The following is a 105,103-nucleotide window of genomic DNA, read 5'->3' as shown; positions in this document are numbered from 1 at the left end:
GAAACCTGGGCCTAGAGTAGGGTCCGGGTCCCCAGAAGATTAACTTAATGTGCAACATTTGGGCAGCGGTGGCTTAAGGGTTAGGGGAGTGCAAGCTTGTTACCGAAAGGCTGCCAATTCGATTCCCCGGACAGGCAGGAAAAATCTGGGTTGGGAAGTGATTGGTCATTACTCACCCAACACCGCTGAAGTGCCCTTGAGCAAGGCCCTGAAGTCCCAACTGCTCCAGTGGAGCTGCTTATAGTGGCCAACAGTATAAGACTGAGGTTGTACTGGTCAGCTCCCAAGTTTTAATGTGTGTGTCTGTCTGTGTTTCTATATGCAGGCCAGGGCGTTGCTGAAAATGAGCACTTGTGCTCAGCTATACTACCCTGGGTAATATATAGGAAAAAAAACGAAACAAAACATTCTTTTCTCACTGACTCAACTGTAAACAAACCAATGTAGAATGCCAATCTGTTCCCAGACTTCTCACCAAGGTATCTGCACATTTTTAAGATGACACTTTAAGTCAAAAGTAATCAACAAACTGGTCAAAGTCAAACATTGGCCAAATTGTCAACTATTACCTAAAGATAAAAATAAATCTACATTGTGGAAATAGGCAATTTACAGCATTGGCTATTTTCACAATATTTGTCTGTGTGGAACCGAGTCAAACTAATGCATCAACTCTTACAATTCCAAGTGCTTGTCGGGGGGGGGGGGGGCAGTTCAAACATTATTATTTTGGCAGGTACGGCCTGAAAAGGTTGGGAACCACTGGCTTAGTAGATGTCACTCAGCAAGCAGAGGGTTCCAAATAATGGAAACGGTCTACTATGAGTCTTGTTGACAAATGCATCCACCCAAAGGTCCGAAATAACTAAAGGCCAGTTTCTCTGTCCTTCCTTTTCAAAGTCTTTTGAGAATGGAATGGAAATGGATAATTTTTTCACAGTAGACAGATACAATCCTCATAAGTACTGTAACAAATGTTTCAAACTTTGAATTGTGCACATTAATGAAATGGAGCAATTCAAACTTCCATTTTAAGCAGACACATTTTCCCATTGACCTATAATGGGAAAATGCGAAAACTCACATTCAAGTATTTTTTTCTCTGAAACTGTAAGGGCTAAAGTTACAACACTTGGAGGGGAGGTTCATAATAATTACAAAAATGTATTACAAAATAATTAAGGTCAGCCGGCCTCATGGTGGCTCTATAACAGCCCACATTACGTTTCGCCCTATAACTCTTGAACCGTAGGTTGTAAAATAAAAATATATTTTTCCCTGGATTCCTTGGCTCATGACGCATCTCCCCACTACCTCACAACGTTATTCAAATATGATCATTTGGCCATCATTGTTAGTGCAGGCACCCTCACATGTTGTGAATGTTCACCATGCAGTCTCACTGGCAGCCTCTGATGAACAGCTCACTCCTTATTATCAATTTGTCAATGACCGTTGCTTACCATCACCACTTGAAAAATTAACAGTCCGGGTGTGTCCCTATATAAACCCTCACCCAGTTCACAACCCTCACACTCCACAGCCCTCACTTATTACAGTAGTCAACAGCTCCAGCCCCAGGCAGCCATGCGTTATTGACAAATGTACACCTGTGACCTTGGTTCTGTATGTACTTTCTTTGCCATGTGTTGATTATTCTGAGCTACATATCTGTTATATCTAACTTGTTACACTGTTTAACAGCTTGTTATTCTCCTCTGGTTTTTACTTTAAGGTAGAACGATCATGCTGTGTAAAATACACTATACAATATTAATTTGTACCATTTTGTTTGCTTTATCAGAAACCATGGTGTACTGTAATTTGTTACTCACAGTACCAGAGTCACAATACCAGCCCAATGTACAGACATGTGGGATGTTGTGGCCTTTTGACACGCTGAATCAATGTAGTTTAGGTAGGAGGAAGGTTCTCAAGGGACTTGCTACCATTTGTTTGACATCAGTTTTCCCTGACTATGGGAAATTAAAGCCATACTCAAAGCCTTTCTCAATAGTACCAAGTCCTTCTAGGTCTCATGTAAAATGTCACTGCTGTGCAGCAGACCAGCTTCATTTGGAATCAGGCAACATACATCTAACAAAATATCCTAGATTTCAATATGTTGGGCTGGTACTGGGAATCCACGACTGAGACTTGGGAACCTTACTGGACCCATTCTACAGATGACCGAAAAGCTTGCACTATATCCTCCTCCACTGTGGCTGTAAAAGTTCATGTAGCATGATTTCACCCAACAGCCCATGGCAGCCTCCCCATGCCTTCGGCTGGTGGAGACAATAATGAACCTTGATATGGGGGCAGGATGGTGTGTGAGTGTGAAGGTGGGGAAGCAGGTAGTATGGGTATGTAGTGTACAGTTGCACAGACAAGTGTTTAAACGCAGACATTAAAGTTGATTTTGTTTTGGTGAGCTATAAACTGTTGTCCTGTGAAACCCTCCTATATGTAGCTCTCCGGTCCCAAACGTCCAGACGCCAGAGCTAATTCCGGGCGGATGCGAAGGGCAGTGGGGCCACAGCTGGACTACTATAGGAGAATGAAACAGGTATCGAGCATCCAGGGGCATTGTTATACGGTATTAAGTCAAAGATTACAAGGTGGCTATATTTGATTTGTTTAGTTTGGTCAAGTTGGGATAATATTGGTTGTTTATTGGTTGCTAATTTGTGGTTTGTTTGTCCTTAGATAATGTGGTGGAACCTCATTCTTATGGAGGGTGACGGCCCTGCCCCCTCTGCCTCACTGTAGGCTAGCCGGCAGCCTCTGTGATGGCACTCATGGCAGAGTGGAGCAGGCCGTCAGCCCAATTGTGCTCACCTGAGGTGGGCGGAGCTTAGGGCAGCTCTGCAGCTCAGTCTCTCTTTGTCCTCCCTGCAAGCAAGATCTGCTTGGGTTGCCACCTGGCCGACTTACTGGTAGATGCGCCTTCTGCTCTCTGTAAGAAATTACATTTTTATTTGGATTGATTTGAACGCTAATAATTTGGCATATTATGCATGGAATCACAAACCTGAAAATGGGAAGGAAAACCCTAAAATAAACCCACTTACCTCTGACGGTCCTCCGCTGGTCCTCCTCGTTGCCCCCCCCCCCCCCCCCACCCCCACCCCCCTGAAAAGAGAGAAACTGACTTTTGCCTAGCATAGACGCACTTACCTTGTCGCTACCTTTTCTGTGAAATAAAAACCGTGCCAGAGTGGCCAAATATGCAATTGTTTCCTGCGTGACTTTGGTGTGTAGGACAGCGCCCCCACATCACCAACATTGCAGCTCTATAGGCCAAGCTTGAATTATCCTCTTTCAATCTGCCAAGCTTTTGTTTAATAAAAATCCACCGTAGACATGTTATGAGCTACTTTCTGTTAAAAGTGTTGGAGTTTGGAAGCACTCGTTTTTATTAACGGGTTGCGCTGCTGCCTCCTGCATAATGTGCAAATGAGAAACAGGTGGTACGCAGGGTATTGTTCAGTGACTTTGACCATCACCTGCAGAGAATTTCTTGACGAAAGTAGCTCATAACATGTCTGGTGGATTTTTATGAAACAAACTTTGAAAGAGTATAATATATATAATATAATTCAAAGTTGCCCTACAGCTACTATGAGTTTAACATTGTTTTAATACAAGCAGATCGCAAAAACAAATTGGATAAGTGGGGAGTCAATGGAAGGTATTGCAACTCTAGATTCACCCCATTATTAAAAAATCTAGAGTTGCAAATTGCGGCTAGGTTAAAATGAACAAACAAGTGCTGTGTGTGCATGGGTCCTATATACATTTTTAGAATAAATATACAGACACAATGTTTTGTTTGGGGTGTCATAGCACCACATTTTGTATGAAACGGTTTACCAATGATGGTTTAATTGAAAGTGATATTGAACAAGTGTTACAACCTGAATTTCACTTATATCTGTCAAATTATTTCAAGATCCAGGCATGTCCAAAGTCCCCACAGTTTCCTTCCTAAAATGTATTATCTATCCGATATAAAACTAACATTACGTTTAGGCTACGCATACCTACGTATACTAGGCTGTGTATGTGACAGGATATAATAGCCTAGATGTTGTACTGTATACTACTAGGTTGTGTATGTTGTAACTGGAAGGATGCAGTATATGTATACAGGCTGTGTATGTTTGTCTGCTGTTATGTTGCTAGTGAGTTGTGACTGGTTACAGTGTATGAGGATCTTGGTCAGCTCACTTTCTTTCTAACTTACTTACTTAGGCACGAATAAAAGTCGGTTCGGCATGTAGCCTACAATGTCCAAGCCAAAACCATTATCGGCACTACAGCGGTAAAATAGGAGTATGAATCGCTCTTATACTCAAAGCTTATGGTGTCTCTCTCAACCTGTCCCACAGACACACACAAGCCAGGGTGATGGACTGATGGTGACCCCAGACCCTCAAGCTCAGCTTCTTCTCAGCTCAAGGCCCTGATCACTCACCATACACACCAGAATGCTATGTGCAGTACTAAACATCCACGGCTAAATGAGAAGATGGCAGCCAGGATATTGGAGAATGAGGATGGTCGCCATTGGTCGGTGCCATTGACACTGGGAGGGTTCCACAGTTTGACCCTGGCATCACTTACACAACTGATGAGGTCAAGTAGAAGACGGCTCAAGGTAGGAAGGTAGTTTTTTTTGGGCTTCTTTGCTGCTGCTGCTTGTGTTGTATGCTAACTAGTGTGATTCAAGCTGGTGTACTATTACTGTCATTTTGGGACCTTGACTGAGTTGCAATGAAACATGTTCAGTGACTGTTTCCGTCTCTGGAATTTACATTTTGCATGTTTTGTTGTATCTGCCGTTGGAGGTGTGAGTTGTGAAGGCTCATACATACGCCATTTTTTGTTGATAGCAGATCACCGCAGTGTAGTTTTTAAAGGGTTGGAAAACTACACCATTACGTCAGTCGCGGTGATGATCAGCTATCACCCCGGACACAGACCCATCTCTCTGTTTTTACTATCAGACAAGTCTTTTCACTCTGGAGCTATCACCCCGTATGTGTGTTGTGGTTGCTGAGGTTCGTTGTGAGTTGTTGTGGCTGTATTGGTTCATGAAAAATACTTAAACAGTTGATTCAAATAGCTGTATCCAACAAAAATGTTGGGCCTTTGAAAATGATAGATTTTTAGGGTTATGGTTAGGGCATTAGTGAGTAACGAGGAAGAAAAAAAACCTAATCTCAACCCATGGAATTGTGTTGGAATTGGAATGTGTAGATGGGCGTATGGGTGTGAGAGCGTTTTGTGTGTAATCGGTCCTGTGTTGTTTGTTTATTAGCCAGATGACTTGATAATCGAGGGACCATTACACCCACAGATGCAATTTGTTTAGTTTACTATCGTTATCCCTAGACTGGAGAACTGATATCATATGTCAACAAGATGGTGGATTTTGGACTGATGACAGGGAGAAAAGTAACTGACACACAATAGAGGGGTGTCTTCTGTGGAATGGGCTGAATACCCAGAATCATATGAAAAGACGTTCTTTCAGCTTCTCCGTGAAAGAACGTTTGAAATATTGAATTATTTTAATAATAATAATAAGATTTGTCCTGGCTACCGGCGCATACACATCAAACGGCGACATACGCATCGAAGCACTGACGTTTATATTGTCTCTTTATTGTTAATGGCGTTTAATGTTTGTGTTGGCACCGTTTCTTTTACATCACCATTACATCACCATATCAACATGAGTTAGACTTTAATATATTAGCACCCCTCACTTCACACAGGTGTGATTTTTATTGAAGGGATAGCCCCTTGAGATGCAGCTTCTAATTTTCAAGGGGGACCCATGAAACAGAATACATACAAACATACAGTACACAGATACAGATCATATACAGATACAGTACATAACATACATATCACATCAGCTGTTAAGCAACAGAGAAAATAAGAAATACATCAGTGCATTGCTGGTACATAAGTCAGTTTAGAAGCATTAACAAGTTTAATCTATAGATGTGAATGTAGGGAAGTCCTAAAGCGACTGAAGGATGAAATCAATCTAAGAGAGATTATTCCAATGATACAATCAAATGGGGCTTTGTAGCAGAAAGAACGTCATTAAGGATTTTTGGTATTTTAAAGCAAGGGTATTGTAGATGTCTAAGTGGATATGACGAAGTAGACTAGGCCAAGTCTGTGGTAGGGATATCAAAAGGTATACTCTGAAGAAAATGCTATAGATGGCAGAATATCTAGTTATGCAGAAGGCCTGTATGAGGAGTTGCGTCATATAAGGATAAGTAATCCAGTGAAAGATTTGTTTAGTTAATTATTTAGTTTAATATTGTTATCCACAGAGAACTGATATCATATATAATCATTACAAGAGCCTAGATTTTTGACTGATGACAGAAGAGTATATTCAATAGTGACCTCTGTGAAATGGACTCAATCTAGTGTCAGCGAAAAAAGGAAGAATCTCTTAATAGGGTTTGCTCCTTTAAGAAGGTCTGCACATAGCTATTATCTGTTCTCAGCTGAGTTTAAAAGGCAGGTTGAACATCCCAGGAATCATTTTGTGTGGAGTCCTGTAATGGGAAATATGAAATTGTGCATTCACACCACTAATTGTAAATTACTTATCCTGATGTCTAGTCAAACTGGGTGTGGTTCACACTGAGTACTAGGCCTCTCCCACTCTTAATCAACCGTTTTCCCATATCAATAGGCTTTTGTTATGACCAAAGTGTCAGTGAGACAGTTCCTGGACTCCAGCTGTTTAGCAACACCAGCCCAGCCTCTTTTGTGTGGTCATGCTCATTCATCACAGTTTATTCATACCCATCCAAGTTTACTAGACTTCGACCACTTGTCATTCTAATTAGATTTGTCCCATTGTCTGATGTGGAGGCTACCTGTCTGGTCATGTGACCAACAGGTCCTCCTCCTCCTTTGAGTAAGACTGTATAAAATTGACATGCATGTATTGTTCTGGAGTTCAGTCATCCGACATGCTGGAAGATGGTTGTGCTCTAGAGATCTCTATTAAATTGACCTCACCTCATCTTTTAGTTTAAGTGGTCTTGTGTTAGTATAATTTCCACGACATAACATCATGGAGAGACTGGTGCGACTCGCCCTTCTTGGGTGGTTGCTAGCTTTTGTTACCGCAGCACCAATCAAGAAGGATTGGGACATCTACAGCTTCCACATCAACTCCACTGTGACCAGTCGCTACGCCACCACTGTCATCACCAGCCGCGTTGTCAACCGCGTGGACGCACCCAAAGAAATACATTTCCAAGTCAGGATTCCTAAGAATGCCTTCATCAGCAAATTCACCATGCTTGTCGACGGCCAGATGTATGGCGGTGTTGTGAAAACGAAGGAGCAAGCACAACAGCAGTACACTGGGGCCGTGTCCCGGGGTGAAAGTGCCGGTGTGGTCAGTTCTGTGGGGAGAACACTCGAGGAGTTTAAGACCTCTGTGACTGTGGCCGCTCTCAAAAAGGTGACCTTTGAACTCACTTACGAGGAGCTTCTGAAACGCACACTGGGCAAATATGAACTGCAGATCCATGCCCGACCCATGCAGCTGGTCAAAGACTTCAAGATGGACGTATACATCAACGAGAAGCCGGGCATTACCTTTGTCCAGGTTAAAGGAGGGTTAAGTACCAATGCTCTAGCCAATGCCATTACAAAGACACATGCTCACAATCAGGCCTGGGTGTATTTTTACCCTACAGAGCAACAACAGATCAATTGCTGTGGAGAGCAGGGAATGAATGGAGATCTGGTCGTTGTTTATGATGTCAACAGGGACACCTCACTGGGAGACATCAAGGTCTCTCGTGGGCATTTCGTCCATCACTTTGCCCCAGGCGGTCTCCCCCGCATACCAAAGAATGTTGTCTTTATCATTGATCGAAGTGGCTCCATGCGCGGCGAGAAAATGGATCAGACCCGTCGTGCTCTTCTAAAAATCTTGGGAGACTTGGCGGAAGAAGATTACTTTGGTTTGATCACTTTTGATGACAGAGTTTCCCCCTGGAGGACAGTTCTGTCCCAGGCCAACAGTGAAAACCTGAAAGCTGCCAAATATTTTGCAGGCCACATCGAAAGCATAGGATCCACAGATATCAATGCTGCCGTGTTACGTGGTGCAGAAATGCTGAAGCAAAACCCCAGAGAAGGCTCTGCATCTCTTCTTATACTTCTTACTGATGGTAAACCAAACTTCGGGGAGACGAATCTTGAAAGGATTCAGGCAAATGTAAGAAAGGCCATAACTGAGAAATACCCACTCTACTGTCTTGGATTTGGAAAGGATGTTGATTTTGAGTTCCTCGAGAAGATGGCACTGGAGAACAACGGTGTGGCTCGACGGATTTATACAGATTCAGATGCTGACTTGCAGCTACAGGATTTCTATGAAGAGGTTGCCAATCCTTTATTGACAGATGTGATAATGATCTATGTTGGTGGGAATAATCTAACCAAGACCAACTTCAGCCAGTATTACAATGGCTCTGAAATTGTGGTGGCTGGTCTGATCACAGAAAACAACATTGAAACGTTTACTCCACAGGTTGTTGCCTCTGGAGTAGGCAACATAAAGTTGGAGTACAAGTCTGAGAAAGAGAGCATGAAAATAACCTTTTCTGACCACCATCTCCAGAGGGTCTGGGCCTACCTCACAGTGAAACAGCTGCTGGACAAAGAGTTGCAGTTATCTGGTGCTGAGAAGGAGAACGCAAAGAAAGAGGCCCTGGAGCTGTCTTTGAAATACAGTTTTGTAACGCCACACACATCCATGGTGGTCACAAAGCCACCAGGGGAGAAGAACCAAGTTCTCCATAAACCCAAAGAAGGACCAGAGACAAGGACTGGTGAAGCTAGGCCTCCAAAAAGAAAAAGCTCAGGCAGGCACAGAAGGCCACAAGGTTCTTTTAATATTTTGATGATGTCCAGTAACCCTCCCTCTGACTATGACACATTTTTATCTTACTCTGATCCTGTGTTGGCAGCTTCCCCCCCTAGATTTGTCTCTCACTCTGTGTTGGCAACGTCCCCACCTGGATTTACTGACCCTGGAATCACCCTGCGAGGAGCAGTACCACCGACAACAGAAGTTCCTTTGCATCACACGTTTCTGTTAGAAGCCGAGAACCAGCTCATGCCACTATGTTATGATGTCAGTGTCACTGCCAAGCATCTGATATTACTGCAAGATCCCAGCAAAGGATTGTCTGTGAATGGGAAGCTCAGGCAGTCACTGCAGGGGGGGCTCCAGAAGATTGTTATTCACTACAAAGCTGGTCTGCGTATTGAGGTGAACACCAATTCCATCATTGTGCGAGATGGACAGCATGTGGAATCTTTTAACTGGGGCCAGGACCACACAACCGTGACAAAACCTACAGGAACACTGATTCTGCGGGACAATGAGGTGGACATTTCAGTGGGAGATACACGTATTGTCATCCTGCGTCATCGGAGGAATGGAGGGAAACTTCTCTGGCCCGTCTTGAGACAGACTCCATCAGGCACCGATGCTACAGGAATTTTAGTGGCAAAGCCTGCAGTTTATTCCATACTGGAACAAAGCTCCCTTTCAGCACGACTCAGAATCCATAACGTGGAGATTTCTGCTCTCAGAACATCCGCTGTGGACTACCATATTCCCTCTGCCCCAACACGGGATTGTTGGTCGGTGTCTCCTGAACTCGCTCTTCAGAGAGAACTGTCTGACTTCCTTGTGACCAGCATTGATTCCGTCGACTGAAACTATGAGGAAAAATGTTCGTCAACAATTGTTTCATTGACAGAAACTATATAAAAACGAAATAAAAACTAAGCTATGATGACTAAAACTATGACTAAATGTACTGACAATTTCGTCAACAAATAAAAACTAGACTAATAGAAAGGTGTTGAGTCTAATTTATACTTGTCAGTTAGTTGCCAGTTGTCACTTCCCACATATATACTGACCTGGCTGTTACGGTTCCATGTATTATGAGTAGTTGCTATATATCAAATAATCAATATATATTTCACCTTAATGTTTCACTTATAGCCAGGTTATGTGGTTATGAGTTCAGCTGTGCTGTGTTTGCTTTGCCCTTCTAATGTTGGGTTTCCCTGTGGTTCCTAGCACTGGTGTAAAGTTAAGTACATTTACTTAAGTACTTAAGTGCAATTATGACGTATTTTCAGTTGTGTGTTAATACATGCATAAAACACGCACCTACACTACACAATCCACCAGTGACATCATCGTTAAACAGATTTATTTTTAAACAAGATTTATTTTATATTTAGATTTTTGTTATCGTGAGAACGATGGCTTCCATTTTCGCATTGCAACTTATCCTGCAGTTTCTTTTAGCTTGGTTTCCCCATCGATGATGTCACTGGTGGACGGTTTTCTGAACTGCCCACAGCCCCCGAGAGAGACACAGACTGAGTAGAAGAAAATTGTGGTATTTGATCATGAACATTAGTGAGGACAAATTATATTAAGATAGGTTGAAAAGTGGTGAAGTGGTCCTTGGCTTTAAAGGGACAGTTCACCGCTGGAGGAAACTCCAGTATTTGTAGTAATAGTATTTGTAGTAGATATTAGATAACAGTATAGCACAATTTGAAATTTGCACTCTATGGCCAGAACAATAATGTAGTCTATGTGTTTGATTAGGGTTTGATTGGATTGCTGAAAGTGTTCTAAATCTTCTATGTTGTAGTCACTGATTTGTAGTCATCAGGCAGGAAACCACAACCGGAATAAGAACTACGCAAAATAATTCCCCATGATCATCATTTTAGGGCCTACCCAATTAAATTGAAATTCCCTGTGGGATACCAAAGGTACAGACGCTAAATAGTCGAAAAGAAAAAAATTACTAAACCCCTAAAACAGGTGGCCATTCTGTGTGGTTATTACATTGGGAGTTTCTATAGTGTGAAAGCACATCCATCTCTGACTCAGGGGAAGAATATGATGTGAGAAATGACTGTCCATAGAGATAAATGTACATAAATTATTCACTCACGCTGCCAATATTCTCTCTTTCTCTTCTGTGAGTAGAATAGTGATTGCAATGTATACATACCATGACTAATCTTGTTTACTGATCTCTGCATGAATCAACACAACAAACGAGACGGTTAGAGACTAGTATATTGACTGACTTTAATATTTACATCTTCTAAAGTAGCACTGAGAATGCATTGGCAGTAGGCGAGTAGTGGAGGCAGGCAGGGGTGCCGAGTGGTATTCTCACCACAGGAGTGCACCGTTTCTCTGCCTATATTCGCACATTCAGGCTTCCAGACTAAAAGATTGGCGAAGGCTTGCCTTCATTGCTCTACACATGCATGTATGTCCACCATGCACGGCAACCACGACGGCAAGCTGGGATGCAGTGACGAAGAAGGCGACATAATTGCTCAATTGTGTATTTTCTGTTCCGTTGCACAACTGCACCGATAATAGCTAAAATGTTTTCAGCGTGCAACACTATAGTGCAGTGGTTCTCAATCTCAGACCCCCCCAAAATAATGATATTTTAACTGGGGACCCCCTCCCAACCCTGACAAGCACTTAGAATTGTAGGAGTTGAGGCATTACATTTTGTTCTTGACTCTGTTCCGCAGATAAATATTGTGAAAATAGCAGATCTACAAGCTCACATCATTTGATAATTTGGCCAATGTCAGACCAGTATTTATTATAGTTTGTTGATTACTTTGGTGCAGTAAAAAAAAGTAATCAAAACTCATGTGTGGACGCCCCTTGGGGGTCCCGACCCACAGGTTGAGAACCACTGCCATAGTGAGACGGCCATATAAATCAGGCTTTGAGTGACAGAGGCAGCGAGGGACCTCAGAAACAGGCAAACAATAAACCAAATAACTTGTTTGTTCAGGAAATATTATCCACACATTGCTACAAAGGGTGAGGACAGACGGTATTCACACAGATACGTGATGTTGACTGTATCTGCTAGCAGAATGTTTGTATCACTCTGCTGCTTGCTAGAGTGGAACATGAACGTGTGGCTTCACTGGCTCCAGGGTGCAAGGAATGGGTAAAAAGACATGATGACCAAAAAGGTCTTCACGAAACGATATTCGCAGCGATGTAAAACTGCAGCAGACACCGTTTAAATAACATCAAATAACATTAAAGTGTGACAAAAAAACACGCCCGGCTACAACATAGAGAAATACACAAACATACTTCCCCTCAACCTTCGTTTGGCAGTGTGTTCCTTTGGCTGTCCAGATAATATTGGCAGTGTCTGGCTCTTAACAAACGCGCGCACGCACACACACACACACACACACACACTCACACTCACACTCACACTCATACGTACAGACATACGGTACACATACACACTCTACATACAGGATGCGGTACATCACATGCACAGTCACAACAAATATATAAATACGTGGTCATTTAAATGCACTTCAGTGTCCTGTGTCTCCCCCCCCCCCCCCCCTCTGTGTCTTCGATTTGAAAACAAAGAGAAGGTGCATAAATAAAATAAATAAAACATTCCTATCATCGTAGAAAAGGTCCATGCAGGGTCTGTTTGAGTCCTGTGGTCAGAGAGACAGTGTGAACGCTCTAGTCGAGAAAGATGCGGAGCACGTATCGTATGCGGTAGCATCCCTGCATGCCAAATTGGCCCCATTCTCTCCGTTTCCATCCATCCCGGCGGCAGGGGAACGAGAGTCTGTCCTTGAGTCGGTCTAGTTGTGCTCAGAGGTGTGTGCTGTCCTGCGTGTCGAAGCGGTGGCTCTCGGAGCGGCCCGCGCTGCACTTCCTGCCGCTCCCCTGCTGGTTGGGCCCCCCCAACGACAGAGGGTCCGGCCGGATCAGGTACCTGCACAGAGTTAAACCCATTTAGACCTGATGAGGCCAATTCTACAAAATGTCTTCTGAATCCTAACAATTTTCTGAGAACACGTACTGTATGCTCCTAATGTCCTACAATATGATCAGAGGTTCTCAAACCTTTTTATGTCATGGACCACCCCCAAAATTATATATGTATTTAATTTTGACAGTAGTTCTCCCGGTGGGGGAGGCATTAGTGGCAGGCGAGCCAGTATGAAAATGTGTGAAATGTGTTTTTTGATTGATTGATTGATTGACTTTATTAGTCAGAAATGTAAACTGCACGATATTATGGCTAAAAGGATAATACAAAAAGGTATCCAATGTATTTGGCCTTGTAGTTAGAGTGTCTGCCCTAAGACTGGGAGGTCGGGGTTCGATCCCCGGCTGGGTCATTCAAAGATTCTGAAAAATGGGACCCTGTGCCTCCCTGCTTGGCACTCAGCATCAAGGGGTTCCTGCGACATACTAGAGTAATTTCCAGGAGGTGTACTTGTACATCATGTCCAGGGAGTGTACTTGTACATCCAGATGCCACACGCTACAGATACATGAAATAGGCTCCTGGCCTCATGGCTCCACAAGGCTTACTTATATGTGAAATAAAATCAGATCAGTCTGAAGTGAGTGGTGCAACAGCGCCCCCTGTTGGTACCCTAGACATACATAGGAACACAGGGACGGACATTGCTTTAGAGTGGCTGCACCACTCAAAAGGGGAAAGTCTGCAGTGAATGACACCTCCTTTCTATGGGAAATTGATTTACCTCCCCTTGTAGTCTCCGTTTAGTTTTTCAGGCTAGTTTTAAAAGAAACCACAATGAACACAATGTTTTGGGCCGATCAAATCATTAGAAAGAAGAAAAGAAAGTCAGGAGACAACACTATTTGTTTTGTTTTTCGTCTTATAAATTATTTGATCGGCTCAAAACATTGTGTTCATTGTCATGATTTGTCACGATCCGAGTTGGCTTTGTCCGCGGCGTAACCGTCTTTAAATAAATTATATTAGAAGTGCCGATGGGAGAATGCATTGGGGTTTCATTTCCTGGGCCACTCGTTTTTCTGAAAGGGGGAGGGACTGCGGCGCTCTATATCAGTGGTATTTAGTGGTCCTTAGGAGGTTCCAGGTAGTCCTCGGCTAATTGATGGAGAGTTCGCAATCAAATGGACTAAAATAGTTACATTTTTGTTAAACATCTGAATTACAGTGTACACAATTAGAGAATGTAGGAGAATTGACGTTTGCCTGTTATCTCTCCTGTGGTGCAACATCAATACAGCATGGAATTGTAGACAAAATCTTATCCAAAGACTGCAAGACAACAAAACATTCAAAGTTTTGGGTCTGAGAGGCTAAATCTCATCAATTGGTGGTCCGTGGCTCAAATGCCGAATAAATAATGGCCCTTGATATGAAAAGGGCTGAACACCATTGCTCTGTATGCACTCACACAACATCGTGCAGCTCCAGCCTGGTGTCTGGCGACGGGTTGATGAGGATGTACGACAGCCTGTTTCCCTGGTCCGTCACGCCGTCTGCAACAGGAAGGGATGTGCATGTGTGAGACAGGAAATGGAACGAGCACTCAGGAAATACTGTATTATCACGGCTAGTACGCCGTGGTCGCGAGACAGACGGCCGCGGCAGAGAGGTGCTGAGCGCTATAAATAACCCATGAGGAGGAAGGCGGGTGAAGATAAAAATGGACATAATACAGTATATGTGGTGGAAAGTAACTAAGTACATTTACTCAAGTTACATTTACTGTACTTAAGTACAATTTTGAGGTATTTTCTTTTTACTTTACTGGAGTACTTCCAATGTTCTATGATCTCAATATGAAGTCACAACACCAACAAATGAACATTTTGGAGTTAAGTGGTTTCTTCCCGAGACGTGATTCAGGAGCACATGGTGTAGCACTATGTCAATGCCTTCACTGTTGCTACCAGCTTTAATGTAATGTACGTATGTGCAGCACAATAATCCAATGAACCATGAACCACAAGAGGATAACTGAGGAAATTGTACCGCCTTCGAACGCTCTTTTGACCCATTTCTTTCCTGTGTTTTCTCCCTTGCTCTCCCTCGCTCTGCTGCTTTTAAAATACATTTTCGTTGTTATATCAAGCCTTAATGGCCTTGTATAGATCAAAATGTGAACAGTTGTGGCTGTTTTCTTAGTGTTACAGTACGTTCATTTTAGACTAGAATCTTTGTCGGTTACATACTTAGTGTAAATGTTGTAGTGAAATCCATATGAGGGGCCTTTTTGATCTAATGTTGATCTACAAGCTCACAACACCTCACAACACTCACAATGTTGTGAGCTTGTAGATCTGCTATTTTCACAATATTTATCTATGGAACCGAGTTAAATTAAATAATGCCTCAACTACAATTCCGAGTGCTTATCAGGGTGTACATAATGATTAGTTTGTGGGGGGGGTCACGGCCTGAAAAGGTTGAGAACCAGTGGTGCAAACCAATACAAGGAACAAACAACCACATTCGCTGGAATTGAAACTCACTTCTGGGTTCTCGTTCAGCCTGCTGTTCCTATTACTGGCCCAGCAGATGTGGCTATTTCACCTTCTACCCTTTGCAATAATCTCAATACGAGCCAATGAGTTTTGGGTGAACTTTACACTTGATTTTATTAGTTTACCGGTAGTAAACCTTTTCATAAGCACGTTATTTTTTCAAAAGACTTTTTATATCATCATGATATGAGTTTAGTAAATTATGGTCCCATAATTTTTTTTAAATTAATGATAAAGTAGTAGTAGGGTATGTCACTTTCTAGGCTTTCTACTGGTTCTACCAAGTGAAGACCCGCCCTGCCAATAGCATTCATTTCCAATTGCATTTTGGGCTGGATATACAGTAGGAAGATGGCGGATTTGAAATCGGCTTCATTTACGGTCTGTAGAAAACCAATGGCATCATGCTGTCCATATTATTTTAGGTCTTCGCGGCGCGTTGTGAGCTTGTAGATCGGCTATTTTCACTACTTCTTTGTTTTCATTTTTATTTGTCCGTGACCCACAAATGGGTTCCGACCCACTGTCGGAAACTGTTTGGGAAACAGTGGTCTACTAATTTACAATTTAGGCATTTAGCAGACGCTCTTAATCCAGAGCGATTTACAGTAAGCAGAACAAAAACATTGTAATACATACATAAAAATCGTCGTCATGAATCATACGTACTGTAAGCTAAGAACCTAATAGGTCTATATGGTGTAAACATGGCAGTGACTGGGCAGAACTTACTGAAGCCCGTCGGTGAGAGTCCCAGGTGTTTCATCCGCGTCCGCACCAGGGCGTTGAGCTCCTGCCTCTCGGAGCGCCGGAACAGTGTCAGCCGCTGCTGGCTGATCCTCTCGGCCGCGCTGCCGGGACCCCCGCCCTTGGCCCCCTGGCCGAGGGGGCCCCGGCCCCCCTTCCGGCTCAGCCGCCGGGCCCACTGCATGCTCTTCCGCCTGAGGAGGGGGTGGTCCGCCCCCGAGTGGGAGGAGCAGGCGGAGACGGGCTCCGAGGAGGTGGAGTTCCGGTGGGGGGCGGTGCGGGACAGCAGAGGCTCCCTGGGCTCTCTGGTGTCCTCGTAGTCCTCCACCGTGATGGACACCTGGGACTGAACACGGTCACAGACATTTGGAACAATGAACTTTCATAGCCAAAACTTTTGCCCCCCCTGATTGAAGAGGAAATTAGAAACATTAGCTTAGTGAGTCCACAAGGGAGTTGAAGACATTTTCCGTGCCTGCATCGGAGCTCCCGAAATGCAGTAGTGGAAAAAGTATTCAAATTGCTTCAGTAAAACTATCAATACTGCAATGGATAAAACCAGTGTCCTTATATGAGCATAAATACAGATCACATCATGCACCTCAGAGATGGGCAGCTTGTGCGCCTCAGTGCGGTAGATGCCTATAGGGATGTCTCCGGTGGACGAGCACAGCTTCTGATAGAGTCTCCCGTAGGTTCTGATCCAAAGGTCATCCTCTGTGATCTTCATCTGGGAGAGAAAACGGACACATGACATGACACACATACAAACACAGGACAACGTCAGCGATAATTAGTGACAAAAGCGGCTGACGATTCTTCAGCTTTTTTTCTTTCTTCTAGGAGCTAGAGAGGGTGGTACCATGTAGGGTTAAAGGGATATTTCACTTTCAAAAAAGAATATTTGTTCATTTTATCACTTACTCCGGTTTATGTGAACAACCCATGGCAGACAGTTTTTGATATTTGATATTCATTTTAACTGCCCCAACCCCATCCTATACAAACTCATTGTAACTGCAAACTCCATTTTAACCATGTTAGATTCTCCAACACCCGGACTTTTTTCTGTGGACTTTTTTATTACTTTTTCATTTATTTTAATAATTATTTTTAGATTATTTTTATGGCCTTGTTCTTTCCCTGATGCTTTTCTTCCAAAGGAATTATTTAAAATAAATGAAAAAAGTTATTAAAAAAACTCAGGCACCCCATGTATTAGGAGGGCGGTATCAGTCACCAGAAAAAAGGACGGTTCTTTTCGATTAATCATCTAACGGAATGGTTAAAATGGAGTTTGCAGTTACAATGGGTTTGTATAGGAAGGGGGCGGGGCCGCTAAAATGAATATCAAATATCTAAATAGTGAATCGAGCAACTTAAAAACTGTCTGGGGTGTTCACATAAGCCTGAGTAGACAATGAAATGACCAAAAGCTTTTTGAAAAGTGAAATATCACTTTAACAGGATGCTGAATGAGGACCTTTTACTCATCCATTCTTCAGTTCCCCATATCAGGAGGATGTGGAATTCAATAGGTTGCAGAATACAGTGTGCCGAGAGAGAAAACTTGTCAGTAATATCTTTTTATTTTCAATTATTTGACAGTTTTGAACAATTTTTCAACCTACTGTATATGCCCAGAATAGGAACGGTAGTTTGAAAGTGGTTAAACGTATGCTAAACCCATGTGTTTTGCGAGTTGTTTCACTACTTACAGCACAGAGGAAGCCAGAGCCAGGCATGGAGTCTAGACCCAGCAGCAGTCTGGTGATGGAGATCATGTAGTCTTTTACAAACGACTGGAAGGAGAACAGAGACTGAAGTAAAAGTATCAATACTGTAATGTAGAAATACTCGCGACGCATTGTGAATTTGTGAGCTTGTCGGCTATTTTCAAATGGCCAAAATGTATATAGTAGGCCTAACTACCGTAGTAACTACAGTTTTCGAATAATTGTAGTGGAGTAAAAGTAGACTGAAGAGGTAAAAAATTAGAAAATGCTGCCGTGTGGCCACCAGATGGGGTGCCTGACGTTTTTGTATAACCTTTCCCAAAAGCTACCGGATGTTTACACCTGCTATTTTAAATTTGTGTTTATTTCATTTCAAATGCATTTAGTTATACTGTAGGTTACTTAACTTTATGAACTTAAATGCAAATACATTGGACATAAAAAAGACAATAAAATTCTAACACTAGTCGTTCAGCTACTATAGACTTTACTTTAGAAGTAATTAAAGCACGTATCATGTTTGCATGTTTGAAATTGTAACTGCTGACATAAATAATACCGGTATATCAATATTCCGATATTACCTGCGGGCTGCATGTGGCCCCCGGGCTGCCAGTTGCCCATGTATGCTTTACCATTGCATGCATGCAAAGGGCAGTGTGTGTGTGTGTGTGTGTGTGTGTGTGTGCGTCATTCCAGTGTACCTGGTAGAGCAGAGTATCTAGCATGCTGACACTGAACACCTTTCCTGCAGCAAAGGGCAGGCGGAACATGAAGACCAGGTTGGATCCCCTCTCTCTCTCCTTCTGCAGAAGAACGCACGTGCGGCCATGCGCGCACACACCAAATTACATGATTTTTTCCCCATGAAAAATAAAAAAATCAAAATCAAAGAAATTCCATAAATTTGAAAACAAATGTTTAAGTACTGTAGTAGTGAAAATAGCCAATCTACAAGTAGATCAGCTAGTTTCCCTAGTTTGGGTCCCATGCAGGCAAACATCTAATTTCTCTTTAAGAGTTAAAAAAGGTTTGGGAACCGCTGATCTAGCGCTTTTCATTCCTCGTCTCACTGCTGCTTCTTGGTTCCTACTTTTTCATAGATGCTATATTCTATGCAGATCTCCATATTTGAACTTTTTGTTAAAATATGGAGAATACTGTACTACCAAAAGTAATACAATATAGATCCACATTCCACGAGTGCAAAACGTGGCACGAAACGGCGCTTTGAGCTTGTAGTTCTGCTACTTTTACTACAACAATTTTGGACATAGGAGGTTTCCACCCGACAAGATATATGTCCGTTGCTCATTTGTTCACTTACGCTATTGTTATTCCTTGACCACGAAGCTATTTAGATTGCAAGTGTATTTAGACAGATGCTAGGTTGGATGTTTACTTGGCATCCTAATTACGTCATAGTACGTAGCACCAAATTGTTGTCTTTGTTTGCAGGCACTCTATTTACTTGAACATTCACCCTGTCGTTTGCTGACCATGGGTTCATGCCATTTACTCTGATCTGGCACTTAAAGTCGCTCAGGATAAAGAGCATCTGCTAAATGACTAAATTGTGAATTGTATGTCGATCCGTGAACCTCATTTTAAGGACAGGCAGCTCTGCTGGAGACAAACTAGAAAGCTTTAACCCATTAAAACCCTATTCTAAATAATGTCTTCTAAATCCTAACAGTTTTTTTTGTTGTAGTTTTGTTTAGTAAAAAAAACAAAAAACATATGTTATATCTGTGGTTCTCAAACTTTTTCATGTCAAGGACCCCCAAAATTATATATATTTGACCGTGGACCCCCATCTCAAAATATGTTGTTCCAGGGACGACCAGAAACAAAGATTTTAGTTAATTTTATTGTATTCTTTTCAAAAATGGCAGATCTACAAGCTCTGCTATGAGCTTGTATATCTGCAATTTTTTTTATACTAGCCAAAGTATGAAATGATGGCTCAAAGTGATGCTGTATTAACAAAAATGACACATTATGCTTTCCCGTTTTTAATGGGTTATGGGCATCTGGCGCTGCTGGCGAAGCCAAAGAGAAACTAGAAAGCTTTAAGACTCCATTACCTTCTCCAGCTTGGACAGAGCCAAGGAATAGTGGTCTTTGACTTTGAACTGCATGAAGCGCATGTTGGCCGGGTGGGTGAGCTCCGTAATTATGCTGAGAGCCGGGAACAGTCTGGAAGTCGAGTGAGGAGAACAGAGAAAGAGGAGAGGGTGAACAATGCAAGAGAGAATGATGTGAGACCTTGACGCCCCAATCACTTATGAGGGTTTGTTAAGTTAAGTACGCTAGGTGGAAGGAACGAGGCCAGACCTGAAAAGCGTCTGAACATTGACAATGGTCTTGGCGTCAGCCATGTAATCTTCCTCTGCAATCATGGAGCTCTCCTTGTCGACCACCACCATGGTGTCGGCGAATGTCACTCCGCAGCGCAGCAGGCTGTCCAGGCTGGCAAGAGAAGAGAGCCAAGATGGAGCAGGCAATTAACTAGGCGCGCAGCAGAGTGTCAAAAAGCTAAAATTATAATAAAAATTACTTTTTTAATACATCTAAAGTGCAAAATGAAGTCGTCTTTGAGAGCAACGGGGGATACACATGAATGAATAAAGATGAGAAGGGGATAGATAGATGGAAGGAGAAGGGATGAAAAGAGTAATGAGATCAGCCGGCCGGCCGTCTGTCTTACTTGTCGATGGAGCCCACTGTGTAGAAGACCATGGGGAACCAGCAGATTGCCTCCAGGAAGTCTGCCTCGGGTCTGAGGAACCAATCAAAACACAAATAAGATGGTTGTATGCCTCGGGTCTGAGGAACCAATCAAAACACAAATAGGATGGTTTTGTTGTGAATTAGCCCAATATCGTGTCGCTGTCGGGGCGGGAAACCTTGTACGTCCAAAAAATGGTTTCCTTTCTATCCAAAAGCCCTTGAATATGATGGAATATGTGTAGGACACAATTAGCCGATTTGCTCGTCCACATAATGAGAAAATTCTCCATTCATTGTCAATAGGAATTAAACATTTTCTACACTAATAGCTGAATATCCTTCAAAGGTTTAGAACCTAACCTACAAGGTTTAGGTTGTCGGCCTAATGACAGTCTGAACTAAAGCCTGTACCTGTTAATTTATGGAAAACAGAGTAATAGATAACATAATGAAGTGCAAGGCTTCCCCTGGAGACAGGATCCCTGCGGTTTGGGGAAAGACAGCGTAAGACCCTCTAATAACACTAGACAGGAAATAGGAGTGACTCAGCTCTTTATTGGCTTTTTTTTTATTGAATTCCACAGTGGTGGTAAAGTGCAGTAGCTACATGTATATTCAGTGAGGTGCCTGTGTTTTTTTAATTACTTTTTTAATTTATTTGTAATATTTTTTTTTTATGAAGCCTTATTCTTTCCCTGATGTTTTCATTCCTAGAAATAAATGAAAAAGTAATAAAAAACCCACAGGCACGTATTAGAAGGGCAGTATCAGTCACCAGGAAAAAGTAAGGGTGTTTATTTCGATTAATCTATCATGGTTAAAACTAGACCTGTACGTGCCCGTCGCAGTCGGCCACAGGCCTACTTGGGAACAATGCAACTTGGGAACCTAATGATATACGTTGTCATAGCACCCGTTTTAACTGTCAGCCGGTGTCCCACATGGAGATCTGTGTATGTGCCTGTATGTGAAGACTGCAAACTGAAAAGTGTACTTGGCAATCTATTCAGCCCTCTGGCAGAGCCTGATTCGTAATTATCAAATGTTTTTTTGTCAGTGGTAGGCGACAGTGTTGGAGCGTGGCGAATCCCCATTGGGACAGAGTTCCACAGAGCGGGGGGGGGCTGCCACGTTGAAGGACTGTCAATGACTGTCACGATCATGACATTTGCTCTCCAGCACCAGGACTATGAGGTTGAGAAGGATAACTCACATGCTCTCCAGCACCAGGACTATGAGGTTGAGAAGGATAACTCACATGCTCTCCAGCACCAGGACTATGAGGTTTAGAAGGATAACTCACATGCTCTCCAGCACCAGGACTATGAGTTTGAGAAGGATAACTCACATGCTCTCCAGCAGCAGGACTATGAGGTTGAGAAGGATAACTCACATGCTCTCCAGCACCAGGACTATGAGTTTGAGAAGGATAACTCACATGCTCTCCAGCACCAGGACTATGAGTTTGAGAAGGATAACTCACATGCTCTCCAGCACCAGGACTATGAGTTTGAGAAGGATAATTGCTCTCCAGCACCAGGACTATGAGTTTGAGAAGGATAACTCACATGCTCTCCAGCACCAGGACTATGAGTTTGAGAAGGATAACTCACATGCTCTCCAGCAGCAGGACTATGAGGTTTAGAACGATAACTCACATGCTCTCCAGCAGCAGGACGATGGGGTTGAGCTCCTTGCGGGGTCGGTAGTACGCTCTCAGGGGGACGATGAAGTTGTACAGGCCGTTGCCCGCGCTCTCTGCCGACACGATGATCAGCTTGTTCTTGAAGCCGTAGGAACGGGCGTCCTCGAAGGGGACGTGGTGGCACGCCTATAGGGGACAGACAGAGGACTGAGGACACGCCTATACTATAGGGGACAGACAGAGGACTGAGGACACGCCTATACTATAGGGGACAGACAGAGGACTGAGGACACGCCTATACTATAGGGGACAGACAGAGGACTGTAGGGGACAGACAGAGGAATGTGTGTGTGAGCGATAGCAGAGGGAGTGGCGCTCAAACGTTTTCATATCAACGACCCCCTAGAGGAAAATAAAGGGAAGCTCTGCAAACTCAGATCTGCACACAATCAATGTAAGTTTATTTAGCAAGCTTTCGGTCTACTGACCTTCTTCAGGCAAATCAACGACCCCCTAAAAATTTATCATGTAGCCTTTGACAACCAATGAGTTACAGCAGTGTTTCCCAAACAGTGAGGTCAGGACCCATTTGTGGGTCGTGGGTGGACCTATTTTAATGGGTTACGAGTAAATATCCCAAGTACATTTTTATACCAATAATACTTTTGTACATTGTACATTCCGGACTTTTACTTGTAACGGAGTATTTCTATATCAAGTAAAACAAAAGTGAGTACTTTTTCCACCACTGCATACCTTGTCCATGCGCAGGCAGCAGAAAGGCATCTTCTCCTGCAGCAGGTGGCACAGAGCAGGGGAGCTGCCGATGTAAGGAGAGTTCAGCGGGTAGCCCTTCACCCACCTACACGCACACACACACACACACACACACACACACACACACACACACACACACACACACACGCACACACACGCACCCCCCCAAATGAACACACAAGCACTTGGTTACCCTTCAAAGGTTCAGTCTGAATGAACACAAGGCTGCTGTACTTTATACCTCATACTTTAAATGCTTAGTATGCGGTACAGCAGCCTTGTGTTCATTCATACCACAGAAAGATTGGGTATTGGGTAAGACTGGCGCTATGTATCTTTCAGGACCTTTCACTGCTTCGTCTCAACCATTACGCTATGGCTCTGGTCTCAGCCACGCGGTGTATTTTTTGACACTCCGTTTCTCTCCAAAGTTGAATGTTGCCTCTACTGTTGGAGCAGCCATAAACTACACAGGTTCATCCCAATGTTCTGGGCATCTTTGTAAAGTCAGTGTTAGTAACTAAAAACCAGGTAAAAGAGTAACGTTTGAGCAGACTAACATCAGTCACTCTACCATTCAATGTAATAGAAGACCTGGCTGTTTACACCGTAGATATGTCGTCTCCGCCTACAGGAAATATGTTGGCGTTTCTGAATTTGTCTATACTGCCCTGAGCAGTATAGCTCCCCCCTTTCATCTGTCCCTGTCCCCACACAGACAGACCACAACGGAGGGCCGCTGTCTCTGCCTGCAGAGCACAGAGTGACAGGCTGACAGGTGGGCCAGAGGCAGGCAGGCAGATGATGATTGATGATGGGATGATTATATTTTATACATTACATAAACGCTGCTGCCGCCTATCACAAGGCTTTTTGTTTACATCATGGTTTTACATTCACCATCGCTAGTCTACATTTGTATTTGTAAGATGAGTGGCGCTTTGTATTCGAGGAGGGAGCACTTGTTCATTCTGTAGGAACTCCAAATATCACCAATGGCACTTCATCAATGTACAATAAAATACATATGCGCTGTTTTACAGATTCACAGTTTTGCCTGTTTACATGGAGACGGGGGGGGAAATGGCATTTGTTTTGACCCCCATCTGAAATTATGTTGATCCAGGGACCCCTCAGAAGCAAAGAATTTAGTTAAAACGTTCGTTGTGAAAGAATATATTCAAAGATTTGCACAAATTTTCACTATTTTTCAAAAATAGATAAAAGTATAAAATAATTTAAAGTAGTTTTGTAACAAGTATTGTAACAAAACCCTCGGTATGGTAAGTCACTGGTGTCCGCCCCACCAGTGGGCCCTCTGTAACTAAATAAACCTTGGTGTGTAACTCACTCTTGGTGTCCGCCCCACCAGTGGCCGCCCCTCTCGTCCCGGTCGCTGTCCTCCTTGCACTCGTCCCCGGCCTCGTCCTCGGACTGGTCTCCCAGCAGGTCAAAGGTGGGGTTGCTGACCCCGTCCACCAGCTCCAGCACGGGCGCAATGCTGTGCCGCCGGTCCTCCGACGAGTCGCCCATGGCGGGCAGCGCCAGGGTGTTGGCCACGCCCCCCGCCTCGTTGGTGGTCCTGGAGCCGCTCCGGGTGCCTCTGCCCCCTCCGCCCCCGGCCCCGCCTCCGGGCCCACCGCCCCCTCCCCCCACGCCGCCGGGGTCCTGGCCCTCTGGGCTGCTGTCGCTGGAGTCCTGCAGGTCTATGGCCACCGTGCCTGGATTCACAATGATCACATTCACCTTGGTTCAGTGGCGGAACAACATACTCACATTTTTCACTTAAAGTAAAAGTATCAATGCTCTAGGACTAATACTAAGTCCGGAATTCAAAATGTACTACACTATACACAATGTACTACACTATACACTAACAATAACGTTAAAAAAAAAATCTTACTGTAACAGAGTGGTCCTCTGTTACTTATTCTGCACAGCATATTGGCACTTTATTAACTTGCACAGTTTATTCATTTTGCAGTTTATTGTTGAATACCGTTTCCTGTTTAGCTGAGATGGCCACGCAGCCAATGAGTTCCACCTGGGGAAATGCTTGGTGATTAACAAACATGAGAGGCAAGTGCAATGTGGGTTCTAGATTAAATATGTTTGGGAAGTGCAATAAGGTGGAGTTCTATTGTTGAGGTTTGATTGCCTGTGATGTGTTTCAGTAAGGACGCGGAAATGTTGTTTACTTCGGATAGGATAGGTTGGATAGGTTGTGAATCAGTTGTGTGCTGAGTACTGTATGTGTGACAGATAGTGGTCTGTCACTGCTTTGAGGCGCTGTATTGTATATTGTATATGGTATAATGGCAGTCTGGCACAGTACATTTAATCTGTATTTCTTATTTGGTAAACGTCGTCTAGTAGAGCAGCAATACGTGCATTCTTTCCATTCTAAAATGTGAATAAGACTACGAATAAGACGTTTTTAATGTCTGTTAAAAATGTTATGTTTTTAGCTATTAAAAAGGTCTTAGGAGCCCCCTGAGGGTCCGGACCCACAGGTTGAGAAGCACTGCCATAGAGTGCAACACTTTGAACAAGTGAGTGGAAAAGTTCCAGTGTTCCCCCTACTATTCCCCCATTGCATTTGACATTTCAGAAGCTGCTCTCTTCGAGGCTTATCTGTCGACCAGATAAATGATTGTACATTAGTACGAATCATTCCAATTCATCCTATTAGCTTTCAAATGTGACAATGGCACGGTGAGGTTATTTCAAACTTCAAAGCGAAACAGATTATTATAAAAAAATATATGCATAAGGCTCCAGTGTTCAAACGACAAAAACACAATTAAATGATTGAAATCACCATTAATCGCAATGCAATAATAGAAATGTCATCATGGTGACAAAAGGATTTGGCCAACACTGACCCATGCTGGCGATGATGCTGTGGACCGGCAGGCGGGTGAGGCCGTGGTAGATGGTCTGCTGCTTCCCCCGGGCGCCTCCCCCACCATGGGGGCCGCCCCGCGACGCAGATGCAGACGGGTCCCCCCTCTGGCCCCGGACGAACGCCGAGTTCTCCTCCTTGGAGATGTTGATGTAGAAGCAGATGTCGGAGCCGCCCATGATGTGGCAGGGCCCCGGGTTCAGCAGGATGTTGGTGGTGTCCAGGCGCCGCACGCCGATCAGACACACGCCGTACCTGCCAGAGGGAGACACAAAGCACACAGACGGGTTGGGACAAAGTAAGGAAGTAACTACGTTTTGCCTGGTGGTGCATCAGCGGGAGACCGACCGCATGTCAAGCAATTCATTGTGTCCGTCATGTTCTGTGGAAGGAAGTAAAACAATGACATCTCCCTCAGGTTAATATTCATGTGCGTGGGGTAGAGCCCTGCACGGGCCTATATTTAGGCCCTGGAGTTAAGGCCCGCCCGGCCCTAAGCCCGTTGGTAAAGTCCAGAAACGGCCCGAGCCGGGCCCGGAAGCCCGACATATTTTTATTTAATATTTCAAGCATGCGCGCCGCCACCGCAGTCGCTCTATTGGTGCACGGACGCAGCAGCGCGTGCACTGTCAATCAGTGCAACGCATTGTGAGCTTGTAGATCGGCTATCGCGGACTCACGCTGCATTATAAAACCCAGAGTAGACGGACAATAATAAGAACACTTACGTTATGTATCTGTAGTTTCTGCAATGTACAAATCCTATTTGTTAAGTGTGGTAATAATGCTCCTGCAGTATTTAATTTGTTTTTATTGCGGACTGCGGAGCTCCTGAGATTTTGTTTCTGTCAGAGGAGAGCCATAGCCTGCTACTCGGGGGGTGTGTGTGTGTGTGTGTGTGTGTGTGTGTACAGCTGCACTGCATAATAATTAGGAGAGAGAGAGGACGAGAGTTTAGGCGCGGAGCGAGAGAGATAGAATGTAAAACGTGTTGTTTCAAAGTCTTTATAGTTTTGACCAGATTTTAGTGTGCTTGTGTGTGTGCGTGCGTGTGTGTGGGGGGGTTATTGTCACGTCACTATGGAGCAGACAGCAGCATGCTGCCGCGCTGCTGAAGCAAGTCAAGTCTGGGTGAAATTCACATCGGAAAATTAATATAACAGCGCGTGAGCCCACCTGGCCCACGGCCCGTTGGTCAGGGACAGAGACGGCCCGGGCCCGGCCCGTTTTGGTCCACACAGACATTCTCCTGTCCTGTTGCATGCTATATGTTTAAGGCACAACACCGGACAATAAGTGATTAAATTGTGATTCACCCGGACATGTTCCAATGTACATGTTGTATTATGAGAAAGAGGCTTTAGTACATTTGACCTTAGGCTCTGTACTTGGTCTTATCTTTTACCTTTACATCAAGCATCTTTTGAGAAAATAGATATACAAGCTTGTGAGCTTACAAGCTTCTACATTGTGAGTTTGTAGATCTGCTATCGGGGGGCGATTTGTACATGGCCTATGGCTTCCTTTGTAAAACATTTATTATTCATGCCCTGTGGGTATAGCCATGTGAAATTCATACTGTACATTGAAATGCACCTGCAGATACTAGGCTATTTCGGGAACTGCTTGTTCCTTGTGTTGTTTCATTCTCAAGATATGAAAGAAAGGCTATTTTCTTTATTTTTGTATTCTAATTCAAATCTTTGTGGAGACATTTTCTCATGTGGTTGCATTTGGCTACACTGCCATTTTTTATCAAAAACAGGTTATTGAAATGAATGAATGTGAAGATAGGGGGAGGCTAAATTGTTTTTTATTTTGTTCCCAGCAGAGATGAGTGACTACTGATTTTGCACTGCTGTTAAATTAAATTGTTGTAATGGCCCGCTGCAATGCATGTGTATGCAACTTTGTTATGGTTAAGACCTAACCTTAACAAACAGACAGACAGACGAAACAAAAAAAGTTACTTTTAAGGATTCAAATTCTAAAATAGCGAAAATAGCAGGCTCAGACTGTTTTTCAAGCTTGTCGGTCTGCTAGTTTTTATGCTTTTGTGTTACGCTGCAATACCATCAAGAAGGGGCATTATTTTATGAAGAAAACAAAGTTGGATTAAATATGGAGATAAAAGGTTTCTGCCTGCCAGCAACGATATGCTTTGTTGTATGGTGAATAGCAAAAATAGATGATCTAAAAGCACACAATGCATTGCAATGTGACACGTTGTAAGATTGCAGATCAGCTATTTTTGGGAAATGTTTGGAAAAGCTTTGCCTATAATAGGCCATTCACTTTTGAATATTTAATTATATGATATACTACATTTAATAAATGCAGTTTTCATTTTCATAGAATCAAATGTTGTATGGGCATGATTCACCAGGATCCTGGATGGCTTGATTCTAGGCTTAAAATAATTGATATAAATATTTTTGTAAATCTCTATTGGAAAAGATGATTTTTCAGTGGAACCAGAAAACAACGGCCACTGCTATGCCCTATAGGGACATGCCCAAAAACCAGGGATGAGAAGAGTACTGCCGAGGCAGACAACCCACAAGGTTAAAGAACAAATCCTTATACTTTAGGTGCAAGGCTCCATGATGCCTAATAGAATGAAGAAAATGCCAGCACTCAATCCTTTTTTCACATGATTTTATTTACCTCTGATGAGCAGACAACGTACGTGTTTTGTACGTTACCTCACTTCCTGTTGTCTTGTCACAACGCTGAGGATGGCCAACTAGGCCGAAACACGTACGTTGTCTGCTCGTCAGAGGTAAATAAAATCATGTGCAAAAAGGACATATATTGAGTCCTGGATTTCTTCATTCAAAAACCAGGGATGCCAGGTTGGCAAGTGGTTCATGTAAAACCAGGGATGCCAGGTTGACAAGTGGTTCATGTAAAACCAGGGATGCCAGGTTGACAAGTGGTTCGTGTACGACGCAGTGTTGATTTTCTCGACTAAAACTAAGATGAAACGCGTCGCGCTGCAGCTTGTAGATCTGCTATTTTCAGCAAATGTAAAATCAGCCATTACGACTGCGTCAAGGCCCACCAAAACACATTTTAGTCGACTAAATCAACTGTAGCTTTAGTCGACTAAAATCTTACGATGTTTAGTCAACTAAAACTGGACTAACACCAAAACATTCCAATTTCCAGGTGACTAAACTAAACTAAACTAAAATCAAATGGCCTTACTTCTTATGTGCGTGGAAGGAGGCGAAGGTGAAACTCTTCCCCTGGTACTCCCCGAAGAACTTGCTCTCCTCCAGACGTATGTGATGCACCTCATTGGCTGAGCAGCGCCGATAGGTGCGCTGCCATTGGTCAGCCGAACATGCTCCACTCTCCCTGAGACAGAAAAAGGTTAATAGGGACTGATTGGCCACAGGGGGGGTGAAAACAAATGCCACCGTACATAATGTAATATACACATTACACAGCGGTGGAAAGTAACTAAGTACATGTACCTAAGTACAATTTTAGGTATATTTTTACGCAAGTACATGTACCTAAGTACAATTCTGGGTATATTTTACTTTACTGGGGCGTTTCCAACTTTCAATACTTTGTCTTTTACTTCTACTCCACTACATCTCAGAGGCAAATATTATAATTTTTACTTCACTAAAATGATTGGAAAACTTTAGTTAAACGGTAAACCTACTAGTGACTTTGTAGATTTTGTAGATTATTACGTTTAATTATTACAGTTCTGTGAATAAAATATATTTTTAACCAATGAATGAAAATTCTGCAAGTTATGATGAGACTGCATTGATGGAGAATGAATGAATGTCTTTATTGCAGACTCATGGTCCATAGAAAAGCAAACAATGACATACAACAATGAACATAGATAAGGACTGACGTGTGGCTCCAGTGAATAGCAGCAGGCAATGATGGAAGAAGTAGCTGTTACAAGTACTAGTTCTGTATAAACAATTATGTAGGCTACTTGAGAGAACAAAAGTATTGGCATCAAAATATACTTTTAAGTACCAAAAGTAAAAAAATCATTATGCAGAAGGTCCCATTTTACAAGTTTTCAAATGTATAAAATGTATTGAAAATAGCATATCTATAGCTCACAACGCGTCATTTTGCAAAATGGTTTAATAATAATCAAAATCCACAAGGTGACTACTATATTAACTAAAATTTTCAAGTAAATTATAGCAATTATAGCGAGTGAAAGTACAATATTTGCCTTTTGAGATGTAGTGTAGAGTAGAAGTTAAGAAAAATCACACCCGTGTGAAGTAGGGGGCCATCCTATCACCGTCCATCATCATAACGTAAAATAGACACTATACCTATTTGCTCAGACACTGTGACGTAAAAATTCTCCATTCATTATCAACGGGAAAGGATGTTTAAGACAAAGTTTGTGGACGGTAACAGTGTGTGAAGTGAGGGGCGCTCTTATCGTCATACATCATCATGCATCATCATACATCACATTCTGTGCTCAGCCAATCAAATCATCTCAATTTGGTACACACAATCACTCAAACTCAGCCAATGAAATCATCACAAATGCGGTACACATAAACACACAAAGCTGGGCACAGGAGGGGCGTGCTCCCCTCAAAAATAGAAAAGTGGTAACCGGTAAAGTAAAAAGCACACCTGTGTGAAGTGAGAAGCTCTCTTATCATTCTGGTCAATCACAATTTGCATCCTCACTTTTGTCTAACAATGTTTGTGTTTACACAATGTTTGCCCCTCAAAAATAAATGCCTCAAAATTGTACTTAAGTACAGTATATGTATATGTAGTATATGTATCCACACATCTATGAGTGGCCCACAGACTGGTATCTACACATCTACTGTATGAGTGGCCTACACACACACAGCCATAGTCATTTCCTCTCAAGGCTGCTGATCAATACGTCAATCAGCAGCGCACATGTACACATGCTGCCTGCAAGGCCACTTGTCACATGTCCTCAGGCTGGAGAATATATAGTCATTAAAAAGTACAATGTCACACGTCGAAGGTGGACATAGAAGATTGATATTGTTTCTGTCGGGCAGAAACCTTGTATCTTCCATATACTGTATATATATACTGTATATATATTAGAGAGAGATAGAGAGAGAGAGTAGTGAAATATAGCTGATCTACAAGCTCATACAACGCCTCGCATGTGAGCCTGTACAGTAGATAGGCTATTTCTTCACTTCATTAAAAAATAAATTATATTAATTAATAAAATATTTATATACTAATAAAAAGGGAACAATTTTGGACATACATGGTTTCCCCCCACAGCGACAATATGGTTCAATATGGTTGAATATGTGGCGGCCAGTAAGGTGTGAACAGGTGTGGGTTGTGGTGAGAATGTGACCAGTAAGGTGTGAACAGGTGTGGGTTGTGGTGAGAATGTGACCATGGGCGGGTAGGAAGTATTGGCATCGAAATATACTGACAATACCAAGTACTAAAATGTGTCAAATCTGTTGGAATAATAGCTGACCTACAAGCTTGTATAGATCAGCTATTTTTCGAATAGCCAAATTATAAAATGGAGCCTGGGTGGTTCGATATTGTAATGATAATATAAACTGCAATGTAGCTTACTAAATCTGTCAAATAATTGTAGTGTAAAATATAAACAATAACTAGATTTGCCTCTGAGATGTGGTGGAGAAGTATATACAGTATATACAAAAATTAAATGCTAAAGTAAAGCAAATGTACCTCAAGATTGTAAGGACCACTTTGGCCGTGCACTGTCAACCTATATTCATCATTTAGTCCTCACTTCTATTTTATTAGCTTGGAATCCTAGTGGATGATGTCACTGGTAGGCAGGTTTCTGAACTGTCCACAGCCCCCCAGAGACACAGAGTGAGTAGACAGAAACGCTGCCATTTTATTATGAGTGAGGTTATATGAGATAAAAATGGGTGAAGAGGTCCTTTAAATGCAATACAAGGTCCTGGCCACCACTGAATATGTGGTGGAAAGTATCTACGTTAATTTACTGTTAATTCTACTTCTCCTCCACTACATCTCAGATCCAATAACTAAAAATACATCGCATTATGCACCTGAGGTCAACGGGGTTTCGGGTCTACCTCACTCAGGCGACCCAGCCGGGGTTGATCAAATCCCGACTTACGTCCCAGTAGCTACCCTCGATCAGTCCATCAGGGAATGAGCAAGGCCACACAATCCGTTGCTCCGGAACTACTCTGCCGGGACTGAACTATGTAGATTTTGATTAATATTACAAAACATACAGTAACCACTTCAGCCTTATAGCCTATACATTTCAGCCACTTGAAAATAGCCGATCTACAAGCTATTTTCAAAATATTTTTGTATAAATTTGAAAACTTTATACACTGCATTATGAGTTCTTTTACTTTTGTACTTTTACTCAATTACATGTTTTATTCCAGACTTTTACTTGTAACAGAGTACTTCTACATTGCAGTACTGACACTTTTACTTAAGTCAAACATCACACCTACTGGCCACCACTAGTAGGTGTGAACAGGCTCCGGTCCGTGGAGAGTGTGACCGTGGGTGGGTGGGCAGGCTGCAGTGTGCCAGCCGGGCGAGTTTAATGTCACTCCACGGACAGAAGGGTTGGAGAGTGACAAACATTGGCACATGCCAGTGCATGCCAAGGCTCACAAGAGTCCAGCTGGCGCTTAAGGACTGGGATTGGAACAAAGCCCGTTTATAGATTTCCGTGGGACCTTTACACTCCACAACTAACCAGTGATTTGTGGTAACAAATTAATTCCCTGTTCATAGTACTGTATCTCCAAGCAGGATTGAGGATTCCGTTCTGTACACAGTATTTAGATTTAGCTCTTTAGGTTTATTATCCCCGCCAGGTGGACCGAATGGCTGAAGACTAGGGATTATGTGAGCGGCGGTGGTTCAGGGATAGAGTGGCCGATAGAGTGGCCGTTGGGAACCACAAGGTTCTCAGTTCAATCCCGGTGTCCTTGAGCTGAATTCCTAATTGCTCCCGACGTGCAGATTGGTGCCGTTGGGAACCACAAGGTTCTCAGTTCAATCCCGGTGTCCTTGAGCTGAACTCCTAATTGCTCCCGGCGTGCAGATTGGTGACTATTGCATGGTATCCTCCGCCATTGGTGTATGAATGCGTGAATGTAAAGCGCTTTGGATAAAAGCGCTATATAAATACACCATTTACCATTATGTTTTCGCCCCTGTGCATATGTGCCGGTCGTCTGTAAACAGCAAATCTCCGGCACCGTCGGACCAATCGGCGTGAAACTTTGCATGCACACTCACTAGGCCAAGGAACAAACTCTGCCCCCAAATGTTTCAAATTGGCCCCATGCTATAACAGGCCAATTGCAGTTTTGGCCTATAACTCTTGAACCGTACGGCATACAATTGACATTCCATTTTCTCTGGATTCTTTGGATCACGACACCATTTCCCACTGAGGCCATGCCTGGTTGTGTACTCACTGTCCCCTGGAGGAGTGGATCAATAGGGTGATCAGGGTGGAGGTGGCTGGACACACACAGTTGAGAGCCAGCATGGCGTACTTAAACTCCTCTTCACACACCACATGATCTGAGAGAGAGAGAGAGAAAGAGGCACATCAGTGGCGGATCACGCACGCATGTCCGCCTCAGCAAAACATAAACAACAACCATAAATCCTCGCCGTCGGGTGGAAACCCATATGTCCAAAACATTTCTGAAAGCTCTCGTTCCATTTTCTGAAAACATAATTAACATATATTGTATATTTTCTCTACTTGGCTTGACGGTCTTGTACGAAGTAGAAATTAAGTGAAAAACAGAACAAGTTGAAATGTGAAGATACAAGGTTTACAATACTGATGCTTCACCAACCAGGCAGAACACTAGATGTTCATCTGCATATCTGGTTTCTTTATGGTTATGCATGAGTCATAGTGACCTGCCTATACAGTATATGGATATATCAGGTTTATTTATGGTTATTGTAAGTGAGAGTGACACGGCTGTGGTCCGTTGGCCGGCCCTCCTCCCCCATTTCCTTAGAATTAACAGTTTGGGACATACTACTTTCCGACTACTACTGTATGTATGATAATAATGCATACATATACTTCTCCACTAACAGCTCGCATGCTGTCTAAAAGCTGCTGTAATTGAGGTTAAAATTAAGTAAGGCCTTTGGGCTGCTGTAGAGACACATCATGCATTTCACTAATTACGCTGATGAAATTAATCATTTTTTTATCTCCGGCCACACACACACACACACACACACACACACACACACACACACACACACACACACACACACACACACACACTGTAGATGTACTGTGTAATTGCAGTAATGTGTCAGGCAGCTGGATATTTAAACGTATAAAAATATGCATGCAGGGCCAACAGGGAATAATTAAATGGAATTAAGCCCCAGAATCATCATGTTGTCTCATTGGCTTTGCTCTGGTGTTCACCCCCTATAATATAATATAGGGGGTAAACACAAGCTATACACCGAATTCTAAGACAATAATAATATAGGGCCTATATTATTATTGTCTTAGTATTCGGAGCCCATGGTTCTGTGCTGTCTGGGGAGACCTAGCAACAGGCCTGTGGCTTCCCCTCTCCATCCAACACTAAAGGTAGCTCGCCGTCAGTGGTGGTAGGTGTTGGAAAGCGCCGGAAATCTGCTGTTGAAAGCGTCGAAAACTGCAAGCTGCTTTCTTATGACTGTCGGATAGCAGTGGGCTTGTTGTTAAAAAATCACACCCGTGTGAAGTGAGGGGCGCTCTTACAACATCAATTACAACATAATGTTTAAAGGGCACTTTTAGCAAAACATATACAGCGCGACGCATTGTGACCTTGTTGAGAGCTTGTAGATCAGCTATTTTCAGGGCGCGACCCCGCACTCTTTAGCTACTGAAGAGGCGGGTGTACGACATGGATTATCACACATAGGACAAATTCTTTACATAAAATTCTGCGTTAAAGTTTACGAGAGTTCGGAAAAAGGCAATTCTCCTGAATGCTGCCTTTGATTACGGAATGGAAAGGAAAGTGGGGGCATTTCGCATTTCGTTCACCATAGTAAATGCCGCATTCATGCTCTGGAGAGGACACTTTGTTACAGACACGTAAAAGGGCAGGGGCTCAAGCCCCAATTGGACCTAGTATGTGTGCACGTGCCTGACCTTTAGGGGCCAACCGATAACTGTTAATTGTATCACGGAACGTTCGTTACATCAAAGCAAAGGCTTGTTTTAAAAGGAAACTTAGACTCTACTGTACATCAGTGGTTCTCAAACTAATGTATTTGGCCAAGGACCCCCATCTGAAAAGGTTTTGTGCCAGGGACCCCCCAGAAGAGAAGATTCATGTTAAAATAAATTGTTCTTCATAATGTTTGAAAAATAGCAGATGTACAAGCTGGCACAAAGTGAGTTTGCAGATCGGCTATTGGATAGTGCTTAAGTGATTTCCACAGCTCACAGGAGCCAACACAACCACCAGTGATCGAACACAGATAACAGTCTGCTCATTTCATCTGTTGCTGTCAGCACAAATCATCCCTTTTGTGGAAAGAGCAATATCATTTTATATAAGCAGGGAGCTGGGCCCAGGGAAAATCCACCAGCCCCCTGCTGTGTAATTCCTGATTGCATTATCTACAGTGACGAGCAAGCATATTACACCTGTCTCCTTTACCGACATGCCTTGATGTTGAAATGTGCAAACTTCAGAGAGCAGTCTGGTATTTAAATTTAAATGTAGCAATATGCCAGCTGGCATGAAAACTCCACAGTCTGCTCCTCAAACAAGACATCCACAAAATGCAATTCGCTGCTCTGCAGGTGAACCCCACTTATTCTGGTTGTCCTTGGCAGTGCAGGTCCTTTGGAAAAAAAATAAAGACATCAAAAGATCAAAGATGCGGTTATAATCCGTCTGTAATGGATAAAGCCTTGGCCTGGAACCTTCTTTTAAAGTGTTATTTCGGCCCTTAACCACAACACTCTCCACTCTCCAGTGATTCACGGGTTGAGAAGTTGAACCCCTGCCCTACTTCATCATACTCACTGTGAGCTTAAGTTGTACATAATCTATTTTCACAATTTAAAAATGTTTTATAAAATAACAAGGACATAGAAGGTTTCCACCCGATACCCAAAGAAATAAAGAGGCTAAGTAGACCTGAATTCATGAATGGCGTGGTGATGGCTATCAGTCTTAATTAATGCTTGTTTGTCAGCGAGAGCTGTAAATAGTACTTTATGTTGAGCAGTGATAGCAGAGAGCTGGTATTCAGTCTCATCCCATTCAAAATAGTGGCTTTTAACACAGCACTAATGGACCTTGTGAAAGGACTTGATTGAATCAACTTCACTTGGTTCTTGACAGCACACACACACACACACACACACACACACACACACACACACACACACACACACACACACTATAGGTCTGTCACAATTATTACATAATCATAAAATCTCAATTATTTGAGATAATCCCAATTATTTGGCATAGTTGAAAAATGTGCCAAATAGCAGATCTACAAGCTCACATTGTGATTAGACGATTATGTGTAATTGTGACAATTATTTAGTTACTTTAGTTGTAGATTAACATGATATATTATATTTAGTCTCTCCGAGACTCTCTTGTGTGAGTGAACTTCTCATCCTCTCTCTAAGGGAGATGCCAGCCACCCGTCAGAGAAAACTGACGGGTGGTGCTGACTTCAGTGATGCTTGCTGCTTCCTGACCGCATCCCTGTCGTGGCAATAATCACGTTAACCCACACCCTCTCGTGTAATATTGCTTAAGTCAACCCTGTTTCTTTTATAACTTGTATTCTAATATAACTTCTAATATAAATTAAAAGGCTAATGTCAAATCGATTTATCTCATATGTTAATTAAAAGTGACCAGTTATCCACACAATTTTTTGTATTGATAACTTTTGCTTAAAAATAAGATGCTGTAGGGTTATCAATTGCAAAAATGCAGGTTGATCTGTGTGGAAAAAAAGAAGACTCATCAATATTTTTTAACAAGCACACTGGGTGTAGCAAGAGGAATTCATCTTTCTTTTTTTCCCCGCGTTTTCATAGAATGACTTGTCAAACTGTCATGGAAATGGCACATATTGCATAATGAGTACTTTTGGTAAGTATATTTTGATGCCAATACTTAGAGAGAAGAAACACGGCTTTCCAAATGGCAACATGAAAACGATATGGACACCCCATGGCATGCGGCCAACGCAATCTGTGCACGGAGATGTGGGAATAGTAGATGCAAATGCAAATGCGCCGGCGAGGCCAACAACCAGAAATGCCCAGATGACATTTGCAGAGAGGCTCTAGGAGCAGATAGGAGATCTCTCTCAGGTGGAAAAACGGGAAAGGAATCACAGCAGATGCTGATTGACATCACTGGACATGAACAGCAGGCTGGAGACGTCAGCCGCTTCAAAGCAACAGCGGTGTCAAGCAGAGGGTCCTAACCACCGGTACGCGGACCAGAGCCGGTCCTACCACCGGTACGCGGACCAGAGCCGGTCCTACCACCGGTACGTGGACCAGAGCCGGTCCTACCACCGGTACGTGGACCAGAGCCGGTCCTACCACCGGTACGCAGACCAGAGCCGGTCCTACCACCGGTACACGGACCAGAGCCGGTCCTACCACCGGTACGCGGACCAGAGCCGGTCCTACCACCGGTACGCGGACCAGAGCCGGTCCTACCACCGGTACGCGGACCAGAGCGCGGACCAGAGCCGGTCCTAACACCGGTACGCGTAGAGCCGGTCCTACCACCGGTACGCGGACCAGAGCCGGTCCTACCACCGGTACGCGGACCAGAGCCGGTCCCTACCACCGGTACGCGGACCAGAGCCGGTCCTACCACCGGTACGCGGACCAGAGCCGGTCCTAACACCGGTACGCGGACCAGAGCCGGTCCTACCACCGGTACACGGACCAGAGCCGGTCCGTGTAGCCGGTCCTACCACCGGTACGCGGACCAGAGCCGGTCCTACCACCGGTACACGGACCAGAGCCGGTCCTACCACCGGTACGCGGACCAGAGCCGGTGCTACCACCGGTACGCAGACCAGAGCCGGTCCTCATAACCCTGCAACTAAAGCTATCAGATCCTCCACTCTCAAACTCCTTGCAGTTCCTCCATCAAACCTAAAAACCAGAGGGGATCGGTCTTTGTCTGTAGCTGCTCCGACATTATGGAATGATCTTCCTTTTCACATTAAGGCTAGCCCCACCCTTGAGACTTTTAAATCCAAATTGAAAACATCTTTTTAGTCTGACTTTTAACACAGTTTGAGGTTTTTTGCATGTTGTTGTTTGCTGTTTTTCTTGTAATTTTGTTTTGTTTAGCCTGTTTCATTATTGAGCTATGGTATCAAAGATACCAATACCAAGGACTCGTCAGTGATGTCACGTCCCAGTGGTTTTTAAACAGTTTCGAGTCTGTGCTTCTTCCATGTTGCATAACAACAGTGACATTACTGTCAAATCCTTGGCATCTTTATCGTGGTAGCCAATTTATTTCACGTGTCTTCACTCTTCATTATCAGATGTGTGACAACAAGCTTTCCTACTTTGTCCCAATCGCGCTAATGAAACACTAAACGGGATTATTATTTCATGTCAACGTTCAAGCACAACTATCAGAAGATGTAACCCAGGGAAAGTCATTTGTCACAATGCAAGTTTCACTACCGTAATAACCTTTTTTAATCAATCATCCTTTTTGATATAATGCCACGCCATTTGTCGCTATATAAATTATTGTAGCAACATGGAAAGTGTCACCGATGGCGATGGCTGTCCCGGGTAATAAAAGTATACCCACGTACAGGTTTAACAGATCTAAACAGGCTAGTTTTCACTCTTTGCTGAATTATATCTTATCTGGTAATGGACCAAAAATCACTTCCAGCAATCCTTCTAGTCCTTCTTCTTCTATTATCTCTCCCGTCATCCTCTGCTCTCCTGTCCTCTCTCTCTCTCTCTCTCTGCTTGAGGGGCCTGGACTCACACTGCCACACAAACCTGATTACCCACATGAAGTCAAACACACGCAACAAGACACACGCATCTATTGTACACACGCACGCACGCGCGCACTTGCAAGCACGCTGTGAACGGAAATCAATTACCACAACACAGCACTCAGCACAACAAACCCATCCTGCTTCCGTAAAAGCCTCTGTCTCTCTTTTGGCCACACAGCCCATTTGGACACGCTCTGATCTTTTCCCAATGAGTGTTATAGCCGTCAAGCTATTCTCGGGGATCAAATCAAGTCTTGACTGCAGGGCTCATTAAAAGCCTCCCACACTGGCACTTAGCCGGCATTTTCCAAGCAGTGTCACATTGAGGCAACACCACTAAAAGCCCACGTGATGGCATGCTGATTGGTTTCCCTGGGTGTCCCTATCTTAACTCATTTTGGGCGGGAACCCCTGTTGGTGTTTCAAGCATTATGTTATACTTTAGCTATTGAAAAATAGCAGATCTACAAGCTCATAGCTTGTAGGTCTGCTATTTTTTTTTAATCGTGAAAATGTGGTGCAAATCTTTAAATATATATTTCAGAGCGAACATTTTTAACCAACATATTGGCTTCTGGGTGGTCCCTGGAACTACATATTTTGAGATGGGGGTCCGTGGCCCAATAGAGATAATTCTGGGGGTCCTTGACATGAAAAAGGTTGAGCACCACTGACAGAAACATGGGGTTTTCAGAACCTCAGTCCAAAATGGGTTAATGGCACAGAGAACTCTAGTGATCATTAGTGTTCTGATTCATAATGAATAGCTTGTAAAGCCCAGGCGGGGTTCTCAACCTGCGGGCTACGGACCACTGGTGGAGCGTGATTGTGTTGCAACTTCCATGTGGGCGCCCAAAATAATTGGAAAAACATTGAATATATCTCACGTTGATTACGGTAGGTGATGTAAAACAAACGGTGCCAACACAAACATTAAATTCTCTTTATTGTTAATGGCATTTAATGTTGACAAAATTATTTGTTATTGGAAACTTATAATATTCATGCTATTTCCATTTATCCAATCCGGATGAATGGATGGATTGATCATTAAAATATGTTTATGTAGTGATTTTGAGAGGTGTTTCAGTGTACAATGTAAATCAATGAGGAGCTGGAAATACTCAACTAAAGTACAAATACCTCAAAATTGTACAGTGCAGTAAATGTACTTAGTTATTTTACACCACTGATTGATGGTCTATTTTCTGGCATTAGCACACACCATGCTCTTATTCCACAACGGCACCTCGTCACGTATCCAGCGAGCAGTAGAGGCTGCTAAAGCACCTGCTGCTCCAACAATGGCTGCTTTGTTTCAAAACAAAGAGCCCCACTACACCGACACCGACTCAAAATAAGTTAATGAACCTTGCGAGGCGCCACAGGGATGTTTGCTTTCAGCGCCTGTCCTCGGATGATACAGTAACAGCATCACATCAAACGGAGCGTTGAGAGTTCACTCACTCACTCACTCTCCTCTCCTCTCCCTTTGGCAGTTTGGCTGTGAAATGTAAAACCTCGCCAAGCTGGTGAAGCCTAAAACAGCCTCCTTTTTCCAAACAAAGGCTGGGTTGCGCAACAGAGAGAGAGAGAGAGAGACACACACATACACACACACAAACACACACACACGCACACGCACACACATTACACACACACACAATTTGAGTGGAAGGAGATGAGGGAGCCTGTTTGCTAATTCTTTCTCTCACCGAATTGAAGACAATGAACAGACAGGGGGTAGGGGCTCATCACTGCAGGTTAGTACAGGCCACAAACTTATCAGAGGAAAGCAGATTCTCTTTACCACGGTAGCAAGTAAAGCGTTAATTATTAATAGCGACAGGTGGGAAGGGAGCAAGCTGGTGGCGAGCTAGAATTGAGTTTGACACTCTTCACGGCTACATGTGACAAGCGATGTGTGTGTCGTATGTGTGTGTTAGGGAGAGAGAGAGAGATAAAGAGAGAGAGAGAGAGACATATAGACGGAGTGAGAGAGTGAGCGTTACTCCACGTGTTTTTTTCCCTCTCCTCCGGTAGCTGTTGATTGGCATTTTGTGTCGAGCAAGAGAAGGAACACGGTTTTCCAAATGGCAACATGAAAACGACACGGACACCCCATGGCATGCGGCCAACGCAATCTGTCCATGGAGATGTGGGAATAGTAGATGCAAATGCAAATGCGCCGGCGAGGCCAACAACCGGAAATACCCAGATGAGACATTTGCAAAGTGGCTCTAGGAGCAGATAGGTGTACCACTGTCAGACAGTGACCTACTGTATAAACTAAACCCGCAATAAAATAGTATTTTTTGTTACATTTTATATCCACAAAAATATTCTCTTGAAACTCTGTCACAATATATTATAGCAATCTACATCGGAAGTTTATGTCAAAGAAACAAAACAGACAGAAATGTAGTTTACTTCTCTCTGCGCTCTTCAGCTGTACATCTCCATCCACTTGTAGGTTTTACACAGTATAATTCATTCATCCTCAATAGTGTCTTTGGCTGAATGATGGTCTAACTCTTAGCAGCACCAAACGGAAAACAAAAGGTGACAGAGCGTGCCCACACTGTGGAATGCCCTCCCACGGGTGTTGAGATCCGCAGCCTCGGTTGACATTTTTAAAAATCAACTCAATACTTTGCTATTTGCACAAGCTTTTCCTAATTGTAATTTGCCTGTCTTTGTTTTTAATTTCTGCATGTAAAGCACTTGTGTTAAAGCACACAGTTTTCTCTGTGAGAAGTGCTATATAAATAAAATGTACTTACTTACTTACATTATTGATGAATAGAACAAAGAGCTTGTGCCCTTGTCAGTTGGATGCTCAAAAAACAAACAAAAAAGCCAAACATTGTCCTTAATACGAACATGTAAGCACTTCTCCATGCCAGCCTGCCTCCAATATTCTCACAAAGACACTTCCAAGCCAGTGAACACGGTCTTGTGGGCGGCCCCCAACTTCAAGTTGTGGCCCCCTGCCTAATCTAGTTGAATACCCCTGCCCTACACCCTAAACTAAAGCAACCAGGATGCCAACATTTGGTTCTATTGTGAATTATCAACCTTTTATATAAGGCCTTATTATAGGCTGAAATAGCAAAATGTGGACTTCTGAGGAATATTCTAATGTAATACAGGTCCTACTCTTCTATCAGGAGGAGAACAAAACTTGACCTTGTTTTCCTGTAACTTTTACTTGTCCTCTTCATGAAGTTTTACTTTCACCTCAAAAGTCATGAAATGTATCCAAGAGATTTACAGGATCCCAATTAAAAAATAGCAAAAGATAATTCAGGATTTCAATTGAAATAAAGCAAAAATAGCTGATCTACAAGCTCAAAACACATCGCAGTGTGACGCGTTTTGAGCTTGTAGATCGGCTATTTTTGCTACGACAGTAATAATTAATTTTGAATTGCATTTTTATAGCGCTTTTCTATGCACTACGTGCTTACTCAAAGCGCTTACAATGGTTCATTCATTCATACATTGGGAGTAATAATGCAATGTGTCCCTCTGTCTTGAGTGAGTGTGAACATATCATTTTTCGACCGCGGTCGAGATCATAGATTTCACAATGCCACGCCAGACTTTCCAGTCCTTCATTGCCATCCCCAGTTCCTGCTTACTGATGCATGTGTCCCTAGCGATGACATCAGGGGATGACAGTTTTCTACTTCTGGTCTGCTTTGAGGCAGGATTGTGGAAGTCTGATAGAAACAGACAAGTATGTGCTGCACGCATCAGTGAGTGCACCATGCACTCAACAACATGCACTCAACAAGATAAGCTACCCAATTGAGTCTGTTCCAGTATTATCAGGCTTTCTCAGCTTATGTACCGCACGCACGCACACACGCAGGCACACGGGCACACACACACACACACACACACACACACACACACACACACACACACACACACACACACAGTCGCTCCCTGCCAACCTGCAAATTTGACGTGGAACTTGTTTTCCGGCTTGAGAATCTGAACGTACAGGGGGCAATTCGGGGCAAAGTCTTTCACTGCCCACGCTCGAAGAATGGTCTGGTGATCCTGAGAGAGAGAGAGAGAGAGAGAGAGAGAGAGAGAGATGCTCATCATGTCAGCCTGTCAATGGGTGTTGTGATAGCAGAGGTTATGTGTCATCTGTGAAGCCTCGTTAAACCACAGACAGTGCACGCACGCACGCACGCACACACACACATACACTCACACACACACACTCACACACACACACTCACACACACACACACACACACACACACACACACACACACACACACACATACAGCGTTCCAATTCTAATATACTTTCATCCACAAGTGTTCATGGCTGTGTGTGAGTGTGCACTAAAGGAGAGGATGGATGGAGGAGGCATGGGGAGAATACCAACAGATGTTAACAGAGCTGCAGTTACACGTTGTCCTCTCTAAACTGTTTATATTCATGGAGGAGTATGGGCGGGAGGGGGATGAGGGTAGGCGGTTGAGAGTCTGAGATGATGGGGGTTGTCGGGACACTAGTCACTGCATCATGGGTGAGAAGGGGAGACGGTTTTAGGAACGTACAGCAGCGAAGCGATCCACCTCGAACCGGTTGCTGAGGATAAAGCAGGCCTCGGCGTCGTCCATCCTACGGGGGATTAGTAGAGCACGAGGTCAAAGGGAAAGCCATGGACACAGGGTCCCAATGACAGAGAGAGAGAGGGAGAGGGGGGGGGGGGGGGGGAGAGAATCGGAGAGGCGTGATGGAAGGGGAAAAAGAGAGAGGGAGGACGTTGTCATGTTATTGAGAGAGCGAGGACAAAGGAGCGGGCTCCAGGACAATAGAACAAAAAAAACGCGTCCTTCAAACCCACGCTGTTTATGAACGAGATAGAAGGAGTCACATTAAATCAAATTTGGTATTGCAGTTTGGACCCAAGCACATGAACACGCTGGTCCGTTGACTATCATTGTGCACGTTCATGATGTCACGTGAACGCTGTTTCAAACGTGAACGCACGTGAACGCGTGCAATGATAGTCAACGGCCAGCGCGTTCATGTGTTTGGGTCCAATCCATCCCAGAATGCATTCTGTTCCTACCCGGAAGGAGGAGTGAAGTCGCCTCATGCACTTTTGAGCAACTTAATGCAAGTGGATGGGAGGAGAACTCGGGTGCCGTCTCTATTCATATAAACTCTAAGGGGCCGACGTGCCGAAATTATGATGAGCTCCCGCTTTTATGTGCCACTTCTGTGTGTTGAGGCTTCAGTTGTTGTAGGTGTAGTGTAGGCAGTGTAGAGTGTTTCAACATTTCTGTATTGATAATTTTACTTAAGTAAAAACAAGAAATATTACATAGTAATATTTGTCAGGTGAAACAAACGCTGTCTCCGTGCATCTTTCCTGCTCTCCAGTTTGCTCATAACATTAGCCGGTGTTATATCAGGCGCTCCGCTCCGCTGCAGTGTTTATATATGTCTATGGTTTAGAGTGTGGTCTCACTGGTCTGGGCATTGCAGACTTCCGCCGTGCCCGTGTCATAGGTTAGGAGGCAGCCAATCATGACTAGGTCGCTTCTACACGATTGGCTGGCTGCTCCCATTGGCTTAGGCGGCGTTTAGGCGGCTCCCATTGGCTTAGGTGGCATGGGGGCGACTCCCATTGATGACTAGGTTCGCTTACATTTCATGAGCTGAAGAATGTGAGTACTTTCTCCACCAGGTGTGGAGTTACAGACTCTCTGGGGGGTTCTTGAAATGAAAAGGTTTGAGGACAGGTGGCGGCGAGCCTCCTATCTCTGCCTGTACTGTGGAGGACTGACTCACTTGGTCCTCATCAGGTCCTCTACTGTGTGTGGAGGACTGACTCACTTGGCCCTCATCAGGTCCTCTACTGTGTGTGGAGGACTGACTCACTTGGCCCTCATCAGGTCCTGTACTGTGTGGAGGACTGACTCACTTGGCCCTCATCAGGTCCTGTACTGTATGGAGGACTGACTCACTTGGCCCTCATCAGGTCCTGTAGTGTGTATGGAGGACTGACTCACTTGGCCCTCATCAGGTCCTGTACTGTATGGAGGACTGACTCACTTGGCCCTCATCAGGTCCTGGTCCTTGAGGGCAGAGCCCTGCAGGTAGATGACCCTCTGGGCCCACAGGGGAACATGGAGAACCCGGCGCACCTGGACGTCCATCTCAGCTGGACACAGGATCACGACATAGTAATCCTACGCACGCACCCACGTACGCACACGCGCACACACACACACACACACACACACAGACACACACACACACAATTGAGTGATTGATTCACCGTCACCGATAATAACAGGAAATATCAGATCTAACAGCAGACCTAAAAGCCGATCGTGATAGACGTTGTGAGCATTAATATTGGCTTGTAATTTCTTTGGTGTGCAACTTTGGTGTGCAACTACTAACATACATCAAAAGTATCAATCCTGCCTGCTGTTTGCTCACAGTGAGAGCTGAATGAGAGAGAGAGAGAGAGAGAGAGAGAGAGAGAGAGAGAGGCATGCTTCAAATGGCAAGACACATTTACAGACACACACACACACACACACACACACACACATACACGTCGATGCACAAACAAACTCATACATCTGCTGTGACATAAATAAGACAGGCGTTTGATCTGCATTAATGCTTCTGCAGCGGATTAGAGACAAGACATGCACAGTACAAAAGTACACAACAGCATGCCCTCTTGCCCATTGTGAAAACATTTAACCACATTAATTCTGTGTCCCTATTTTGTGAAACATTTTACATCGTTTTTTTTGACAACAAAAATGGTATCAAATGAGGATCTGTGCAACGGTTCCCAAAACGTTCAGCCCGCGACCCCCCAAAATAATGATATTTGAAGTTGAATTGGGGACGCCCAAACATGACAAGAACTTGGAATTGTATATATATTACATTTAGTTTAACTCGGTTCCACAGACACATTAAAGAGCAAAAAGAAATGCACGTTTCCGACAGTGTCTTTTTCTTTGTTTTTCAAAGATACCCTTTAATGCACTTTTGTCCTACACACCTGTCACCAACCTTTTGAGGTGTTCATCTGCCTTTTTCTATAAAGCCAATTTGGTATTAAAAAGGTCTTAAAAGTAAATTGTCACTTTGAGCAGATTCACTGTATCTGCACATACAGACACTTATACTGTATGTTGGTTTGTTTTTAGTGGGAACCACTAAAAACAAAAGAGGTTGAGAATGACTGGTGGAGTAGTGGTTCAAGAGACCTGCAGACGGGGGTGAGCAAAGAACTCATTGAGGAAGTCCATGAGAAGGTCTATCTTCAGGCAGCTGACACACAGCACCACATGCTTCTCCGTCTGGGCCCGGTAGCGGCTGTAGTTCCCTCCAGACTTCTGACGCTCCATCCACAGGAAGGCCAACTGCTCGAACTGAACTCAGATAATACAGATGAGAAAGAAAAAGCACTTACTTAAAAGTAACAAAATAGCAATGTGAGCAATACTCTTCTTTGTTGCCATGAAAAAAGAAAACGGGTTGAGACCAACTTTTCTTCCCTTACAGAACTCTCTGGTGATCTAGTTTTAAATGCATTCCACTCTGCTAAATGCTTGCAACGGTTAGATATGAACGGTGTACCACAATGCTGTGTGGTAGGCTACAGGCTGCAAGTTTCTCACTCACCAGATATCTATGTCAGAGTTGTCTTCATTGGCAGCACGTATAGCCTCACACACTGGTACCTAACTATTTATTTATAAATCCAACCTTGGCTTGCTTCCCTCCCTCCTACCTTTGTGGGTCTATTTCACACAAAAACCAGTAACCACAGCTTACAGCTTCAACCGACTTACTTACTGTCCCTTAAACTGAACTTGGCAAATGTAATTTCCAGTGTGCTAGCTGCCCCTGCAGCTTGGAACAACTTGCAGACTGATGCAAGTGTTTCAGTCTCATAGGAAGAGTGTTTTGGGGGGCATTAAGACAAGTGCTAATGTATGCCACGGATGGGAGGCATTCAGAAGGAGTTTGGATAGCAAAAAAGGGGAAGGCATATCGACAGAATTAACAGCAGTTTCAGATTCAAATCAAGAAAATGGGTTGTCCAAATTGAGCAGGAGCAGGTGTTCGCAAAGACGTCCGATGGAGACATTTAGTGGAAATTGAGGGAAATGAGGGGAAATGAATTGTGGACTACTGGAGCGATAGAGGACACATTAGTCATAGCCATAGAAAACAGATTAATTGAAGTAGAGATCTAGAGTCTAGACAGACAGTTGCTTTGAATGCTGATATGATCTCCAGCTCTTCTGTGAAGACTCGGGACTGGCCAAACACACACACACGCGCGCGCGCGCACGCACACGCACATCAAGGGGGTGAGGTAAAGGGGGAGTAGGGGTTGGGTGCTTTCTAAATGTCAGGGGTTATTTAAGGATGAAAGATGGGTAGTGGGCGTCAAGCAGCATGTTGGCGATGCAAAGTTCACCTTGTCTTTTTGAGTCAGCTTTTTCTCGTTGTCTCCGTAAAATGGATGTTTTTACGTTCGTTTAATTCATTTTTCATCACAGAACTATGTATTGGATAGGACAAGGCTCGTAACAGGAGGCAATAGGGCGCTTGCTGCCAAGGGCTCCACATTACAGTATGTGGAATAAACGTCCACTGGACTGCTTTCTTTCACGACGTGTACACACAGACGAGGCAATTATTCATATTTTTAACACGACTCCTGAGAATACAGGAACGCAAGCACTGCAGACCAACGAGTCTGAGTGAATGTTAGTTAGAATTATTGCATTTAAACTGGATAATTATGTTGGTGTGCAAACGGTGTGCAAACGGTGTTCCTAGAGTAAATATGGTGTAGTATAATGATGTGGAAATTGATCTGGGGAGTTGAACTTGCAGAGACCAGGCTCTCATGTTTATCTGGCGGAGTGGAAGTAATAATAATATATACGATTTATATAGCGCTTTTCAAGGTACCCAAAGTCGCTTCAACATAAACATTGTAACTCATTATTCACTACCCTCAGTCGCTCTTCAATACACCGCCTCCAGTTGGTGCAAAATGCAGCTGCTAGACTTTTAACGAACACTTTTAGAGGTTCTCATATCACCCCTGTGCTTGCTGCTTTACACTGGCTTACAATTGACTGCATAATTGTTTTTAAAAATGTATTAATCACTTTTAAAGCTCTCCATGGGCTGTCTCCCTTGTATATAACTGAACAATAATCCCCTATAGCAAATGTGAGAACACTGAGGTCTTCAGGTAAGACCTTCTTAAAGTTCCTAATACAAAACTAAGAACTAAAGGCGATAGAGCTTTTGCAGTTGTAGCCCCTACCCTATGGAATTAATTACCCCTTTCCCTAAGGAGGGCAGAATCTGTCGACACATTAAAAAAGCTGCTAAAAACCCATTTGTTTCGTAAGCACTTCGTAAGCTATCATAAGCACTACCGCATGTTTAAGTCCGGGCATGTTTAGGTCCGGGCGGCTATAGTAGCGGTCCAGGCACCTAGGCTGCCTGGCGGCGTGTCGCAGGGGTCGACTACCGATCCTGACGACCTTTGCCACATGTCACCCCCCATCTCTCTCCCCATTTCCTGTCACCATACTGTACACTATCCAAGGCAGAAAAATCCATCTTTAAAAAAAAACACATTCCCCTGTGGGTCGGTCAACGGTCTCGTTCGGCCCACCGTACGTCACCTGGATCGGAAGCACGATGAGAGCCACAAAGATCATGATGACCACCAGCAGCTGCGAGGGCCAGATCTGGGGGGTGACGTCTCCAAAGCCCACCGTGGAGAAGGTGACCACGCAGAAGTAGAGCGAGTCGAACAGCGTCAGGTTGTTCCCCGCCCGCTCCAGATGCTGGATACCACAGATGCTGAGAGGGGGAGGGGGGAGAGGGACGCGGGGGATATGGCCAAGATGCAGATGGTGGAGGAAAGGGATGATGAGAGAGAAGGATATGGCCAAGATGCAGATGGTGGAGGAAAGGGATGATGAGAGAGAAGGATATGGCCAAGATGCAGATGGTGGAGGAAAGGGATGATGAGAGAGAAGGATATGACCAAGATGCAGATGGTGAAGGAAAGGGATGATGAGAGAGAAGGATATGACCAAGATGCAGATGGTGAAGGAAAGGGATGATGAGAGAGGCAGAGGTGTAAAAGGAAAGGAAAAAGAGTTTCGGGTCAGAAGAGATAATGTAAGTGTCCATGAATAACAGAGGATATTGATGGATAGCAGTGCTTTATCTCTTTATCTGTGTGTTTGTGTGTGCAGGCGTGCGCGTGCATCAGTGCGTGCATGCAAACTGATATAGTGATGGTGGACATACAGTCCGAGACTCCGAGTGCCCTTTTGTGAGATTGCTTGCTTAATGCGCGCGTGCGTGCACGACAGAGAGCCAAATGTGTGTGCACTATCATGCAGCGTTTGCCCACCACACCGGTGTGGGTGTTTACCCAGTATTTAGGTGTAAGATGAGTCAACAAGCAGACGGGCGGTCACGAAAAGGTCAAAGCGTTTCATTCACGCTTCTGTCTCTAGGAGGACCCTACTGGGTAGTAATCTGCAGCTCTTATACATCCAGACCAGACACAACGGTGAACTGAACACGTCTCTAGGAGGACCCTACTGGGTAGTAATCTGCATCTCTTATACATCCAGACCAGACACAACGGTGAACTGAACACGTCTCACCTCGTATATCATCCGCCTTGGAGGCAGCTCTTATTTCAGACCACTATCTCACTCTGAAAGCTTTCCATTCATGCTGAAACCCTCCTGAACCAATCACGCCCACCATCCGCCCGCCTGCCTGCATGTCTGTCTTTGCTTCAGGCATAACGTACTCTTTCCTCACAGGCATCCCGGGCTGGAAATTCAGGTCAGTCAGCCCAACGGTTGTATCCAACGTATCGTTACCAGCACTTGTAAATCACTGGAAAGCACCTCTGCATGCAAATGATCTTTGTGTGCACTCCACATCTCGTTGTTAAATCAGGAGGGAAAAAACGTTTCCACACACACACACACACACACACACACACACACACACACACACACACACACACACACACACACACACAAGGGGCTGTATTTTGCGTGTCTTAAGTACCAGGTCTTATTACCTAACTTGAGTAAACTAAAGACCTGGAGGCGTGATCAATGCTCTTTGGCCACTCAGAATAGCCAGATCACGCCTCCAGGTCTTTAGTTTACTCAAGTTAGGGAATAAGACCTGGTACTTAAGACACGCAAAATACAGCCCATTATGTCTGGAATCTAAAGGGTTGCTATGAAACATGCTGAGCATAACGGTGCCTGGAGGATGATGAACCATAACGATCTGGGTATCCCTGTGACGTTCAATGGTAAATATTAGGGATGTCCCGATCACGTTTCTTTTTACTCCCGATCCGATTCCGATCATTTGATTTTGAGACATACCGATACCCGATCTTTCCTGATCCGATCTTTATATTTTTATATAACACTATATCACAAATGGCAAATATCCTAATCTATGTCACTCTAGTCTAGTGTGTTGTGTTGCCTTTCAATTATTGAAAGGCAAAATGTGACTATACTTTTATTAGAATGACTGTCATTGTTTATTTATTTGCTTATACATCTTTCTTTGAGATTTACATTAGACAATAAAAAATCTGATCTTTTCTCCCCGATTCCGATCTTTTGAAAATCATGTGATCGGAGCTGATTTCCGATCACCCGATCCGATCGGGACAACCCTAGTAAATATGTTCAAACCTAAATGATTTGAGTATCCCTGATTCCCTGTGACGTTCAATGGTAAATATGTACAAACCTAAATAAGATGTTATATGTAGTTTTGATAAGCTTGATCCTATAATGATTCATAGACAATTTTGTAACAATTACAGTTCATTTTTCAAATCAATTCTAAGAAGAGGAACATCTTTTCAAACAGACTTTATTATGTTTTTAGGGCTGTTTAACATTGGACTCATGGCATAGATAGATAGATAGATATGTAGCCGGCTGGAATTGAGCCTTTGGGGCCACCGTAGACTGGCTGCCCTGCCACTTCCTTGTCAATCAGTGTTGACTATTTAAAGGCCCTGCAGTCTAACAAACAGGTTTCTTGGTGTTGGCTGTGGGTCCTGAGATCATGTCTTAATTGTGTTTTATCTGTCCCTGCCTTGGTGAGTAACATGATGGATAGATGTTATTTAGATTGTACTAAATAAGTGTTTTCTAAATAAGTAATTTAATTATTTGTTACTACCCTACCCAGTGTGAGTTCATGTGCCTGGAAGCGATGAGCTCATGTGCTCGATGTGAATGAACACAGACTCAAATAGGTATATACATATCAAATTGTTGCAATGATTTATTTGTTTAACTTTATAGTGTACTAAATGTTTTGTTTTCACTTCCTTAGATGTCACCACTGCTGTTTGTTTTGTTTGTTTAGACTGATTTTAGTGTTTGGTGTTATTTAATTGAGCCATTTCCTCTTGTTTTCCTGCATGCTGTGTGGTTCAGTGCGTGTGTTTAGTTTTGTTCTTAGTTTTTTAAGATATTGTTCGCATTTTACTGCATTATATGACATTGGTCTAATAAGTATTTGTTATTCCATACTGTTCTTAAACAGTATGGAATGGAAATTCCTGTGTTTTGGAACTTTGTCTGAAGTCCTTATAAATAACTTGCATTTGTTGGAACCCTCTCTTCATGTAATTCCTTGAACTATCTCAAGGTGGCGTAGTCATAACTATAAAAGTAAATCCTTTGCTACACTTGGTTACAGATAGATAGATAGATAGATAGAGGCAATACTCCTCAAATATCCATATTTTACTGTAATTTATAGCGCCCCATCAGGCTGACCTTTCCTCTAGTGCCACTCAAGCCAAAATGTCAACTCATATCTCATAATCTGATTGCAGAATGAACCCTACTGATTTTGGTGACCCTATATCCATGGCTTTTCCTCCGGCCCAGAGGCCACATAACATTCATTCAACCTTTATTTAAATTCTCTGAGGGAGACACTCATTTACAATGATGCCGAGATGACATGCATATAAACAAACCAATAAAGAAAAACAATAAATTAACAATAATCTGTTAACAGCCACATGTTGACAGCAATCAGTTAAAACAGGTACACAGTAAGTTCCTAAAATGGCCAAGTAATGCTAGGATGTTAAGTTTAAGTTCTTGTTGCAAGAGATTCCAAAAATCAGGTGGACCAACCACCAATGCTGAAAACAGCCTTTCCAAGTTAAGAGTTGGCAAAAGGAACCAGAAGGCCTAGCCAATCACAAGAGCATGTCATATCCCTGAACAGGTATAGACCAGTATTATTGATTTCAGCTATTACAATTCCAAACATGACCCGTTTTAATTACACGTCTATTAGTAGCTTAATGCATTAAAATTGTAGTTTGTGTTTTATGTCCAATATATTTATATTAAATTTCATAGAGTTAACATATGTGTAACTAAACATTTGAAATAAAAAATATATATACTTTTCAGGATTCCAATGAAACTAGCAAAAAATTATTCAGGATTGCAATTACAAAATTGCGAAAATAGCAGATCTACAAGATCTTGTAAATTGGCTTTTTTTGTGACATAGCACGACAAAGTAGGCTGTAGAGCATTCATTTACGGAAAATGTAAAAGAATACGGAGATAAGAGATACTATAATATAGTATCTCTTGTCTCCGTATTTTTTAAGTGGTGCAACCACTTCTACAACCAGCTTGCAATGTCCGTGTACCTGTTTGTGTACGTCAATGAGCACGAGTTTGTGTACGTCAATGAGCACGAGTATGTTACTTATTAATAGCAGAAGCCAGAAACAGAGAGAGGGGTAGTGCTGTGTCTCTAATGAGAGAGAGAGAGAGAGAGAGAGAGAGAGAGAGAGAGAGGGGGGGGAGTTGCACCACTTGGTTCACACAGGTGTGATTTTTTATATGCAGTGTGGCCCTCTGGAGTGAGTGTGGAAATATAGTGGTCCTCCATCGTCAAAGTTGCCCACCCCTGCTCTAGGGCCCATAGCTTTCGAGTCAAACTAATTGGATTCTGGGCTCAGTGTGACGGTTCACGACACACCTGTTGTGCATAATCGATCTGAATAAATCAAGCATCCCCACCTGCACACACTCAGGAAAGAGCCTCTGACATGAGCGGCATATTTCCATCTGCTCTGGCTTGTACCACGTTGCCCTCTCTGCAATAAATGAGTGTTATAATGTCTACCTGTGTTGCTGTCACAGGAGCAAAAGCCACCAGGTGGCGTGTAGCAGGAAAACTGCTACAATTTTCTTTTGCCAACAGCTGTTTGATGGCTGCCAAATGACTATGTGATTGTTTGGCACCGGGCTCCGGGTTGATGTGAAAACAAAAATCAAGGCTGGCAGATTATAAAACAGCTTTTCACAAAGCTGGGCATAGACTGTACGATCGTGTACGGCATACACAAAAAACAATGGAGCTTGCACAAAAACAAATTTCATCCACTGATTTACACTTGTAAACCTGTGATGTGACAATTAAGTTGATTCTGATTCTGATTTTGAGACGAGTCAGCACTTGAGACTCGACTTAGACTCGCCCCTCAAAGACTCAAGACTCGACTCGTGAACAATCTTTATTTTATGTTTTATTTGACGCAGTAATGAATAACATGCCCGAAATGATTGTCCTTTCCTTGTCTTGCACACTATAGAATCTCTGGTGTGCGCAGCCTCAGTCTCTGCAATGTAAACATGGTGTGTGGGGTTTCATGTGGTGTATTATAGACTAGTATGGTTCATTATTCACCATGCTGTACAGTATAAATGCACCGCAGGTCTGTAAATAATCTGTTCTTTTCTCTCTGCATCCACTTGTGGCTTCAAGCCTGATTCTGTATGCGTCCCGCATTAAGTAAGCTTGTAGATCGGCTCTTGTTAAAAGCATTATATCTCTCATTCCATCTCTCCAGCTCTGATTTCCCCCCTCTCTCTACCAACGGTAACAATAACTCATGCACCATTTTGCCTTCCCATCTATGTAAAGTACAGTGCTCTCTCATCCACAGTGGTGGTGAGCTTTTCTACCATTTTGAACAAGAGCTTCTCTACCTACCATGTGAACATGAGGCAGACCAGTGTGCTGATGAGAATCACCACTTGATTGAACATGGCTGAATGGGTCCTCTGGATCGCTCTGTGAAAGTCATTCTTTTACAGATAGAGAGATGGAGAGAGAGGGGGTGGGGGGGGGGGGAACAAAAATATGTTGTATTCTTAAAAGAAGTATACAGTAAGACAGTGGTCCTCAAATGTTCTCATGTCAAGGACCCCCAAATTGATATGTTTTTGGCCGAGTTAACCACATGAACCTTAGCATCTCTATTCTGAGGCGAATATTCCGCAAAAATAGATGATCTAATGCAGTTTGGCTCTAGGAAGCGATTTGATAGTACTGTTAGTCCAAGAATGTTACTTTTCAGGATTCAAATTATAAATTAGCAAAAGCATCAGATCTGCTACTTTTGATACTTTTGTGTGACGTTGTAGTCGTGCAGTGTGATCAAGTAGGCATGTTAATTTACGGAAAAAACACCAAGTTAAAATATGGAGAGGGGTTTCTGCCCGACAACAGCGATATTGTAGTATGCCTATTGGAGAGGACCACAATGGAAATCAGCTTTCAAGCTTTTCGGTGTTTGTCCTTTTTACTGTGTTTTCACATTTTACAAGCGGATACGTAGATCAAAAATTCAATCAATCAATCAGTAGTCCCCTGGGGGGACCCCTCCCCCCCACCGCCTGTCCTGTCAATGAAATATATTAGAGTTTAAATTGTTATATGGCAGAGAGAACACAGTGATTGAAGAGACATTCAACATTGATGTGACACAGAGAGACACCTCGATGCCCCAGCGGAAAAACACCAAACAAACAAAGGCCATACAATGAAAGGGGAAGAAATGGAAATATCTGTTGGAAATGGTGGCTCACTCACTATCATGTTCTCCAAGGCATGTTTGGCCAGCCAGCAGTTGAGAAATACAGGGATGAAGATATTTCTGAGGGAGGGCAAAATCACCTGAAAACAAGAGTAGAAGGAAAGCGTGGTTGTTAGGGTTGTGTGCTCTAGTCATTCGTTTATTTAGTTTCATTTTCATCTTATTGTTTTATTATTACAGTGACAGCGCACAATAAAAAAGTTATTGCACCAGAGGTAGCCATAGTGGCTAATTGATTTTCCTTGGGTAGGCAGACAATAAACAATCACAACACATTAAATAAATGTGAGCATAAATAATCTATATGACAAATGTATAATAAAAACAATACAAGGAAGGCAACCATTGAGGGTGAGACATTTTGTGCTGAATTTAGCCAAAGCTTGAGGCTGGTTGTAAACACTGCAACACAGTCTAATGTTTGTGGGTGAATTGGATTCCATTTCTCCACTACTTTAAAGAAGTCTTTCTGATGCCCAGTAGTAATTAACCCCTTCATTGTTTATATGCAACTGCAGAGTGTGAGGGTGGGTGGTTAATGACCAGGATAAATATACACACTTACACAGTAGGATTCTGACCAGTAATGGCCCCACCCCCTACTACTTTAAAAGTCAGCACCAGGGGCCAAATATAATTCAATTCTGGGGTATTTTTTAAATTATTATTAAAAAGAGGTTAGATGCAATAACTTTTCTTAAATTATTATTTTACCAATGTTTCAACTTTCAACACGATAATAGGTCTTCTTCATAGTATGACACACCCTGAAGAAGAAGACCTATTATTTGTGTTGAAATTTGTGTTGGTAAAAAAAAAGAAAAACCGAGCATGCCTACGAGCTGTGCGACCAGTTTTTATCTCCCGTGTTCAGCAGCAACTCCTCACTACTGATGTGCGGCGCTCCCGTTCCATAATTTGGGGTCCATGACACGGACATAATGTTTGAGAAGCACTGTGTGTAGTGTGCAGTGTGTAGTGTGTAGTGTGCACTGTGTGTGTAGTGTGTCTCCTGATGAGAGAGTCAGTCCTGTACTGAACTGAAGTGAACTCACAGTGATCATGAAGGGCACAGCACTGATCATCTCCAGAATGAAGGGAACGCGTAGAACTTGCTCCCAAACGTTACCCTGGAAAGTAAACACATGTCACACACACACACACACACACACACACACACACACACACACACACACACACACAGATGGGGCGGGGGAGTCAGGGTTGCTCCTTTATCATGGTGACCTTCCGGGATTACCAGATAACAGATCTTGACCGGTGGTCAGAGAAGTGGGATAAATGGCTTGGTTTCTACACTGTGGCAGGCCAGCGGGATGGAAAAAAGGGGATAAAGATTGTGCAAGTCGCTTCTTGCCTTTAAGAGACAGGTGACATGGCTAAGTCGCTAGCTGTCCTCATTCTCTCTCTCTCAGACTGACCTGAGTGTGACCGGGGTGGGTGGACAGGCGCTGCAGAGCCACAGGCATCAATCAGCCCGGAAATGCTGCATGAGCTCCCAGCCTACAGTATAGCCTGGATGAATAAAGCTTCAAACAAGCAGGGGTTCCCTAACGGTGTACCTACAGCACTGTACCTACCTGAGAGCAGTGGTGGACACTACAGTAACAAAGACACTTACTTAAAGAGTACTGTACTTAAGTTAGTTTTGTGAGTATCTATGCTTTATCATTATTGGACACAAATAGCAGATCTACAAGCTCACAAAATGTGTCCCATCGTGGCACATTGTGAACCTGTTGATCTGCTATTTGTAGTGCATTAAGTGGTTAAGGTAGCCTGACCTATTATGAGGTAATTAAGGAGTTGCTGCTAATGTTAACTCACCTTGTAGCTGAGATACAACAGTAACATGGTTTCTGAAAAGCTGATGAAAGCCACAAGCACCTGTAGATACAGAATGAAGAACAAGTGTGCGTGGGGTGGGGGGGACGAGCAAGAGATACAGAGAGAGAGGGGGGAGGGGGGATAAAAGACACAGCGCGACCATAGCGAAGTTAAAAGCTGTATAGTAGAAACAGAGGCATATGTGTGGGTGTGTGGGTGGATCCCGGTAGGTGCTTTTTGAAGATTGATCATCCCAGGGAATGCTTTAAGTGAAGCAATAAACCAGAGGTACTGTGGGGGAGGCTGGAGATGCCTGCTGTCGTCAGTATGTCATTGGTTCTTAAAGTGTCTGGGGGACCCCCAGAGTTCTTCTCTTCTGGGGGTCCCTGGCACAAAACCTTTCGCAGCCAAATAGATGTCACAGTGTCACAAATTCATGAAGATAATACTACAAAACAATAAGCAATGCGTTCAGTGTACTGCTGTAGGCCTACTGTATATCAGCAATAACAATAATAACTTTATTTGTACAGCACCTAGCTATCATACATAAAATGCAGCCCCCCAGGGGTAAGTAAACAGTACATTGAATAATGCTGTGTGTGTGTGTGTGTGTGTGTGTGTGTGTGTGTTTTGAAAATGTGTGTAATGTGTGTAAGGCAGCCCATGCAAACAGACTGCAGGCATGTTTACACAAGCATGTGCTGCTGGTTCACAGTGTCTGACCTGCAGAGCCCAGAGGGGCAGAGGCCTATCCACCCAGATGATCAGTTTCCTACAAACACACAGAGAGAGAGAGAGGTGATGGGACATAAGAAAGAACAAAGGAAAAGGCAGAGAGACAGAAAGAACATCGAGGGAGAGAAGACTTAGTGGTATTGAGAGGCATAGGCCTACTATATGTCACACGGGGGACCAATAAAGAAGATATATTTTGCCCCTGTTCCCTCCACCACATCACAGAGATGCACTATGGTACGCCATAATCACAACTCATGTTCAGGCATTACGTTTAACTCCTTCAAACCGGGAGAGTGTCGGTGTCATTTACAGTTTTACCTTTATTTTGTAACACTTTGGCTATTAAAAAATGGCAGATATGCAAGCTCGCAGCGCATCACTTCATGAGCTATGAGCTTGTAGATCTGCTGTTTTTAAATAAAATCTTTGCTTCTCGGGCCGTCCCTGGAACAAAATCTATTGAGATGGGGGTTGGCGGCCAAATACATAATAATTTTGGGGGTCCTTGACATGAAAAGGATTCTGGGGGTCCTTGACATGAAAAGGATTCTGGGGGTCCTTGACATGAAAAGGATTCTGGGGGTCCTTGACATGAAAAGGATTCTGGGGGTCCTTGACATCATGGAAACATTTTTTTTTTCTTTTTCAGAAGACATTTTGTAGAATGGGCCTCGGGTCTTGACGGGTTAATTGCACTGTTTACAGCCAAGGAAGCGTAGCTGCTGCAGCTGGAGAGAAGAGCAACACTCGCACAGTGACAGTCAAATGTAAATTACAGCATTATGGTGAGAGAGAGAGAAAGGACTTTTCATTTTCTTTCTTTTATTTTCTCTTTTATTCCCCCCCCCCCCCCCCCCCCCCCATGCAGCCCGAGGCACCCCAGGGCTTATCATGACTGCTTGGCTGCCTGTGATTCGCTCCTAGGAGTCTGGCTCAGTGTTGTTGCCAGAATGTGTGAAAGAAATAAGCAACCAGTTCTATGAAAACGAGCCCAAAATAAGTGACTAGGCCATTTGAAGATAGCAGATCTACAAGCGCACAACGTGCAGGTTTTTTTGTTTACCCTTCCATCACCTGCTCTCACTCATTGCCAATCACTCCTGTCCTCACTCACAACTCATTAGTGGCCTAGTGTTGCCAACTTAGCGGATTTGTCGCCATATTTAGCTTCTTTCCAGACCCGCCTAGCGACTGAATTAGTGAAAAGCTTCTGGAGAGAAATCTAGCTACTTTTTCTGGTGAATTGGGGACAAATCGTGTTGACAGTCGCCAGAGATAAAACCCTCCTTTTTCTTCATTTTCCCTCTCTCAGCCTCAAATCCGCTAAGTTGGCAACACTAAAGTGCTCGGCGCGTCTGGCTTCCTCGGCTCGGTTATGTGCACAGAGCAAGGAAATGGTGTTCTGGGCTGGCTCCATATTTTCGTTGCTAGGGGCGCCTAAAAGTCGCTAGGGACACTAGCGCTTTGCGCGCGCATATACCACCCGACTTCTAGAGACTTTCTGAAGAGCCAGTAGCTACTTCCGTTACTGGAGAGTTGACAACACTGTCTGCCCCCTCTGTTATTGTTTGGCAGCAGCAGCAGCAACAACTCCACCTGAGATCCCTCTGTCCTCGAGTCTCAGCAGGCTATGCATGGTTGTGCGTCACTGAAGTGAGTTCAGTTGTTCATGATTGCATATGTTGTACTTTGCTATTGGTAAATTGTGGTAAAGTTAATGAAGTACCAGATATTTACAAGCAACTTTACCTGAAAAAGGAAGCCCAACGTTGCTTATAAGCAGACATGGCAACACTGGTCTGGCTGAGTGGGAACAGGAGGCAGCGGATCTCTTCACTGAGCTCACTCTGTCATGGCCCTTATTCATTTGGAGCCAGAGCTTAGCCAGTGTCACCAGCCTCCAATTAGATCAATGGGTCCCTGAGCACTCCTATGGCACAACCCCAGGACCCCCTAACACCCGCTTAATGCTCCACCCCATCCTCCTTTCTTTCTCTCTCTATCCATCTATCCTCACATCTCCATATTTCAACATTTTTCCTCCCGTAAACTTCCTAATAGGCTACAAGAGTGTCGCACAAAGGCAGTGAAAATAGCCAATCTACAAGCTCACGAACGTGGCATGTTTTGGTCATGCAAGGTTTCCACGCGACAGCGCCGAACATGCTTTGTCCAAACGGGCCAGGCCGTTGATTAGGCCGCGCAGGCACAACATATGTATTATGTTGGCAAATAATCCATACAAGTGGCACTGTGACAAATGGCTGTGGAAATGTAATGTCCAATATCATGCATTGTGAAGCATCGGTTTAAGTCAACTTCCATTGATTGTGTTACACAATAGTCTGGAGCTGGTCCGGTGCTGCCGAAGCTATCGTCCCCCTGGACGCGCGGCTCCCTGACCTTTAGTTCCAGGCCATTGTGATCACTCTTAACCCATTAAGACCTGGGGCCCATTAATTCATTCCCTGCCAATTACTCGGGGCCTGCCCGTGCGCCTGGTGCCTGTCGCGGTTGTGGTTCCAGGCAGATGGAACCACACGCCCCTGGGTTGTCCCAGGGGCGTGCTTTACTTTTCAATACCCCAGGGATGGGTGGGACTGAAATGCCAGTCGATGTGTTAACTACGAATGTCCTCTAAATCCTAACAGTTTTCTGTTGCTGTATATATTGTTGCTGTCGGGCACAAACCTCTTATCTCCATATTTTAACTTTTTGTCGTCGTCGTCGTCCCCCTCCCCACAAAGTCACAAAGTAGCAGTTGTACCTTGGACATCTGGGCACCTCAATTTATAATTGGCTATTTTGTCCAAAAAAAATGGGGTTCTTGTTGCTATGTACAGTACCCTGTACTGTATATAGCAACACTAACACTTTTGTCATTTTTGAATGAATACGTTTTTCAGAAAAACTAGGTCAGGATTTAGAATGGGTTTTTAGAATCGCCCTCAGTCCTAAATGGGTTAAGCATGTAATGATTACTATGTTTACTTTCTTTTAATTAAACATATTTTTAGAATATATATTTCCTTTTTACGTTTTGGACAAAATTGCCAATCTTACATGGAGGTGCACTGCCCAGATGTCCAAGGCGCCCACTTGACCTGTTATCTTGTGGACATAGACATACATTATGAGGTTTCCACCCAACAGAGATGTTGTGCACTGAAGCAGCCTGACTCCAGACATCTCCATTGCAGGCACGTCGCGCTATACCAAACAGATTTGGCATTATGGCTTATGGGTGCTTTTAAACCCTGCTATGCACTTTCCCAAATGTGTATGGCCAAAATAGCAATTTTGGGGAAGGCGTGCCCATGGCCACACCTTATTACGCAAATAACGGTGTCGGACTGTCGGCACAGTGGATAGCAGGTAACGCTGCACCAAAATACCATTTAGGGACAGTGCAAGCTGCCCAACCCGTAATTTGCGGGCAGGGGCTGACTTGCGGGCAGCGGTGCAGGTATTCGCAAGTTTCCACCCGACAGAGGTGACATATAGCTCAAATCTAAAATGACACGGTTGCTTTCCCGGGTCTTAATGGCTTAATTAGACGCCTGCATACTGCATGTGATTCTTACCAATCAAACTCGCTCCAGGCGCGGCCAGAGGCGTTCTGTTTGGTGCAGTTTACTCCGTCCACGCTGGGGGTGGGGTGGGGGTGGGGAGGGAGCAACGCAGAAAGAGAAACATGTGTTAGAACAACGTCCTCTCCAGTGAAGACGTCGGAAAGAAAATGACCATCACCTCACACAGGACTGACCCCATCCTCTGAACCAGTGCTTCTCAACCTTTTCAGGCCGTGACTCACAAAAATAATCACAATAACAGGTGACCCCTCAGGCCCCTCCCAAAGAAAATACTCATATTTGAACAGGGGACAACCTCCAAAATAATATTTGAACAAAATAATCACATTTGAGTTGAGGCATACATTTAGTTTGACTCTGTTCCACAGATAGGCTACACATTGTGAAAATATTAGCAGATCTATAAGCTCACAACGCCTCACATTGCGAGGGGTTGTGAGTTTGTAGATGGTTCCCTCCACTGTGTGTGTGTGTGTGCGTGCGTGCGTGCGTTCGTGCGTGCGTGCGTGAATGTAATGCACAGTCTATGTAAAGCACCTTGGATAAAGGACGTGCTATATAAATGCACCATTTACCATTTAAACTATACTGTCACATACCCAGTCTATATTTGCCCTGGGTGAGGGGAGTGATAAGCAGCCATGCAGGGAGCAAAGCTTTCCCTTATTGGTCAGTTTGGTAGTATCTTCCGTAGGGGTTATTATATAGCAGCTGAACAGTCAGCGCAAGCTAAAGAAGATTTTTTTAATAGTGGTTATACTACCTACTACTACTACTCAAGTACTTTATACTACCTGGGACATGTACTGAAGTACTTTATACTACCTGGGACATGTACTGAAGTACTTTATACTACCTGGGACATGTACTGAAGTACTTTATACTACCTGGGACATGTACTGAAGTACTTTATACTACTTGGGACATGTACTGAAGTACTTTATACTACCTGGGACATGTACTGAAGTACTTTATACTACCTGGGACATGTACTCAAGTACTTTATACTACCTGGGACATGTACTGAAGTACTTTATACTACCTGGGACATGTACTCAAGTACTTATACTACCTGGGACATGTACTGAAGTACTTTATACTACCTGGGACATGTACTGAAGTACTTTATACTACCTGGGACATGTACTGAAGTACTTTATACTACCTGGGACATGTACTGAAGTACTTTATACTACCTGGGACATGTACTGAAGTACTTTATACTACCTGGGACATGTACTGAAGCACTTTATACTACCTGGGACATGTACTCAAGTACTTTATACTACCTGGGACATGTACTCAAGTACTTTATACTACCTGGGACATGTACTGAAGTACTTTATACTACCTGGGACATGTACTGAAGTACTTTATACTACCTGGGACATGTACTCAAGTACTTTATACTACCTGGGACATGTACTCAAGTACTTTATACTACCTGGGACATGTACTGAAGTACTTTATACTACCTGGGACATGTACTCAAGTACTTTATACTACCTGGGACATGTACTGAAGTACTTTATACTACCTGGGACATGTACTCAAGTACTTTATACTACCTGGGACATGTACTCAAGTACTTTATACTACCTGGGACATGTACTCAAGTACTTTATACTACCTGGGACATGTACTGAAGTACTTTATACTACCTGGGACATGTACTGAAGTACTTTATACTACCTGGGACATGTACTGAAGTACTTTATACTACCTGGGACATGTACTCAAGTACTTTATACTACCTGGGACATGTACTCAAGTACTTATACTACCTGGGACATGTACTCAAGTACTTTATACTACCTGGGACATGTACTGAAGTACTTTATACTACCTGGGACATGTACTCAAGTACTTATACTACCTGGGACATGTACTCAAGTACTTTACTTAACGCATTTTGACCTGAGATCAGATTCTAAAAATGTCTTGTATATTTTTATTATTATTACTATTATCCCTATATATATGTAGCCCATTTGAAAATAGCAGATCTACAAACTCACAATGCGTGGCGACAACAACGTATGCCGGGTGATCTCAACTATTGAGCACTGATACTGTAAAGACACCGCTGCTATCGCGCCACCACATTTCCTGACTTTATTTCATGTCATGGTCTTTCGCTCACCAGTCGTGTCTCTGCTGCTGTGGGTTGTCCAACAGAACTCTGACGATGTAGAGGAGACAGCTGAGCACTTTCAGTGCAAAGTTGAACATTCGCACACGGAGACCTGCGATGCAGAAAGAGGAGAGCACACCTGGGTCAAACTAAACACACACATGGCATTGATTGGTCGGGGGCAATAGCTGTTTAGCTGATTGTGGTGAGCTTAGATTCAACTTTAGGTATGGTAATATTAAAGTTATATGCAATGTTAGAATGTTTTGGTGAAGTTGAATTAATTAATATTAGTTAAGGTTAGGGACCGTTTGATAGATTTAATTAATTCTAGTTTGGCGCAGTGGTTAAAGTGCCTCCGCACCACTGCTGAGTCCGGAGGTTCGAATCCACCGCATTGCATTTGTCGAGCGTATATACGAACAGAATAATTGGCCCGTGTTCAGAGGAGGGAAGTCAGGCAGGGGGGGGGGGTGCATTATTTTGTCAATGCAAAGTACTCCTACGGGCTGAGGGCCAGCACCTGTCGGCAGGGAGTGTTGGGTGGGAGGAGTAGGACAGAAGCATGTCCTCCCAGTGGGGGCTCCTCACTGCAGTGACAATGTGGGGAGGAATCAATAACGACTAAATTGAAGAGAAAATGGGGTAAATACATTTGAATTCTTTCAGCTAAGACTCTTATTTTAAAGGCCCAACGGGACCCAAGACGTGAACCGGATGTAAAAAGTGTGTTGTGACTGACCGACGTCTTTTCTCTTTTTGTAAGCGCGGTCAGCGTTTCTTTAGTTATGGGCCATGGAATAAAGCTTGTTTCGACCACAAACGCAATCTGGGAAAATAATCCAAGACAAATGCATTTTTCTAAATCTGATAACGTGGAGGCGATGACGGGTGCAATTTTCACATCCGGTTCATTTCCGAGAGAAACAGCTGGATATTACCTAGCCAACCTACAAAGAAAATGACCATAAGATTTTTTGATTCGGTAATATTATTGTATTGTTATTATTATCATTGTTATTATAATTTAAAGTCTGTATTTTATATAGCTGACAGGATGTGTTTTCATGTCTCCTAACACCAACAGATCTCCAACGCAAACACAGAACAGCCACACAGGTTCCTTTTCCACCTGGGTTGAATCGGCCCGGTTCTTAGTCCATGAGCCAGAACCCCAAAATTGGGACGTTAATTATGAATTGAGTGGGCAAAAAAAACATAACCTATATAAAATTGTTATAGGGTCAAGTAAATTAATATATGATAACCCTTCCACAGTAGTAGCCTTTTCATATTTTCAATTCTTTGCATATTTTCCTATAAACTCATTAATACAATAAAACATTGCCTTCGTGTAAGTAATCAACTGGGGAAGTGTCATGGTGATAACTATTAATTAAGCTACATTATTACCTATTCACCTATCTACTAAATAACTAAATGTTTGATAAATATGAAAAAGCTTCTCCTGTGGAAGGGTTATCATATATTAATTTTCTTATATTGATCCTATAAACAATTTATAGGATCAATATAGGTTTATAGGTTTCAATTGTGAGGCTCTGGCTCATGGACTTTCCTGGTGGAAAAGGGGCCACAGAGTTTGGACAACAAGACGAATAGAATAAACAGAATGCATGGAAAAGGTTGAGGGAAAGCAAGGCACACACTGAAACAAACAGCCAACACTCGAAAAAAATAAAAAAATAAATGTCTTCAAAACAAATCTGCTGATAAAAAAAGGATAAAAAGGGAAACCCGTAATAAACCCCACAGAACGGAGCGGGCGCCCCAAACAATGAGACACGGAGGACGGAAGGAAGCCTCAAACGCAACAGATAACTCACTGGATCTTTGGTTTTTGATGAAGAAGAGCTTGAGGCGCTCCTTGAAAGTGTTTTCATTCACATAGAACTCTACCTGCACCCTGGAAAAAGGGATGGAGAGAGATAGACATAATATAAAGAGACAGAGAGCGAGAGAGAGAGAGAAAGAAGGGGTTAGAGCAGTGGTTCTCAACCTGTGGGTCGGGACCCCCGGGTGGGGACCCCACGTGTTTTGGGAGGACCCCAAAAATTGTCACAGTGAAGTGACAATTTAAGGACTTTTAATACTTTTAATACCTCAAAAAAGAGAACAAAATTGCAACTATACTGTTATGTTATAGTTACTGTACTGAACTCCAGTACTACTCATACTGTACTGTACTGTACTGTACTGTACTCTACTGTACTCTACTGTACTCTACTCTACTACACATACTGTACTCTTACTGTACTGTATGTGTGCTGTACTCTACTCTACTGTGCGCATACTGTACTGTACGCGTAATGTACTACACTCTGTACTGTGCTCGTACCATACTCGTACTGTACTGTATTCGTACTGTACGGTATTCATACTGTACTGTACTGTACTGTTCTGTACTGTACTGTACTGTACTGTACTGTACTGTACTGTATGCATAATGTAGGCTACATGTACTGTACTGTACTCTGTACTGTACTTTGTACTGTATTGTAATGCACTGTACTGTACTGTACTGTACTGTACTGTACTGTGCTCCAGTAGTGTACTGTACTGTGCTTTACTGTACTCTGACATACATACACAGGGATGGACAGACATAGCTGGTAGTTGGAGCGGCTGCACCACTCAAAGAATATGATTACTGCATCAAAAGTAATCAACAAACTATGCTATGGAAACTGGTCAAACATTCGCCAAATTGTCAAATAGTACATGAGGGAAAAAAGTGTCCCCCAGTTCACATACAGTATGATTATTTTGGGGGGGTCACAGCCTGAACAGGTTGAGAACCACAGGGTTAGAGAAAACACCTCACATCATGAGGTGCGCCGTCGCATACAAAGCATGTGTACAGTGGATGTAGAGGGAGGGAGTGAAGGGACAGAACAAGGAGAGAAGAGGGCCTGGGAAATGGAAATGGAACGTGTTGCTGCCAAGGCAGCAGCAAGCAGCCAAAGGGGGGGAATATACCAAAGATTACTGGACACAAAGAAGGTGATAATGATTATTTGAACACTGCTAAGTTAGTAAATGGGACGGTTTGTACTAGGGGCTATGGTATTAAAGACTAATGGCTTTTTGGAGGAAATGGTGCTCTCCTGTTTGTCTGGCAGCCCCACGGCCCCAGACAGCTGCAGTCAGTCTCGTTATCTCCGCTGATTAAATATAGACCAACAAATTACTTCCCTCTGATGTTCATCTCAACATGAGAGTCCATAATTACTGCTCTTTCTCCTTTTCCTATCTTTGGTCATCATTGTGTGACACACACACACACACACACACACACACACACACACACACTGTATGCACAAGAACAAAATACACATCTGAATTTGGGTTATTATAGGAATTATTACACCATTCATAGTTCATACACACATTACGGGTGGCACAGACCACCATGCTCGGTGGTCAGAGAGACGACTTTAAATAAGGCATTTTCCCACATTCCAGTTTTCTGACTTTTTATTTCACAACATATTCCCCAATTTCCACTGAGATTATTGGGTGAATGAATGTGGCCAGACCCATCTTCTCTTTCTGTCATAGTGACATTGTCCTTTGAAGATTTTTTGAGTGGTGCAACCACTCCCTTACGGAGCTATGTGTGTGGCTGGCTGGGTCTGTGCACTATGTGTGTGGCTTGCTGGCTGGCTGGGTCTGAGCACTATGTGTGTGGCTTGCTGGCTGGCTGGGTCTGAGCACTATGTGTGTGGCTTGCTGGCTGGCTGGCTGGGTCTGAGCATAGCATAGATAGATAGATAGATAGATATTATAGAGCAGTGACTGACTGAGACATCGAGCGTGCCGACATCACTTGATTATTCATTTGATTAGCTGCAGTTGCATTGCTTTCTTTCCTGCCATGTTTTTAATGTTACAGTTTATAACCTGCCCTAAAGCAAACTACAAAATGAGTCCAGGGGTTTCAATTCCCCTTTAAAACGGTTTTGTCGTGTAGCAAATCTTTCTTTGGTGTGGACTAGGCTATAGTCTCGCGAAGCCAGACAACTATTCCACAATCTCCGAATGCTACAGTATATAGAGTCTGGAACTACACCTCCTGAATGCTATATAGAGTCTGGAACTACACCTCCTGAATGCTATATAGTATATAGAGTCTGGAACTACACCTCCTGAATGCTATATAGAGTCTGGAACTACACCTCCTGAATGCTATATAGAGTCTGGAACTACACCTCCTGAAAACCGAGTAAGGAAACTGCATTTTCCATTCACGGAAATATATGTTAAAATATCTTTACATTTATTTATTTTTATTTCCATTTCTGCTAAACAACAAGATATGCTTAGATGATTTCTATATTGGGATGAATTTGTGCAACTGTAAAGTGTAACAACTTTAACCATGTTTTATACGTTGGCTAATGGCTATGCAAATCTTTTAAGCAAACATTTTCACCTCAAATCTTTGCTTCTGGGGCTCCCTGACTCCCCGGAACAAATATTTTGAGATGGAGGTTGGTGGCCCAATGTGGGAGGTCTGACATGAAAAAGTTTGAGAACCAGTGATTATAGTTTTTTAAGAAAACTATTATAGGATATAGAAGGCCCACTGCGAGTGGGCCAACAAACTTCTCTAAACACACACATGCACGCATGCACACACACACGCACGCACGTGGATGTCAAAAACAGATGGCTGTTTAGATTCTCCTGGCTCAGAAGGGGGTCTTCCGAGGACTCCCACCATGACAGTAACTAAGCATCTCATTCTCACATGGTCCAGTCACAAACCCACCCCCCCCCAACACACACACACACACACACACACACACACACACACACACACACACACACACACACACACCACTCTGGGGAGGGGGGGGGACACACAAGTTTCTTCCTTGTTGCTATGGTGACAGAAATCCGTTCTCTCTCTTCCACACACACTCTCACACAAACGCACGCACACACACACACGCACAAGCAATCGAGTGTGATAACACACACATGTGATATGTGTTCAGTGATCATTCACAAGCGACAGTCCCCTGCTCTCTCCAACTTGTTGACAGCTGCCTTCGCCCTGACTGTTTGGCACCAGTGATGGAAAACAGAGGCCAGATACCAGAGTAGATGTATTATCATGCGCTGATCCCCATAGACCACCACGGTGTGTAATTGCACTTTCTGATTAGAAAATTACTGTAGCTGATGGAAGGGGCCGTCAGGAATGGATGGCATGCCCTGATGACTAATAGCTGATCTAAAAGCTCACAACACATTAGTGTTGATTTTGACAGCAAATTTTGATTTAAGAGTCTTTTGAATAGATACTGGATGGAATACCCTGATGCCTCTCTACAAGCTCACAAGGCATCACATATTTGATATATCATGCGTTGTGTGAGCTCATAGATCGGCTGTTCTCGCCGTTGTACAAGGAAGTGTAAAGCAGGCTTGATGGTGAGGAAATGAAGGCAGTGTGGTGTGGGAGGTGCTGGTGGAAAATGCTAATGGCTCACAGCATCAGATCTGCCATGGTGGTAATGGACATGTTATAAATGTGTCTCACAGCATCAGATCTGCCATGATGTAATGGACATAAATATAAATGTGAATTATTATTATTATTATTATTATTATTATAAATGTGTCGACTTACAAAGTGACTGCTGCTTCTTCACAGCTTCGTGTCAAAAGCAAGGCTCTCTATAGTAGACTATTGGCTCCTAAAATCAGTGGGTCGGGACCATAGACTGTAAAAAATATGGACAAAGCGTTCCCCGGGTCTAACATGAATGTAAAATGAAGCCTGAAATCCCTTGCACTGTAAGTCGCCATCTTTCAAGATCCGTTTGAGCCCAGTTTGGCCATTGGCTGGCCCAGACAATGAGGCGGGACTTCCCCCCTTCTTCTTCGTTGGTTTTTATTTTGACTCGAGTGGGTGGGGGATCCCGTTCATGAACTGTAACGGTAGCCACGCCCCTCAGAACATGCGCGACTTTATGGTCATTTTTTTTATAAATGGGGCCATCATTTTCCAAAAAGAATATTATGACATTAGAAATGAGACTTTAAACTAGTGACTGGAAGCGAAAAGTATTCATGACCATGTTTATTATGGTAATATACAGTCTAGGTGAAGTTGGGCCCAAATATGTACATGGACTTCTATGGGGCTATGGGTTTTTTTGAGCCCAATGATAGCGCCACAACAGGCCATTATATGAACTTTCATTTCCTTAGTGGCTTCACAAAAAATCTGTCTGACTGCCCCCCTGGTCGGGACCCATGTTCGGGTCGTGGACAAGTCTTGAGTAAATATCAATAAAACAAAAAATTAAATTTCATAAATTAAAAACTATATATATATATATATATATATATAGGCCTATGTGGTGCTAATTTCACTAGCTTGGGTGCCGGGCAAACGTCTATTTTCTTTTTTTGTACTCAGCTAAAACGTTTGGGAAGATGGGAACCACGTACTGCTCTAGACCTGCAACACTGATTGGAGAAACCAACATGCTCAAAATGATGACATGAACTAGCATCGTGCATCATTAAGTCCGGGCCTTCCACAACCCAACCCCATTTTGACTACTAAAGTAGCTCCGGTAAAATTGCCAGGCATAAATACTTTTAACATGACATGAAGGTATCCCGCAACTCCGCGAGGCAACTTTCTGTTCACACAGGTGTTAAGTGCTGCCATTACTCCCCAAACAATTTGCCCTGTGACAGCCAAAGCCAGCAGGCACTGGCACCATCTCTTGCCCAAACTTCTTTTGAATTCTTTCATCCTGCTTCTCATCTACATCTCATCCATGTTCACTTTTAAACCCAACCATGGACAAGTATCTCCAGGCACCCGAAACTAGAGGCAAGCAAACTGACACTATAGAGCGCCGCAGGCCCTCCCCCTTTCAGAAAAACGAGTGGCCCACTAGATCATTAGAAAGAAGAAAAGAAAGTCAGGAGACAACACTATTTGTTTTGTTTTTCGTCTTATAAATTATTTGATCGGCCCAAAACATTGTGTTCATTGTCATGATTTGTCACGATCCGAGTTGGCTTTGTCCGCGGCGTAACCGTCTTTAAATAAATTATATTAGAAGTGCCGATGGGAGAATGCATTGGGTTTTCATTTCCTGGGCCACTCGTTTTTCTGAAAGGGGGAGGGACTGCGGCGCTCTATTGACCTTAGGACTAACAAACTAATTGTTTGGTCTCCGGTTGGCTGTCCTTTTTGGGCTGAGTCGGTAGGGAATTTATTTTATAATATTTTTTTATTTAATTTTTTTGCGGGAAGTATGGGTAGCAAGGAATTTATTATTATTATTTGTTTTTAGATTTCTTTCAAATTATTATTATCCAATTACCATTTATGATTAAAGCACGAGAGAGAGAGACACAGACAGACAGAGAGAGAGCCCCCCTGCAGGCTGCGCGCTGCAGTAGAGGGTGAGAGATAAAAAAAAGTCTCTTCTCGTCTCCTCAGTGTGCATTTAAAATGAACCAAACGGATCATGTGTTTTATACACACAATCATCATTTTTAGCAGAAGCAGATGCATGTACCGGTCTTGGCTGAATGGAATATTAAGGCGCGACACTCAATGCATTATAAACAGCTCCTACAGTACTTTTCTCTCTTCTTTATCCACGTGTGGGGAATGGGATACAGAGGAGAGTTGTCATGGTTGCTTTAAACCTTCTTATATTAATTTGATTTGAGCTTTGCTAGTTTGCTTTCACCTCGTTGAGGTCAACACTGTTGATCCGTATAAAGTATAATTGCACGCCGTTGTTTTCATTCAAATCAGCGCAAGACAGGTGTACGTTTTGTTGGCCTGCATATATATCCATAATCCAGATTTGGCTTTTGATGACTAGTTTTTGAATTTTGCGTGGTGTTAGGGTATAATGATTTCAAAAGGTATGCAGGTTTAAAACCAAAATAATTGATAAAAGAGATTTAATATGTACAAAATCATAACAATTTTTAGGTGTTAGGTGTAATGAACCCACATGGGGGGGATTCCAATTATCATAAAGTGTTGTCCCTAAGGCTTTTATTTTTGAGTAGCTTCCTGTCCAAATGTCAGGTCTCAGGCCTTATTTTGACTGTTTCCTGCACAAACTGGTACTGATTACTCAGATCAAGATCACCTGTGGTGCTGACACCCAGTTTGGGGCTAGAAGGAGGCATTAGATTATAAAACTGTTACTTGCCCACCTCATGGTAGAGGAACAGATATTGCCACAAGAGAGGAACGGCTATGGCATTCATGGATAAGTTTGTTTTAGGAAGGGAAGGACGGACGGTCAGACCGCAATGGAAGGACGGACGGATGGTCAAACGAGCCCTGGAACAGACTGTTTTGCACAAGCCACTTTAGCACCAAGCTGGAAGGGGAAAAAAGGTGATACTTTTATTGTTGGTCAATCTTGTATGAGGGATATTGGTAATTGGCCTTATTGTTGTATGTATTGTCTGAGGGTTATTTATTTCTATAAATCTATATTGCATTTTGATAAGATGGATTAAATATTGTATAGTTTTGTGATGTATATGCTCATGGATTTTATGGGAAATGTATTATGCCTTTTGTTTATGGATTGTTGTATTGATGTAGCCTATGTATGTTATGTCCTTCCATATTGAAGAGATCATTGAAGGGAGTAACGGCTGTTGGTACTCTCGCATGGCATGGCATGGCATGTATATCCGTTGGTCACAGTTGTCTAAACATCCTGTCAAACTCCCATAGAAGAAGTCATGAATCCCTCCTAGTGGAAGGGCATTCGTCTAAGAGAGTACTACATTTCTCCTTACATGCATTTCTCCGTGTGGGGACATTTCCACTTGACTGACTACAACAAATGCTGAGAGCTAGAAGGCTATATAAAAGCCCAATAAAGAGCTGAGCTGTAGATAGATTCGAGTCAGGGGCTAATCTAGGGGGAGGGTAATGTGAGGCAAAGGCACATTAAAAGCTCATAAAGAGCATGATGTCAAAACAGAATACAAGATGGTGATCAACGATGGCGTCTCTAGGCGGCAATGCGACTAAGCCGAAGCAGCCCCGCGGCGCTTCCCTTAAAGCCGACGGCGAAATGTACAATTAATTAAGGACACTGCTTTGAATCTTTTAAATGTGGAACCGTGTGAAACAAACGGAAACGGAACCGAAGCAGCCATTCGAAACAAACAGCTGGAGAAGATAGAGTATCGATAGAGATTCCATTTGTGCGCCATGCAGTGGTCCAAGGCTGGATAAGTGGCACACATGGGGGTTTAACATTGACAGGTGGAAGAATAACCTGCTATTGTGTGTAGTCCTGGGAGACAGAGTGACGAGAGGCCCTCTTTCTCTCTCCCTCCCTCCCTCTTTCTCTCTCTATCTCCCCCCCTCTCCATCTCTCTCTCCCTCCCTTTCCCTCCCTCTCTCTCTCAAACCTATTATATTCACAGTGCGTATGCTTTTCCAGCTCGGAAAACATCTGAAGCATTTGATAATCACAGAAGAGGTTAAACAAACCTGTCTCTAGAGCCTTTTCTTTTTTTTTAACTACTAGAAACAGAAAGAAAGAAAGGGCATTACAGAGTCCTTCGGTGAGCCATGTGGAACTGAACTGAAGGGCTACTGGGGGGTTGAGTGGCTAGTATTTGCATTGCTGTATTTGCATTTACAGGTTCAAGTTATGAAAGAGAGACTGAGAGAGATGTTACAGACATTCAGACAGACATAGAGATCTGCGTGGGAGGATCACACACACACACACACACACACACACACACACACACACACACACACACACACACACACACACGCGCACACACACACACACACACACACACACACACACACACACACACACACAGAGAGAGACAGAAAGAAGTATCTTGTTCCCATGCTGTTTCCAGCCATGTGTCTGCACTCCATAATGACACAGCACCGGCCAACAAATGACACAGAGGAAGAGACCCTATACCTACTCTGCACTGCGCAGCACTGGCTCATCCTCCCAACCCTAACTCTGCATTATACAGCATATTACAGGCAAAAGACACAATATAGCTTCTATTTAAGGCAGAGGTTCCCAGACTGTTTCATGTTGAGGACCCCCTAAATTAATTGCACTCCACCTCAGCAATCCATCTTCCAGACGTCTAGTTTTCTTTTCCCACAGATGTTAAGACTTGACACCTGGACTCACAACAGTGAGTCCAGGTGTTCAGACTTCAGTCAATAACACATACCGGGATGTACACTCACTGTTAAAATAATGAATGTAATTGCAATGAAAAGCAAATTTACAAATATGCGCAAAAGCTTATATACTGTGCATAAGAAGAACCATTCTTCTTCGTAAGCAGATCGTTTACATTCCATGATACAAGGGAAACGTTTATGTTGGTCGTTTTGAGATTTACTGTAGTCTTAATTCACCAAGTTTTGAAATAATTGCTGAACATGATCCTCTGGAAGAGGATAGGCACAGTACAGATACAGGTACAGTAACAGAACAGTTAACAGAAAAATGACAATAGCAAACATACGGCCAGCAAAATGGGAACAGGAGAATTTTATGGGGCGACAGCAGGGTCAAAGAAATTGCACACATACTGCACTTCAATTCAAGCCATGGAAAAGACAGCAGCATGTCCCTGACCCAGATACTGCACACAACTGTTGCACACAGAGAGAGGAGTGCTGACAGAAGAGAGACGAAGAAAGATTAGAGAAAGCACTCTTAGAAAACATCAGAGTGTTTATTTTTCAAGTCTGACCGTGTATCTGAGTTCCATGCAGCAGATAACACTGGCGGAACATCCTGGTTCATGACTGAGTGCCTTAAACGTTTTCTCTGGCCCTACAGTATGTGCAGTACATGTGCTGTTGTTGTTAATAATGTACGGAGGAAACTCTGCCAATCTTCCCAGTGACTGATGCCAGTGTCTATCGGCAAGGGCCCGCAACGCTCTCCCCGGCTCTTGCACCCCCGCAATCCCTACATGCAAACTAAATGAAAGCCATCAATTTACCGGCTGCCGTGTATCTTACACTGACACTAAGTAAGCGTGCTCTATAGCCCGTCACTGAAAGAGATTTCCTGGACATTCTCTCAGTTCACATGGATTAAGACATGCAATACATCATCTGACCCCCCCACCCCACGCCACCACCTGAACGTAAAGCCATTCAGTCTCCCTTCGTTCTTCGTTCAATTGATCAACCTCTGCCTCTCACTTAGGGTCACTTATTCTTACTGCTATAGCGAGTCAGTCACATTCACTGCTGGTCCATTAGAAATCTTCTTTTGTTCAATGAAGATTCCCCTGACCTCCTCCTTCCTCTCTAAAGGAAATCATAAGGCAGCTACAAATTGGTGCAGAGTTAAATGTACCTCCTTCACAGCTCTATTCAAATCCATCGGGTGACATTCTATCTCTTTTGTCTCCTCACGTTGCAACTTGCTCCTGATAATTGCATCTGATGTGCATGTACATTTAACATTTGATCAAATCAAAAATGAAATCTGAATCCACTTGAAAAAACGTTCTACAATGACTGGCTGGGAGATGACATGCACAACGCGCGATAGATGTAATATGAGAAGAATCTTCCTTGGGGCTGTTGCTCGGAGCCACGACAATTCCTGTGTTGTATTACGCTAACACTATTTGGGACGAAGGGACCTGCGATCAGTGGACAACTGTGTCTGTGTCTCTGTGACTCCCCCACAACACCTCCCTACCCCCCACGCTGATGCTGCTCCACCTATCTATCCACAGCATCCAACTCTGCCTGACCCCAGGAGGGCTCGGACAAATCCAAGCCAGTCTCATGGCTCTGCTAGCAAGCTCCATAGGCTTAATGGGGCTCTTTATTGACCATGCCTGGATCATTCAAGCCCTGAGGTTGCGCTCGGGTGTCGCAGTGGTAAAGTCCCTGCCCACCGTGGTGGTCGGCAGGAACCGTCGGAGGTTGTGGGTTTGAATCCACCGTGGTGCATGCGGGATCCGCTCGTAATTCCGACGGCACATTAGTCCGACAACATGGCTTCGCCCTTCGGAATAATGATGCTGGCCCAGGCGCGGAGGGTGTTATTTGTCACTGCATGCATTCCTACGGGCTGGCTGCCTAGTCAGCAGGGAGTGTTGGGTGGGGGGAGTACCTCCTTCCGTTGGGGCGTCCTCACTGGCAGGTGACTCAGTAGGATACAACAGCAGTGACACAAATGTGTGTTGGGATGAATTAGTTGGCACTAGACCTATGCCCGTCTGGCACCGGCCTACTTGGGAACGATGCCAGTTGGGAACAATGGAACTCGGGAATGCATACCCCACCCTCGTATACAATACCACGCTATATCTGTTGTCACAGCACCCGTTTTAACCGTCTGTCTGTGTCCCTTTTGTCACCATATATGGATATCTCTGTATCTGGCTGTCTGCCTGTATCCCTTTTATGCCCATATATGGATGGGCACTAATTACAACAACAATCAACAAGTTATATTTTAATATATTAGCGCCCCTCACTTCACACGGTTTGGATTTTTTGTTGTAGGTTGTGAAAATCTTGAAATCTTGAAAATAAGGCTGTTAGTTAAGGCCCAAAGCATGAGAACTGTAGAAAGAGCTATAATAATAAAACTTTTGTATAGCACCTTTCATGACATGAAATGCAGCTCAAAGTGCTTTACAGAACAATGGAGAATCAATAGGGATCTGTTTGTTCTCCTGCTGCACATTTACAGTACTTTCTTTCTTTCTTTTGGTTTTCTTTGTGGGGTTTTTTACGATAAAGGAGCCCTGAGCTCTAAAGGCTCATGCTGGCTTTTCTTCCTGTCACACTTCGCTCCAGTCAGAATGCTTGCTGGTTCTCCTGAAAGTACTAGGCTCTTACGGTACATTTCCACCGTACAAGCCCATCCATGTCTTCCATGTCCATGCATTACAAGGCTGCCCTTTTAGCCAGAGGATGGGGACACTGACTGAGCAAAGACCGAATTCTAATTTGATCAAACTCTCAGAGTGTGAGTGAGTGAGCCCAGGCTCTGCCTGCAGGTAACGTCACGTCTCCTCTACGCTGTACAGCAGTGCTTTACACTGCACTGAAGCACACTGGTGTTAGACACGTACAGGTTTCCCTTGGAAGTCTGTGCTATATCATATATAGCCTATATGCATTATCATCGCCACAGGAATAATAATGTTGATTATTAAACCATTTTTTCTTATTCACTATAAGAATTGTGCACACTGATTCCCCAAAACAGAAGCAAATTCTATTCCCTAATATATACATACCGGTATATATCATCCTCATCATTTTCACTATGAATGAATACAGGCCTGTGCCTTGTTCAGCTCATTATAGGACATACGTCATGTCCTAGAATGAGCCAATAGGGGAAGGGGATCAACGTCACGTGATTCTTGGTTTGACTCCGCAATGTGTGTCTCAAAGAATATGAGGTTTGGCAGAATCGCGGGAAGTTTAGAATATTTGGCAGAAGCTTGCCCTCACTTGAGAGCATACGCCCCAGGGCCGAAGGAGGCGCCTACAAAATCACACACACTTATTGAGACAGCGCCACCACTTCTGGTCCGTTAAACAGTGTACTGCAGGCCAGCCATAGAAGCCCATTGAAATTCAACTGTAGTTTATAGACTATTTAAATAGTTTGAATAAGAATATGTTTCCAAATGTATGGAGTAGAGTGTCTTTGTCAACATCTTGTTTTCTCAATAGAGCAAATAGAGCAATTTGTTTCACATTAAATTTACCACTTACAATTTACAATTTAGGCATTTAGCAGACGCTCTTAATCCAGAGCGACTTACATTAAGCAAGAACACTTGAATGGGTTATCGATTATGTTAACCAAATCTGTGCCAGAACGAGATAATCTCGCGAATAGCTATGGTATCCAACGGTGCCATTCACAAAATTACGAGATTTGATTAATACGCATTAATGCAGAATTAAAGATTATATATATATATACTGTATATATATTTGTATTATTATTATTTTACACCAACATCCCGATCCGACGCGCACACGGCCGCACACACGCTTAATAGTCCTTTTTCTCCTCAAAATGAGACAAACTGCGATCTTTGGGACCTTATAAAACCCTAATCTTTGATCGCACTAAGAAAGTTAATCCATTGTGCGTTGATACACAGCCTAGAATGAGGATGTGGCTCAAATATGAAGGGCTATCACTTCCGGGTCGGGCGGAAGTGGTCTCTTCTGTGTTTTTTCGCACATTACACTGGCACAGGCCTCACGATCCCGCTAGTAACGGGCGGGAATGTGTGGAGGAGAGGAGAGACGGCAGACAGACAAGTAGTCACATTTCAGTGACATCACTGTCTTTACTAGGCTATGAGCGCCGACTTTGAAGAGAGGAATTAATAATACATCCCGATCCCGGCTGACTTTGTGATCTACTGTATCTATAGCCTATTTTGAAAATGTTCACAGGCTTATGCTGTATATACTGTATGTTCTACCTACCGCGGAGCTCCGACGGTGTGTTTTACCGTTGTTGTATAATACATTTGGCTGAATGTAGTTGGGGAAATAACCCAACTAAATGGAGGATCGATTGACATATCCTGGCATTTTCAACTACCTAGTGAATTCTCCTGATTGGTATTCATAATTAGTCTTGCAAGATGCTGTTTGGATACTTTTCCAGACATAAATAGCCTATTAAACAAAATCACAAATGTATCTGGGTATTGAAAACTTCAAGGGATGTGACTGTGAAGTATATACCATGCGGCCAGCCAGCCACTTTAACTTGAGATTTACGATGCTAGCACTTTTGACACACTGATGGAGTATATTATAGTATATTGAGATGGCAGGTATGTGACATTAAAAAGGACAAGTCAAACACAGCCTCAGTAATCAACCAGTGAAATTACTGTGTTCTATGATACCTTTCATAGGATTGCATTGACAGCTGCAGTACACCGTTCTAATGGACCAGAAGTGCTGTCACTGGCATTTGGGGGCGTGAATTTGACTAGGCGCCGTGTGTGTCAATAGTGTAACCTTCACCTTCCAGCCGACCCTCCTCAGACAGGACAAGGCCCTTCCTCCTCTCCTCTAATGAGCGCTAATGAGAGCTGTCTTAAGGTGACCCCCCGCAGAGGGCGATATCTCCTTCTTGCCAATACTGCTTACTTACTCATTTGTTGACTGTGTTTTTTCCCTTTTAATTAACAGTGAAGGACACAGGGTAATGATTCAATTGTCGGGTCACACATGTCACTGACGTCAGTCTTATCATCATCCAGCTGCGTTCCACCCAGCTCTGTTGTTGTGGCTTCTATCAAACGCACACAAAGCCACCCAATTACTCCTAATTAGAGTAAGAATAAAAAGCAATGACTGTCCAGCTTACTTATACATCAAGGTAAACACTTTGTTGTGCCCTGATGAAGTCTGGAGTGAGACCAAACACATCAGTGTTTATGCTTCAATAAAGGATTTGTTTTTTTAGCCCATTAAGACCTGAGGCAGATTCTACAAAATGTAGAATCTCAATTCTTTTCATGTCAAGTTATTTTGTTACCCCCAAAATAACTTTTATTGATAGATCACAGTAGGTAGACAGGAAACGGGGAGAGAGGTGGGGGAAGACACACAGCAAAGTTTGTCGGGATCGGGACTCGAACCTGCAACACATGCTGGATTACCAGCCAAGGTGCTTGGGCCGCTAAGGCGTGATTCATACTCCTATTTTAGAGCTGAATAAAAGTCGGTTCTGCTCTGTAGAGCCTACAATGTGACGCCATTTGAGGTTCGGGTGGGTGGGTACCGTCCTAAAGTCGGCTCTTTGGTGCTACTGAAAATTTCTGACGAGCCAAAATCATTTCGGCACTACAGCGCCGAAACAGCGGTAAATTAGGAGTATGAATTGGCCCTAAGCCGGCCAAGGCTTAAAGGGTCATAGGAAACGGTCAAGAACGGAAGCTAATAGTGATTCAACAAAGGACCTCTGACCTTTATATATCCCAATTATATGATTGTATGAATTATATGATCCACTCTATCCACTCCTGACAGATGACATATGATGATTTACTGTTTTTGAGGGGCCCTAGCCCCTCCTATATTCAGCTATTAGTGTAGATGTTCGTCTTACACAAAGACGCATTGACAATGAATGGAGAATTTACATCATTATGTAATCACTTCACACGGGTGTGTATATTTGTACGTCTCTAAATGTTCTGATGAATTGAAAATGATGGACCCTGTTGTAAACATAATGCTTTATCATGGTGTCGTCCACAATAACAGTTGTATTGAGTTGTGCTTTCGTTTGAAATGTACCCATTCTGCATACTGTTAGTAAATACAATCAATCAATCAATCAATGACCCACTCCCCCTTGAAATCGCATTTCCATTTATTTGTACGGAGGCGGAGTCTGGACCCTGCTAATGCATGTTTGGCTGAGGGAGTACAGCGTTGACAGACAACCCGCCAACCAGCCAATCAGCGTGACAAAGTGGAGAACTTTTCAATGCTTCTGTAAACTCTACTCTACCTGTACGTCTTTTTACGTACATTAAAAGTAATAGCCATGGAGCGATTGGTCCTTCAATTTAACCTGGCTGAATTTTTAACTGACACCACAATATGGATGATCATTTTTTCCATCAGTACACACTCTTTACTGCTATATTCCCCCTATTTATGACAGTGCCTTGCTAGTCAGACATGCTGCTTATCAAGTCTACAGTATCGTATGTATTTTATAAATAAATAAATAATTGTGTAAAATGGTGCTATGACATTCAATTTTGCATTTTAAATGCAAGATGTAAAGAGTCAATTTCAGCACAGGAAGGCAGGAGGGGGTGGCTGGTGTCGTTGGAAAACTGCCACAAGTATTGATGTTGTCAATGTTGTTGATGGACCTTGTTCCACATTGGCCTTACTAGATTAAGCCTTGGAAGGAGGTATTAAGGGAGTGGGGGCATGATGGGATGGCGAGAGACGGAGATTGAGCGAGGGAACATGTGGTGGCGACAGACAGCCAATAAGAGAATCGTCTTAAGGACAAAAGGCTGTCATTTGTATGGTAATCCCAGACTCAGAGGAAGACTCCTGCAGTGTGAGCGGGCGGCTGTGCTGTTGTGTTGTGCACTGGTGGGAGACTGTTGCATTTCATCTCAACTCCTACAATCCACACACAAATACAAGCCGCGCCGTGGCAGATGCTCCTGCTATCCTGATTATACAAAAACACTATCAATGTCAACCAGACAGAGGCCCAGTGTTTTGCTTGTGATGTTGGATCATAAATGGAGCGTAGCCTGCAGAGTTACAGTAGTTCATGCAGACATACTCGAGGGGGTTCATGCCATGCTCAAGGCGCATACTATACTCAAGCGGTTAACATGCTGCATTACTATAGGAGTATAGGTGCTGCCAGACTTACTAAAGAGCCGCGCATGTTCTCGGCTGCGCACAGCTTCTTTTTCCGGATTTTTAGACAGCTGGTGGATGGAAAAGAAGTTCTACTTCCACAGACGACTTGCGTGACGGCCAGATTCTCGGAAACGCTCTCCTCCGCGTCAGTCGTCCGCGGAGGTGGAGCTTAATTTCCATGCACCAGCTGTCTAAAAACCTGCGCAAAAACCTGCGCACAGCTTCTTCTGTCCGCAGCTTCTTTTCGTTTTGCGCTTAGGTGTGGAAACAGTGACTGTGGGTGTATAAGTGTGTGCAAGTCCCACACGTAATTCGCTGATGTGGCAGTCAGCTGACCAATTGGGCGGGCTACTTAAGCTCACCAGTCTGCATGCTCTACCTGCCTTCCTCTGCATATGGTTCCTGGTTGTTATGTGATGTTTGCTCCCACCACCACCCCAGCTCTGTTATTTATGTTCCCCATGAGGGTTTATTGTATATCTATCTCCCTGCTGTTAATGTTTTACGATGGTGTTTAATCGCGCCGAGCAGGGAGAAAATGCAGCAGAGCCGAATGATACGAATAATATCGTATGCACACTGAGTTGTCTGACTGAACTGCTGTTATGCTTTCAGATCTAAGACAGTCAGAAGAAGACTCTAGTCTCTAGAATACTACAATAATACATACAGCACCACCGGGATTCCAACACACTTTGCTAATCTGGAATGGCTCAGGGTAGAAGATTGTATTTAAAGATGGAGTGCAGTGATTTGTGTACTTTTTCTTGTGTCTATGGATTACTCTAATAGACCCCCAGGTGTGGTTAGAATATTCAAATATGTCTTCCCTGTGTATTTTTGGTTTCTTCCTGAAAGCTGAAAGCGTTTGAGTCAAAAGGCCCAATCAAAAATACACAATTTTTTGCCATAACCTTTTCAGCGTTTACCTTAAAACATTACTGTATTTAAGCCATATCTCAAAGACTAGTAGGTCAAACTGCACAACCTATATGTCAATTTGAAGCTATGATGATTCCTTGCTTTCATACAGTATGACATGAAAAAACAAAAATTAATAGTAATTCAATTACTTTTTAGTATAATCTAGGTAGTAAAATCATAGTACCTAATGATCATGTTTTAGAGGGGGGGGGGGGGGGATCACGGCACTTCATCTTTAAGATTATCAAAGGGACAGTGCCCTCAATACCCTACCTACTTATCCAAAGTGAATGACACCCACAGCCACAATACAAATCCTCATTCAGCTACTCTGCTACCGAAATGTAGAATGCTTTGACAACATCCATTTAAAGATGTGAATCACTGGTTTCTTTCCAAATTGCCTTTTCTCCTTTGTACATATATATAGTATTTTGTATTTGTTGATGACAGTGATTGTGCAGCCACTTACAGACCCAGGAGATTTGTATTAAGCTTATGTTGGAGAGTCACTGGGCTGCCCTTTTAACTGGAGAAAGACCTGTCAAGCCTCAAAGAGATTTATTTCATTGTTTGGTCATCTGGCATTTACTGATCAAAACAATAACCTCTGACTCACTGCCAGAGAATATAAATAGTGGCAGAGAGAAGACACGATCCATCTCTGCAGCAGCACTAGACTATATTGGAATGGATAACTTATTTTAGATCAATTTCAATCTTCTCTATCCAATTTCGGTCTTGATGCCAACTCCTTCCACATGTGTATATAATCCCTGACTGTCACTGCTAAGCCCTACTGTTTGGTCTTGGGGAGAATGCAGACAACCACGTCTCCTCCCATACACATGGAGACAAGGAGTTAATTGCACTGACTGGGAGGTTATACGTAACGCATTTGGAGGAAAATGCTCCATGTACCAGTGGTGTGTTATACCATGTTACGCTATATAAGTAGTATACCGTCCAGTAACACTCTTCCTGCATATCTGAGGAGCTGCGGGCAGGATGTAGACTTGTTTTGAGAGGTAATGACTGCTGACCATTGGAGTTTCTAAGAGATACACACATTAATTAACCAATGGAGAGCTTATTTCATTTGGTAACCACACGCGAATATACCCGTGCATGTGCACGGGACGGAATAATCATGGTATACCCTCTGAAAAAAGTTAAAACCTATAGAACACACCACTGATGCTATCCTCCCACGTTCCAATCACAGCTGAAGAGACTCTCCGACCAACCTGTAGGAGTCATTAGTGCAGCGACAGACAATGCCCTCCCCTGCCAGCTCCCACCTATTAAGTATGAACGCTGTCAACTGTGTTCGTCCGGCCCAAGCCGGAGGAATTACAGAGTTATCGAATTCCAATCTCAAAGGTGATGGACAGGAACTTTACCCCTAGCTGGTTGGCCCTAATTTCCCATTTTTCTGGTAGGGCTGGAGTGAACACAAATGAAAACCAGGAAAACTGGTGGATGTGAGCAAAGACCAGCGGCACTATTAATACTACTAACAGTACAGGGCATAGGGCATAGTGGCTACTATTAATACTACTAACAGTACAGGGCATATTACAGTGGCTACTATGGCCTCACGTGTGTAAAATCAATCATAAATCAATTCCCATCTAAATCCAACGTGTTGCCAAAACCCACTCACATTCTGCAAGCTGTTCAAAGAATATGGTAGAATGTAATTCCATAGAGACACTGCAGTGGAGGGCTCTTGAAAGAGGAAAAAACACATGATATTGGAGGCACTTATCAGAACAATGACGGTGTGTGGAGGGGTGGGGGGGGGGAGGGTGGAGGAGAGCCAGACTGGGAATAAAAAGAAGAGCAAAGGATAGATTTGTAAGGGGAAGAGGATCATGGGAAGAGAGAGAGGGGGATGTGCGGTCCCATGAGGTAAACATTAAACAGTAGAGGGGATTACAAGACTCGCTATTGTTTCCGTGTGACTCATTGATTTTATTTGGAAATTTTAAATACAATACGCTGATATATATAGCACCCTATATGAGGATATTGTAGTAAGGTCACGTGGCTTCATTTCCATTGCCCCCCTGTAGACTTGGCTGGAGTACAGGCAGGAATAGAATAGAAAGTAACATGTAGTTTATATACTGTATAGCACATTGTTATGCAATTTTATTCCATTCTTCCCCACCTGAGTTCACCATGTGTCAGTGTCAGGGAGACAACGTATGTGTATACACAAGTGTACGTGTCTGGATGCAAGTCCCTGGCCTGTGCCCATGGGCAACATGCATATCTATATTAGGGGCATTAGCTAGAGCTAGAGTGCCTTTGCAATTCAATTGACCTGTGCTGGGGGTGGTGTTTGGGGACCATTCGTGCATCAAAAGTAGAATGAGGCAAAAAAAGGCTACTTTCACAATATTTTTCTCTGAAACTAAATAATGCCTCAACTCCTACAATTCCAAGTGCTTGTCGTTGGGGAGGAGTACCCAGTTCAATATGTGTCATGGTTTGACTCTTCCTCCCCTGTCTGCATTTCCACGTCAGCCACTCCCACTCTCCATTCCTACTCAGTCCTTGTCACACACCTGTTCCCACTCCCTCTTCAGCCCAACAGTGACATGTCCCTTCCACACCTGTGAACACTTCGGCAATTACCCTGCTCCCCATAAGACTGGACTCTTTCCACTCTCCCACTGTCAGAACATACTTCCTTGTCCCCTGTGTTGTACCTGAGTTCCTGGTTCTCTGTTTTTGCAATTCTGAAAGGCTGCATTTTTGGACTTTACTGCTTCGAAAGGTTTGCATGTTTGAACCTTTGCCTTTTCTGCATGCTACTACTCGTTTTGTTTGTGGCTTGACAGCATTCTGCTTTAATAAATCATTTAATTTGAACATTCCTGGTCTTGTCCTGCATTTGAGTCCAACCCTTTGACTCACTGTGACAATATGATTATTTTGGGGGGTTCCCGAGTTCGAATATGATTAGTTTGTGGGGGGGGGGGGGTCGCAGCCAGAAAAGGTTGAGAACCACAGTTAACCTATAGGAATCAATGTAATCGATTATCATACTATAATTCAGTCAATGTCTGTCTGTCTGAATGTCTGTCCGTGTGTCGAACATTGCCATATTTCCTCACCGCCTGCACCAATCGCTCCCACTTTTCACACGGGCATTGACCATAATAATATGGAGGTTTATAATTTAATTTATTTATTTATTAGTGAATAAAAAACGCACCCAGTACACAGTACCCCTCACGGCCACAAGGGGGGAGGGGGGTATCTCACAACAGGTAAGGGCTAGTACAAAATAATTTATAAACAATCTGGATAACCTGATCCTGTTAGGGTTTGGATGGGTTGGAGGTACATTGTCACTGTCTGCAGAATCTAACAGAGCAGATGGAAGGAAGCCTGGATGGAGGACTCTGGGAGATTTCCCAGGAGAAGTGGACAGTGGTTGAGAACAGAGCTCTCTTTTCTATCTAGTCATGTAATCCTAATAAGACCAGGCTCACAGGAGATTTCCAAGGGTGATAACTAAAGAGATTACCAACTGTATTGGAAGAACTACAAAGTACAATTGACAATCGGACAAAGACAAGAGTTCACCTAACATGACGTCCCCAGAATCCAGACTCTCTGGAGTTCATGTTATTAAGTGGGTGATAAAGGACGACTTCACCACTTTAGAACCTACCTTCATATAATTGGTCCTCACTAATGTTCATGATAAAATGCCACAAAAAAAATTCTACTGTCTGTGCCTCATGGGAGGGCTGTGGGCAGTTCAGAAACTGCAGGCTTTCTATTCCTGAAAAGTTGCAATGCGATAATGGAAGCCATCGTTCTCACGATGATAAAAATGTTTAGAAAAAATCTGCCTAACTGTCACTGGTGGACGGGTTTCTTTACTCCACACAGCCCTCCTATGACACAGACTGGCAGGACTATAAGGCAATCACTACTTTATTCTGGTCAGTTGTCAAGCTTGTAAGCTTCAGGCATCACATACTTGCCAATTATTAACAGGAAAATGTTGATCAAAATAACTATGCTCAAATTGTGTAGACTTCTTGTAAATTAAGTATTGCAGATGTTTAAGGATAATTCAGAGTTACTTAAAGATCCATTCCGTTACCAACTCTCCATTTAGCTGGGGACCACCTGGAACCCATTCAAGGACCACTGGTGGTCCCCGGACCACTGGTTGAAAACTACATGCTCTACAATACAGATTGGATGAAATAATAGTTCCAGACTCCAGCTTTTTTGGGCATTTTATTTTTAAGTTTCAGTCTGAAACAGAATGTGTTTCTGAATCAATCAGATCATTGCATCCCTTCAGGCTATGGGATGTAGCTTCGCTACAGTACATCCGCGGGCCAGCTCAGCCTGTTTGCTACTACGTGGCTTATTTCTAACCTATAATGTTTTCAGATACATAATTATTTTAGGGTGCTGATTAAGTTTAAGTTGCAACTTTTCAGGAATAGAAAGCCTGCAGGAGTAGAAAAGAATTGTGCTATTTTATCATGATCATTAGTGAAGATAGGTTGAAAGAAGAAAAGTGGTGAAGTGGTCCTTTAAGGCACAGCTTTTGCAGCCTTTCTGTCACACTGCCACATGTCTCATCAAACATCTAAATCACTCACTGTTCAGTGTCAACATTCTGCAAAAATCATCTCTCTGCCTTTGAATGTTATTGTCGTTCTCTTCGATCCCTCCCCTCTTGTAACCCTGAGGTTTTAAGAATCAAATTTTCTTTCTTTGACTTTTCCTAGAACCAAGCGCTGCAGGCTGCCTCCTGCTAACAGAAGCCAAGTAATTATGTGACTGAGGTCACACTGTACTCTGTGCTTGGTAACATATTAGTCCTTGGGCAACGGATGGATACAACACCACAGCAAGGCCACTGGCAGTGGGTGAGTGGATCTCCATGCTCTGGGGAAGAAGGGGTTTTCAACTAAATTAATCTCTCTAAAAAGAACTACCTTTTATCACGCAGGGGGGTTTGTAATGGACCCGCAGGGGAGGTTTCCATAGTCGCAATGTGTTGTAGCTAAGACTATTATTTTGAAAGGCTTCCTGCTCAAATGTCAGGTCTCTGAGCCTTATATTGACTGTTTCCTGCACAAACTTTGGGACTGATTATTACTCTGATTAAAATGATTATGCTGACGACCAGCATGGGCAGCAACATTATATAGCAACATTATATAAAACAGCCTGGGGCCTCATTCACACGTACCAAACACCAATCAAGCAATGTTTGGTAGTTTTCTTGGGCCACCACAATGCTTTTCCAATGGGAGTCACATGGTTTGACCAAACAACGTCAAACATATCAGTCAACTTCAACCTTATTATCCAGACAGTCCGCTACAAGAGACTAGTGGAGAATAAATAATTTTGGATGCGCTAGGGTGTTACAACCAAGTGTAATTGTGACGCAAACCTTTTTTTTTTTACAACTGTAGATTTAATCCACTAAAATCTTTACTGCTCATGTGATCAATGTTTTGGGGAATGTCAATATAAGTGAACATTTTCAATAAATACATAAACAAACAAACAATCAAAACAAACAAACAATAGCCAAGCTCACAGAGCTTGTAGATCGGCAATTATTGCCTCGTTCAAATATAAGATGGCTTTAAAAAGGTCAAAGATAATACTGATGATGCAAGAAACAAATTCATATCTGCAAGCCTCAGATGAAAGGATAGTACTCCAACAGTGCTGTAGTAGTGAGTCTGTACAGAAAGATGCCAGGCACGTCAACTGCACTGCCTCTATGTGTGTACATCAAACTTGTTTCAAAGTGCGCCGTATTTGATTAAAATACTGTAGTCATTCTCCCGTCATTTGGACCATACAAGTGCCACATATAAATGCATCACACATTACAACAATGTTAGTTAACCCATTAAAACCGGGAAAGCATCTGTGTCATTTGATACAAAAAAATAACAGCTATACAAGCTCATGAGCTTGTAGATCTATTTTTGATGCCCAGCTTTGAGGGTTTGTGTGAACACAAACATTGGCTGATGATTGGCTGATCACCCCATAGCGATGATTTGATTGGCTGAGCAAAGTACATATTGAGGGAAAATGTGAGGGCAGAAAAGTGCAGACACTAAAAGTTGATTGGACGGAATGACATTTGTGATGATTTGATTGGCTGACTGCGGAATGGGATGTATGATGATGTATGATGATAAGAGTGCCCCTCACTTCACACATTTTTTTTGATCATGAAGATGTGTGCAAATATTTGAATATATAGGCTACGTTTTGTTCAAATGGCAGTGTAGCCAAATGTAACCAGGTGTGAAAAGGTCTCCAGACTCTCCACACAAAATACAATAAAATAAAAAGTATATATTTTTTACAGCCTGAGAATAAGACAACAAAGGTTACAGTCTGCCCAGGGCAGGGTTAATTTAATTTCGGATTATACATTTAGAACAATGTAGGAGTTTCACGTGCCACTATTGTTCCAACGTACCAGACTTTGGATATATCTCTATAGTGCACATGAATGTCGTTGCTAAGACCAAAACACGTTGGCTCTCAAGAACGTCTCCTCTCTGCAATTATCCGTTTTAACAACTTAACCCATACTTCGTTGCCCGAGGTTCCCAAAAGGTCTATCCTTGGCCCCCTATAATTGTTTCCCTATATCAAATCTCTTTGCAGGAAATAGCCGATCTGTAAGCTCACAGCCGGGAAGCACCCTATGATCCGACGGACCATTGCTCCGAAGGAGCATTGGTCCGAGGTGCGCTGGGGGTCGGGAGAGGGTGGGTGGTTAGGTTTAGGTGTCTGCCCCGGGGGAGGTTAGGGTTAGGGTGAGGGTTTGAGGTAGGTTGTCGATCGGACCAATGGACCGTCGGCATATTGACGCGGACCCCTCACAGGCTACATTGATGCTAGGGTTCAAGTGGTTAAAACAGCCACAGCACTCGGCTGGCGCAGGGTTAAAGCAGTGCTTCTCAACCTGTGTGGGGGTCCCTAGATGACAGTAAAGTGACAATTCATATGCTTTTAAGGCGGTTTTTAATACCAAAATAATAAAGAAAAAGATCATTACTGTAAAGGTAATCACCAAACTATATTATGAAATCACACCCGTGTGATGTGAGTGGTGCAACTCCGTGTGGGGGTCCCCGGAAGTTCCAGACCCACAGGACCACAGCCAAGGTGCCGGCCTGGTTCCGACGAGCCGCCCCACGTCCGAAACGGTAGAGAAATGAGAGTTACCATGTGGGGGTCTCTGGGGGTACCGGGGAGTCCCCCCGACTGACAGAGTGACAGAATGACAGAGTTACCAGAGTTACTCCCTCCCTCAGTAGAGGGAGGGAGTGGGACATGGTAAATACAGGGTAACGGGTACGGTTACACACACTGGCGACAGGTGACTGGCACTCAGCACAATTTGGGCAAATATGGAGATTTCATATTTGTGTCTGTGGACAACACACTGCATATTTTGTCATGGGCTATTTTAGTTTTGGATATAAGAGAAGGTGTAATAGTAGTGAGTAACATGAAATGACGGTAATGAGTATGAACTATGAACAGTGAGGTAGGTAGTTATCAGCAGTAATTGGGAGCAATGTAATGTGCAGGGGGCCAATGGTTTTAAAAAAACAGAAAGTTCCCAAAGATCCAGGCTCCAGTCCAGCTGTTTACATCTGACTGGCACTTTAGATGTTACCTAATCCGTTACGTATTCCCATCCATCAGTGTGCGTGGTTGTCATGACAATGCAGAGCGTTTGTCAGGAAATAAGTAGCCTTACAAAGCTTAGTGAAAGGGTTTTATTCGTGTACAAATAGAAAATAATGAAAATAAATTATAAACTAATCAAATAAACAAAGCAAGCAAGCAATTGACTACCGGTACTAATATGACTATGTATTGTTTGGGGATAGGTCGATTTGTAAAAAAGTGTACCCCTGAAGAAAATGTATGAAATGCCAAATGCTCTATGTAACTGGGGATAAAACCTACACCTGTGTGAAGTGAGCGGTGGAACTGTAGTGTGTGGGGGTCCCCGGACATACAGACAGGTCGGTCATTTGTATTATCATTCACGCTGCACACACGCGTTTGTTTTGTAAGCGATCGAGGTGCTAAGCCAGGGTTGTTTTTTATGTCCACTCCATGTGCGTTAACTGCGACTATAGAATGTGCACTTGCTGTATCAGTGCCTTGTCTTTATCACGATTGTACGGGCAAATTCTGTAGTACTGGTGGTGGTGGACTGTTCGGCACAGTCAGTTAGCAGCCAGAAGGGGGTAGGGACAGTGTGCTCTGTTGTGGATGCGGGCTGCAAAGTGGGGACGATGCTGACGTCACAGCAAACAGGCTGTTGGTGTTGCGCAATAATGTGTTTTTTCATAGAAATGGGTATTGTAATGTAAATATGACAGTTGCATGGATGCAAAGTAGTGCGTTATGTCTGGACAGGCATGCCGGTGGTGTTGTGCATGGGGCAAACGGTGTGGTTTTGTAGGAGAAGGCGGACAAAGGCGGACGGATAAACGGGGTGCTTGGGGTTTAATTAAGGTGGCAGGATTAACTAGTCACCGTATATGTTATTCTTTCTTAATTTTACAGAGTATAGAGATCGACTACTATACAATCAAATAAATCTGTATACAAGATCATTTCAGATTTCAGAGAGGGAGGGAAATACTAAATTAACTGTTAACTACATTGCGGGGAGAGTTGGTAAAGGAGCGAGTCGTTTGATATTCAAGACCCTGGTATTCACACCCTCTACTGTACTGTACTGTCACTGTACTGGCACACCCGAAATCATCATGTATACAGTTAATATGTGAGTGTGTATTTGTGTGTGTGTTAGGTTGCGCACAGGTGGTGAAAAACAACCATGCTATTTTCGTGTTCAGACCCAGGCACCCAGCCACATAGCCACCCAGCCACACACAGGGAATGGTTGCACCACTCAAAAAGTAAAAACTGGTCAGCCATTTGCGAGGCGTTTTCGAGGTGTTGAGCTTGTAGATCAGCTATTTCACAATGTTTATCTGTGGAACGGAGTCAAACTAAATGTAATGACTCAACTCAACTAGTTAAATCATAGTTAGGAACCAAATGGACCCTTATGGGTCTGTAACTCAGAGTTAAATTAAGTTTGATTTTACAATATGTATTAGGTTCCCAGAGATAGAAATGCTAGTAAATAGGGGGACGTAGCCTATTTCAGGTCAAACCGGGGGCCCTGGTGCCATAAAAACCTTCTCTTATGGGGATTCTTGGCATGTATTTTAAAATGGGGGGTCCGCAGGCTAATGAATATCATTTTGGGGGTCCTTGACATAAAAAAACACTGCTCTAGGCTACACTAGGCTTCATGTCGCTCACTTTCTTCGACAATGAATGGTAGACTGCGTCTTTGCGTCTGCCCGTGTGAACCAGGGGGGCAGACAGATATTTTGTGAAGCCACTAAGGAAATCGGGATTTCCTGAAAGTTCATATAATGGCCTGTTGTGGCGCTGTCATTGGGCCCAAAAAAACCCATAGCCCCATAGAAGTCCATGTATTTGGGCCCAACTTCACCTAGACTGTATTACCTTAATAAACATGGTCATGAATACTTTCTGCTTCCAGTCACTAGTTTAAAGTCTCATTTCTAATGTCATAATATTATTTTTGGAAAATGATGGTCCCATTTATTTAAAAAATGACCATAAAGTCGCGTATGTTCTGAGGGGCGTGGCTACCGTTACAGTCTATGATCGGGATTCCGCACCCACGGATCTAGAAAGATGGCGATTTACAATTCAAGGACTGACAGGCTTCATTTTACGTTCATGTTAGACCCGGGGAACGCTTTGTCCATATTTTTTACAGTCTATGGTGTGAACGCAGCATTAGGGTACAACAACAATGGCAACACAGAAACGTATGGGGAGGAATTAATTGGCATTAATGACTTAATTGGGAGCAAGAAAATAATTGACTCATCTAAAAAACAAAAAAAAAAATGGAAATCGCCCACTCAAGTCCACAAGTGTGGGTCCCATTTCCTCCCCTAGTAACAAGGGAGACCAAGCATTAAATGGAGGTTAAGGTTTCCCATTAGAATGAGGTGTTGTATTCTCCCATCTGACATGGGGATCGGACGTGAGGATATCAAAACAAATTAGAGTTTAAGCACAGGTTAATTGCCTGGAACACCCACCTTAAATTGCAAGGCACACAGGCAAAATCCTGAGTGTGATAATTACGGTAACATTCAATTTAAATTAACGTTCTTAATTTCACAGTTGTAGGCGGTACATAAACTCAAGGTGTAAATGACTGTGTCATTATGGCTTTTAGAAATAATATGAATATCAAATTATATTTGATAAGAGAAGAGGCCCAGTATAATATAATATATCACTCTGGGCCTTCCTGTCTACACTCCCCAGGACCACCCAAAGGAATCATTAGATATGATTTAATGTAAGAGGGGACACTCTAATTACCTGGCATTTAAATAATAATGAGTAGTAGGTTCATTTAAACAAGGCTATTCTTAGAATGGTACTCCTTTTTCTCCTTCCCCCCCTGCAGTGTCAGTCCACAGTATAGCTGCTGAATTATTCCTGAAACGATATGTATTATAGTTACCACATAGTCCAGGGGTCTTCAACCCCAGTCCCTCAAATCTTTATCCTACACAGCTTTGTCCCCACACGTCTCATATTTGCCATTGACAATGAAAGGAGAAATTAGGTCATATATGTGCCTCAAATATGACATACATTTTAAATTAAATGCCATTGACAATGAAGGGAAAATTTGCGTCATATGTAGACAAGCAAATCGGCTAACTAATCACATAAATTCAGTTGTTCATGAGATGATGTAACAGTATGATGATGTATAATGATAAGAGCGCCCCTCACTTCACGCAGGTGTTTTCTTTTTTTACATTAATCACTTAGCATCCCTATTCTAAGGACAACTCAGCCAAAAATAGCATCTGCAAGCTCACAACGCCTGGCAGCTTGTAGATCTGCTATTTTTGGCAAAGAGAGGGAAAAAATGTGAACTGAGTGGTGAAACTACCCTCTCTCCCTCCCCCCCCTCTCCTCTCTCCCTCTCCCCCCGGACCCCCTCCTCTCCTCTCTCTCTCATTAGCAGGCAACAGTGCAGCACTAATACTATCTCTCTCTCTCTCTGTGTTTCTGGCACAACAGCGCCCCTACTGGTACTCATAGTCATTGGCTCATTAATGTCACATAGGTGAACAGTGAACACATAGGACCGGTGAACAAGTTAACAACACATAGGTGAACAAGGACATTGCTGTTCCTTGGAGTGGTTGCACCACTCAAAAAGACCTGACCAAGTAGTGAAAGGTCACATTTATTGACAGTTTAAATGGTTTATGTCTGAAAATACACATTAATCTAACATACACTGATGATAGTGCTGTCAAACAAGTCGATTGATTGATTGATTGAAAAAAACCCCACAGTATGCAGAATGGGTACAGTTCAAACGAAAGCATAAGTCAATACAACATTTTTACTGTGGACGACAGTCACGACACCATGATAAAGCATTACACTTGTTTACAACAAGGTCCACCATGAAGCCAACTATGAAACATTTAATCTGCATTGCAATTTGCAACACAATGTTATACAATTATGTAAGTGGCTCCCTGATTCATCTCTCTCTCAGTCAGATAGGGGCTCCTTAATTGGCCTGAAAAATAACGTTGAGATCCCTGGCATAGACTAGGCTACTCGTTTCAGTCTTATCTCAAGCAGTGTCCATGAAACCTGCGACCATGAAACCTGTTGCAGACAGTCGGTCACCCACAGCAGGGCAGGGGTGTGTGATGCAGATGCACCACTGTCCACTGCACTGATGATATTGCAAATTTGCAACATTGATTTTCAAGACCTCTTTATTCAATCTTTTTCAACATTAAAATAAATAAACTTGTAGAGCTATTATTTTATCACAAAGACACGTTATTTAAGATATAGGTCTGAAACTTGTAATGCAAAAACAATCACGTAGATTTATACTTTTTAAATCAGTTGGATGTTGGATGCATAACACAACAACCTGCTGCATATTTGTGCGTTAATTAATTGTAGCCAATAAAGCCATTTGAAGAGTTTTCAGGAGTGTCCTCCTTCCTCCCTCACTTACCTATCGTCAGTCTGCCAGTCCCCGAGCAACAGGTCGCGGAACCGGTACCGCGGAGGCAGCGGCAGGACATCCTTCTCCAGCTCAACCATTGTCCCTCCTCAGCCTCCTCACACAACCTGAAGCAGGAGCAGGGAGCACAAACCGCGCCTCGACACTACAGTGCGGACTGCGCGGAGGATGGATCTTCTGATCCGAATCCGACCCCCCCCCCCCTCCCCCCTCCCAACACACACGCTACAGCTACACACACCCCAAACTCTTCCTAGTCAAAACGTAGAGAAGCGATACAACTCATTGCTCCCCCAAAGTCAACTTATTTTCTCCCAGAGACGCTGTTTATGTTAGCTCCACTTTTTTGCTTTCCGAGAGACAACAGGTGGATGATGGTCGCACTCCGTCGTAATGGGCGCGGGTAGCTGGCTACTTTACAGCTGGTGCCTGACTGACTGTCTGTGTGCAACTGGTTGTTGAATATCATCCACATCCTCTCTCTGGTCGACTGGAAAGCTGTGGTGAACAGTGGAAGTGGCAACCCACAGGACACACTCGTCCGCGGAATGCTGTCACCAACTCTTTCTTTCGCTTGCTTTTTTTTTCTTTTTTTTTTTTTTCTTTTTTTTTAACTTTTATTGTTGGGGGATCGCCAAACCCAGGCGCGCCGAGCGGAGCACAATGCATAAACCAAACAGCATAAATGTTAGTCAGCCTTACTCAGACCTAACACACATGTCCATAAATAACGTACTATTCATTCGTTCATATAGGGCTATACCTACATGAATTAATGTTGATCCGGATCCATATTGAAAATATTCGTAAGCTCTGCTTAAATATGTATGAAAAAGGCATTCCAATTTGCGAGCATAATACAGCCCCCTCAGTCAGATGTGCATTAATTTGGAACGCTTGCTTGGCACCGTTTGGCAAGCTGTTGCTTTGATGGAGCGTAGTAGCCTACTAAAACATAATCACATTCAGTAGTCAAGCCAGGCATAACATTCATATCCGTTTTTCGTCTTTACTCTTTATACAAATTGGTTCATCGTGTGTCAGAAAGACCGTAGAAGTTGAAATGAAATTGTAGGAAATGTTCCCTGAATAATTGCCTCCAAATTCCACCAGTATTTTTATTTATGAGCGCGCGCGCGCATTGACAATTTAGTATCACGTTTTGGTGTGTTTTTGCCCTCTAGCGGCCGTGTCATAATTACACACGAACGCTCAATCAATGAATGCAGTATGGTTCTCATTCTCAATCTAATTTTATTTTATATTAAGTGGGTCCCCAGCAATAATATTGCTGTGGACCCACTGGAACCCCCCCCCCCTCAAGGATCCTCAGGAACCACTGGATCAATATACAGTAGACTTTAGGCAAGCTGTAGACTTGTCAAGTAGTGGTGGAGAAAGTTGGTATACTCACATTAAAAGTAGCAATACAGCAATATAGAAACAATCCATAATGTTTATTTATTGTTTGTTGTACATGGAAAATAAATAGTGTAAAATAAAAGGAATGGGAAATTACAAAATGTAAAGAAGTCAAAATACAACTTCTATGTCATTTTAGCATTATATTATATATAACATTTTTGAAACATCTTGAAAGTGTGAGAAATAGGCTACCGATTTAATAGGCACTTGTAGAATCGGCCTCAGGTCTAAATGGGTTAAGTGGGTCTAGGCCTTGGTCTGTAGCCATGGCAACGACAAAAAGGGTGGTACCAGAGGGGATTCGTCATTTCAGTTACACATTCTGATCATGAACATTTGAAGAGGAATGCTTCACAGGACAGACCATCCAACTGTATACAAAAATCTATTCTAACACCACCAAGACAACTGGCAATGCAAATGAAAACAGTTTAAATAAACGAAAACACCCATATGAAGAATAAAAAAAATAAAAACAAACCTAGCTGAAATCCCAGTGGTCCCAGCACCATATCAAAGGCAAGCATTGGAAGAAAAGAAAATCACCAAAAGGTAGAACATCAACAATTTAAAATCAGTGGAGGGCAAAGTACTCACATTTCCACTTTTTTATTGGCACACGCCAATAAACGACGTTTCGGCTAAATGCCTTCCCTCTTATTTGAACCAACCTTTTCTTTTTGTGGGGGGGGGGGTGGTTCAATTCCAATTTTTGATATGTACTGTATACTGGATTTTCAGTCTAGCACTCCACTGCTGTTGATGTGCAACCTCTTTTTCTTATACTGTAGCAAACGTCTCTAGTCTTTGACTTTCCAGGCCCTCTAAAAATGTATTCTACATCCTGACAGTTTTCTGAAAAAGCTATGTTTCTATGTCAGTGGTTCTTCAATTTTTCAAAAATAGCAGACCTACAAGCTCGAGTGGCACGCTATGAGCTTGTAGATCTGCTATTTTTCAATAGCTAAGGCATAACATAATGCTAACACCAAAAGGGGTTCCCGCCCAAAATGGGTTAATCCAATGAGATGTTGACAGAGGCCAGGGCATCCACTGCCCAGCCAGGGTACTGGTCACGGGAGGGGAACATTCTCTCCATGAACGTCCTGATAAACTCTGGGAACCGACCTTCCACAATGCTTTGTCTTACAGAATGCATCAGCGTGAGCTGCAAAAAAAGGAGAAAGATTGCATTTATATAATTTCAATTTCATTTGAATAATTTACAGATAAGGCCGTTCTAGTATTGTATACCACGCCGTTGTGGTGAAAATAAATCTAACAGCTTTTGTATATCTTATATTTTCACTTTTTCTGTGCCATGCCCAAATAGGGAAGCCAGGGTTAATGTAGTTACAAAATTATTTTAATTAGATTTAGAAATTATGCATATAAATCTACTCTACATTCTACAATTCTACAATTCTACATATTTTAGAAAAGGCATTTTAATTATCTAAATGTGTAGCAAAGAATGATCCAAGAATAGACATGCCCTGGAGGTACAAATGGAGCAGCTAAGTAGGGAAAAGGAGCAGCTGGAGCTGTAGACAAATATGGCTGTTAATATGGCAAAAATGAAGGTGCAAGGTTCAAAGAGAGGTCTTTCTATCAAATTGAAAGTGACAGATGTAACGTTGTCATATTATTTAGAAAAGCGACAGCAAACAGCTGATTCTACACCACATTCACAATGAACCCACAGGTCCCCTCACAACCCAGAGTTGCCAGGCAGACACCAACACCAACTGTAACAACTACAGGTGGCGCTGTGGCTCCGGTGCATTCACCAACAGCAAACGCAACAGAGGGAGTTGTTGGCGCATTGGCGTCAGTGGTCACTGCCACGGGCAGAGCTGTGACTCCGACCGTCAAGTCTCGCACTGCAGCACTCTTGGCAAGCCAGATGGGAACCAGAGATTCAGTTGAACAAGGAACAATAATATATACTGTGATGGAGAAACAAAGCAAAATCACACCTTTACTAATACAACATTGTCTGGCTGCTATGCCCAAGTTTTTGATGGTGACCCACTTCAATATCATACTTTCATAAAATCATTAAGCATGGCATTGAAAACAAGAACTCAAATCCCACAGATTGTCTCTGTTATTTGGAACAGCGCAGAAAAGTATCGCTTCACGGACGCGTTTCGCCACGTTAGCACTCCTTCAGCAGGCATTGCTTAACATTTGTGTCGCTCTTGTGGCTATAGTTGAGACTTCTTTCACTTTTGCCCCACCATTATGCCCCCCTCCCAACCACTGAAAAACAGAAAGGAACCAAGGAAAATGAAAGTCAGTTTACTCTGAAGAGTTATTTATTCTGTGAAGGTGGACACGCTCTAGGTCTAGAACTGTGTCCACAGTTGATAAAGAGGACACATAACGGGAAATTTACTTTTCTAAACGAAAATTAAATACGTTTTGGCTGGGACACTTCAGTAAAGACTAAGAAATTACTCAGTTGCAGCATTTGTAGTTTAAAGCATCCCAGAATTCGACATATCTATCCAAGAACAAAGGAATTGGACAAAGACCATGCTTGGTTTGACAGTTAATGAGCCATTAGATGGAAAGACTGATGCTCAGGACCAGTCAGCGATAAGTGTCAACATGATATCAGTTGTGAAACTTGGTCAACTGTGGGGAACAGCAGTTCAGGAACGACTTTCCTGAGTGCTTCAGAGATGACCAAGAACATTCAAGAGAAGACATTTTTGCCTTCAGTTTCATTTATCCAAGTTGCAGTACAACATTTTAGACCTTATTATTTTGTGTTAATAAATCACCTTATCAGCAATACGTTTTCTGGTTTAGTTTGAAGTGGAAATGTCACAGTTCCTGCTGAAGCTCAGCCTCTTGGTGCTACTTTTAAATGGTCAATGGTTTGAATACTTATTGGGAATTAGTAGTTACTACAAATACACTGACCTGGTAGTTGATGTTGTGGATGGTGACATGATGCATGGCTGCCGTATCAGTCTTGAATAGGGCATGCAGGTATGCCCGACTGTGTCTGAGACAAGACAACATGTTTCATATGTGCTGTTTATGTGTATGACAATACAAACTAGCTCTGGTCCATAACTCTAATGTGTTGCATTTAGAGCTATGTTACCCTTGACTTCTGGGGCTCGCATGAATGCAGACCAGCCTCTCGTCTTTAGCGTAAATAAAAATAATGTTTTTGCTACTCACCAAAACAAAGGGTTGTCACTAGAAAGCCTACTTTCCTTAGTGAAAGCACTCTGAGACCCCACCACACGTATAAACGGTACATTTTGGCTAGAAAGGGATTTTTTTTTAAATGAGGCAATTCTCTGGGCAATATTGGTAGAAGGCACAGTGGAGTAACTAAAAGTTTATTTTCTCCGGTGGAAACAAAATCCCCTTTTGGCCAAAAAGTACCATTTATATGTGTGGTGGGGGGCTCAGAGTGCTTCCACTAAGGAAAGTAGGCTTTCTAATGACACAACCCGCCTTTGTTTTGGTGAGTAGCAAAAATGTTCTTTTTATTTTACGATAAAGACGAGAGGCTGGTCTGCATTCATGCGAGCCCTGGAAGTCGAGAGTAACATAGCTCTAAATGCAACACATTAGAGCTATGGACCAGAGCTAAATACAAACATGCCAGACACATTTGGCACTGTGGGTGCAGAAGTTCACCAAACCCTCCTTCAGAGCACACCATGAAGCCTTGAATTCAAGGTTTTTTTTGGTCGCATTCCTAAGCCAATAGTTTGATGGCCGGCAGAGACTATCCTGGAGACTCAGACTCAAAGAGTCTCCTACTGAGCAGCCACGTGGTCATTGAATTATTGGCTTAGGAATGCAACAAAACCAATTCAAGGTTTAAGAGCATCTCTACTCTCTGGATGATGTGTACTGTGGAGGTGTAGCCCTAGAAAAGAGCTATTCACTTACTATAATGCGGTTTAACAGGACTAAAATAACGCTGTCATTGTTCATTTATCCATTATTAATTACAGCTAACATTTCATCCATTAATAAGCACCACTTCATCGTTTACTGCTGCATCTTCTTTTACCTTTTGCAGGTGGGACACTGGCAGTCTGGGTCTATGGGTTGGAAGTCCTTGGCATACTGCTTTTGCTTGACCTGGAGGGATCCCCACGGCACCAGGGCAGAGCCAAACCTCTGGAGTAAGTAAAAAGAAGAGCATCACTGCAAATGTCAGATACTGATTTTTCATCAGCAAAAGCCAAAATAATGTGCAGCTTTGCATGAGTTTGCAATTTGTCCGTTGCTATTATTAATGTCCAAGTACAATCATGACAGCCTAATCATATTGCTATCATTAAAGTACACGGATGATGACAGCCACAGGCTGAAGATATTCTGTACTCTTGTCAACCACTCATAAAACGATTTAAACGCATTCATCATCTGTTTGAGAGTGTAATTAAACCAGTCACGTGTTTGGATTGCGAGTGTCTTGGTGACTAACACCAGATTTGCCTTGAGCGCAGTCAGTGATGTTTTAAAGTTTTCCTTCCCTTATACAGATGAAAGATTTATCAGTGTTGCAAGGCCGGAAGGTTTAAGTACTTACTGCAGTGCGGGTGGGGAAGACGCAGTCAAACATGTCACAGCCCAGGGCAACACACACCACCAGATCTACAGCATATCTAAAAGAACAAATGAGGAACACACAGGAAGGAGACATCAATTATTTCAACCTCTTCAGGCTGTGACCCTCCCAAAATAATCATATTTGAATTTTGAACTGGGGACCCCACACTCTGATAACCACTTGGAATGTAGGAGTTGAGGCATTCAATTTAGTTTGACTTGGTTCAACATATCAATGTTGTAAAAATGGCCGATCTACAAACTCACAACACATCGTATTGTGAGATGTGTGAGCTTGTAGATCTGCTGTTTAAATTAAATTAGTACTGTAGTTTGTTGATTACGTTGCAGTAATGGTCTATTCCTTTGTAGGTGTTAAAAGTCCTTAAATTGTTACGTCACTGTCATACTGGGGACTACCCAAAAATCCTAGGTTGAGAACCACTAATATGGGACACACACCCAACACCCATGAGGTATCGAGGCTTCTCTCGCGGCAGGCGGTCTGTGCTCAGTGTAACCATCCTCCAGAAATCGTCCTTCTCTTCTCCTCCACTCAGGCCTCCGATGGCAAAACCAGGAACGTCACGTTTGGTCATTTCTTCAGGACAGAAATGTGCAAATGATGTGAAACACAACAAAGCCATGTTTGGAAGAGGTGGAGCAAAAAATGCCCTGTCCATCCATTAAAATAATAATAATCACTGTTTTCTTTCAAAGCTAGCCTGATAAACCATCCATCAGGAGACCACAGAGGGAGGTACTGTAAATAGAAAGTAGGTGTCATTCACTGCCAACATTTGTCCCTTTTCTCCTCTATACATTTGTTGATGACATGCATTATTGTATTATTTTCTATGCTATGTTCATTAATTTAATACATAGGATGACCATGGAAACAAGCCGTCTGTCTGTACCTCGTGCCGTTTACATTTCTGACTAATAACGTATTCAATCAATCAAAGAAACCAAATCTTTACCTTCCAGGCAGACTTTGCGGAGCTCTGCATTCAGCCCACCCTGGATGATTGCAAACAGATTCTGTTTGTCTGCATTTTTATTGGCCGCTATGCAGCGGTCCAGCCAGCGAACGGATCTGTGCATGGCTTCCTCCACCCTGTGTCCTGTCAGTGTGCTGCTTACCACATCATCCAGCTGCATCATGATATCCGACCCTGCATGGAACCACAACTGACCTTTAGTGACGGCATAGCAATAGCTAGTGGTTGGTATCAATATAGATATATAGGAGTCCAGACGATATGTGAATCGATTCGATACACAAGATGATGATCGTAGGCATATCGTGGCCTCTGTATCGTGATACGTATCCATCGTGGGGTTGCAGGCAATACCCACCCCTAGCAACAGCCAAGTTTAGGCCGAAGGCATGGGGAGAGAGTATGTTTTGCACTCCGTTCGTGTGTGTGTGTCCGTCTGACGTCTGTGTACAGCTAATCTCCGGCACTGTTAACCCGGTCGATGCCAAATTTTGCACACACACTCCCTGGATGCCAACTATGAACCTCTGTTCAGAACGGCCTGTTATAGTGCCAACATATGCAAAATGCCTCAAATCATCCAATTACCATCCAAGAAGTAAGAAGAAATGGCACCTTTTTCACATTGGCCTATTATAGCACCACCAGGAGGCCACAACCTGACCTGCCATGGTGGAGACATGCCCAGGGGCACTTTATCTAGTTAGATAATTTATTCCTGAGATACAGAGTCTAGACATTACCTCCAATAGACACAGTATGCAATATATTTTTAAGTTATTGCACAAAGTAAAAAGTAAAACTCAAGCCTACTGACCCAGGCTGTTTTGTATATCAATGGACTTCTCCGGACTTAGAAGAATCTCTGTTCCATCATATGGAGACTTGAACTTGACCCCTTCCTCAGTCACCTCTGAGAGTTCAACAAGAGACACCATCTGAAAGCCTCCACTATCCTGTGAGCAGAGGATAGTGATAGCATTACACACACACACACACACACACACACACACACACAGTCAGTATCTCATCTCTGCTCTTACTATGCATGTATTTAGAATGTAAGGATGCCAACTGGAGAGGAGAAGAAGGGGGGGGGGGGGACACTCACTGTAAGGAGATTTCGCTTCCAGTTCATGAAGCCGTGCAAACCTTCCGCTTTTTCAATCAATTCTGGGCCCTATGGATAGTGGAAATGAAGATAAGGAAGCACACAACAAAGAGTTTGAGAGAGACGTGACTGATGGCAACAACACACCAGACCTACTAGACTAGACTTAGCTCTGGTGACTGGTCCAGCTCTAAATGCATGTCTCAGAGTCAGAAACATGTCAATAATGCTACTTTCATTGCAGTATTCCACATACCGGTCGCATGCCTAAGTGGTACGTGTTGCCGAGACAAATCCGACACCCAAGAGCATCCAACTGATCCACAGTGATCCCCTTGAGAGTTCCCTGGGTACCGACGGGCATAAAAACGGGGGTGCTGACGGCGCCGTGTGGCAGCACGAGGTCACACGCTCGTGCTTTTGTCACTGGACATTCAGCGATCAGTCGCAGAGTCAGCGGAGACACCACGGCGGAGAGAGATTTCGGCAAAGACATGCTGCTGCTGCTATCCTCAGTGTTGTCAGACTGGACGGCACATTCCCTGGGCGCAGCCATGTTGCATTCTTTTTTGAACACACGAAAACGTGTGCGTGAGTCAGGTGACAGGCTCTCTATTGACAGTACAGTTGACCAATGAGAAGCTGTTAAGTCAAAGAAAAACGCACGCCTCCTCGGGAGTGCAGTAACCTCGTGTCTCCAGCAGGGTCACAATATTCTTTCCGCAGTACCAGTGTTGCCCGGTTTTTCGAGCGAGAGAAACAAGCAACCAGGTCTATGAAAACAAGCCCCAAAGAAGCAAGCCTTGGGGCCTTGGCTTATAACTAAGGATAGTTCACAATTTTTTTAACTTAAATTGTGTATGAAATACTTGCCATTATTTACTATAGTGGTTACTGTATTCATTGATTGCCCGATTCCTGTGGTGAGAGTTCTGCTCTGGTTTTGGTGAATATTAAATAGTTCCGGTAATTTTGTGGGGGCCACGCATTAAAAGTAAATTAATCCACAAAATTAGTGTAATTTGTATTGTTGGCCTATTTCTAAAATATTAGCGCAACTTTCGTTCATCTTTGACCCCTCACATGGAACTATTTTTTGGGTGTAGTGATATGGACTAAAAAAAAATCACACCCGTGTGAAGTGAGGGGCACCCAGGCACTAATATATTAAAGTCTAACTCATGTTGATTAGGTGATGTAATGGTGATGTATAACACAAACATTAAACGCCATTAACAATAAAGAGACAATATGACGTAATGAGGCACATAATTATGACGTACGTAGTGTTATAAATGATCAATGGTGTTACTTTTTGAGGGGCCCGGCTAGCGCCCCTCAAAAATTAACGAAAGTTGCATTATATGGTACTGGTAGAAATAGATCAACAATACAAATTATGCTAGTTTTGTGAATTAATTTACTATTTAGAGCAGACCAAAACCAGAGGCCAGAGCAGAACTCCCACCACGGGACTCAGGCAATCAATTAATACAGTTGCAACCACTATATTAATGGCAAGTATTTCAGACAGCTTAAGTAAACAAATTCTGAACTATCCCTTTAATTTAGCTATTTGAAAATTGATTGATTGATTGATTGTATGTATTATGTATTATTATGCATGTATTAGTATGCATTAACTGTTAACTATGGACGACACCATAAAGCATCACACTTTACAATAGGGTCCACCATTTTCAATTCATCAGAACATTTATACGTACAAATATACACTTCTAATATATATATATATATATATATAGCCAAAATAGGATATCATCATCATACCTGGGGCTGGAAGTTTATGCGGGAATGTGACAAAAAACTACTTTCAGGCCTTGACAGCCCATACATCCAAACAGAAAAGTCTAATTGTATAAAACTCCCTTTGCCACTGACTTTGCCACTCACTTTATGCATGCGCATAACCTCTTACTGTATTTACAAGCAACTTTACAGAAAAACAAACCTAAAGTCGGTTATAAGAAGCGAACATGGCAACACTGCGCAGCACCTGCTTCCCATTCATTGCCCAGTGCTCAGATCCGGTCCAGACCGTCCATGTATAGCCGGTCATTTCTACACTCACAACACGCACGGCACACGTACGGTTTCCGTATCCGCTATAGACTGGAAATTCAAACTGCCAAAACTGAATTGATCCCTTTCTACGACGAAGACGAAGACGTGCTTGACAGACAGCTAAATCAGCCAATGAGCTGCCCGCGATTCCCAGACAGGGGGCGGGTCTTCGACTCGCCGGTTTTTGCATGATCGGTGTCGTACTCGTCTCTCTCCTGACCGGATGGCGATGCGTAGAGGAAGTTTTGTTTTGTGAGTTTGGGTTTTCCGTCCCCCCTTTTTTCCCCCTGACTTTGAACATTTAATGCGTTCAAAATATCACGAGATGATATTTTTGTGAACCGACGGAACGCTAATGGCATAAGTTTCACCAGGAGTGGTTACTGTTTCGAAGCGCTGGGTAGAACTGAACACATTGTGGAGGAGAGTAACCGGAGCAGCTTGCTGCTAAGCTAACGTCAGCTAGCCTCCCAGGTTGGTGTTGAGCTAGAGGAGAGCCCGGACGGACCCAGCGAATAGAAGCCACCACCACCATGGGGAACCGGGGGATGGAGGACCTGATCCCCCTGATCAACAAGCTTCAAGACGCCTTCAGTACCATCGGACAGAGCTGTAATCTGGACCTTCCGCAGATCGCCGTGGTCGGAGGACAGAGTGCTGGAAAGAGCTCCGTGTTGGAGAATTTTGTTGGCAGGTATATAACTTATTATTTGTGTGGTTCTCTCGGTTCATCAATAACAAAGATCATCTTTTCCACTCTTTTAGTTTGTTATGGATTACCCACTGATGGAAATATACGGTTTGGTCGCTATTCAGGTCAA

The 105,103-nt window shown here is 43.2% G+C and overlaps 4 protein-coding genes across 8 annotated transcripts in view; 2 read left to right on the top strand and 2 right to left on the bottom strand.

Annotated features, from left to right (window-relative positions):
* Positions 1-7,120: 7,120 nt before the first annotated feature.
* LOC308323371 (inter-alpha-trypsin inhibitor heavy chain H3-like) lies at positions 7,121-9,793 on the top strand (the record flags this gene model as incomplete). Its single annotated transcript, XM_080775100.1, has 2 exons — positions 7,121-8,897; positions 9,036-9,793. 2 exons carry the CDS (start codon positions 7,121-7,123, stop codon positions 9,791-9,793), a joined length of 2,535 nt encoding a protein of 844 aa, XP_080631226.1.
* A 2,991-nt stretch (positions 9,794-12,784) lies between these two features.
* Positions 12,785-94,144, bottom strand: kcnt2b (potassium sodium-activated channel subfamily T member 2b; the record flags this gene model as incomplete). Its single annotated transcript, XM_080775653.1, has 28 exons — positions 12,785-12,908; positions 14,377-14,461; positions 16,202-16,562; positions 16,818-16,946; positions 17,935-18,018; positions 18,657-18,758; positions 20,040-20,151; positions 20,290-20,424; positions 20,663-20,734; positions 22,344-22,516; positions 23,087-23,192; positions 24,459-24,828; positions 25,993-26,267; positions 29,223-29,375; positions 33,497-33,605; positions 43,064-43,172; positions 43,688-43,751; positions 45,195-45,331; positions 46,379-46,543; positions 48,833-49,013; positions 54,264-54,358; positions 55,146-55,229; positions 56,205-56,279; positions 56,995-57,054; positions 57,721-57,769; positions 63,472-63,574; positions 65,310-65,389; positions 94,056-94,144. 28 exons carry the CDS (start codon positions 94,142-94,144, stop codon positions 12,785-12,787), a joined length of 3,681 nt encoding a protein of 1,226 aa, XP_080631779.1.
* A 2,034-nt stretch (positions 94,145-96,178) lies between these two features.
* On the bottom strand, positions 96,179-102,759 carry qtrt1 (queuine tRNA-ribosyltransferase 1). The gene is made up of 9 exons (XM_080775887.1): positions 102,454-102,759; positions 102,198-102,266; positions 101,904-102,042; positions 101,066-101,260; positions 100,548-100,686; positions 100,066-100,141; positions 99,541-99,650; positions 98,424-98,508; positions 96,179-96,657 (listed from the first exon to the last, which is right to left on the bottom strand). The coding sequence occupies exons 1-9, from the start codon at positions 102,751-102,753 to the stop codon at positions 96,505-96,507; spliced, it is 1,266 nt and encodes a 421-aa protein (XP_080632013.1). The 5' UTR covers positions 102,754-102,759; the 3' UTR covers positions 96,179-96,504.
* A 1,749-nt stretch (positions 102,760-104,508) lies between these two features.
* Positions 104,509-105,103, top strand: part of LOC308324783 (dynamin-2-like) — a 42,225-nt gene continuing 41,630 nt past the window's right edge. For all 5 annotated transcript variants that reach the window (XM_080777067.1, XM_080777069.1, XM_080777068.1 and 2 more), the window contains exon 1: positions 104,509-104,976. In XM_080777067.1, coding sequence (XP_080633193.1) covers positions 104,816-104,976 — 161 coding nt within the window. In that variant the 5' untranslated portion in view covers positions 104,509-104,815. The remainder of the gene's footprint in view (positions 104,977-105,103) is intronic.

This window comes from Protomyctophum bolini, assembly GCF_963924005.1.
Source record: "Protomyctophum bolini genome assembly, chromosome: 11".
Taxonomy (NCBI): Eukaryota; Metazoa; Chordata; class Actinopteri; order Myctophiformes; family Myctophidae; genus Protomyctophum; species Protomyctophum bolini.
This window is presented reverse-complemented; position numbering and strand designations above follow the sequence as displayed.

Excerpts from the sequence above, each read along its gene's own strand:
- qtrt1 (XM_080775887.1), bottom strand. The coding sequence starts at position 102,753 with ATGGCTGCGCCCAGGGAATGTGCCGTCCAGTCTGACAACACTGAGGAT. Across the intron at positions 102,043-102,197 it reads GGAAGCGAAATCTCCTTACA|GATAGTGGAGGCTTTCAGAT; the intron begins GTGAGTGTCCCC and ends CTCTGCTCACAG. Across the intron at positions 96,658-98,423 it reads TCCACAACATCAACTACCAG|CTCACGCTGATGCATTCTGT; the intron begins GTCAGTGTATTT and ends CTTTTTTTGCAG.